This window comes from Octopus sinensis, unplaced genomic scaffold (assembly GCF_006345805.1).
Source record: "Octopus sinensis unplaced genomic scaffold, ASM634580v1 Contig18957, whole genome shotgun sequence".
Taxonomy (NCBI): Eukaryota; Metazoa; Mollusca; class Cephalopoda; order Octopoda; family Octopodidae; genus Octopus; species Octopus sinensis.
The window spans coordinates 83,236-227,414 of NW_021836133.1; the positions used below are offsets into that span (position 1 = coordinate 83,236).

General features: G+C 33.2%; 1 protein-coding gene, 1 long non-coding RNA gene and 1 other non-coding gene across 3 annotated transcripts; 1 reads left to right on the forward strand and 2 right to left on the reverse strand.

Annotated features, from left to right (window-relative positions):
* Nucleotides 1-28,817: 28,817 nt before the first annotated feature.
* On the reverse strand, nucleotides 28,818-110,604 carry LOC118761983 (WASH complex subunit 1-like). The gene is made up of 3 exons (XM_036500178.1): nucleotides 110,440-110,604; nucleotides 29,079-29,242; nucleotides 28,818-29,031 (listed from the first exon to the last, which is right to left on the reverse strand). The coding sequence occupies exons 1-3, from the start codon at nucleotides 110,485-110,487 to the stop codon at nucleotides 28,818-28,820; spliced, it is 426 nt and encodes a 141-aa protein (XP_036356071.1). The 5' UTR covers nucleotides 110,488-110,604.
* On the reverse strand, nucleotides 76,074-76,145 carry Trnat-agu. The gene has a single exon. It is a non-coding gene; the product is annotated as a tRNA-Thr (tRNA).
* Nucleotides 110,605-114,336: 3,732 nt separating the features above from the next.
* On the forward strand, nucleotides 114,337-114,584 carry LOC115231914. The gene is made up of 3 exons (XR_003883561.1): nucleotides 114,337-114,421; nucleotides 114,452-114,513; nucleotides 114,546-114,584. It is a non-coding gene; the product is annotated as an uncharacterized LOC115231914 (long non-coding RNA).
* Nucleotides 114,585-144,179: the final 29,595 nt, after the last annotated feature.

A 144,179-nucleotide genomic window follows, 5' to 3' on the forward strand; every position in this document is an offset into this window, starting at 1 on the left:
TATTTTTAATCGATTTAATTACTAAATAAGAACATCCTGTATCAATTTATTGCGGACAATTTCTTTCGATTGTTATACTTCATGCAATTCACAATAACTAATTTATGAAAATATGTTAATTTACATTTTATTAGAAGGCCGACAAAGATACATGTGATTGATGCTGTTCCGAATATATAAATATCTACAATTTACTAAATTAAATAAACTTTTGAGGTCTAATTTGTCCTTATTTTCATACCACGATATCCCTTTTCTTTCCACAAAGCTTTCAATTACGTATTTTTCTATCAGTCCATTTGGGAAAACAAATTTTATTGTTATAAGTGTGACGTTTTTGTCTGCATTAAATTTTTTCATTATGGCGAATTCTAGAGATAATTCAAGTTTGTTTTAACTATTTTGGACTTTTTTGCATAGTTTATGTTCATACATACAAATTTCGGCTGAAGTGAAATTATCAAATTTTGTTTCAATGTAGAAAAAGAAATAATTGTCATAATAGTATATAGTTTGCATACTTGAATAAACATTATCAAAATCTATTTTTAACTTTTTCTAATTACCAAAAAAGATTTTTTGGTCTTTTGATTGTATCCAATATCTGAAAGAAGCATTATAATTATTTAATTCGTAGGAGTTATTTGTTTTATGAAATCCATATTTTTCGCCGTTTCTCATCTTTTATTTAAAGAATAAAAATAAACTATTTCTATTTTCTCGTCTAACGCTTGTCCAGATCCTTTTCTATAAAATCTAAAATGTTCCACTCTTCCATAAAATTTCCATATATTACCTCTGGCAATTCTATAATATATTTTCTAAATCTCAAACCCTGATACCAAATGTCATAGCTTTTATTTCCACAATTCATGCTGTAAGAGTTATATTTATCAATTTTAAATGCTTTAATTATTTCTAGAAATTCATTTAAAAATTTTTTACCAGTCAAATTTAGACATTTTGGATCTTCAAAAAGAGTCCCATTTGACAAATAAAATAATTCTAAACAACATTTGAGATTATCATAGCATTACCTTTGCTTATTGCAATTGAAAAAAATAACTGTAATAATAACATTTAAACAATCGCAAGAAAATGCCTTATAAATGTTGTTATTTGATAAATTGACACGTTTTCCTTCCTCAATAAATACGCCAATTTTAGATAAAAATAAGAGAAAATTTATTGCTATTTTAAATAATTTCAAGTGAGTTATTAAGCTAATAAAAAATAAATTCGTATTTTTATTGGGAGACCACAGCCAACATGACTCCTTTACAATTATCAATGGGTACTTTTTCCGTGATTATTCAGCTTTGATGTTGCTCAATATATCAAGTCTATCAAAAACATAAAATCTTTTTTTCATAATTTTCGATTTTTTCTTAGTGGTGTTATATGCCAAGCACATTCATTGTTATGTTCGTTCAAGGAGACAGTTCCTACTGTCAGTTCACCAAGCAAAATAATCAAAGAAATCATAAAAATCAATCGAATCTCCGAAGCCAATTTTTGAAGAACCAAATGTACGAATGTACGAATGCATGATTGTAAGAATGCATGAGTTGATCAGGAAAGTCAGCGGATCGATATCACCATACTGAACAAGTCGGGATTGAGACTAACCCACTCATCATTAATGAAATGCTTAAGAAAAGAATAAAAACGACTATTACTATTTCAAGGACACTGGCGGGGTGGTTGGGGATAATGAGTAGGCTCGTGCGTTTAATTTATTAAATGTAAATAATTTATTTGAATATGAAAAGTATGCCTGTTCTTTTATCACTGTGACAGAAAATAGCACAAATCAATCTCCTAATCCCAAGGGTAGAAAACGAGTCTCTCAATGTATTGATTTCCTTCCAATCTCGACCAGTTTCGTATTAAGAATCTAGTGGAGGCTACTAAATTTCCTTCAGGCCACATAAAGAACACAATTAGAATCATCCTCTAACTATACCTATGCATAAGTTTATATCCTGTAAATTCTTTTTACTCAAATTCTTTAAAATACTTAAAGTCTTTTTAGAACGATTCTTTTATTTGCGATCAGGAAAAGTTAGAAAACAAATTGAAAAAACTTTCCCGATACAAAAAATAGGAGAAATTTAAATCAACATTAAAATTAATTACTTAAACGAAAATTAATAAAGATTGTATTTTAATTAATAGCTAATTAAATTTGCACAGAATTTCGATCTATTTCAAACTCCGGAAGTTGCTTTCTTATCATTATCAATTTGTTTTGACCTAATATATTAAAATATATTCAATTACTTTGTATCAGGATGCAGAAAAGAATCAAACCTGCAATGACTGTAGACCCATATACATAATATATATCTATAATATTACATAACCATTTGGACTTTTCAGTGTTTTTACTTCCACATTAGCAGAAATTAAGTATGTTTCTGTGTGACCATAGGGTAGCACAAATGTAAGTATTATTTGTAATTTGTTTAACCTAAGATTCCATTTGTGTAGTGAGACAAATTCTAAATAAATGATTTGTAATTTCAAACTTTTTTCGACTTTTTTACAAGTTTTGAATTGCGGGACACACAAATAGGCAGTGGTAAAATCATCTGTTTTTGTTGTTATGTTAAAATGGTAAAAATTGTGGTATACATAACTTACGTTAAGACCTTCGTAAATATTATGAAAATCTATTTTTTAAATACCAAAAAATTAAAATACCAAAAAATATTTCTTGCTCGTTTGTGATTATCCAAAATCTGTATTGACGCCAAACTTTTAGTGTATCGTAAGCAATGTTTGTTTTTAATTTATAAGAATCATTCCCGTTTTTCTTTTAATAATATATACAATAAATACAAGTGTTATTTTTGATTTCGATTCTTGGAGAGATTCTTTCCTACCAAATAAAACATCATGTTCTTCAATATTCGATTTCTCATAAAACGCGCAGGGCAATTCTGAAATTTTTATCAAAGATTCTAACCATGGTACCAAATTCTATATATTGTTCTTCCACAAGCCTTTTTTAAATAAATTGATGAATTGATTTTAAAGTCATTAGTTATTTCTAAAGGTATATTTTTTTTAAGTTTTTACTAGTCACATTAAAGCATTTTGGGTCACCAGTAAGCGTTCCATTTGATAAAAATATTAAATCTAATAATAGGTTATATTCGAACTATTACCTTTGCATAAAATGATTTCAAATAATAAAAATAACACAAACATTCTACCAATCGTTAGAAAACTGGCTTATTGCTATTTATATATAAAATAAAACATTTCCCTATTACGATTATTTTGGAAATTCCAATTTAAGAAATTAGAGGATAGCTTCTATTCCTCTTATCGAAAGGCAACAAAAAATGGTCAGAACAGCCTCTATTCCTGCAATTCCCCTATACGAATCATTGTTTAACTACTTCAAAAATTGTCCGCTTTTCGAGCTATCGACATGCCTTTTCAGAAGAGCCATCCAGGACTCTCAAAATCTTCATTGCCATGGTCTGGGATCACTAGTTAGGAATTTTCTCTTTTTCCTTATAACCCAGTGATCCTGGGGTAACAATAAATAAAAGATTTTTTGGACGTTATGTTAATATTATCAGAGATATATTCGATGATTATTTACACTATCTACTCGACAAAAGGCAGATCCATTTGGGGCATCAATTTTGAAAAATTTCCCCAAAAATGGAGGTCTGAAATTTTCTTTATTTTTATAAACATTTCAATAGCGTTAGCATATTTTTCATAAGTAAAGTATTTTTAAGAAAATTTAAACATGATTCCCACTAATTTTATTGATAATTAGAGTATTTTTAAGTAGAAAAAAATTTTTATTCTAATACGCAAACATTATCTGTTATTTTGTTTCCTGTTGCAGATTTCTTCATATGTATGTCAAATATTTTTCTGAAATTGTAATAGTCTTTTAACGCATCGGGAAACAAACGGTGAATATTCTCTTTAAGGTTAATCATTGCTGTTATCGTGTCCAACAGTTGTTTCATTTACAGCAATTACGTCTGCCATTATCGTGTCCAAATTTTCTTTCTAACTGTCACTGGGAAAATCTATTTGAACAGGCTTAGTATTAAAAAAATTGAGATATTTTTTTAATACGTGACAAAGCGCCTAAAAATTTACATTAATAAACAACCTTTACTAATTCTGTACTTAGAGGTTGCTGTAATTTCTAAATTTGGAAATTACCGCATAAAAATTATATCTTTTTCAAATGGCGAGTCTGGACATTGTGGATTGGTCGTCCCGTGAGGGTAATTTTATTCCATTTATTAAAGTGAAGAACTATTTTCGGTTATTTATTAATCATCATTTACGGCTCTGTTTTTAGTGTTGAGGGAAATTTCTTTATGTTTGGCAAAGATGAAAAATTCTTCCTCTGCTTTGTATTAGCAAACGATAACATAAAACCATATGACAAAACTAGAATAGATTTAAATATCAGAATTGTTGTAGTCGAAAAGCTTGTAGTTGAATTTGTACGCAGTCGCGTGGTTGTAGACCTTTGCTGTGGTCAGACTATTTCCTAAGTAATATCTCAAATGGCATTGTGTGTTGGAATGGGGCAATTGTAGACATTCGTTTAAAGTAAGCAGGAACTTCCTGTTTTATCATTCTTCACTGTTCGTTCTTCATTTGATATTATTTTAACCAAACCGGATAGAGTAGTAGGTAAAGTAGGTGTAATGAGTGTTCTAACTGATGTCGATGTGACTTTTTAATGACTATTTATGCAGTTCTTTGTAGAGTAATGTTGTATCCATATGAGTTCTATTTTGTGTGTTTTTAAGTCTAAAGTTGAAAAGCGTAGGCCGGACGTAATCATGGGGCTGTAAATCATATTTAGTAATCATGACTAGCAAGTGTAGTGTTTAATGTATGCCTACTCAAACACGTCCATTCCCAGTTTTTTTACTATACAACAGACATGTAAAACGAAAATAGTTGTTTTACTAAAAAGAGAGTGTAGGGGAAAATATAAAATACGCGGAGGACAGTCAGTTCAGTCCTGGCACTGTGAAAGCAACAAGAAAATGTGACCTTCAATGACGTATTCGATTTAAATAATACAATCAACCCTCGTTAATCCGAAAAATTCAAATCGACTTTGCCTTCGGATTATGAAGGAATCTAAAATTTATATGATTGTTAGATAAATAATCAGATTAGTGATCAAATTACTAATCTGTTTATAAATACCTTTATTTTTTGAAAAATCGAATAAAGTTCTTTTTATAGTGTTTTTAATTGGCTGAAGACTAAGCTATGGATAATGGATTCTGGACAGTCGTGAGTTCGATTCCGAAGGAGGCTAGTTTCATCCTGGGGTCAATTCTCGTTATCGTTCCCTTGCCCGTGAGGCAACGAGTACTTCTGACACGACACAGTTAGAAATGGGGATCTCTTACCTTCCTTCCGGTCTTAGCGTGGCGTTATGGGGTCCACCATGTCAGTTGGAACTTCCAATCGGATATGGAAACGCTCAGGAGGCACTTAATGCCTACCGAAAAAGGACTTTTAGAACTCTGACCCTGGGACATCGTCGTCTCAGTCCGATCATTGTGGGCAGAATCGAACCTTTCAGAAGAATCTCCCTCGCTTGAATCGGGGAATCACGGGGGATTATAATTAACTGGCTTACCCTGGTCCTTGGTCAATAAAAAGTTTAAAGTTTAATTAATTTTTGAGAATCATCCGAGATGTATTTCAAATTTTTTACAATTTTTTATATTTCGAGAAAAGCAATTCTGACAAGAACATGATTTGATAGCAATATGAATGGCATCAAATAAAGTGGTTGGGCTAATATCGTAATCATCAGCATTGAGTATGATATCTTCAACAGTGTATTCTTCTTGAAACAGTGCAATGATTTCATCGTCATCAATGAATTTTTCTGTTTGAAGCATATCTTCTTCAATCACAATTTGTTCTAGTTTATTATTATGTGCGTCAATAATTGGATCTGGGGACAACTCTTTTTCAGCATAAGACTCATCAAGACCTTGAATAATTCCAACTTTTTGAAACAATTACTGATAGTTTCTGTTTCACACTTGCCTAAACTTTGTGAAGTAAAAATATTGCATGTCATCAGCATCATTCATTAAATTTGCTTCTTCGTGAAAAACTTTCAATTTCAAATTGAACCGATTTTTAAATTTATGTAGAAACTTCAGTCCTTTTTCTAACCATAGAATTACAAAAAGCGTGCTGTTAATTTTTTTTTTTAGCCGATACAAATTATTAGGTATGATACAGGGAATAAGTTATACACGAATTAATAAAGAGCCTGGTGCTGTTAATTAAATTTGAAAAAATTAATTACAAAAAATTAATCAACAAAATTATCTTTTAAATAATAATAAACGTTCGGATTTCGGAGTATCGTTTTTTTAAGAAGAATTGATTCAAATTTAGCAGGAAAAAGTTAGAAAATTTATAATTTCGATTAAAAAAATTCGGATTATTGAAGTTTTCGGATTATTGAAGTCTGGATTAACGAGGGTTGACTATTATTTAAATCGAATAAATAATATATTTTGAATTGTGGCTGATGCGGTCTATGGAATAGTGTTTCGGAGGATCTTGACCTGGAAAATTTTGACTAAGAACGAGAAACACGTTAATTTCAATTCTCCATTCGTCAAGTCAATTTTCTCCAACCAACTCCTTTCCAACCCCAACTGTCAGGATTTTATGATTCACGTTAAAATATGAGAAAAAACGACTTTATGTTTGGGGTGGTGGCGACATGAGAGTTCCACGTGCGGAGATATATGTGGTCGAATTCTGCCTTATTTTATGGCTGGTTATCTTTACCCTGCACTAATCAAGTTCTATGTCACGCAAAAAGTTGTTTTGGCATTGATGTTATCGACTCCACTCTTTGAAGAACACGTTCATAAAGTTACCGACCAGTCCTTCACTATGATTGGGCCGAACACTGCTTTGTCGGAATGTCTGTCTTTGAGCTTTGTTAGATTGGACAAATCAATTCGAATGAGGCTCCCAGTATCCTTTTATCTGTCCTTTACAACGAGAAGAACTTGTTGTTCTGGAATCGGAGACTCCTGGGCAGACTTATCCTCTTCAGAGCATTCAAAGATTTTCAATTCAAGTGGTCCCAGGATATTCTTCTGCACATGCAGAAACATTTTTCTTCGGAGGGAAATGTCGACATTCTTCTCTCACCTTTCTAAAAATCTCAACCCTACTTCGTGGCCATCCCCGAAGTCATTACTCCAGAGGACCTGTGTTTGTTATTGACCTCGATTTCTTGGAGATGGACGTGGTGGGTGATCTGGTGGGTCGACAGTTGACTGGTGGGGAGAAGTGTAAGAATTTGGTCACCCAAATCATCGTAAATCCACTGCAGGGGTCTCATGGTGATTCCCGTCTACTAAAAGAGTATTTGAGGCTGATACTGTAATGTCATTACTGCAGTGATCGTGTTTTTTGTGTGACTTGTATAAGCACGTTATTATTGGCTATTAGTCTTGTTGTGAATCGATAGATGTTCATTGATATTTAGTCGCGCTGTCCGTCTCACTAGTTACTATGCCCAAATGTCTGCTACCCAGAAACATCCCACGCTGGTCCACGTTGCCTTTCCTCACAGCCAGACCAATTCCTTCCGTCTAGATGTATCACTCATTCATAAGCAATAGAAGCGTCTCACTAGAGCAGATGTGTTCAGAATGGTCAACAGTATTCTCTGTGAGTACGAAAAACATTTTTCGGACTGCATTACGTCGACTCTCAATAGTGAATATGGGAAGGGTGTATTTGATTCATTTCACAATAAATATTTGTATGATGGAGAACGTAGGATAAAAGCAGGTAGTTGTGTGTTTGCATTGCAGTGTATATATGCGGGCATGTGATTGTATTTTTGCTGATAATTCTTCTGTCGTTGTTCGTAGCCTACAATTGATATTTCATTTGTTTCTTTAATGCTAAATCGATTAATTAAACAAATTAATATATTTAATGTATGGGAAATGAGGCTGAATTGGCTATCACTGTATAAAGAAAAGACACTGTGTATATTTAGAACAATTTAGTTATTGATAAAGCTATTCATTTGGCATTATATGCAAGTATGCTTATCAAAATCAATTTTTATTTCTGAATATTCAAAATGTTTTGATTTATCATTAATTTCAATATGTTAAAAACTTAATTAATTGAAAAATTTTCAATGACTGTAAACCATAATAAATTTATAATATAACATAACCATTTGGCCTTTTATTGTTTTTATTTCCACATTATTAGAAATTAAGTATGTTTCTGTGTGACCAAGGGAGCACAAATGACAAACTTGAGAAAAGAGAAAAAAAGCTTTCAAAAACATTGCCTCTTGCGGTATAAAAATTAATAAAAAAAAGAAAATGGAAAAACGATGAAGATAGGCCATCAGAAGGCGATCTTGTACTTCTACGTACAGATAATGATACCAATCGACGGAATTTATTTCACCAAACACAAGATCATGAGTGTGGACAACGATCGGTATTCTTTAGAAGGAGAAAATGGTGAGATTGTTCAAATTTACACATTTCAAGACTTAAAACAATTAAGAAATAACTTATTTAACACTATAAAAATTTACTCAAAATTAAAATTTAGATAGGTTTGGCGATTAAGGTCATTTAGGGTAAAGGCCAAGTTCTGGGGCAGGCGTCCGGTATACGTTGGGGTTAGAGCTAAGGATTGTTTTAATTATTTTCTATATATTAAAATATAAAGTTTATAAGCACTATTTATAAAGGACCCCCCTTATAGGAAGAACTTGGTCTTCCAGAGAGACGCAGTCCGGTGCCGGGGTCATTCAGAACAATAACTCCGCCTGGGTCACCCAAAGTGAGTATAGAGAGCAGGGAGTCAGGCGTATGGCTAAACTTAAATAAGACTAATTTAATTTAAATCAGTTCAACAGGTAAATATAGAGGTGAGGATGTTTATATCCCACGAATAACCAATTCTTTCTGATGAATAACCGTTTAGATTTAAAAGGGTAAAACTTCCGTTGAAGATGAGTTTTGCGATGCCAATAAACAAGGCTCAGGGACAATCGTTAAAAATAGTTGGCTTATTTTTAAAGAGCGAGTTCTTTTCTCATGACAGCTGCTAGTAATGTAATATAATGTTGGTTTGTAGTTGTTTTTAAAGATAAGAACATTAACTATTTTCCATGTTTGTCCGAATTGACTCTTTTTCATGTAAAATGTAATGTTAATAAATAAAATCAGAGTAAAACCTATGATGTCAAGAAATTACAGAATATAAAAAACATTTCAATTTCAAGAATATTTCGCTAAACCATTTAAAGACAAATTCATTAAATTTTACGGAAATCTGATTTTTGTAATATAAATTCCTTAAAGTGCAAACTTGGTTCAATTTAATCCCATAATTATTTGACGTCACGTGACAAGCATCAGACAATATTTATTATTGTGTTGTCTTTATTTTATAAAAATCTTCAAAAAATAAACTCAACGAGATCACATATTGAAGAATTAGATCTGTGAATTTTGGATGTGATAAAACGGGAACATTTTTACGTATTTGAAGTGGGGGCAAATAAAAACATATTTTTTAATAAATTGTGCACAATCCTACTTTGATCATTTTTTAATGTATATTAAAAAATCTACTATAGGCATTTATTTGAGATGTCGAGCATAAAAACTTTCCCGAAAGCAAAAGTGGGACATTCTTAATTTAAATTATTATTATTTTAAGCACTAACGCGATGTCATAGGTCATGGCAATGCATCTGCTACACAATAAGTCAGTTCTCTGAACAGTTTTCTTTATTTCTGGCGATTTTGCAACATGTCAAGATCTCTGCAATCATTAAGGCGTTTCACAATTTTTTCAGAAGTCAAGAGTAACTACCAATTACGTTATTCAAACCTTTTAAATCAATAAGGTCAATTTAAAATGACTTATTCGAACAAAAGCGAAAACATGATTAGTTCATTAACGGTTTAAACACTACACAGGAGAAGTCAATCCCACTTTGCTTGTACAATTCATACTGGTTAAAAGCGAGTTCGGCGGCCTCCTTTGATAAAACTTCACTTGAAAACTATGATTAACTGATCGGATAAAATGACTATAGCATCCATTTTTAATAACAATTAAGCCAAATGACTAACGACCATGCAAAATTCTGTAAAAGAAGCATACCGGGTATTGGATAAACATATTTCGATTACAGGTTTGAAATACTTATTTTATTGCTGGTTTAAAATTACAGAAATGAAAGAGAATGGGGATTTTGACATTCTAAAGCAATAGCATGACAGAAAATCGTTTTTTTGTAATAGATGTATCACATCGGTTAGTTAAGAAAACTAAATGGTCTAACACTTTATCCTAACTATTTCATAGTTCAAAGTTAAATGGTCTAACACTTTATCTTTATCCTAACTATCTTTTGATCAAAAGTCTACGGCTCAAAAAACAAAGATTAAAAAAATTCTTGAATAAGTTTATCATTCTGTCAATTTTGTTTACAAAATGCTAGGTGATTGGGAGTTTATGTAGCTTTCAAATCAGTAAATTGATTTATTAATACAATGTTCACTGAGATTTTGAGATGAACTTCAATTCTGAGATGAAATTTTAATGAAGAAATTTTACAATTTTATACACGTAAAGTAATGTTCAGAAGTGTGACTTATCATGAGTCAGAAAGTCTATATCATATATCACTTCAGCTTGTCTCTGCGAATCGTGTAAAATGCCCTGCTCATATCAATGCCCTAAATTGTGGTTACCATTTCAAATTTTTGGCATATGGCAGGAATAGATCTATCTCCTTATATTACATCGGCAGTTGATCTTCCAGGCCTGAATCCATTAATTTCTTTTTATTAATAATAAAGTAGCGTTATTAAAATAAAATTGTATCAAATCGAAAGGAATTGGAGGATCTATGAGAAGTAAAAAAGTAGTCAAATATTGTTTAGTTTAAATTGTAATTAAAAAATATTAAATTAAGTAGGAAAAATAAAATTGAATAATTTAAATTGAATTTATAACTCTATGACACATTTTCTTGTTTTTGCAATCATAGTCAAAAGTTTCGTCTCGAGTCCGTTCAAAGTATCAATAAAAAATAAAGACAATATTCCTTCCAATATCTCTTATGGCCATCAGTTTGATTTGAAATGGATAGATATCTTAAAACATTTAGTTGTTCATTATACTAACTTTCGTAGACAAAAAATATTCACCACACGAAGAGAGCTGGAGACGGGAAATATTCGAAGCAATCTTGAACTAATTGATCAACACAACTTGAAGTACGAAAGAAGAGAGACTTCATATGCTCTAGGAATCAATCAGTTTGCAGACATGGTATCTCATCACTTCTTCTTTAATAATCAGGAATTTGGAGAAATGCTAAAGGATATCATTTTGATGTCAATTTACCCGAATTTCAAGAATTTAGTTCCAAACCCGAATTTGAAGATAATTATGACGTCCCAGTCAATTTTAGTTGGGTGGATCGTAATGCTGTCACTCATGTTAAGAGTGAAGGAAAATGTGGATCGTGTTATATATTTGGAGCTGTATAAGACACTAATCAATTCGTAGATGGGAAGTTTTGAAGGTCAATTCGCTATTAAATACGGCAAACTTGTTAGCTTCAGTGAGCAAAATGTAATCGACTGTATTGGACCGAACGGATGTGGTGGGGGCACCGTGGAGAGTGTTTTTAAATATATAATGAAAAATGGTGGCATCGACACCGAAGAAATGTACCCTTACGAAGCCAGGGTGTACAATCTCATGTCAATCTTTAGAGTTGGTTTGTAGATATAGGAAAAATGTTGTAAAAATGACTGGATTCAAAAATTTACATCAGAATCTAAGTTAATAAAAGCTCTGATCAACATTGGACCGATCACTGTAATTATCTGTGCTCTAGATTTATCATTTCGATTATATAAAAAGGTACTTTTGAATGTTCTAAATTAAGGAGTTCATGACAATCCTCAATGTCAAAATTGTTCAAATCACGCCATAGTGGTCGTTGGTTATGGAATTGAGAATGGAAAAGAGTATTGGTTGGTCAAGAATAGGTACAATCGACCGTCTTATTGGCAGTTGGTCTCGTTACTACGGGGAGAAAGGTTATATAAAAATGGCAAGAAATAAGAACAATCAGTGTTGGATCGGACGTTACAATATTTACCCAATTTTAGAATAAATATTTTTAATTATTCACACTTTTAATTCGTTATTATCATTTATTAAAACCATTTTTTATTGGAGACTATTTTTCCTATACAGTGAACCCGCAAATAGGCCATTTTTGGTACATACAAATTTTATGGCCAAAAATAACCAATTTAAAAAAAATAATATTTTACAAAATAAAATAAATTACAATATCTTTTCTATCAAGTGGAATACGATTTTGGTCTCTTCGGCGCTACTTTCAGACTCCTGATCCTCTTGTAAACAATTTTCGTTTATATCTTAATCTTCTGTGCATTCGATATTTAAAAAATCTTTACTCATTAAAGGCTCGAAATATCAGTTGAAATCAAAGCTAATAATCCAATCAATAAAAATAGATCCAGTCATCCAAGCTTTCTGCGAGCTATAATATGAGATAGTCAAAATTTGAGAATTGGCCAATATACTAAGAAAATTAATTTTTATCTTAGTAAAATGCGAGGTGGCCAATTTGCGAGGGTTCACTGTATTCAATTCTAACAGAATTTAAAATAATTAGTAAACTAGTAAGACAAAATTTCTCAAATAGTCAATAATCCTCAAACGATAAATTGGCTCAACATCCAACCACTGCCTGACTTGACCAAAACCCTCAGTGCCCAAACGATTCTCCACGGATATCATATCTTTAACGACTCCCAAACCACCCAACTCCTACCACTCACACCACACAGGATAACTCGACATGACTCTTCCTTAGATATATTCCCCGGAATGTCTATTAATTCCATCACAGTCTAACATTTGTCCAAAATTTCCCGACACTCCATCAATTCATAGGACTGAACAACTAGAGACAACCCTTATATCGACATATTGAACTCCGCTCTCTTCTCTAAAGGAGATAATGTATCTAATTTATAATAACTTAAAAGGTCCCTATACAAATTACTATAGAACTAATTCTTCACTATGTCTGCAAAGGTTTGAGCATCCTTACGGAGATGTCGTCACTATTGTTCCAAAATTTTCCAACAATTTTGTCAATTTTAAAAATAGTGAGGAAGAGATATTGGAAGGAATCTGGATCTATAAAATTCTACTTTATCAGAAATTTTAAAAAATAAAGAACAATGGAAAATAGTGAGAGTTCAAAGCTTCTAAAAATCATTATCTGCTTGAGAATTTATTGATAGAATGGCTATCTCGATGGATGCTATTAACGGTTACCCGACTTATGAAATATTATTACTAAAGCAAAGGAATTTGGACAAAAGCTAAATATTGAAGACCTGCAGGTTGATGGGTGTTTAGTTTTTCGTGTGACTGACTAACACACAATTTCCTGCTGCGACAGAGAGAATACTCGATGCAGCAGTTTGTAGAAAACCTCCGTGTTTTTGCTGATGTCTTAGTCCACTCCGCGTTTGCATAACATTATTTTGTTGATGAATACTTAGTTTGCATAACATTTGATTGGCTTCAATTAAGATTTATAAATATTTCTAAAATGTATTGAATCAATATTTAAAAATCAAATTTCTTCGAACATTGGCCTTCAAAGTCACTCTTGGTTTTCTTGAATCTAACATTCCACTTTATAAAATAAGACATCCATCAATAAAGAAGCTATTTAAAAAAGATATTTATCTTTACCATTGGAAACAAATGTCGCAATTGTATAAAAGAGATTTATTTTAGAAATCTCAGACAAATTAACGACAAACTAATTTAAGAAATGTGAGAAAGAGAAAGTGTAATAAGCGACGAGAAGATGTAACTTTCTTTTTTGTTGCAGATGTGCAATTATAATAATAACCGTTGAAAAAGCCAGCTCGTTTCGCGACTCCTCTTCGAGATGATTAACCAATCTCTAAAAGAAGTTGATAGTTTTAGGGTCATTACCCCTATTGGTTTCGAAAGCCAGGGGGACGAAGCAACAAGTTAATCTAATTTTTAGTGATAAGGTAATTTTCAAGGTTGTTGACAAAGCCTGCATTAATTTATTACATAATTGTTATTTACGCGTCAAATACACTATTAATAAATAATAATAAAAATTTCGGAGAATATTCTACAGTGCCGGATTGACCAATTTAATGAATTTACGACATTTAGTGAAATTTTTTCAGAAAAATGGATACTTGTGCATTTCATACATCACCAAATAAAGCCCGAAATAAATTAATGAAATTTTTTGAATATTAGATCCAAAATTAAAAATAAACACACCGATTTAACTATGTTTAACGACAGCAAAGCACTCAACAAGGCATTTTAACATCCACAAGTTGTCTAAGAACATAAAATTTACGTCGGCAATGATTTTCGACGACATAACAGATTGTCTGACTACATATTGCTAACAAAAATCAGATGAATAAAAATCTGATAACTCGAATTTTAAAGTTACTAAGGCCTTTTTAAATGTAAAAAATTAACAAAGCAAATTATATAAACATTTTTAAAGGAGTGGAAGAGCTCAAAATACGTACTTCTTTCTGACGCATACGAGTTTGTCCCCCTTGCTTTTGAGACCACTGGCGTGCTAAGTAAAGAAGCGGATTGCGTATGCTCGGCGTTAAAATTGCCTTGAAGACGCATGACCGAAGGAGGCGAGCTGCCTCTTCCAATCTCTATTCTACGCGGAACTGCCTCTCGATCCGCAGTGCGTCTTTGCGGACTGACCGGCAGGTCGCATATAGCTCTAAAAAGGCTAAACTCGTTTATTTTTCAGCAAGATAATGACCCTTGGCATATTTCAGAAATAATAATTAAATATATAAAATCCAATAGACCAGTGTTTCTTACGTCGTCCCCCGAAACATGTTTAGCTCAATTAATTTTTATAACTGAAAAAATTATTTATTCATTTGAATATTTAATTAATTTTATTCCACTTTTTTGTTATTTGATTGTAATGGTAATCGCAAATGGATTGATTCTTATGTCTAATATGGATTTACCAAATATACTGAATCTGAAAACGTCGATAAATCGCAGTGCATGATATGCGACGTCATAATGGGAAACAACTTTTTAAAAACATAAGGAAAAAAATCACCCACAGAATGTTGACACTGTCGAAAGTCTTATTGCAAAGAGAACTTGGAGGTATATACTCCAAAAGGTTGAAAGATTATTCGTCGATTGTCAAAAATTTTATGGAAGGAAATGAAAATCCAATTCTTGTTGGAGACTTAAATGCGAAGCATACTGCATATGGGTGCGTGAAGTCAAATCAGGATCTGTTCAATTATTCTTGGATTCCGAATAAAATATTGATGTTCCTGTGCCGGCGTTAGCACCAGGATGCCAAGGAATATCAATCGAGCTGTATCCAGGAATAGTGATACTTCCAGACGGCATGCCAGACGCTATCAATCAGCAACATTAATTGGAATCATTTCAATTTTATATGTCTATGAAATTGGCAAATACTCAAGAATTGAAAATACTAATCCAGACGAGATCAATTATTTGGATAAAAGAATGAGAAACATTATTCGAAGTTATCTGGAGGACTATGGAAAAAGAGGTTTCTCTTCTCGTACAAAAATCGATTGATAAATGAAGAACAATCCAAACTACTTCGTGAAAAAAGGAACTTGGAAAGTAAACTAAAGCGGTGTTGGGACCCGCAAGACGCTATCTTCCTCAAACAAAGAATAAAATCGATTAAAAACTTATCAGAGAAAAAAGGGGAAAAAAAACAAGCTATTGTCAATCAATGTTTAAATCAAAAAAATAGAAACAATTTATGTTCTACATGGATTGATGTTAAAAAAGCCTTTGATTAGGTCGAACATTTCCCCCTCTTGATAATCCTTCAGATCCATTTTTGTTGGATTCTGAATCTGTTCTTGAATTGATTGACGATTATCATGCTTCTTTCCGCATTCCTATTCGAATCCAAAAATTTGCCCGTATTTCGGCGGCCCAAAACTTATCCTCTCTAATCGATTCTGTCATTTCCGACCCATCCATTTCTAATTGGAATTGTTTATTCCTTTTTCCAACCTTTGCGTTGGGCTCCTCTGCCCGTCTCCCCGGTGATTCCTTTGTTTTTATTTTTAAAAGAATATGAGTCAGTTTATGAATGACTCTCGTTCCATCTCTCTCATATAAAATCTACTTCTAAAACCCTCGTTGAAGAATGCTTACGGTCTCGGATTAATTCCTGCTTAATGTCGAACGATGTCAGCGCGGCTATCTACTCAGCAAAAAAGCTGAAAATTTTTGTGTAATTTCTGGAAAGCTGTATCTTTCAAGTAAAGATAAAAGTCCGAAGTTTGTAATTACTTTGGATAATGAAGAGGAAATGGCTTTCCATTTTAAGAATATTCACAATATTACTCACTGCGGGTAGAATGTTTTAGAACAGCACTGTCATGACAATTTCTTTACAATTAAAAGAAATGTTGTTAGAAAAGTCGTTTCGGAATGTAAAATTTGTTTGTTTTTCAACTCCTCTGAAGGAATATGATGAGGAAAACCATATAACTGGAAGTATTCCTAATGAAAGATTTCAGGTGGATTTAATTGACCTACAAATGTAATTCGTTTGTTTATTATAGGTTTAATCGAGTGATTCTGAAAGGCGGCGTGGTTAATGAAGATACATTACGTAATTCATTTAATTTTATAAGAGTCGATAGTGGAAATCGACGAGTGTAAATTTTTTTAACAGAAAGTACCATCGAGGTCATTGGCGATCAGGCCATTGGGTATTGGGTGGAATAGACAGGGAAACTAGAAAGTGCTTTTTTGAAGAAGTTGTAGGTTCTTTTTTCCATTTATCCTTTAGACAGAACAGCGGAAACACTTAATGAAGTTATCGTTCGACGCGTACTTCCCAACACCCATATCATTACTGATGGTTGGGCAGCCTATAATGGGATTGCGCAGGGAGGAGGGATTTATTCACGAAATATGCAATCTGGTCATTAATTCCAGCAAGTCTGAGTTTGTCAATCTCTCTATTGGAACAAGTTGACTCATTCCCCTATCCGACTGGGCCTTGTCACACTGTTCAACAGATCTAATGCACTTGCAGAGATAATTTGCACTCTATGTGAAAAATGGAAGACTAGTCATATATTTTTGCCTCGGTAGCCAAGAATTGATCGATGAATCAATACAGATTCGATCGATATTTCGACATTACGATTCAAATCTCGTGCCAATTGTTTATCAAGTTGCTCTTGGTCTGGTAACATCAAGCATCTTATCTGACTCCAAACTACCAAAAATTGTCAATCTCTCTTGGAACAACATGTTATAATATAGGCAACCCATGCAAAATTAGTATACAATTGGATGATCCATCGATTTAACATCAATACTATGATTTTTTATTAAATTGTTTTGTTACGGGTGGTCAACAACCAAAGTGGTTCCCGGTTAAAAAGGCCAAAAAACACTGCAATAGAGCATGTTTGGCATTATTCCTTAAATGCTCGGGTTCGCATGTTTTGCAGCGAGCGTTTAAGTTCGTTACATAATTCGAATGAGACAATCAAGCGACTTTTCCTTAGAGATTTCACTCCGACTAGGCCACTAGTTATTCCAAACTCACATGCCCATCCCGTGTGTTCTTCGTTACGCTCGAGGTTCAGGTCCGATTTAAGATCCTTCATTTCTCGCAACAACCTGACGCTACATTGCTTTGAGGGAGCCCGCTCTGATGGACATTCTAGCACTAGGGGATGGCATGTGGCTCCTGATGTAAGCATGCATGTGGTGGATGATCCAATTTCTAGTGATCTTATAGAACTTGTTGACGTAGATTACTACGTTGACCTTCCAAATTTGTGTTGCAACTTAAGGCCAGTTTGTTTATACACGGCCAACCCTAAGCTAACCGGGGGAGTTCTTCCTGAAGGTGAGGGTTATTATTTCTTTGATGAGTCAAGCAACCTTGTTACAAAAATCAATGGCTGCTCGACTTATCGTCATAGGATTTATGACTTTTCACAGGACTACTTTGTTGTTAAGAACACGAAAGGTTGGTATAACTGGGTTCTCTCCTGGTTCGTTAACATTTATACGGTTGTTCGTATTGATGTGGTCAATAACGATGATTACCATCAAGTAGTGCTTCTTACGCCGATTAGGCCACTTTATGCAGACTTTCTCTCGCCAATCGACAAACCAACTTTAAAGCCCAAAACTTGGTAAATCCAGCCAAAAATTGAAAGTTTCCAAAAACCGCATTGCGGTTGGAAACTACTTCAAGAATGAAAAGTTAACAAAGCCATCTTAATAAAATAAAACAATTGGCATTCAAAAAAAAATTTTTTTTTTTTTTTTTTTTTTTTTTTTTTTGCACTGTATTATAATTTTAAAATTAAGTTTGACTGGGTCAAACTACTAAGTAAAGTCAACAAACTAATAAATTCTCCCAGCGAGACGGAGGGAACAGCTGTTGCCACGCATGACAGCCAGCAGGATCCTCTGAATGAGGAAAGTAAATTCCCTAGGGTCCTTGGACCGCGAAGAACAAAGATGTCCCAATTTCTTTAGGGAAGTGAGGGTCCCGGAGCCAAAGACGCCGGAAGTCTCGACAACGATTGGCCAAAACCAAAAGTCATCCATCAAAGACTGATATTTCCGGCACTTCGAAAGCTCAGCCTTATTAGCACGAGACCCAGCAAGAGAGGCCGATTCGTTGATGAAAGACTTTGAGAAGGTATCCACACAAGTGGAATCCCAGACCAAAGGTCTCCCAGAATAAAACGAGAACAACGTAGAGCCGTCCGGCCTTTTCCCGTCACCACGGTCGAGACCCTTAGGCTCAAGGACAGAAGGGTAGCCGGCCTTTTCGAGTGAGTCGAGAATGATTCTGTTAATCGCCGAATGGCGTGGAATACGACCCGCGCTTTTCTTGCAGGAGAGGGCATGGAGCCCGTATACGTCCATAGTAGATCCGCACCGGCAGGGGTGGGACTACAGATCGGAAGTCCGAGGCGGAGGCAAATGCCAAAACGGAGGGCGTCGGAGTCAAGACAGGTGTCCAAATGGGTCGAAGGAAGGCAGTTAAGCCAAGAGCCAGAATGCGGTTGGCGGCTGGCACGGTAACAAGCCAGTCTGTGCTGGTTCAGGAGAGCCTCCAACGAGTCCGCATGATGCTTACTAAGAATTTTATCCCATTCACGTTGGAGGGACCTATCAGAAGGGAACTCAAGCCCTTTTTCCTTCCAAAGCAAAAGTGCAGAATTAATATCAGAGTCCAAACGAGATCCGGGCGATTTTTCAAGAATCTTATGGACAAGAAGATACAATCCTGAAGACGATGAAAGGAAAGCGGGAAGAGAAATGTCGAGAGCCGAGCGGAGCCCAAGCCCACCAAAAGGAACAGGAAGTTTGGCCTGACGCCAACCGACATCATCGAACTTGACGTTAAAAATAATCTCGGCTGAAGAACGCACCAGAGCGTCAAAAGACTCCAAAGCAGAGGGAACAGAAAAGCAACAGGAACTCCTTAGGACATAATTGATCCTCGGAATCAAAAGAAAGTTTTTGAGGATAAAAAAAGCGGGATGGGGATCGATGTCCACAAGTTTATCACAAAGAGAAGCAAGAGCATTTCTCTTGGAATCGAGAATACGAGAGACCGATTGGTGGTGGATCGGGGCACCCAGGATTTCAAGTTCAGAATAAGAGGTCTGCCTCAGATCGGGCAAGAGGCCACGAAACTGGGCAAAAAGGTCTTCGAAGGTGAGGTCTTCGACGTTAAGATTAACGATTTCAGATTTTAGAGAATTGATTTCAAGACCAATAGATGACAACGCCGGGAGTAGAGATTGCAAGTCGTTTAGCAAAATGTCGGGCGGACCACCAATAGTACAGTCGTCCAAATACCAAATATTAAGAGGGGACGCAATCCTGCGGGCGACAAAGTCCACCGAGAGGGCAAATAATAAAGGACCCAAAGGATCGCCTTGCTGTACGCCACAGGAAGACGAAATGAAAGAATCGCCAGCAACCAAGAGGCTCGGGTTACCATAAGAAAGAAAAATGAAGGGCAGCAGAGAAGGAATTCTGGCCTTGCAAACCTCAAGAAGATGCTTTCTATTGAGCGAATTGAAAGCGTTCTTCACATCCAATTTTAATAATAACTGGGGCCGCTCTGAGAGACGAGCCGATTCAATGAAACACCGGGCAGCGTGGACCGAGGCCTCGCACCCACCAGGTACCCCCACACCCAACTGAATGGGCTGGAGTTCGTCGCTAATAGAAGGAATTACAAGCTTGCATCCGACCTTTGCAAACAAGCGACGAAAAACGTTCCCGACGGCAATAGGTCTGATGCCGCCGTCTTTCTTCCCCAAAGCAGACAGGTTCGCAGAGAAGAAGAGCAGTCTGGCATGCTCGGATATGTCCCCACGGAGAAATAGGTTACAAAGCTTGGCAATGGATTGAGAAAGACGGTTTCCAGCCTCAGCAGTATTGGAGATGAGGTCCATTAAGTGAATGGGACGGAGACCGTCAACACCACCACTACTGTTCCCCCTGAAAGATTTCAAAGCAAACAAAAGTTGTTGGACAGATGAAGAGGCGATCGAGACCTCCTCAGGGGTCCGGGCACAAAAGGCAGGGACATCGCCAGCCGGGTGCTTGGCGCTGAGAATTTTGAGGACATCCGGGGTTATCGAACGGACGGAATCGGAAGACGAAAGAATACGGACCGCAGAGCCGACATCATGCGCCATAAGGCAGGAATTGACACGTTTGCGTAAACGAATACGATTATCTTTAAGAGTAGTTGGTTCATGGGACTTGCCCAGAAGAGGAGGCAGAATGAAGGAATCCTCCATGAACTTATTAATATTTTCCTTGATGGAAGAGGAAAGGGATTTTACCGAGCCCAAGCCTTGAACTGGGGAGCCCAGGGCAAATATGGCAAAGCAAAACAAACGGTTCCAATTCGGAATGGACTGAACACAAATGACTGACTCGATCAAAGCAGACAGAGCCTTCGCCGCGGAAAAACGGGCAGAACGAGGAATTCTTATAGGAATACGATAGGACGCCCGGTAATCACGAGCGAGTCTTAAGACAGACTCTGGATTAAGCAGGAAGGGGTCCGGCGAAGGGATAGGATTAGTAAAATCAGAGGACCCGGTACAGATGGCAGGAGCGAAATATGACGGGGGGAAAGAAGAGCAAGCAGAGCAAACCCATCGGGAAAGGGAAGAGGCAGATTTCTTAGAAAGCTTGATGCAGGATAAATGGAAAAAGGCATAACAACGGTCACAACGGATGGTCTTTTTCCGATTATTACGGATATTGCAAACAGAACAGACAGACATAGATATGGAAAATTAGAATTAGCAATAAATGGATTATTGGTGAGATAGAAAGAAAGAGAAAGAGGAAAAGAAAAACAAAAAAGAGAAAGGGAAGCAACAATGGATTATTGGATAGCAAATAACAATGAAAAGAAAAAGAAAAAAGTGCACCACAACAGCAACAACGTGCAGCAATTCGAAAAGAATTAGATCAGAGGTTGTCAAACGGTGTGCCGCCTGAAGAATACAAATTTGAACAATTTTTTGCCGTCTGACAAAATTATTTATAGTTGTTGTATAATAATATTTTAATTCAATTAAAAAAACTTGAAAAATTTTATAATGCATAATAAATTATGCCACGTGTGAGCACGCTGTTGATTTACTTTGTGGTGGTGTCTTAATTATTTGCTACACTTTAATTTTTTTATAATTGGATTCAGAAAAAATAATTCAGGATGTATTTTCTTTTAATGATTTAATTATTTGAAAGTTCATCATTTTTGTGATATTATCTAATAATTAGATTATAGTAAAAAGAATTAGATTATAGTAAAAAGAATTAGATTCAGGTGGAAAAATAAGATCTCTGTGTTAAAAATTGGAGAGATTGTCACCAGAAAAATTAGAATCAACACTATTAAAAAAACTCGTAAGCATTCTTTTAATGAAAATGGAAACTACAACTATAAAAATAAAATACTAAAAATGATCAATATAGTGTAGAAGAAAATAAATTTAATTGAAAGAAAATTAAATTTAAGTTTACCCAAAAATTTGAAAGTTTCCAAAAACCGGACAAAAGGATTCGCCCAATTGCGGTTGGAAACTACTTCAAAAGGCTCTACTATAGTAAAAAGAATTAGATTATAGTAAAAAGAATTGGATTCAGGTGGAAAAATAAGATCTCTGTGTTAAAAATTGGAAAGATTTTCACCAGAAAAATTAGAATCAACACTATTAAAAAAACTCGTAAGCGTTCTTTTAATGAAAATGGAAACTAAAACTATAAAAATAAACAATAAAATACTAAAATGATCAATATAGTGTAAAAGAAAATAAATTTAATTGAAAAAATTCCATAGGTATGGAGATTAATTAATTGATAAAATGAATACAAATATATTTGCAAAATAAACCTTATTCAGGATATTTTACAACGGTCAATTTAATTAATCTTCAAATATATAAAAACAATAATATTATAAAAAAAATCATTGATAGAAGGAATAAAAAATAATAATTAACAACAGAAATGCACAACACAAGAAAAGATATAACGTGCTTAACGTGTAAATATTTTTTGTATTTAATTTGATAAATTAAGAAAATTTAAAAAATAAATAACATTTAATATTTTAGGTCTGTTTAGACTCAGCTAGGAACGTAGTTTCAGTTGTTTCACATTAGTGAGGACGTCCAACATACAAATAATGGGCACACATTCGTCTATTCAGAGCTCTTTTTGGATGAAATTTATAGATTTTCTGACAGAAAGTTAGATAATATAAATCAAATATCTGTTTATTCGGATCTTCTATCATAACTTAATTCAGAATATTTAACCTTGTTTATAAATTTGAGATCAATCAACAATGAATTAATTATAAAATCGGGGCTACTATATGCATTCCATATTTTCTGAAGAAATACTATATCTTACCAACAAGCTGCATTCAAAAGAAAATAACAATCAATATTTTAATAAATGTCAAAATAATGAACATTTTTACATTTTTTCAAATCAGTCGATAACTTATCAATACAATTAACATAATAAAACCTAAGTTAACCCTTCGATTAGGACATTTTAGATGTAGCAAACCAACCCCCATTACCCATTCTATCGTGTTACACATTTGACCTATATTGTAAACTAGATTTTGTGAAAATTGACCTAGATTAAAAACCTATTGTTTAAATTACTTTTCCTTCTTATTTTCGAAGTCTTTACTGTTTCCTAATTGTAATTTTTAGGGAGGTCCAAAATTATAAAATAAAGCTTTTAAAACAGAAGAAATTAGAAATGCTTTCCTTAAATTAGTAGCTCAGGCAAAGCAAAATTTTAAATAAATATCGATTACGTTAAAAATATATTTGATATTACGATCAGAACAGTGACTCAAATCTATCATATCCATCCAGTATCCTTTTTTTGAAGCTGTTTCATTAATGCTTATCAAAGGAGAATGCACTTTTAATTACTGACATTGAACACAGTCCACACATTCAGCATAAACTTTTCAGATAATTAATCTCTTTATACTAAAAAATATTTTTCAGACTATTCTTTCAATTTGTTTACTTCATAATGCGTTTTAAATGTAAATTCAAAAATTCAGATTTAATGGTTTATATTAATTTTTAGCAATTACAATTTTTGTTCCATAATGGGTTTTAATCTAGAGTCTTCTAGTAAAAAATTTTTTTTTGTATTTAGAAATCTTGACTTGTTTATTTCAGTTAAACTTCCATCAATCGTATTGCTTTTTAAATAAGATACAATGTTTTGTATTCTATAATAGTTAGTACTAAATTTTTAAGCAGCATTTTTAACAAAAACGGAAACACGTGAATAACATCTGTCTAAATATTGGGTAAAATACAGTGAGACCGTGAATTTAAACAAATCGAGTTGCGGGGAACCCTCTTTTTGGGAGAATCCTTGCTTTTAGAGAAATATTTTTTCCATCCCTGTAAAATACAATGATTTTATGAAATAAACCACTTTTTGGGGAAAATTTAATATTATCATAGACCAATAATGTATATTTTTTGTCCCAATCAATAGACCAACCTTAAAGCATATTGCGCGTAAAATTGTGTATTGGAATTATCATTAAAAATACGATTTTTAATGTAAAATTCATTTTTTCCCAATTTGTATAAACAAAACCAACCACACGCAATTTATGAAATTAGCGTATACGTTTGAATATTGTTGTTTCATTTTATTATTATTTATTTATTATTAACTCCAAGATCACCGAGAAAGATAGGTCAGAACTAACTAATTGGGTGATCCCTGCCTCCAACAACAGTCGTACTCTCCTTACATGATCTTCTGTTGACCCAACCGTAACCCGGAAACGCCTTCTCTTCCTTCTGCAGAGGAACTCAATCGGAGTGCATTTCTTTATAACCGACCGAAATTCCTCTGCATGGGCCACCTTTTCCTTGAATGGGTTTCCCAGTTCCTTGCAGAAACGTAGGAAACCCTGTCCATTCTTCTGCGTCGCCTCCTCGGAAGCAAGGCTGCCAACTAAGGTGTCAGTGTGGAGCATAATCTTCCTTCTGAGTGAGTTCAAACGTTCCGCTTTCGAACAAGCAATTGCAAACCTCCAGGCTGAGCAGGCATACTCAACCGTCGGGGCAATCATTTGTTGGTAAATTTTGCTGACACAATCTTTTAGGAGGAAGGGACTCTTCTTTAATAGAGCTTTCAAGACGTTCCACTTCCGAATACCTTTAGCTAGGGCCTCCTCTACGTGACTTAAGAACGTCATTAAGGAGTCGAAAACCACGCCAAGGATCTTATGGGTACGCGAAGAGGGAATAGGATTGTCTCCAATGAATTGTTTCATTTTAGGTTATCCTAATATATTTTTAGATAAAATTTATCGTTAATTTTTAATAAAAATTTTTTTTTTATTTTATATTAAAAAGTATCAATCAATTTTAGGTAATGGAGAAATTATAAATTCAATCTAACTGTTTCGTCCTCCTTTTCGATAGTCAATAATTAGCTTTAAATCGATTGTTCTTATATATTCAATTTATATTAGAGATTTTTTAATCTTGAAAAATGCGGTCTTCCCCAAAGTGGTTATAATTATGTTCAGTCTATTTTATTTATTAAGTTGCACTCAACGCACTTAACCTTTAATCCGAGTCATCTTCACAGAAAAAAACTCAATTTTAGCCCATTCTTTGAAAATTTATTTTTTCATTTTTAAAATAGAAATTCATTCCAAATTTTACGAGCCTGTATCTATTATTATTATTCAACCAAGACCACTGTCTAAAGGAGGGTCCTTATTTTCCGCTGACGTTCTTCCCTTGTTCACGCGAATTTTTTGTATGGGCGCAGCAGCTGTGTCATTTGTTATGTCGTCACCCCGTTTCTTAGACAGTTTCTTGATTGAATTTTCGAAAATTTTCCCCAATTGATGTAGCTGATCGTTTTTCCCCACGCTGCGTAGGCGTAACTAATTATGTGTTCCATGTATTGTTAATAAACGGTTTGGCCCTAGATTTTAAAAATTTACAAATTTAATTAGATGTACTTTTTATAGACCGATTAGAAAAATCTAAATAAAAGATACAGATAATTATTTCAATAATATTATAAACTTTTTTTCATTAATTTTTGTTAATTTTCTAAATTTTTGATGACAAACCTAATAGATTATTAGATGCGGTTTATTTAGTTTGTTGTACTGCTCTATTAATTAGCTTTGCTTTATTTTTTGTATTAAATTGGATTCAGAAGGAATATTTCGTGATGAAGTTTCTTTTAGTGATTTAATTATCTGAAATTTCGTCATTTTTGTGATATTTTCCGATTTTATTCCTCCAATCTGTTTCTAATCTTTTTCTCAAATTATATATCCTTCCTCCCTTTTCACAGTTTTTGACCAGAAGGACTGTTTTCGGTCGTTTTACTTGTCTTAACGGCTTCTTAATTCAGTTTATTAGTCAATGAAATTAAAAATTATTTCAAAATTTCGACTTTATAAACGGAAAAAACAAAATTAATAATAATATCTCACCAACATTTCATTGCTGATTGATCAATCGGATAGTCAACGGGTCGTACTAAAAAACGTGTATTACTGTCTGATGTGTATAAAGGCCAGTGACAATCTATTGGGGGGTAGTCGTCTATGCCGGTTTGTGAATCAATCTGCCCGGATCTGAACATTCCAATTGCACCATGACACTCTTTTGGGTCTATGTTGAAGTACACTTCCCAAGTCTTCTTAATAACATTCTCCCACACAGCGAAGGGTCTTTTACAAGAGCTCCAAAGCTGCACTTTTATTAACAGTGTATCAATTTTGGGGTCCTTACAAATAAATAATCAATAATTTATTCAGTCAGACTAATTTTGTAAATTTCGATTTTTTGATCATTTGTGACAAGAAGAGATTATTTGGCATGCATTTTATTAGAACTGACACAAAGTATATATTAGGGGAGTAAAGTATGGCAGAACGTATTTGACCGGAAGTGCGAATTTATTCCAAGCTGACTTGTCTGTGTATAGTGAAGGCAAGAATGTAACGTCAATGTCACATAGTTTTACACCCACTTTGAGGAATAGGACAATATATACCTAATCTTCCAGTTATGTAAAGCGGAAAGTGTTTTTTGTTGTTAAAGTTCCGCCCAGAAAGTAGTGTATTGTGATAAACATTTTCATTTATTATTGTCTGAATTTGAAATTGCCTTTGTACTCACCCTTGTAAATCCTATCGACAAAAAATGTTGAATTACGAGAATTCGGTGTAACAAGCTTATTCGTGTATGACAAAATAAATATTATCATCAAAGTGAAAGTCACTTCACAAGACCACCTGAAGCAGTCCGAAGTTCAAAAATGCAATAAATGAGACGGGGTCGTTTCCAAGTTTTTCAAGACGGAACTTAGACTTACATACAGTAAAAAATCTGATTTTTGTTATTTAAAGATGATTTTTATGAAATAAGTTTTTGTCGACAGTCCTCATGTAGTTGGTAGTACACTCGATCGAGAAATGGACGACCAATTTGATGAAGAGAATGTAAACGATACCCAAAAGAAACATTCGGATAAATTGAACAAATTCTAAATGTGCTACAGCTCCAGAAGGAGTATACGTGGATATAGGTATCTAGCGAGTTGCATATTTATCAAATTTTTGTTCGATAACGTCATCGTAGTAACAAAATTGATTAATGATCGGTCCCTCATCCTCAGAGGCAATTTGCTGATTACGCCAATGTCAACTTTTGACGGATTTTGAGAGATATCAATATTAGACGGAATAACAAATAATGCTGCATCATTCGAAATACGAGACCTTGTGCCTCCTTCCTACAATTACGGCATCTGGCTCGACTGCCAGTCTTTCCAGGAATAATATGTTTTTAAAATTAATATTAAGAATGTCTGAAAACGCACTAAGAGCTCAAACCATGGGTAATTAAGTATTTTTTAACAACAATGTCAATTTTTTAACAAAATAATACAGCTGACTATTATATTCTATCTTCTAGCTAAAAATAAAGTTGATACGTAAAAATCTTGCTATTGTTTTGGCAAGAAAAAAATAAAAAGCCATTTTTAGCTCAAAATATGCACACTTTTAGCTAGTTAACCTATTAAAAATTTTTAATCTACCGAAAAATATTGATTTAGAATGCGTATAGGGAATTTGTTAAAGTATTTTAAAGATTATATTAACACAAAAACTAATTTAATGACTCTTCTTTGGGGACATCTGGACCATAAGTTCCCTAGTTTCATTATAACAGCTACAAGAATCACAAATAACAAAATAATGCACATAAAATATAAACTATCCAGAAAATATCAAATATTATTTTTTTATGAACACTAAGAAAATAGAAATATTTAAAACCAAATTCCACAGTAAATGTGACTTATATAATAATATTAGTAATCAAAATAAGTTTAATCCGACCAGCCAGCCTCATTTTCATCCTCCTCTATTGATTCATTCTTTATGACTTTAGACATACTCTTGATTAGTGGTGACTCCTCATACTTCTTTGACTTTGGAGGCTCTACATAGTCCTCTCCCTTCCCTTTTAGAGACTCTCCTCTTCTTTTTAACACTTTTTTGAGTTGTGACAATATATCAATTTTTTCCTCATCCTTTTTTGGTTCAATCTCAGTTTTTGTTTCATTTTCTTTTCTTTTTCGGAATTTAAACTGATTTATCCCTCCCGCGTCTAGAATTGAGTCAAGCAGAGCCTTCAGTTTCGTTCTCCCGAAGGCTTCAGAGTGACCTCGATAGGTTTTTGTCATCTTCGACTACAAAATTTTCCTCAATCTCATTTTTTGATGACAAAGTCGTGTTTTCCTCTACAATTTCAGTTTTTGGAAAAATGTTGGATTCGGGATGCGAAGTCTCGACCTTGGGTGGTGTGGAGACTACGGGGTCCTCGGTCAATTCAGAATCAAGATCCGGTAAATCCACGGTGATTTCGGTCAAAATAATCGACGGAGCAATCCCCGTTTCTTTTTAGGGAGATAATTCAAATCACTCACAATCCTGAAATAAAAAATTGAGTTTAACCAGAAAGCACGGGAAGACTTTCGGGGACCTTGATTTGAGGTACATCACCCAAAATAGGATTGTAGTCAAAATTTAAACGCTGGAAAGCATCGAATTGATGGCCCAAAGTCACGGTCTCCGGTGCCTTGGCTGGCTCATGTCTTTTTTCATGTGGTTTTGTAATTTTTGAAACAACGTTGAGAGGATCAACAAAAGAATAGTTTTTAAATCTATTTATTAAAATAAAAAATTAATAATAAATATAAAAATAAATTACGCATTTATATTTGTATTATATATAAGAAAATTTCCAGTGCTTTTCAAATTGTTCGGAGGCCTGCCAATTCCCTCATGAAATGGTGTCTTTTCCTTGTCTTTTAGTAAATCAAAAGAGGCTGGAACAATTGTAGTATTTTTAGATTGGGAAATTAAATCTAAATTCTAATTAATTAAAATAAATTTATTTTTTTTAAATTTATAATAGATATTTAAATAAAATACTTCGATAGTTTGTAGTGGAGTTTGGTTTCATTTTTAAAATTTGGTCTCACTAGGAGGTCATTTCTTGTAAATTTTATTGTCTGAGGCAAATTGAAAGGAGAATAAATCCTTATTGCCTTGCCCGATTTGTCCAGTTTTTTGATTTTTTGCTCAACAATTGAAATTCTGGACTTTATGGAGGACAATCTGTCCTTTCTAACATCTATCTATTGCTTTAATCGTTACATATTTATACATTTTGATTTATTTTTTGAATAAAATGTCTAAAATCTTGTTGGAACTTTTCTAATATTAGCAATGATTGAATAATCTTTTCCTCGTCTGGAATACAAGGAGAATTATCGGTATAACAGACTGCTCAATGCTCATGATTAAATTACTCACTAGAGTAAGGGGACCACAATAAATTATGTCTTCTTTTATTATAATTTAAATATACTAATTAATTATTTAAAATTAAATTAATTATATCAATAAAATAAAAATTTATAAAGTCATTCCTAATCGTTAGTTAATCTATATAATAAAAGTTAAAAGGACTAAAGTTATAAATAATTTGTCACATTATAATTATATATATATTTAATTAATTTTAAAATATCTAATATAATAAAAATATATATAATTTATGCACTTGTTGTGGTTATTTAATTAATGGAGTCATTACTATCTAAAACAGCACATGCTAATTGGATAGAAGACCTGAAAGTAGGCGAACTAGTAAAAATAAAAGTATAAAAAATATATATTTCAATTTAGGGCAACTTCTTTAAAACAATGGGTTATTCAAAAAATAGTAAACATTACTTATTCCCCGAGGAAATACTATATCTTACCAACAAGGGCTCACTAACATGTCTAAAAGACGGCCAAATACTACAGGCCGATGACCTGTCCCTTATAGTTGATGGACTATTGGGGAGTAATGTCATGACTGTATACTCCAATTTAACACAACTGGGCTATGTACTACGTCGTAATACTACTCCTTGTCAATATTCCATTTTTGATGTCTATTTACCCTCTTGTGTTAAGACTTTTAAAAAATCTAATCCCACATCACCACAATATCATTTATTTGTAACAAGGTATTTTATTTTTAAATTAATTTAAATATTATATATATATAATTTTAAACAGTATTTTTAGTGGTGAAAATAACTTGATGCAGCTTAGAGATTCTTATACCCGTATTTTTGGTTCCCGGGCTTTAATAATCGCTACAACGGCGGGGAAATAATATCTGTTATATAAAAATTGAAGATTTTTAACAAAATGTTAGTAAAATTAAATTAAAAAACTTATATATTATTTTTTAATTGAGAAATGAGCATTCTATATCCAGCAATCCACCTACTGACCTGAATTTATTACGTAATAAAATGAACCTCTTTAATGTGGTCAACCGCCATAATCTTGCATATATTTTCGGCGCCAAAATAGTCAGGTTTGAGCAAGCACGTGGTCAGTTGAACCAAATAGTCCTTTATTTCTACTGATAGTAAATTTCCTTCCCATGCCTCGTTAAGAATGTCAATTCTTTTACCAATCACAGCCTCCTTTGGAATAATTATTTGTTTAAACAACTTTAACAAGGCCTGATATTATTTTTTGAGAATTGTTGATTACGTAAGACTGTTTTCCCAAATCTTCATTTTTATCGAATTTTGGCTTTGAGGTTGTTGAATTTGAGGCTGTGCTGGATGAGTCTGATCCAGAGGTTGTGTACATGTATGACATCTTAGGAGGGTCATTCCAACCACGTTTATTTGTGGTTATTACTAATTAATTATATTTTATTATAAATTACTATTTTCTGTGGTAATTGGGTCAGAACTATGTTGACCTGACATGCACAACAAGGTGCTGAGTATTAGTCTTTTATTATTTTTATTATTTCTAAAATATTATTTATATTAATATATTTATAAATAATTATAAATATTTAGCTTTATATTATAGTTTAATTTAGAAATAAGAATTTTGTATATTGATAGTTGTTTTTATTATACATTTTTGATATAAAAAATAGAAACTATATTAATTTAAAATTTATTATATTTTATAAAATATTATATTTTATATTCTATTTGTTAATTAAATAAATAAAATGAACAATGTAATGAAAATAGAATTAATTTATCTAATTCTAAACTAAACGAAATTCCAAAAGAACTCCTAAATATAAAAAACATAAAAGTAATTATATTAAAATAATTAAGTTCTTAAATCTATCAAAAAACAATCTAAAAATATTACCAAATTCATTTTTTGATTCCCTCCAAAAAGCTCTTTGGATTGATCTTCGCGCCAATCAAATAACTCAACTACCTTTGGTCCAATCGCCAAAAGAGTGTGACCTCAACACACTCCTTCTCGACCGAAACGTCCTGACTTCAATTCCAAACTCATACGGTTTTTTTACATCAAAAAACAGACAGGATTTTTACCGAATTTAAAAAATTTGAGTCTTAGATCAAACCCACTGGACTCAGATTTTAAAAAAATATATTCTTCAGGTTTAGACAGTTTTTTGAAACATTTAAAAAACGAAATCCACCAAAATACCCAAATTCCAATAAAAATTGGTAAAAATTTAGTTTTCCATGAATTTTAAGTGAAAAAATCAAAAATTATAAATAAAAATAAACCAAAAATTGTTTTCCGACGATCTAAAAATTGTGACTCAGAAAAAATTAGATCGTTTAAAGTTGTTTTTATTTATAATCTTCAGTGTATGTCGAGCTCTGGTTGATTGGAGAGAAAAGACCAAAATAATTAACCAACAAAAAATATTTGATATTCAAATTGGAAAAATAAGTTTATTTTATTATTTATTAATATATTTAATTAAAATAAATTAATTTTAAGAAATTAATAATTCTATTAAAAATGCACCTTTTGGAGTTGATGTGACTCGTATTCCTACTTCTATGGAAAATGAGATTGTAGACATAAAAATTGACTTTTAGGCCAAGAACAGTCCCTTAGACCAGATTGTGGCTAAAAAAAATTTTTCGGCTTTTGATTTGATGGAAAATGAAAGAAAAAGGCGGGAAATTTTTATCATTTTTTAGGGCTGAAGATGTGGCACAGATTACAGAGGAACTTCGTGAATTTAATAACAAAATAATAAATAAAAGGCATTCTAACGTGTATGAATCTTTGAATGAGGCAAAGAAAGATTTAAATATTGTATTAAAATCTTAATTAATTATAGATAATGGAAATGAAGAATAAATTGAAAAAGAATTATTCAGAGTTAAAGAATATTAGAATTATACAACAAGAAAATAAATTTGATTTATTTTAAAATAGTTTATTATAAATTTTATTATTTATTAATTAAAAATAATAAATTAAAATTTTTGTATTATAAAAAATATAGGGTTTCGGATCAATATAATAATTTTTCGAACCAATATAATAACTTTTCGAATCATATAATAATTTTTCGAACCAATATAATAATTTTTCGAATCATATAATAATTTTCGAATCAATATAATAATTTTTCGAATCAATATAATAATTTTTCGAATCAATATAATAATTTTTTACAATTTAAATTTTATTGACCTGAATTTACTGTTAATGGATTCACATAATCAAAATGCTTCTGAATATTCAATCGAACCAGCGATGGTTCGCCGACAAATAATATCTAATGATGTGAGAGAAAGTATAATAAACAAATCTTTGGATGGATATTCAACCAAAGATATTGCTCAACTGTTCAACAAGAAATATCAAACCGTTAACAGTATTTTGAAAAAGTTCTTTAAAACGGGGGAAGTTATTCCATCTAAACGTGGTGGAGATAGAAGGTCTAAGCTAACAGACGAAATGAAACAAGAATTAGTTGAATATGTTGATGAAGATTGCACCAGATCTTTGAAGGATTTGAGCGAATGGATATTTTTCAAATTTAATTTGAAATTATCACTGAGCACCGTCGCCAAGGCTTTAAATTCTTTTCATTATACTCTTAAAAGAGTTACATTAATACCAGAAAGAAGAAACTCAGTTTCAACTATAGAAAGCAGAAGACAATATGCAACAGATTTCAGAAATTTGGAAGCTTTGCATAATGATAAAGCTTTAATATTTTTGGATGAAGTTGGCTTTAAGGTCGTTCGTTACAAGACCTTCTCGAGGAAGAAGTAAAGCTGGACATTCGGCATATTTATCAGTTTCGGCATCCCGCAGTCGAAACATATCGGTGGTAGCTGCAATGAATAAATATGGGATGTTATTCCATAAAATTCATGATAAGGCAGTTAACGGGGAAGATTTCAAAACCGTTTTACTGGAAATAAAAGCATTATGTTTATCGAAAGATATTACTAATCCTATTTTTATTATAGATAATGCGAGGATTCATCACTACCGTGGACTGGAAAATGATACTGAAGTATCAACTATAATCAGGAAATTTTTGCCACCATACTGTCCATTTTTAAATCCTATTGAAAATGTTTTTTCAGTATGGAAAAACTTAGTAGTCCGTGGTAATGCCAAGAATGAAAAAGATCTTAGATGCCTAATTACATCTAAATTCAACGAAATAACAAGTGAACATTGCGGATCCTTCTACAGAAAGATGTTAACGTATTTGAATAGATGCTCAAATTCTGAAGTGATTCAAGAATAACGATAATTTACTCTTTTTGATCTTTTTTTCTTTGAATTTCTTTGAATTTAAAAATTATTATATTGATTCGAAAAATTATTATATTGATTCGAAAAATTATTATATTGATTCGAAAAATTATTATATTGATTCGAAAAATTATTATATTGGTTCGAAAAATTATTATATTGGTTCGAACAATTATTATATGATTCGAAAAATTATTATATTGATTCGAAAACCCTATAATTTTAAATGAAATTTTTTAGTGAAAACGATTATAACTAAATCAACACAAAAATCTTATTATTGCGAATAAATAATTTACTGACAAAAATTTAATTTAAAAAATATTTATAAAAAATATTTTAATTGTTTAAATTTAATTTTATTAATTTTATTGTCATATGGGGGAGTGTGGATATGAATGTTAGTATATTAAATAATAATTTTTTAAGATTTGGACCATCCTGCTGATATTCAGTATTAAATATTAAATTAATAAATATAGAATCCATTCCTGTATAAATTTAAACATGAAATTTTTAGGGTCTCCAAATATCGAAGAAGCCTTTGAATTGGCATTTTTATTTTTTTAATCTTAGGCTGCTCTCGGAATGTACGGATATATGACAAATATAAATAAAGTTGAATTTAAAAATTATTTTGATTTTACCATTGAAGGTTTTTTGTGGTTATTTTTAACGTAGGACACGATTTATATTCTTTACTTTACAATTTTCTGGATGAAATAATTTTTATATTTTCCTGCGGTCAATATTTTGTCGCAAATGTATTTTTTGGTTATTTTTTAAATATTTAGGATATAAATATTACTCAATTTGGTCAAAATTGTGATGGAGGATGGTCTTTGGAATGTAGATTGTAAGATTTGTGGTTTTTTGATTCATTTATAGAAAAGGAGAAGAGTTTGATTTGAAAAAACACGAACAAGTTTTAAATAATATTTTTTATTTTTTGGGTACGGAGATCAAGGCTGTTACTTACCATTGTATGAATATTGTTACAACTAGTAATCGTACTGACATTTTTTTTATTGTCGATATTTAAATAAATCAGTTTTTTAATATATTTTTTAATAATTTCGATTATTGGGTGTGTCTTGACTTGTTATTTTATTTCCAAAAACATGAGTTGTGGTGCAGGCAGTTTTTAATTAATTAGCCGTTTTGGTTGTGAATATTTTTCTTATTTTTATTAATTTCTGGATTTATGAGTGGAATAGAAATGATAGATTTACCTATTTATATGATTATACTTTTGCAAGGACGATAGACTATTTATGACTAATTATCGTAACTGATAATTTAAAAATCAGTATTCACCAGTGTGCGCAAGATACCCTCTGGTACAGCCAGCTGGTTTCTTGGAAGTCATTTGTCTTCTTTTCAATGAGTTTCGCGATCGACGAAAAAATCCTCATCCACTCGGGGCTATTTATGTTGTTTATAATTAACGTTGAGAACATTTAAATCCCACATGTTTGAAAATAAAATACCACATTTTGGAAATTCAGTAAAGTTTTTAAAAATCTAAAGACGTTTAGAAAAAATGGAAATTTCAAAAAACAGTAATTTAGAAAAGTGAGGTAGAAAAGTGATTTCAAGGTGTTGCATACTTCTTTGAAAAGTGATTTTAAGTTAAAAAGTGAACAAATTCAAATCTTAATAAATTTTTTAAAACCTATCAATCTACTATAAACATTAATTAATGTTAAAATCTATTTATGTAAACTTCTATAGATCTACAAGATCTAGTTGACACTTTTTATTCGGAGAAGACGGAAAAATATGATGCTTCATATCACCAACTTACATTAAAAATTAAAAAAATTAGGTATTTGTAACAGTTATATATGTCACAATTTCTAATGACTTTTCTGATAATGTCATTTTAATAAGGTATGTTTAAGACATCCGGTCCCGCAGTGATGACACTGATGACAGCGTCACTCGTCAATCCGGGTGCATATTGGATGCATGGAACCTTCAGCCGAAGTGATAGCGGTGGGGTCGCAAATCAACATTTAGAATTAAAAAAAATATTTTTAAACAAAACTTTTTTTTATTTAGAAATTTTAATGACTGCCTTGTGCCTGATGAGAATTTGTTAGTTTCTTTATGCCAGCTTAAGTCTCAAATCTTCTCTATTCACAATTTGTAATTTATTTATTTTTTAGGTCTAAATATTGTACTAAATCTTTTTCAGCTAGATATGTTGAAGGAAATGCTATTATAATCGTTTCAACTTCATTCCACAATTGAGGATATTTTTTTCTATATGTAATCCAGAATTGTTGATATCCATGTTTGTTAAAAATGACTTTCGCTTCAAAATCATATTATCTGTTCAGAATCACAATCAACCATTAAATTCAGCAATTCTAATATTAAAGACTTTCGAATAGTATGGAAACTGGTGTTTTTTACAAGGCGATTCCTTCTAAAAATGTGTGCACTAAATCGAGGCCTGGAATAAAGTTGTCGAAGGATCGATTTTCTTTACTATTATGCGGAAATTGTTCTGGTTCAGACAAAACATGCCCTGTATTGATAGGAAGATTCAAAAATCCAAGGTGCTTTAAAATTTTCAACATTGGAAAATATGTTACCTACACTCATTCCAATAAGGCATGAATGAACCGTGAAATTTTTAACAAGTTGCTCAGTGAATTTGATTGTGAATTTGCAAAAAAAAAAAGAAAAATTCTACTTGCAATAGATAGTTGATCACGAGAATATTATGCCAATTGTGGAAATGTTAAGAAAATTAATTAAAAAACATAAAATTTCTGATTTTTTTGAATATAAATAATTTTTCCGCCGATTTTGGAATGGTGAATGCAAAAGGTCTGAACCCCTATTCGTGCCGCCGGAGCGCAGGCCGTTCGCCTTGTTACAGGGTATTCAATGCTGCTGGTTTCCCGAATTTACTTAAAGCAGTCGGTCTGGACAAGGGGGACGGCAAGCGCACCGATGTGATGACAACCTTCCCATTCCGAAACGGCAAATGCCTGATATGCGACGCTACGTTCCTCTGGCATTTGAGACCTCCGTAGCCTTCAGTCTGCAAACATCCAAGTTCTTGTAGGATGTCGGCCTCCATATCGCTCTGAGAAACATGAATTCTCTTGGCGAGACAGAGGATCTCGGTTACAATCATGCGCGGCTATCCGTTTGGCCTGGCCTAACCGTTTCCTCCCGTACTTGTTTATTTTTATGAATAAAATTATTATATTGGTATATTTGAAGTTTCAATTACACACACTGCATCACAGAAACCAATTTCCTCTATCGAATTTATGTTTGTTGAATCATCATATTGTTCTAGTGGAACTGAGAATTTTAAGATATTGCATTTCTTTAACAATTTGGCAAATGATCTACCTTCTCAATATGAAAAATTGTCGCTACATAAGGATTCGAAAGTATTATGTCACTAGCCTAAGCCGTTACCGAGCCTAAGTGTATACGCCTATGCACTTGGAAAAAAATCAACAAAATATTCGAATTCTATGTTAAAATCAATTTTGTCAAAATAAATATTATAGAATGACAAATACCTCGGGAGGGAATTTTATGTAAATATATTCGATGATAAAATTTCAAATTCTTTAAAAAAATTTCTTAATAAAAAAATATTTTAAGATTTTCATTGCAGAAATTTAGGTAAGACAGACGTTTATTTATAGCAGAAATGTATTTTAATTTGCAAATTCTGTCTTTTGAATGTTCTATCTGCACATTTTTGAAGGAAATTTATGTTTAGCTACAACATTATTGTTTTAAACATCAAATAATCATGGTTCGTCGATTTATAAATTCTTCCCCGTTTATTCGGATATTTATTAGCAGACAATCAAGACAATTTATGTTATCTCCAGTTGATCTCCCTCTATTGTGAGAGGCAACGCATCGTCAATAATGTTGGCGGGGTCCACTTCGGATGGATGGCTTGGTTAACTTTTAGTAAATTACAATTATACATTTTTAAATCAATATTACAGTATTTGCGAAAAAAAATCATGTTATTTATTTTTTTAATTCTTTTCATAAGAGTTTCCTCGTGGTTACATCGTCTATTTGAACTTTTACCATATGATGCAGGAGTATTTCAGTTATTGTACAAAGTTCTCCGTATGGACTTTCGAATTTTTTGAGTGCAAGTGAGAGAGTGGTAGCATAGCCTTTTTGAATCCTTATCTACAATTTAGAATCGTTTGAGTTTACCTTATCTTAAATTTTAAATGAATGTTTTATTCGTAATTTTACAGTAAGTATCTTTCAAGCCACATGTTTTTGTGAATGATATGTATACAATGCGATTGTTTCTATATTCTTCCATTGATCAAAATAAACCTAGCTCCTAAACTGACACCTAACTTAATCCTAAACTTATTTTTTAAAATCAAGTTGTTAGCTTTTTTAATTTTAAGAAAATTTTTTAAAATCAAGATTTTAGTTTTTTTGATCTTGAGAAATGCAAATTTTCTACATTCTCCTTTTATTGTGAAATTTTTAGCCAGTTCATAAATAACAAAGTACGTAGTTACATTCAATTGCTTATATAAATTGCATTTTCTATTTCGCACTTTTGCATCTGGGTAATGACGAAGCAAAACACAATCGCCAATTTTGTTGGAGGTTTAGTAGCCATGTATCTTTGGCTTGACAAAAAAACATATTTCTTTATAATTTTTTGAATTTCTTTTCTCGTTAGGTTGTACATTTCTTTGTTTGAAAGGCTGTAAAGTCTGTATCTTCCAAAATAGTCATAATTGTGTTTAGCCTACTTTTTGATCAGGAACTCCAGTTACCTCAATTTTTAAAATTTTTAATTCTGCCTGATCAGAAATAAAAAATCTAAGCCTGAATCCATTTTTTAGGTAAAATTGTTTTTATTCTCAAATTCAAAAGATTCGGATAATTTTGTGTTTCTCTCTATAGTTCGAATATGTTTTAATTGGCTAAATCCTTTCTCGACTAAATAAGGTGGAAAACATTATAACATCGAGATTATCTCATTCTAAAGAATTGGAAATTTTCTTATATATGTATTTTCCAAAAATTGGAGATTTCATAACTTTCAAATCCGAATTCATATATTTCGTCATTTTTAAAAGAATTAATTTTTTTCGCAAGATATGGTTCTCTGCTATATTAACAATAAATGGATTGATTATTGATTATACAAAATTATATTTGAATATTCACAATATTTGTGATAACTGGCGTTATTTAAATGATTTTTTGCTTTTTATTAATTAATCTTTGATTAATTTTGTGCAACCATTCATTAAATATAGTGACATCATCCATGAATTTCCTGAAGATTTTTAAATAACTTCATTAACTTCTGGATTAAAGTTTTTCAGACATTTCGGAGATTTATATTTCCCAAATAAAAGAAACATTTTTTACTCACGGAATTGCAACAAAATAAAACAGTCATTTTTCCTTTACTTTCTTGAACCAACGACATGTATAACTAAAGCTAAATATTAATTTTGATTTAAGAAGTTTGAAATACGATCCCGTTTCGTCACAATTAAACACGTTCGTAGGTCCATAAGTTCGAAATAATAATCATACTGGTCAAAAAAGGAACGCAACAATGACCTGTCAGAAGATTTTGATCAATTATTCTCAAACCGACAAAGAGTAAAATCACATGAATTCTGAAAATATACACTCAGAGTGACCTTAAAGAATGAAATGAGAGTTTGGCTGTGTTTTTTCGACAAAATGGATTCCCCGCTTTCGTGGGTAATAATGACTTTGACTGGCTATCAAAACCACGGAGTCATAGACTGTGGAAATATGATTCTCGAATCTGCTTTTTTCTCGAATCCGCTCCTCAAGTATTATGAAAAATAATTTTTTAAATTAACATTTTAAAATTTTCATTACACGTTAAATTGTATTTTTATAATGCGTCGTTGTTTTAGACTTTCTATCAACGAAAAAATTTTTATACTACGTTATATTTCTGACAATCCATTTGTTTCTGCACCTCAAATTTCCAGGATTTTATCTTCACGATTAAAAAAGAAAATTTCTCCGAGAACAATAAACGAACTTAAATCAAAATCGGACCTTTTGAATAGGACTGATATCAAAAAATTAAACATAACGAGAATTCCAAAACTCAAATTTAATGAAATTGATGTAGCGATGATAACATGGATTGACTTAATGGAATCTAGTGGAGCAATTCTGGGTCAAGATGATACAAATATTAACACCACTGCCCGAGCAAGATGTATTTAGCTGGAAAAACAGAAATCCGGAGTATTTGAAACAAACAAAGACACCCTCCAAGAAAACGCCATATTCCCCGTTTTGTTCATCACATATCTGGAGGAATCGCTACGAGAGAATAATAAATCACGACAACAGACCACCAATTAGAAGGTATTGAGGATAAATTAGCCAACACATTTGGAAAAAATTCTAAAATTAACGCTAAAAATAGAATATAAAATAGTAGGCGATGCAAACAACACAAGGAAAAATGGAGGCATACAAAGAAACTTGGCACTCTATTGGGAAATACAGAGGGCATACTAAGAAAAAAACACTTTTTAGGTAAAAAAATCTCTACTTTTTAAGATAAAAGTATACAATATGTCCGTAAAGCTAGTCTTAGTGTACAACTTCTCTACCTGAGCACTCATAATTCATGAAATGGAACTCTAAGATTATATAATAGAATGGAACTCAAATACAATTTAAGATAATAGGACTCGAGCAAGTGCCCACACAACTCAGTCCTGACTTACGAGTGACATCCCTCAAGCACGTCTACTAATCCTCAATTGATAGTTTTAATAGAATAAGCAGTATAGCCCAGTTGGCCACATACCTCAGGAAAATATTTCTTCGTAATATTTCAATATCCGACCTCACTCAAATTCTTCACCTCCGAGGACTCCCCAATCTCGAGAAGTTGTCCCTCCTGGGTATATTCCCCTGCTTATTCTATTAAAACTATCAATTGAGATCCTTGTGCCGAGGAAAGGCTGTATCGAGCCACTGTGATCCGCAATCTCACTTCCTTGGTTCGACTGGACGATATAGGCAATTCTCCATCACATTGCTAGCCATTACCCCCATCGAGAAGACAATGGTAACTTGGTAGGCCTGTCCTATTCCGACACACCACTCATTCCATCCACTGACTCGACCGACTATCTCACGCTTAACCAAATTGAGCTGTGTTTGAATGATTTGACTGCCACTAAGCGCACAGCACTTTTTGTAGAGCCACCAAAGTAGTGTCGCAGGTCAGTGTTTTTATGGCTCAGTCGAACATTGACTTGTTGCTGACCGAGAACGAGACTTTCACCAAATATGCAAATCTTGAATTAAAACACAAACTAACTGGGTGTTAATAAACTGAGCATAGTTGTCTATAAAACTCGTATTTTGTTGATTAACAACTATTCCGAACATGCCTATTTGTTAGTCTATTTACAATAATAAATAAATGGGAAAACAACAAAATATATAGTCATATTGGCCGACCTAATCCACTGACAGTCCATTAGCCTGTGATGAGTGAAGTATATGCTCACTCGATCTCCCAGGCCCACCAGGACTAACCACCGTAGACCATTCCACTGTGCCGACCGTGCACTCACAATCCTCTCCTTCAACCTCTTCCTGATGACCACTTTGGGGATATTCAATATCTGCATGTACAACACGTCTATCAAGTCACCCACAGGAATGAGGTTAGATGCTGAGTGGAAGTAGATTGCTCGCGTGTGTCGACTCTGGTAATACACTACTCGCCCTAATTGAGTGACACACCCACAACGAAGGTGCACTTGGTATATCTACAGTTGGCACACTCATTTACACTGGTTTATGCCCCTTAAATATCCTGTCATTGTGCAAAATATGCAAATCGACCACCGAAAGAGGGCAGTTCTACAATTCACTCACCACGTCCGCTCACTTTTCCACTTTGAAAGTCCCTTACTCAACAAAGGACGGACTTGGGCTAAATATTCTCCGAATATTTGACTGTCTTCCACACCCCAGGTCCTCAAGGATGGTCATGTCCTTCCAAGGCAATGACCAATTCCTGGGCGGCCAACAGACGTCGCCAGTCCTGTATGGTGAGGCACACCAGTCATACTGAATGTGAGAGATGGGCTGTCGGATGTCAATTGGTAGAGAAGATTGTGCTGATTAATATTATTTTGCCCTGTAAAAGTGTGTTTGCACGAAACTGTTTTTCGATGAAGCCAATCCAGCGAACTTGGTCGGAAACTGAACAGGAGTAAAATAAATATTGATTATTGATCGTTAACTTTTGAGAATATTTTTGAATTTAATAAAATAAATAAATCTAGTGATGTGATAATCACGTTATAAACAATGGTGAGCGAGTGGGCCACTGGAAAGTGTCTTTGGAGTATTGGAGGGTTAATTGGAGGGGAGGAGACACGGCAGTCATATATATGGGAGTGTCCCCACATGTCCTCCCCGTCTGATGGTCGTAGGCTATGATCTGCTAGCCCTCCCTTTTCTTTTATATACCCTTGCCTCCTATTCGGTGAGTTTTGTTGATTTGTCTTGACCATTCGACTGGTTATCCTATGTTTGACTCATCTCTCTCACTTCTATTTGGATTGGTTAGGTATATTTGGTCTGTGATTTCCTACCCAGCATGAGTGACCCAGAACTGATCCAAATGACAAGGAGGGAGATCAGTTGGAGGGGCACTACTTGTGTTGTCGGTTCATTAGAGATGGGTACAACACAGCAGTTTAGTGTGGTGAATATAGCCAGGACAATGGTAGACTGCACTACAAACACTAACAGCATTCGATAATATCAAATAGCCACTTTAATCATTGATTGTGTGTTTAATAACCAATTGGAGAAATGGGCATTCACTGTCTGTACTCACAGGCTGCCCACTACTACGATCGAGTAACATGACTAAGGAGGCGATTGTGTTGTTTTTTGTCCCTCAATGGTAGGGAAAGCTTATTCTTTGCGAGTTCAGGTTTTCAGTAGACGGATTAGCTTTGAGAGGTCATCGACATGTGAGGATTGTCAATGGTTGTTCAACTATTCAATGTTGAAGTTGACGTTTCCTTCATATCCGAGAGGGAAAGTAACAGTCTAAACTTAATCAGCTTATCTTTCATAAAAATATGGCTATTCTGATGTCTTTGAGGTCAAGTAAAGTGACTGGTCGAACTAGGGTTTGTAAATTTGCTAGTAGAAATGTATATTCATCGATTGACTTTACGACAAAGTTTTATTAACGAAATTTATAAATCATTCAGAAAACGACCGTTACCATTTATTCCAGTTTATTCGAACGAGGAGATCACGTTTCTTTTTCTCTCCGTACCTGATAAGCCGATTCATTACATGTCATTAACAACTATTCATGTCAGTATTTGGAATATGTGGATTAATATGCAGTTGACAGAAATAATAATCAGACCACAAGAGCCTGTTATGAGTAGTTATGTCATAATAGGAGTAGTTAGCTCAACGCAAACATACTAAAGGGAAGGTGGAGCAAGACTGGCCATAGAGAGTAGACAACATTGCCAGTCCACTCAATGAACAACTCAGTGAAAAAGGACCGATTAGAAAAATCTAAATAAAAGATACAGATAATTATTTCAATAATAATTATAAACTATTTTTCATTAATTATTGTTTAATTATCTTAATTTTTAATGACGAACCTAATAGATTTTTAGACACGTTTTATTTAGTTTGTTGTACTGCTCTATTAATTAGCTTTGCTTTATTTTTTTGTATTAAATTGGATTCAGAAGGAATATTTCGTAATGAAGTTTCTTTTAGTGATTTAATTATCTGAAATTTCGTCATTTTTGTGATATTTTCCGATTTTATTCCTCTAATCTGTTTCTAATCTTTTCTTCAAATTATATATACAGTGGGCGCAAAAAAAATCCGGTTTTCTAATTTCTCTATTTTTTTATATTGTGCGATATAATATTTTTTTTTAATCTTAAATTTTAGTGAAAAGTAACTCTTATTTTTTTATTTTGATTATTTTCATTATTTTTTTCAAGAGATATTTCCAATTTAAATTTACAATGCGCAAAAAAAACCCGGTTTTTTAAAAAAATGTCAAATTAATATTTAATATGCCGTCCTTTAGCCATAAAAACATCGTACACCCTTCTCGGCATGCTGTTTATGAGTTTGTGTATTAGATCTTTCGGCATATTTTCCCAAATTTCTATAATTTTATCTTTCAGCTCATGCATATTTTTTGGAGGATTTTCGTACAATTTACTTTTAATATATGCCGAAAGATGTTCTATTGGATTTAAATCTGGCGATTGCGGTGCCCAATCCAATAGTTTGACGCTTCTTTCGGCAAAGAAATCTTTCGTGATCTTTGATGTGTGTGGAGGAGCCATGTCTTGTTGGAATATGAATTCATTCAAGCACATTTTCGCAGCGGACTCCCACAGATTATTTGATAATATGTTCACATAAGTTGCTGAGTTCATAGTTCCATTTATAAATACTAGATTGCCTACTCCATAATACCCGAAACATCCCCACACCATTATTTTTCCCCCTCCAAATTTAACAGTTGGAGATAAGTGCGATTTTTCTAGACGTGTGTTGTTTTTCCTATAACAAAATTCCTTTTTTTGTGATTAAAAATTTCGAAACAGCATTCATCACTAAAAATAGTTGATTTCCATGACGTCATATTCAGTGCGATAAATTTTTTTGACAAGGAATATCGTTTTTCGATATTAATTTTAGACAGATACGGTTTTTTTTGACACACACGTGAATATATTTCCTTTTGTTTCAGATAATTCCCAATTGTTCGTTTTGAGACGATTTTTCCTGTCAAAGAATGAAGATCCTTTGACAGGCAACGGGAAGATTTTTTCGGATTGTCAGAAACAAGCGTCAATAAAGTATTTATATCATCATTATTTAATGTCCTAGGTCTTCCAGAACCGGACAGTCTCTGTGTTGTTCCATATTTTTTGTATTTACGTATGTAATCTCCCACTGTTGATCTGGGAATTTCTACTTCTTCTGAAATTTGTTTATATGTCCAATTAAGGAAATAAAGTTGAATAATTTGTCCTTTCACAATTTCTGAAATACACGACATCCAACAACAACAAAAATGACAACAATTTCAAATTTTTGAGAATAAAAGACTCAATAATTAAAAAAACCGAGTTTTTTTTGCGCATTTTAAAATTAAATTCAAGATATCTCTATGAAAAATAAAAAAATACTTTTTTTTTTTTTTTTTTAATACCAAAGTCAAATTTTTAAACAATATTAGAATCAACAAACTAATAAATTCTCCCAGCGAGACGGAGGGAACAGCTGTTGCCACGCATGACAGCCAGCAGGATCCTCTGAATGAGGAAAGTAAATTCCCTAGGGTCCTTGGACCGCGAAGAACAAAGATGTCCCAATTTCTTTAGGGAAGTGAGGGTCCCGGAGCCAAAGACGCCGGAAGTCTCGACAACGATTGGCCAAAACCAAAGTCATCCATCAAAGACTGATATTTCCGGCACTTCGAAAGCTCAGCCTTATTAGCACGAGACCCAGCAAGAGAGGCCGATTCGTTGATGAAAGACTTTGAGAAGGTATCCACACAAGTGGAATCCCAGACCAAAGGTCTCCCAGAATAAAACGAGAACAACGTAGAGCCGTCCGGCCTTTTCCCGTCACCACGGTCGAGACCCTTAGGCTCAAGGACAGAAGGGTAGCCGGCCTTTTCGAGTGAGTCGAGAATGATTCTGTTAATCGCCGAATGCGTGGAATACGACCCGCGCTTTTCTTGCAGGAGAGGGCATGGAGCCCGTATACGTCCATAGTAGATCCGCACCGGCAGGGGTGGGGACTACAGATCGGAAGTCCGAGGCGGAGGCAAATGCCAAAACGGAGGGCGTCGGAGTCAAATACTTAAAATTAAAAACATACTCGATTTACATTTCAAAATGATACTAAATTAAAAAAAATAATATAAAATTTATATTGAAAAATTCGAAAAATAAGAAACCGGATTTTTTTTGCGCCCACTGTATGTAGCCGAATTTGGACTTTCGGTCGAATAGTCGCCAGAATTCAAAAAATGAATGAATCTAGTATAAATTATTATTTTTATTAAATTTATATTTTTAATATATATAATTATTATTATTTAATAATAATAATATATATAATAAATATATTATCGAGATAGGTTGATGTGGGGTTACTTTTAATATTCTATTTAGTCTAATAAATGGAATGTCCAAAGACATGGTGACAAAGTAGAATAAATCTGTGGGCAAAATAGAAAGGATTTCCACCAAAAAATATTTAAATCAAGAAAACTTTAAAAAGTTTTGAAGATAAATAGTATTTTCTAGTCTGTTTATAGTCGTTCTAATATTAGTATATATAAATATACTATTAATATTCCATTTTGTATATATTCTAATCTTGGTTTTATATAAAACATGTCCACAAGGTAAATAAAATCGCAAAAATAGTCAGCAAAACACCAATTTTTCTCAAAAATTGTCCTTTTGATATACGTCCATTGAACTCCGCAATGTGAGGAAAAATGAATTGTAAAAATATGCCAACGAGACAACACAAAGCCATGAAAAATATAAATTTCCTATTATATTTGAAATATATTTTATTTATTAATTTAATATATAATTAATATATATACCTTCTCTATTAATAGTTTGATTATATTTCCATTTAAAACGAATTCCTTTTACTTTACTCACCTCAATCTCTATTTCAGGCTCACCTAAATATATATCGTTTAAATATTCCACTTTGATCTTCCTTTGAAGTCTCCGATCCATCGTCTTCAGACTCTTCATCCTTCATGATCAAGGCTTTGTAGTGTGCAGTTCTTTCCCTTAGTCTTTCCGCGAATATATGTATCCTTTTTTTGATTGTTTCTGGAAGGAAATCTGCTTCATTTTGTATTAATTCATCCTCAAATAAAACATGTTTTGACATTCACTATTAATATTAATTTGTATCTTATAATATATATAATTAATGTCTATTTGTTCTGATTTATTAATTCAGCTTGTTATTTTAAATCAATTTCCTTCATATTGATTTTTAATTACTATTTTTAAAATATATTCAAAAAATATACAATCTTAAATGTCATATAAACAACTTACTGGCACGTCGAATTACAGATGCCTAAAAAGTAAAAAATTAAAAAAATACATAAAATCATCATCAGAAATAGCCTCAAGAAAATCAAACGAATGTCTTCTGATATAATAATCAGTACTGGATAGAATCCCAGGTCATTTTATTAAAAAATCTAGGTTTCGAAAAAGTCACGTTTCTAATGGCTATCTTCAACTACTCGATCAACCAGAATGTGATTCCGTCATTCTGGAAACAGGCTCTAATAAGGCCGATACTGAAACCTGGAAGACCAAAAGACGATCTATATCCAAAATTCTCGAAAAATGGTTCTTGAAGAATAAAAGAGTTTTTGACGGAACTCATTTGTTCCAATTTTTCAAGCAAACTAAGACATCAAAAAACCGTGCTTTGCTTTGTAGGCATCCACAAAGCCTTTGACTCTGTCTTGTGAAAGCTCCCATCAAAAAATATTCCAAAACTCAAACTATAAACTTATTAACTTTCTAAGTGGAAGAAGGGAAGGGTGTGCCTCGGAGGCCTGAAGTCCGTCTCAACTCCTGCCCAACGGAGTACCTCTTTTTAACCATTTCATGGAAGATCTCCCGCCCTCCCTCGACAATAATAATATTGTTCTTTCATAAGCTAACTTGGATCGGCTCAATCTATGGATAACTCATAACCGGTCGATTTGAAGTTGAAAAATGTGTCAATACCCTTCAACAGAAGTCAGAAGGTTCTAGGAGTGATCCTCGACATACACCTCTTCTTCTCTCCGCACATAGACAACCTACTTCGTAAATGTGAGAAAAAACGAACGTGATCAGAAGCCTATCCGTTTATGGGAAAAACGATTCTCACTCGCTATTGGCAAATATTAATCGTCAATACTTTGAACCGTCCATTTCCTACGCCCGAGGACCACAGTTATCCAGGTCCAACAGAAGGCGAATCGTGGAGGCCCCAAAATGTTCACAAATTAACCGAACGTTGGTCGCACAGTAAAAAAATTTCCCAGACTGGCCCCTCTGGAGGACCTGATAAAGCAGAACTCCAGTTTGTTCACACAGTAAAAAACGCTGGTCTTGGTGTTTTAATTCTAATAATTTATTTATATGAATTTTAAAGAATTTTGAGAGAACTCCATCTTATGTCAAGACTACCGAAATAATTTTTAATCTTTTCAAAAATACCGATAATTAATTCATAGTTAAAAAAATTCAGTTTTTTACATGTACAGTCAACCCTTGTTAATCCGAAAAATTCAAACCGACTTTCCCTTTGAAGAAATCTAAAATTTATATGATTGTTAAATAAATAATCCAATTAGTGATCAAATTACTAATCTGCTTATAAACACAATTATTTCTTAAAAACAATTTGAATTGCATCAAATAAAGTGGTTGGGCTAATATCGTAACCCTCATCGACCTGGCCATCTTCAGCATTAAATATGATATCTTCAACACTGTATTCTTCTTAAAACAGTGCAATGATTTTATCAATGACTTTTTCTGTTTGAAGGATATCTTGAGGACCCTCCTCAGAGAAGCCGGGATCACCTGATTAATTAGTTTTATGTTTTGGACGGTGATCTTGGTTCTAATAATAATAATAATGCAATTAAACAAATAACTGGTCATCCAAGCTTTCGAATTTGCATAATAATGACAGTATTTTCAAACATTGAATCCTCTGAAACATTTTGGTTTCTTGCTGTATCCAATAAAAGTTATTCGAACTTTAGATTGTTTTACGCCTTTTCTTTGGCTTAATGAAATCGTTCTTGTAGGAAATGCTTGAAAAAAAGTCGCTTCATCCATATTTAGTATAACTTCTGGGTCAATTCCTGCCAATTTTTCAATCATTTTTTGTCTATGTGCTGAAAAATCAGCATCATTCATTAAATTTGCTTCTCCGTAAAATACTTTGAATTTCAAATTGAACCGATTTTGAATTTATACAACCATCCTTTGCTAAATTGCAGGTCTTCAATATTTAGATTTTGTCCAAATTCCTTAATTTCATCAGTCAGGTAGCCGTTAATAGCATCCATTCGAAATATCCATTCTATCAGTGAATTCTCAAACAGATAATGATTTTTAGAAGCTTTGAACTCTCACTATTTTTCCATTGTTCTTTATTTTTTAAAATTTCGAATAAAGTAGAATTTTCTAGGTCCAGGTTTAGTTCTCTTTTGATAATTCGAAACAATTCATTCAACGACATTTTCCTCCAATCCTTAATTTAACAAATCTGTTCTTTTAGATGAATTTTGGTCATTTTTCTAACCATAGAACTACAAAAAGCGTGGTGTTAATTAAATTTGAAAAAATTAATTAAAAAAATTAATCAATAAAATTATTTTTTTGATAATAATAAACAAAATTAATTCGAAATTATATTAATCCTAGCGTTCGGAAAACAAATTCCTATTTTGGAAAAGACAGTACAATTCTTGTGGCCAATTATTCTATTTGAAAAACGATTAGGGCCAAGTAGATATTTGATTTTAAACATAACCGAATAGTGATTTAAAATTTATTCGGCTATCAAATGTTTCCTTAGGTGACCTTAAATGACTAAATATGTAGGTATTGATAATTGCATATTTGAAAATATGAAATCCTGCGCTTGTAGGGTTTATATTTTTCGCAGAATACCCAAACTTCAAAAACAGCCAATCTTGAATTTATCTCGCTATTATAGAAACAACAACAACATAACACTTTCGAGATGCCAGGGGTCATAACAAGACTCGTGCCAGCCACACAATTTCGAGATCAAGGGAGAAAAGAGAGAGACTTAATTATTATTTTTTATTATAGGAACACAAAGTTTAATTCTCGAAAAATGTTCTATAAACACAACTTTTCTGAAACAAGACTGAACTCTGGAAATATTTCAGGCAAGCTGAATTGGTGGATTTGATTTGGGGTTTCCTTTTTCAAACACTGCAGGTTATGTATGGCTCGACTAATTAAACCCGCAACTCAGGCTAGCAGGTGACATTTTTTTATAGCCAGCTAGACTCAATTGCCTACTCATCGATCACTCATTACTACCCCTACAAAAATCAATCACAGGCTTGGTCTCGAACAGACGGAGACATTCGATATCCTCCATTATATTGCTGGCCTTGTTCGTTATTAGAAGCACGTAGAGTTCCTCGATTGGCTGATAGATGAGTATTGCTGCTGAAATTATCACCTATGATTACTGAATTAAAAACAGTACCATAACCAGACACGTCAACTAGAAATATTTAAATTTAGTATCAATTTAATTATTATTTAATAATTTATTTGTATAATAAAATATTATTTTATAAACACATGGAATCAAAATCTGCAGTAATGTCCAAACTTGAGGAAGAAGACACATCACCCCCGTCCCTGTCCACGAACACTCCTTCGCAAGTTCTTGCCCAAATAGGCTCAGCACTCAGTCCATTCGAAATAGAGCGAGAATTGTGGTAGCAGGACGTACTGCAGAACTTCTAAAAGGCCTACTGAGAGAATAACCTTCAGATTGGCAATATCGTAGACAGTATTGCTCGATAAACATATTTTGTACTTTTTCTGAGGCACCTGAGAATGAGGATGAATAGGGACATTGGTGAGAGGATTGTCACAGAGAGGGTATCCGCACATCTGCTGAATTGATCGCTCTTCTTCCACGTCCTTGTAGTAGTGCTTGTTTAGATGTGCCAGCTACGAGTATTCTTAGGGCAGTACGTTCGTGTTTAGTTGCTCTGGGGTTATATTCACGTTTAATAGGTCGATTACGGCTATCAGGGCTTCTTCTAATATTTTTCGTTCGAATATATATCCAGAATTCTCCAATGTCTAACTCCGTCATCTTTAATCATAAGGATCCATCATTAAATAGCGCAATAAGTTCTTCATTTTCTTTAATAGACAAGTTTTTGATTCAGAGACAATATGTATCTTAAATATTATTATTATTAGAACCAAGATCACCGTCCAAAACATAAAACTAATTAATCAGGTGATCCCGGCTTCTGTGAGGAGGGTCCTCAATATGTATCTTAAATATATTAAAAAACTAATAACCCAATCGAATTTTTCATTTAATATATAATAAAAAAATGATTATTTTAATTTTAGTAATTATTTTAATTTGTTTATGTTTTTAAATTAATTAGGAGAAAAAATTATTCAAATTTGTATTTGTCAGGCGGCACACCTTTTGACAACCTCTAGTCTAGAGCTTAGTAATGACCGATGACATCGTGTAGTGCTCATATTGGGACAAACAGGATTTATAAAAAAACACAATAAATTCAGGATTCGGTTCTTGAATCACGATGTTGACTATCAGTGCTCCAAATTCGATGCAGTACTCAGTAAACCACGTATTCAACTTGACGTTTTATTGCAGTGAATAAAAATAATCAAATGATTTATAAGATCAATCAAACACGGTATAACGTTGTCGACAGAATAATCTCCTTAATAAATCAATTGCCCAAAAGACGGTCGAATAGCTAATATCAATTTTTATACATAGTCTGTAACAGCAAAAAGGAATATTCTTAAAACACCATTTAAAATTAAATTTAAAATTGATTTGACGTATTAATTCATTCTTTTTCTTTTTGAGCCATTCCTTAGCTCTGTAACTGCAATCTCTTGTCGACCATCACCAATCTGATCCTCAGTCCAGGATTGTTGTTCCATGGGCACGATTTCGTCGTCCTCAAATTGTTGTAGAGATTTTCGTTTTGAGTTCCATTTTCCTAAAATTAATTTGGAGTCCCCATATTTTTTTCCCAATATTATAAGAGAATGAATAAGAAAATGGGAGTACATGTCTCAAAGTATGACTTGGATGTTGGAGATATTGTATTCTATTTTAATTATTTAAAAGGCTCGGATTCAAAAGGATTACGGGACGAATCCTTCGCTAAGATTAACAAGGTTCGAACAACCATATGGGGATCCAGTTACTATTGTTGCAAAATTGTCTAACAATTTTGTCAATTTAGAAAATAGAGATGGATCAGTAACAAGAATGCATTTGAAACGACTAAAAAAGTTAAAAAAGACTTAAGTTGATTATGGCAATAAAAATTATTCTTAAAAAAATTAAGTTAATCTTACATTGACATTGATTGATCGCATCTAGACATTGATTGACATTCAAATAATTAACTAAAATTATGCATTTTTAAAGATTTTTAAAATTTATAAAAACGTAATTACATAATAATTAACGTCATTAGAGTGATTTAAATATTTAAAATGAATATTATTTAATTTTAAATGGTGTTTTAAGAATATTCCTTTTTGCTATTACAGACTGTATGCATTTTAAACATTAAAAAAATTAAAAAACTGAGTTTAAATTGTAGAGAATATATCAATAATGTCCATGCCTTTTCCTGGCACGCCTCTGACTGGCAGGCATGGTCGTTCGATTCTTTTTCCACGCCTTTTTACGCGACTTTTTGTCAACCAACTTCCTCCTTTTAGGTTTCACATCCAAATGAGGCTCGTCATCCAAATCTCCACCACACTCCCCCATCACCACCAATTTCCCATCCTCCGTGACAGAAACAGCCGATTTCTCCCGGGTACTCACTCTAGCAACAGATTCTAACAAAATATACATTTACACATTACCCATGGTCTTCCCGATGGCAGAAGGATCTGCCAAATCTACAATGTCTCCATCATTCTTTCTTAGTCTGACCACTCCCCTCACACTCTTAGAGGACACACAAGTCTCATCACACGAGTCACTCAATCCACCCTCACTGCAAATAAATACGAGAAAACAACATTTGGCCATGGAGTGTCACGTCATCATCATTCTTTGTCTTTTTATTAGAACGAATTGATTTGGCAATATTCGACACAACCTTGTGGAACTCAACTGGGACTAGTTCCTTCAGTGAATCAAGACTACTCATAACAGACATGAAACAACCCAATCATTTTACACGCTTTGGTCAAAATTCGTATTCTTTTGATTCTGATCTTACTGGAACAGTCCAATCCAGCCACCCTCATCACAGCAGGAATCTACTCAATCAGACAACACAATACCATTCTATGAATTGAACAAACTACCACAACACAGTTGAAGTAAATCAACGTGGAGTGAAGCAATCCGAGACTTTCGAGTACAACACCCGACTGAGGATGTCCCAACAGTCTGATTCCATTATCTATGCACAATTCCACCATCTTCTCAGTGAATGTCACTATATCGGGCTCTTACAAAGCAATACTCGACTCTCGACCAATGAGGCCTCTCAGTGCTACCAATACTCGACATATAAGTGACCCATCTCCCACCAGTCCAAGCATCAATTTGGAGACCACTTTAGTAGTAGCCCCACAACAATCCATATCCACGCCAGTCCTCAGAATATATTGCCGGGCACCATTAATAAGCACGTGCGCCCCATCTCTTGCCTTCCTTCCTACTTCCCCTAACCCAATAATTCCTTCTGCGACCATTCCGTCCACAATTTGTTCAGAGTAACCTGCAAGCCGCGTAGAAACGAGAAGAAGACATCGAAATCGAGCCTTCAATACTTAAATACACTGCAAACAGCTTTTGATGAACTCAACGAAGAGTCCGCAGTGTCTCCAAACAGCAATTGGGAGAGTTCCCCCAGTCGGGAGGATATATCAGCCCCTCGATAGTGGAGAATGTCACCCAAAAGCACATACCCTCTCTTCTGGACACAATGGTCAATACAATGCCCACTCTACAATACACCCACTGCCCCACCTCCAATATTCTCACAATATATCCAAGCAGACCCCCAATCTGTTCATTTCCCAAATAAACAACTCCTGTTCTGCTCACACTCAACATTGCTCGTCTACTATAGTCAGCAAATCACTACAGCGATGGCATGTTACTCCTTATATTCATATCCACTGTTAGTTCACCCATTTTCCCAAGACCATCGAGTAAACCAGAGCAATGTCCTACAATGACAGACTGCCGTCTCACCTGCTCACCAAGTAGCCGATTACTCTCCCTAATAGTAGTGATGTACTCCATTTCCATATTCTTCCCTTCATTCGAATGTTCCAATCCCATCACTTTGTTGATGCAAAAAGACACGAATGTTTTGGTATATTTTCCCACTACTTGACGATCCTCCACTAAAAATGAGGATTCCCAGTGACTGACAATTCGGGGACGACAGGGCAGTATCAATGAGCTTCCGCAGTGCGCGGAGAGCCATCCCCACAAGCGAGGAGTCGGACACACACAGGGAATACAACCTCTGCATTATAAGATCAACACTCTGGAATAACACAGAAACACACATTTGATATATCCGTCGCCCCGTCGCAGAACGATGGCAAAAGTGCCCATATTTGAGTCAGGAGTGTCGACAATTTCTTAGCACACACTGATCTCCCATTTTGTTCTAGCAGGTTACACCTGTCCTGTATTTGGTCAATCAGAGGGAGAAATCGGCAGACAAAGTACTCCAGCGGCACATTTTTAATATTTTTGGCCAATAATGGGAGGATCCAGCCATGTGTCAAGTCCCCAAAGTCATTATTGGGAAAGAATTCCACTGCCAGTACAGACAGCACAAATTGAGGGCCCATTGATTTGACCGCAGCTCCAATTGTCCTGTCGATCTGTTCGGAATACTCGAAGCCATTCGTGGAACGAAGGTTGGCCAGACACGACAGCGACTAAAATATTGCAAAATTTCAACCGAAGTGAAAACATGAGGAAAAGAAGATCCAAATTTCTAGATTTTATTGGATGACAAATACAGAATAGATTTTTTCGAATACTTTAAATACGCATTCCAAGTTGTCTTTGGATTGTAAATTAATCGAGTTTTGCAGGTCCCCCACAAAATCTGCCACAACTGACCGCATTTTCTCATCCCATTTTTGTGAGTGACTCAAATTCTCCCCCGCACGATTCAGAAATTCCTGAAAATAACATAAATCACAACATTGATGGCTAAATCGACGATCTGGACGACCGCCCTATTGCCAGTCCTCAACCCGTCGACACACAAATCCAGCAGAATAGAACACGAATCGACATAGGCACAATAATCCAAACTACCCAATATAAATCATTTCTAACCCGCAAAGAGCACGACAAGCAAAGTCAAACATTTGAATAAAAGGCACAAAATGTACAACGTCGCCTACCGCAGGACGAAATTGTGAAGACAACTAAAACTGAGTAACAGCAATACTCGAATAAAGTCTGTCAAAATTGGGGAGGAGAGAGAAGGCGGATTAGCCTTAAACAGAGAATATAACACCTTAGTCACCGCAAGGCTTATTTTCTACAATAAAAGTGCACAACTAACAGAGACGTGGAGAAGAAACAATTTCAGTAGCACGTCTATGAGGGAGGACACATTTTGACAAGAATGAATATTTCCAACAAATTCAGTCGAAAAGGCGAGAAGATAGAGAATTTGAAGATGATTAGCCTCGACTAGAATACACAAACACAACACCACCAATATGCCCATTTAGACTATTTATGAGATATGTAGCGAGATGGGACACTATAGGGTGACCTTTCAACTCATTTCTCCATTTGGCCACATTGTTAGAGACAAGGATACCCACAAATTTCCTCACCTTTTTCTAATCTGAGAATAAAACGAACAAATCACCTTTGCGAAGGCACTGGAAGAGAAGGATATGAAATCCAGAAAGTAGGAGGGCGGAAATGTCCAATCGTCAGCCGAGAGTGCCTTATAACAGAATCCAAGACACTCTAAACACTAAAAATAATAAAACGAAATGACCGGATTGACAATCAGGACATTATTTGGGTATTCTTTGAGGATATTCGAATATAAATCGGAGAAAAACTCAAATTTTTGACACAAAAGTGAAGTAGGGACACTAATTTGAAGTATTATTACCCACTTTTTAATCACAAGTTTTAAAAGATAGAGCGTGGCGCCCAACGAGGCCTCATCCTTAAAATTTTGGAGAATATTTGTCTGAAAATGAGAATTGTGGGCAACCAGGACACCGAAATATTCCAATTCCGTTTCCCCGAGGCCCCTGTTTTCGCGGAGTTTCCCCGCAGTGCCTAAAACAGCCAGAATCTGAAATATAAACAAATCGACTACTTGTTTGTGCACAGATGGAACGAATTGGCCCAATTTGAATATTTTGAGAATGTGGGATTTGTACAGCCCGTCCAATTTGTAGCCCATGTGGCAAAAGTGGCAGCAGTTGTGGCAGTCTTAATAGAACTCATAGACTTCACAGAATCGGTGTCATTGTTGCATAAAGCTTCCTGAGTAAGCAGTAGGGAATTGCCTTAATGTTTGAGTTATTGTGGATTACCTTTTGTTGTAGGTTGATTAAATAAAAGGACACGCTCTCTGTTCTTTGTTGTCCTGGGATTGCAGTCACTGGATTGCCCTTTAGCCCATTTGTGTGCTTTTCCTTTTCTGATTCGTTTTCGGATTTTAGTTACCATACGTTCACGTATAAAGAAACTGACAAAGTCACGTGTTTATTATTTAATTATTTTTGAATTAAAATATTAGAAATAATCATTATTTGTTCGATTCATTTCATAGTTTGATTTTTATTAAGTAAAATATAGCACATATATGCACAATGTAAATGAAAAAAGTGAATTTTATATACTCTCAATATATAACTGACTACCGAGAAGATGCAGCTTTAAAGTCACAAAATTTAGTATGGAAATGAAAATAACGAGAGGAATAAAAAGTAAGTTTAGTTTTTTTATGTTTTAGCATTGAACTTTTAAATTACAAAAAGATTAGTTTAGATTAAAAACAACTAATGATCGAAAAGACTTTACCCCTCAGGATCGCAATTGAGATTTTTTGGAACAGCCATTGCTTCTCCTGAGGCCCTCTTCGTCTTCTGGCGATCAGTTGTTCGATTCTACCAACAAGATCCAGAGATTTGTTAATCATTGCTCCGGATGTTTTAAAGGAGATTGGGAAAAGGATCACGTTGTACGTCAAGTTTGAGTATTTCGAGATTTTAAGTTCTTCAGCTTTTTTAGCGGCTAACCCTGAACTGATTGCCGAATCGACTAAATTCGTTTTCGAAAAGTTGTCCGTGCACGTAGGATTGCACGCAAGGCATTTCCGTTAATCCGCGGAAAAACGATGATTCCATCAGGGGTTTCTCGTCTCCACGGTCGAACCCCACGGGTTCCAGTTCGGTAGGGAATCCAGCGGCTCTTGTTATAAAAAAAATTTTAATGATATTCAAATAAAAAAAGATGAATGATTATGAAAGTATTAAATTGGTTAGAATTATTATTGTCTGGAATTAGTCGATTTCAAATGAGGCTCTTTCTATTGAGTAGAATTATTTATAAATACTTCTAAAACTTCCGAATGATCTGCTCAAAGTGGGTATTTTAAAGTTCCTCCTAAAAATAGCTTGAACCCAACAAATACTTTTTGTATATAAAAACCCCGAGAAAAACACCAAACACCGCCAAAAGTCCAAAGAAAACACCAACGCCCAGTCCAATTCTCCTTGATTTGCTAGCTAAAAAGTAAAAATTCCAAAAAGACCGGATATCGAGGGGGACGAGTTTGAACCATCTATTGATTTAATAATAAAAATAAACAATTTCCAACACACACGGCAATGTATTTCTGATTACACCGGGTCGTAACAAAAGTTCCGTTTCCTGCAACTGCAATGCATATAATTTCATCGTCGTCGAAATAAGGTTCACCAGGAGACCAAGGAGGGTTGTCCTGAAAATTATGGACTCCATATTACCGGCTCTCCGTCAAGCCAGGAAATCTGCGTATTATTCCGCAAAATTCTATAATCAGAGTAAAACATTGTATTTTGTATGTCTGAAATTTGAATATTCGAAAAAACATTTGTTGATCTCGCTAATTATGTACACGGAGGTTGTCCTGAACAACGAAAGGCCATTAGAAGAGCACAGTCTCACTGAGTCATGATAGGTTTGTGGCCTCCCAAAAAAGGTGTATGTTTTTTCTCCAATCTTTGTAGAGTATGATTGGTTATTTGAATCTACAGGTCACAAATAGTGGGGAAACGGTAAAAATTGTTGGCACATTGGATGTTTGAATAGTTGACTAAAAAGTAAAACAAGTTTCCAATACATATGCCGTCGTTTTTGTAGCAAATAAACCTCGAGTCGCGACACTGGGAATTAATCCATTTCCCATTTGTAAATTGTGCATAAACACAACCGTTCTCACCAGCATTCAATGGATAGTCGACTTCCCAGTTGGTATAGTTCTATTTTAATAAGTTAAAGTCTAAACAGAGTTTATTTCGTCTCCTCTCATCATGACACCATAAACGTACACGGAACCATAGTTAATTCCAATCTCAAAATTGACGTTTTCTAAAATACAAAACTTAAATGTAACCCATTATGGCACAATTATCCAATTCACTTATTGGGGCGTATAGTTTTGCGTCTCTCTGAGCACAAATCCTTCTTGCAGTATTTATAGAGGAAAGGATGTCAAAGACATAGAATGAGTAGTTACGGAAGTAAAATATCTGGGAGAAATAATCTAATTCGGTTAAATATAATAGATTTACGATGTTTATTCTCTTCCTTGCAATTCTTGTTGACTGCCCCGTCAATTACGTAATCTAAATTTAGTTTCTGGTTTGAAATACCCAACTCACAAATGACGTGTCCGACTTCATCACATCCCACAGTTATAAACTCTCCGTTCACGTATGACCTCGAGACACATTCTTTGCTGATTTGAGTGAGAGAGCTCCATGGAAGGTATGTCTAAGTAGTCCAAATTATTTATACAGCTTCGTAATTCTTTTCCGTAATATATTTATTATTGCCGACATTCATAATGCCGACGAAGGATGACTCAGAAACGGCCTCTGAAAATACACCATTTTTTAATACCGTGAATTGCACAATTTTCTGAGCCATCGTTGGGAATAAAAATATATCCGTTATGATCTGAGTGGCAGATTTCTCTGGCGGTTACAAAATCCCTTTTGGCCTTATAAATATAATATGAATGTCCTCTGAAAGAGAACAAGCTATCATATGGAACTAGGCCATAAACTGACCCCTAGCTCACTATTTATTTTTTTTCCGGACGTTATGTTGATTCCGTTCGCGTTGATGTAGTCTAAAATGTTTTATCTCACTTTACTGTCTTCGCATATATAATATGCAGTATCCCACTCGTAAGTAACTTTCCATTTACCAGATTTAGCCATTATTTGTACTCCTTCCCAGTCGTATGGGACCGGAAGGGATGGGTCGAAATTTGAATAAACCTTTTTATTAACGAAAAATATCCATTTACTATTGCGGAATCTGTTTCTTCTGCATAATAAGAATTTGTTCCTTCGTCAGTCCGATATATTCCAATGGTTCTATCGACATATATTAGGCCTATGATATGACTTGATATCTAACTTGCTAAAATGTCATTTTCCTCTTGGTTTTCAATGTTTGCTGAATAGTGTCCACCATAGTCGTTGCAATCGAAATATGGATAGTATACATAATCAGGGTTTCTAGACATGTAATACGAATGATTGTTGTAGTTATAAATTTCTGAATAGTAGGCTATTAAAGATAATGATACGATTACTTACAGTCTTGCCATGTGTTTGTGATCACTATAACTTATTACCACTAGTTCTTACCAATTAAAGAAGTTGGAGAATCATTTTAATAGGTATTTACAGAAATTTCATTATATAGCAATATTAATGCATTTCTTTTTGTTAATTTAACCACAATAATTTTCATATAACAAATAGATTTATAGCATTTGATGAGCGCGTGTCCAATTATAAGAACAATATATTTACACATTAATATTTGGTCATCTTAAATGTTGATAAAAACAACAATATAATTTACATATTAATATTTGGTCATCTTAAATGTTGATAAAACAACAATATAATTATCAACATCATAAAAAATCAATTTCAATGAAATGAAATTATAATTTTCTGCTCTAATAAAAATTATTTTCATGAGAGATTTTATTCAATACCGTCAAACCCCCTAGAAACCGACTCCTCGGTATAGCGGAATTCTCTTAAAATTGAATAAAACTTCTGGTCCCGATTCACCTCATAAACCATAACTCCTATTTCATCTTTGATATAGTAGATCTCCTCTATTCCGAATACCGCTTGTATTTTGTGGTCCCAATTTGAATTTTCTTTTATCATTCAAAAAAGTTTTGGAAGTAGTTACTTTATAAATTATTTTACTCAATAGAAAAACTATTTTATTTGATTCTATACTATTTTATTTGATTACAGGTCTCCATCCTTTAGTGTTTCTTCAGTGGCTTTAATTCAGAAAATGAGGAAAAAAACTTATAAAAATGAACATTGCAGGAAAAAACTGGACCTCTATGTACCCTAATCATGGACAGCGGTTGTTTGAACATATTTACAAATGCAACAAAACACGCCCGCGAACATCGCCATGAAAGAATTTTTTGAAAATGCAAAGGTTCCGACGTTGTTTACGTGTTATACACTTAAAGTTCAAAATTTTAGAAATATAAAGAACGATCGTTTTAAAAATGAACAGCTTTTGAATTTATTTCTAGAAAATTCTATATTCTGCAGGAAACTTAAATATATATAAAAATTGAACAACATATTTTTTTCATAATTTTTGACTTAATTAAAATTTACGGAGGAACCGTTTTAAATCTCTTAAGTTGAGATTCTCTCTCAATGTTTTGATTTTCAGAAGAATACTTTTCCCAAATAGCATTAAGTATCTCAATCGACAGTATTTTATTGGCGTTATCCGAGATTTTTATGAAAAGAAAAACACCATCTTTTCTGAGATACTCAAAAACGAATCTTCTCGTCAAAATTGCCCGAGCTCGCTTATTTTGTTCGGAATACTATTCCTCATCCGCCTCCGTGGAGCCGACAAAGATGCGATTTTTGATGTGGTTATAACACGACCGAGGAAATAGAAGAGAAATGCAAGTAATTACCAAACTGAACGTAGACAAGACGATTGATGTCAACAGGATCCACCACACAGTCATAAAATTTTTTCGTTGAACAGATTTATTGTCAATACACACTGAACAGTGTATTCGTTGATATTGTGGCCAACCATTCTGATCTGAAAATCGCAAAGAGTAACTCGAGGAAAGTAATACGACTCCGCCATCAGTCCAGTGGAGATTATTTCGTTTGCTGCCTTGATTCCATACCAGTGGAACTCATATCCCATAAAGGTGTCGAGCAAATATAACTTCCCCACAGCGTTCAGAATGTACAATGCTTTGACAAAAACGTAGCTCCAGACAAGATAGTCCCCATTCAAGTTAAATAGAAGTCTTAGTGTTTTTTGAAAATAATTTTCCCGATGTCGATATTTCTTTTTGTTGTTTTTTGCCCGCATTCCGAATAGTTTAATTAGGTGGTCTCTCAAAAACTCTCCATTTTAATTCTTTCTGAGGCTTTCCCAGCAGTCGAAAAGAGAGATGCAGACTGTAGGACACTGGAAATGTTAAGAATAGATTTCGAATAGCAAGTATTCCATATACTATTGGGGATGTAGAATAGCAGTGCCTCGTGGTCAAAATAACTATCAATACTTGGAAAAATAGCATAAAGGTTGTCCACTGGTAGTTAGTCACCACATGCTTTCTCTCTCCCTCGTATGGAATTTCCTTTGAGATTGGAACGTAGTATGTATTAGAGATCCAGCATGCCTGTTCAATATACATGTAATACTTTATTGGCAAAGTCGACATAGTTTTGAGTGAATTGTGCAGGACACCAACATTCTATTGGATCCCCGACGTATTGTTTTGTGCTCAGAATAATTGCAAAGGCAATGAGGATTGATCGAATTTATTTGTGATTTAGTTTATCCACAATGTCGTCACATGAGACTGGAGTCCCTTCTTTAGAACTGAAAAATAAATAATTCAAATCAACTCTTTCATAAACACTGAAAATAATCCAGAAGACATTTTTTATGTTTACAAGCGTTTCTGCCACAAATCTACAGTTTAATACAAATAGTTGCATCTGCTGCTTTAATAAGCGTTTTTTTGAACCGAATATGGGAGGAAATCAATATTACTTATTTCAGCACAATTTTAATTTTAAAAGTATCTGAAATGTTAGTTTTACAATAATGTGTGAATGTTTATTAAGTAGCGCAATGTATTATTAATGTCATCAATATACATGTTTAGTTACTTAACGCAGGTGTTCATCTACTGAATTGATTTTGCTTATAAGCATTTCCTATCAAAATATTTCGATACGACATATTGTCGATGCCAACCATCGATCAGGAATCCTTAAATATCAAAGGTATCAGATAAAAATTACATCACAAATTAATCCTTTAAATCTATTTACATAAAAAAAAAAAGTGCGACTAATAATAGACATAATCAATTCAGAACAAAAACATCAATAATATAAAATATATTTCTACAATTATTTAATTTTTCCACTTTCATTTTTGTCGAGAGTTTGAACTCAAGAATGATAAAAAGCTTAAAACACACTCGGTAGAATCTGTATCGTCGAATGAGAGGGTTGAAATCAGATTGAACATATTTATAAAGACCGGCATCGTCGTGGAACCTAACAAGCCCGATTTTTTATTTTCGACAAGATAAGGAATCACATTTTGGAGGTGGAAATTGGGATAACATCTTCCCAAAACTTACAGCAAGTGGAGATTGGAAAAATAAGAAAATATTATCTCCTATTCAAAGAGCTAGAATTAATATATCATGCGAAAATGAAGATAGTACCCATTGTATTAACATGGGATAGGCTGGTTACTCAAAAATCTCTACAATATGCACGTTCACTTAACATCAGTGAGAGAACGCACGGATACCTTCAATCACACTATAAAGAAATCTCTTGAGAGTATGATTGTTTCTTTTAGAAAGAAAGTTGAAACGTGGGAAAGAACGCTCGAACTGGACAAACGAATAAGAGAGATTTATCACCAAATTAGTATGTCTTTAACATCGCCCCTGCCTGTCATTATCTCGAAGGGAAAGAGGCGAGCTTGCCTATCTGAATCACTTTGCGAATAGAGGATAGAGTGACCAAGAAGTTTAATTAATTTATATCTCAATTAGTTGATTTTTATTTATATAATTTATTAACAAATGAGAAAAAAGCTACAATACTTAACTGATTTGCTCGAAACTGAAAATGTTTCTATATACAATTTATACAAAAAATTGACATTAAAAGATGCAATTTTGTTTTTATTATGTTTTGGGATGACGATGTACTAAAACGATTCAAATTGTTTCAAGATTTTAAATAAATCTAATCACGGAAATTTAATAATTGAACGCTATGATACTGAAATTCAACAAACAGATATTTTCGATCCTTTAATGACTAAAGACTTTTTTGATATCGAATACAGAAGAGACCAAGATATACACGAAATTTGTTTACAAGAGGATTAAGATCCTGAAAGTAGCGACAAAGATACAAAAATCATATATCCGGATGATACAAAAAACATTGCAAAAAGATTAACTGAAATAGAAATGGAACTTTACTGTAATGCTTAAAATGAAAATGATGTTTCGCTCATTACTTCAATAAGAAAATATAAAACAAACCTAAAACGGGGAAATAAAAAGGAATAATATTAAAAACGAACTGTCTGTAAACAGATGTATTTACAAATCACAAGACTAATAAATACATGATTTTGCGAATAAAAACAATTGTACACTCTATTGAACAAGCAATGCAGATGAAGATCATATACTTTATTCTATTTGAACGAAAAATTGTCGATCATTTGTACAGGAACTTTGCAGAACTTGATATAATGAATATAAACTTCAGTGAGCATCCACAACAACTGAGTCAGGATGCGAGGTGCAGAACAGCGCCGATAGTCGTACACTCCCACCGAATTTTTTCTTTCTGGTAATAAACCCCTGAAAGAAAGACGAAAAATAGCAACAAAATTGAAATTTCAAGTTTGAGCAAATTATTTGGAAAGGGGACTTGAGGTAGAGCCTGGAAACAAATGTTGATCACATTACTTTAGCTCATATGAAAAAATGATAAATGAAATCAAAATAAATCAAAAAAGTTGCAAATAAAACAGCGAAACTTGCCAAATGACAAAAAGTACAGTTGAGCCTGTCCTCCTTTCGAAATCCATTTTTGTCGGTGGTCGAGTAGTATACACAAGTTGGATTTATCTTAAATAAATAATCAATTACATAATTTTTTTTATTTATGACACGATTGAAAATTATTTTCGCACATCCCACATGTTGATTGGATACCACGGAGAATTGCATCGAATGGAAAGAGACCCCGTCGACTGTTTGGCAGAGATTGACCTTGTTTAAAAAAAAGCCTCACAAAAATAGCCAAAAGTAAAACATCTCATAATTACTATTTTAAAAATATATCCACAATATATACAATCCCAAATGTCTTATAAACAACAAAAAAACAACAACAATTTATTAAAAATAATGCACACCAAAATATCACACCACAAAATAAAACTACAAGGAACAAACTAAATATAATAAAAAAATAAAACCCGAACAATCCTTAACACTATAAGGATATTTAAGCGTCAAATTCCTGCAGTAATAACACATAATATTGACAGTACAACAATGCTACAATTCACTCCACAAGCATACCAAACACTCCCTAACATGCCCACAATACTTCTCCAATATTACTCTATACTTACTTAACAGTTTCTCCTCGTATATATGTCGCATATATTCTATCGAAAATTTATTCCACGTCTCCCGGGGGGTCAAAGACACGTGAAATGGCACTTTTTCGGATTTTGGACATCCCCTGATGACATCACCGATGTTTGAGAGGTTAAAGCGGGTATATTCCGCGGTCTCCAGTTTTAATATTTTGAGTGTGGGGGGTGGGATATGGTCGAGGGTGATTAGGTCGGAATGGAGGGCTTGGGATAGGTATTTGTAGGCCACAAGGCAAACTGGGAATTTTTTGAAATTGGATTGGGAAATGACTTTGGCGGGAATTATGCTTTCATGTCCTTGATGGCACATGGAACAAAAATACTTGTAGCTGTAGTTACAGAAGGTTAACAAAGATGCTAAAAATATTTTTAATTTATTAATTATTTATTTAAATATTTAAAAATAATTTAATAATTATTCAATAAATATTTAAATACAATTGTATGCTGATGTGGAGCATCCATAACACGTAGTTTCGTTTCTATTTGGAGACAATTCCATATGTCGATTAGTGACTATAAAAAGTCGACAAAGCTCAGAATTTGACAATCTTTCCGATTTTTTACTTATTTTACATGACTAGAATTTATTTTTAAAAAAATGCCAGGATTTTGTCGGATTCGGAATCGTCCAAAAAGTGCCCAATGTTGAGAGAAAAATATTTTTTTGCTGCATTTTTTATTTTATTTCTTTCGAATTTGACCAGTGATGCATCAGCTTTAAGAAAGCCCATGTTTTCCTATAGAAATGACAAATTTGGTTACATGTTGGAGAGATTGTTCGGTTTCTGTTTTAATGTATGTTAAAAGATTTTCTAGTTGAGAATTTCGTGTGTAGTTTTGCATTTATTTAATATAAAACTTTGAAGATTAATTTGGAATTTAAATACATATAGATCACTTTAATTTCTTAATTGGTTTAGTGACCACAATAACCCACAACGAGATATTTAAATTAATTTGATTATTTATTTATATTTTTGAATATTATAAAATTTCATTAATAAAAATTTGATTTTTTAATATTTTTTACTCCAATTTTATTATTATATATTATCAGATTTGAAATCTTTGGGACCGCTGGAAATCTAAAATTTAATCAAATAATTATTTTTAAAAAATAAACTATTTTTAAATAAATTTAATTCAATTATTTTTATAATTGAATATTATTTTAAATAAATTATATATTCGTGTTAGTTTTTCTTATGGTACCTATTTAATGATTTAATGTAGGGGGACGAAGAACTAAAAGTAAACTTTTATAGAATTAAGCATCGTTAGGACCCTTTTCAAATGCTTAGGGAAAAGTACCGAGAATCCTCTCAGTGCCTTGGCTTTCGAACAGAACTAGAAAACTGCATTAACCGTGTTTCTTCCAAAGTAAAAACATCTGAGACTTGTCAACAAGAAACAAACGATTTTCGGGCTTGTGTGGATCGTCTGGTATATTAATTAACATACTCTCCAAGGCCTCTCAAGAAGTCTTTAGTTATTTAAAATGATTTAACTTGTTTATTTTCCAATTAATATCATTAATTATTTTTAATTATAGTCATATATATATATTTTTAAACAATTTCCCTTGGATAAACAACAACAATTTATTAAAAATAATGCACACCAAAATATCACACCACAAAATAAAACTACAGGGAACAAACTAAATATAATAAAAAAATGACTTTGGCGGGAATTATGCTTTCATGTCCATGATGGCACATGGAACAAAAATATTTGTAGCTGTAGTTACAGAAGGTTAACAAAGATGCTAAAAATATTTTTAATTTATTAATTATTTATTTAAATATTTAAAAATAATTTAATAATTATTCAATAAATATTTAAATACAATTGTATGCTGATGTGGAGCATCCATAACACGTAGTTTCGTTTCTATTTGGAGACAATTCCATATGTCGATTAGTGACTATAAAAAGTCGACAAAGCTCAGAATTTGACAATCTTTCCGATTTTTTACTTATATTACATGACTAGAATTTATTTTTTTAAAAATGCCAGGATTTTGTTGGATTCGGAATCGTCCAAAAAATGCCCAATGTTGAGAGAAAAATATTTTTTTGCTGAATTTTTTATTTTATTTCTTTCGAATTTGACCAGTGATGCATCAGCTTTAAGAAAGCCCATGTTTTCCTATAGAAATGACAAATTTGGTTACATGTTGGAGAGATTGTTCGGTTTCTGTTTTAATGTATGTTAAAAGATTTTCTAGTTGAGAATTTCGTGTGTAGTTTTGCATTTATTTAATATAAAACTTTGAAGATTAATTTTAAATTTAAATACATATAGATCACTTTAATTTCTTAATTAGTTTAGTGACCACAACAATCCACAACGAGATATTTAAATTAATTTGATTATTTATTTATATTTTTGAATATTATAAAATTTCATTAATAAAAATTTAATTTTTTATATTTTTTACTTCAATTTTATTATTATATATAATCAGATTTGAAATCTTGTGGACGACTGGAAATCTAAAAATTAATCACATATTATTTATTAAAAATGAACTATTTTAAAATATATTTAATCCAATTATTTTTATAATTGAATATTATTTTAAATAAATTATATATTCGTGTTAGTTTTTCTTATGGTACCTATTTAATTATTTAATGTAGGGGGACGAAGAACTAAAAGTAAACTTTTATAGAATTAAGCATCGTTAGGACCCTTTTCAAATGCTTAGGGAAAAGTACCGAGAATCCTCTCAGTGCCTTGGCTTTCGAACAGAACTAGAAAACTGCATCAACCGTGTTTCTTCCAAAGTAAAAACATCTGAGACCTGTCAACAAGAAACAAACGATTTTCGGGCATGTGTGGATCGTCTGGTATATTAATTAATATACTCTCCAAGGCCTCTCAAGAAGTCTTTAGTTATTTAAAATGATTTAAACTGTTTATTTTCCAATTAATATCATTAATTACTTTTAATTGTAGTCATCTATATATATATATATATTTAACAATTTTTATTGGATAACCAGCTTATTTCGGTATGTAAAAGTAAACTAAAAGAATCTTTATTTTGATTAGTGGAGTATTCAGAAAAATGTTGTTTCCTTTAGTTTTATTGATAACTTTGATTAAAATTCTTAACATTTTCTACACGAAAGATAAAAAGTAACATTTTCTACACGAACAAGGATACGTAGTGTAGTGTGGGTCTTGTCTTCATCTGATCGTCCATATAGCATCAAGAGGTTCTCCATGCTCGTAGGAGTCGAAAGCTTGTCTTTTGTCCAAAGCTGTTTTCAGGCTCGCCTCAATCTTCTGTTTATTGGACTAGGAAATAGAGTTGCCCCTTACCGTGCATACATACAAGAAACAAGGCACGATGTACTGATTGTATAGACATTCAAGTTCTGGGTGCTTTCCAAATTTCCAAAATCCAGAGAAACACTTCAATACGTTGGTCTTCCTTTCGAATTCTGTTAAGACGTTGTCCACGTGTGGAGAGAAGAACCGACCTTTGGTGGTCTTTGAGCAAAACAGAATTTCGTTTTGTCCAGGCCTTGACGAAGCAGCCAGAATGTCTCGATCTTTAGGAAATCAAAATATCATTGTCGTTATCTGGCAGAGGCAGGTCGGCAGTAAAAAGATTGAAGACCCGTGATTTTAAACTCGATGGTCCTCTCCGATTACTGAGAATTTTAATATCTACGGTTTAAGATTGGCTGGGACTTTTGATATAAATATCTTCTGGATAAGAATTTTTATCGACACTTAATCGAGAGCTTTTTTAGGTCAATAAAACAGAGAACTGTATTTTAGAGACCGAAATTTTGTGAGAATTCTTCCTGGATAAAACTAGTCAAATTGGATTAGTTTGTCAGTGTAAATCTTCCTTCTTAAAATCCGTATTGTAAGGGCTTATCAGATAGCCCATGTTATTCCGAGAAAACAACTTTTCCAGCACCTTCGACATGAGGGAGAGTAGGGCAACTGGTCTGTAGGAGCTCGGTTACTTTTTCGAGTTTCCCGGTTTGAGGATTGGGTGTAGATGGGCCATTTTTCACAGAAAATAAATACTGTTTTTGTTGATAGAATGATTGTAAATTCCAAGATTCTTTAAAAGAATTATTTGAGATTTCATCAGCTCCGCTTGACAGTGTTGACTTAATTGACTATAAAAAGTATTTATAAAAAGTAATACCTTACCATCAACATTGACTGGTTATCACCGACAACTGATTCGTCAAGTTGAACTGAAAACTTGCGTGTAGTCAAGACTATCTGAGCAGTTGAACTGTTTGGCGATTGCTTTTGCTATATCCTCGACAGTCTCGGTCTTCCTAGTCCCTGCATGGCTTTCAGGTGCTCCACCCAAGTATAATTGTAGTGCACCAAAGAGAGTTTTGTAGCACCAATCAGTGATTGGAGTGATCACCAGTCTTCCACTTTTCCCGAAGTATTCGTATTCATATTTGATACATGAGTTGATCATCCGAATCATCACATTCTCGTCCTTTGAGAAGCATATTTTTTATTAATTCGTAATTTGTATCGACGTTTTTGTTAATAAGACTGCTCACGGCATCCCTGGCGTGACATCCAGCATAATCAGAGCTTTGAGAGTCATCCTGTTTTGCAAGCTCAACTTGCCCCTGACGAGCAAGACGATATCGAGAATCTGTTGATTGCTTTGAGAGAGATATTGGCTTATATCTGTCAGTCCACAATATTATAGTCTCTCCTTCTCTGATAGCCTCGTGCACCTTACAAGTCCAATTATACATTGAAGTCTGTCCAGTCACTCCAAAACCCAAAGAATCCGATTAGTCGTCAAATATGAGTCAATCGACTCCACCACTGCTTTTTTGACCGACACAATCATTGCCGTCTCCAACACAAGCAACCACTTTCCCGTTTGTCCCTTGGCTTTAGCTGTAGAAATGGTTTGGTTGAATTCCACTATTGAACTATACATGTGAGTCACGTGCTGAATATCAGTGAATTCCAGTCGAGCAATTCCCTCAAAACACTTTTTGAGGTGGGGATGGACTCTGCCAATGTTATTATTCGCATTGCCTCGTGGGGTCTTTGGTTCTGATAGAATTTCCAGTAATTCGTCGTTTGACAAGAAGAAGCGGGGAAAGTAAGTTTCCAAGTATTCGTTAAGTCCCTTGAATATCAATGCCATGCCTACTTTCAAATTAGTTCCAAAAGTTCGTTCGACTTTATTAGTTTGGTGAGCATGTTGTTTATTTTGACAACCGAGAGTGTCCGTCTGCTATAACTTGCTTCATGACATCCCGCTATGTTTTGTCCACGCTCGTAAAACGCCTTCCTTCTTCGTGCATTTGTGCATAATGTCGAGAGAACTGAAAATGGGCTCCAAGTTAAGCGAAATAGATACTGAGCTACTCGTCGAAAATGCCCTGAATAAAAATGAGGGTGTGTTCCAATTCTCTGAACTATCGAAACAAAAAAACTTGATTTGTTGTTTGAAGGGTTTGATTAAAGGAGACCCTCGAATGGTCTGAGTCTTGACAAACTGTACGGAATCACCATGTACTCAATCTAAGAGTAGATTTACTAAACGAGTACCTCCGCCCATTCTCCACTCATCTTCTGAATTGCCTTCTTGAGGGCATAATCCCTTTCAGCTGCCTCAGATATGAATTCGAATTAACCGATAAAGTTTTCCACTTCCAACAAAATAACGTAATCGAGATTGAATTCCGAGTCGTTGGAATCCACAATGAAATCAATCAACTCGGAGATCTGATTCCAATGACGATCTCTCATTCCAAGGTTGAAGAATGTCTGAATCATTGGAATATTCTCCCTGAAGTCTTTCACGTCTTTTTTAACCTTGAAATGTCACATATTGGAGATACTTGCATGCTCATCAATTTGGGGACGCCGAATCTTCGAACGTCGTAAAGAGACCGAATATTATTGTTGGTCTTGTTGTCCACATCCTCAGGAACCAAGTCCCCTCGCTTGCACTTATTCCATTTACTGCCGCTTCATTATACTGCACAAACTTTTTATTTTCCATGAATTCGGTTGCACAGCTTCTGTAGAATTTTGTTTTATAAAACCTCGGCCCGGTTGGTTGCCGCTGTGAACCTCAAACAACCCGATCCTGCAAAGTGGGGATTCAAGACTCAACTGTTTTATTCTTTCCAACCCATGGGTGATTTCTCTATGCAAATTGTAGTATTTCTCAATTTCCACACAACTCTGAGAGAAGGGAGGTAATTGCTCAGCCTACAATTAGTGAAGTGCCCTACTTGCGATGAGATCAAATAAAAATATTAATTTTAGAAATTACAGTAAAAAACGAGCCCTTCGATTTCACTTTCCAATTTGCATTTTATTGAGTTCGTATGAGCTGCCACTATTTTGTCCAATACGGCCGGATTCAAGTAATATGGGAACTGCCGTCTACTTCGGGCGTCAATATCATCTTTGAATAACTCTCCAAACTATGGATTAGCATTTCTTGGAGGAGATTGCTCATTAGTATGGCAGTCGAGTTAAAAAAAACGAACTTGCTTTTGTCTTGCCCAAAGGAAGCTGGCTTTTCTTATTTCCTTCGAGAAACGCGTTCTGAACTTGAAAGAGCCACTTGGTAGAATGACATGCTATACTTTTTGAGCAGCGTGTCCTTGACGCACTCGATGCTCTGGAGACAATGCCTGTAAAAGTCTTTTAGTTCGATTGGTTTATTAAGTCCTTTTGTGCCGATGAATCTCAGATTGCTAATACAATAATCCAATTAATGTCTACACCTGTATGATCCTTTCCACTGGCATGGCAGTTTGATGAAACAAGTGTTGGCTATATTGATAATTCTGTTCATATTTTTCCGATTTCTTTTAAAGTCGGCTTCCCATGGCTTGGGAATAACGGCAATGTCACTTCGGTGTGTGAACGGAAAGTCTATTCCGTGCATTTGGAAGGGTTTGACATTGTCAAACACAAAGTCCACTTATAGTGTCTCACCTATTACCTTCCTCACACCCAAAAATAGTTCTCCTGCATATTCTCGACAAGGGACTCGATTAAATCATTCGATTGGCTCTAAATCTAACTTGAGGAAATAAACGTGTTTGAGGGACAGACCAATCATCGAACAGGACTTGTCTGTCCAGTGATGCAGGTGCTGAGTTTCGATCCCGTTGTTTATATAGTAGTATTATTTCTTAAGTTGTGCAATTTAGACTAACAATGTATCAATTTCTCTAAAAGATATGTCTTCTTGGTTTTGTATTACATTTTTCCTAGTATTTGTTGTACAAGGAAAACATTATAAGCTTTACAAGTCCTTGCCTAAAATTTTCCCGATCCTTTTTGATTAGTGTGAAATTTTTTTGACTTTGTTTTGGTCAATTCAGAGGCTGCAATGTTTTTGCAAATTTCAAAACTGTTTTTGGATAATTTGTACGTGAATTGTGGCTTCTTCTGACTCCACGACAACATCTTTTTTTCTTGAATGATAGGAAGAAGTGTATACGAACTTGTCCGCTTTTTCGCCTGCTTGAGATCAAAAGGATCCTATTCCAAGTAGTCTTATCAATTTAATACAATAAAGCTCTTCATAGCAGTTTGTAATCCTAGAATATGTCCTAACTATATTTATTTGTTTCCGTCTATTAACACCAGCTCTTTATAGAAATAGTCTTTTCTGAGTCCACCACATTGGTAAAAATTGAGGAGAGGTTGATTTGTTTTCCGATGTAACTGGAATAAAAAAATTAAAAAGTCCGTGACTAATGTTAAGATTTTACTCACAAAGTTCGGTTCATTAAATTTTTTGCCTTGCATACCGGGCAAGAGTCCAAAACCCTCATAACATCAGATCTGTTAACTCCATAAACAATTTCTTTTAATAGACCCATTAGTCTATCACGGCCGGGATGCCCATTTGATTCGTGTACTTCATTGATGAATTGCATTTTTTCATTCATTTCACATGAAGAAAAAACACGCAATAACACTCCAGGTGCAGCACGATAATATAAAATTTCCGACGATTCAAATCGTTTTAATTTAAATCGTCTGGCGGTCTTCCGAAATTTTCTTTTCGATTGAGAACAAGAATCGAGATATGTTCCGTTCCTCAAATATTCGATAATTTGTTGAACTCGCTCATGAGTAAGGTCACAATGTCGCATCGCATGTCATAATTTGATATGTAAAAATAAAATTTTAGACAAGCCATTCTAAAATAATAAATTAAACATTAAAATTATTATAAAAATAAGTAAAATACTATCATTAAGTATAATTTATGTCTGCTATTTACTTTTGCCTTTTTAATTCAAAGTGGGTCCTATCAAGCCTGGGGGTCCCTTCAGACCTGTGACACCTTTTATGAAGATATTTGGATAAAAGACAAAAGATTTGGACAAAACAGAGATACCCCTTGAGAATTATATGCCGTTGTTTAGAGCCCTGCCAAAACTGAGTAAGGAACCTGAAATGCAGCAATAACTCTTATCAAAGGAAAGTACGCAGCAACATAGCTTATTGTCGTAAAAAAGTTAAAACTCAAGGAAATTCACTCGTATGAAATCGCCGGATATTGGTGTCTGTATCTGCATTAAACAGCTGCACTACTCCGGGACCGGATCGAGTATATTCTATTTCAATAAACTCCAAATCCATAACATAAATATCATCGAGGACAGACTATGTGAATTCCTATCTCTGGAGATGAAAACTGAATCCTTCTGGCTACAGATTGGAGATATATATATCGAAAAAGCTCCTTCCCTGGGTTTAATTTGATCAATAATTTCTTCTCTAGTTGAGGATACTTATTGGCTACTTAAACTCAAAACATATGGAGTTTGACTGTCGGATGAATAATTAGGACGGTCGTAGACTGAAGAAAATTACTGACTCTGTCAGGAACTTCGAGAATCTGACCAATCAATCGCCCAACGGCTGGATAACTTGTGTTTAAGCGTCTGCTCGCACACTATCGAGAATCTTCAACATCTATTGAAAGACAAGAATGCCAATCCACTTGATACAGCTTCTCAAAACTAATTGGCCGCACTACAGTAGCTCCTTGAGAGCATTCCTACACGACAAAGATTTCCCTGACGGATACAGCTCTGTTCTCGATATAGACTACGTGAGTGATGAATTAAACAAATTCATGCATCTCTATCTGACCTCTTACACAAAGTTACGATCCTGCTCAACACAAGAAAGCGCCTGAAAGATAAATTCAGACACTGTGTGACCCCATCGACAGGGATACGATAAAAGACATGATCTCTGAAATTGGTGTAACACTAAACCTCTCGATAAAGTTGGGCGTAGCCAGTCAGAAGCCTTGGAAAGATCTGACCACATAAACCAAAACTTCTGGAGGTTTCAAATAGTTGAAAATCTCAAAGGAAAATCCAAGTAATTTTTTGTTCTTTTTTTGGTCATCTTGAAAAGTAAGTATTTGTTCAGAATTTTATGAATTTTGAAATAAAGAATAAATCACGCTAATGTCTATTTTTACGATAAAGAGCAAGTATTTACTTCTTTTGAAAAAATGACAGGGATTTTCGAGTTTCCACCATGTTAACAAACTGTAGAACGTGTAATTTATTCATTTAAAAAATTAAATAAACAAATATAAAATATTACAGTGGAACTTGTCTAAACCAGATTCCGACAGGACCATTAAAATAGGCCGGTTTATAGAGAGATCCGGTTTATCAAGGTTTTAAAAAGATTGTTTAAGGTTTGATTTTTTTTCACAATGGCCGTGTTGTTCAGAATCATTAATTTTTATTACGGAAAAAGAAAAGGATCCTCCGTGCAAGCGAAGTGCTGTATATCTTCTAGCATTGAGCGAATGTCAATGCGAGTTAATTTGGCTTCGTCTGCTTTTTGCGACTCGCCATCGTCGTTAGAATCACTCGGACTCTCCGCATCAGTCGGTTTTCGAGGAAGATGCTGCTCCAAGAGAGCATTTTCCCATTCGTCGGGATCTAGCCCTCTGAAACCATTCCCAAGTGATCTTATTTAGATCATCCAACTTGCATTTATTTTCAAAACGCTTTCTCTTGCTGTTTCCATTTTCATCGTATATGTCCAGATATTTAGCAAGTTTTTCAGAATATCCGATACAGTGCTGGTTCCAATACCATATTTTTGGCTTAGATCTTTCTGTGTTAACTTGGGTGTGGATTGATAATCTTTTATGAGTTGAACTTTGTGGTTCAGGTCGAGTTTTCAGCGAGTACGTTTCATTGATAGAAGTCAAATATGAAACTTATTAGCCTTTAAAATTATTATTTTTAATTTTTAAAAATAACAGTTATTTTTAATATCTCTTTGTCCGGTTTGCACAGTGTGAAAAAAGCCGTTGGGACTTGACATTACGGCCGGTTTTCAGAATATAGAGGATCCCGAATAAAGAGGTGAAATTTATATTGAAAAATACTGTAAAAAATTGGGACCGGAGAAAACGACCGGTATACGGAGAGATCCGGTATATTCAGGGGCCGGTTTAGACAAGTTCCACTGTAATTTTAATAATTGTAAAGTTGATCATAATCCCATATTACTGAATAATACTAAATATGATAATTGGGACATTCCGGAACACATAACTGCGGGACAAAATCCGGGACAAGGCTCCTTTATCCGGGACGGATGGTAATCCTATTTTAAAGGGGGTATTCAGTTTGTAATTAATATATTAATGAGAATTACTAATATTTGTTATTGTAGATTGCATTAATATGGCCTGTTTACTATAGAGAGGGATCACTATAAAGAGGGTTGACTGTAAAAGACAGTTTAAATAAGCAATCTATTCAATTAGTACAGAATTGAATGAAAAAATTATCAAGTTCCAAAAGAATAGACTTGTTAATCTCTGAGTGATAGGCAAGAAAAAGTACGCTTTTTTAACCATAATTACATTGGAAACCAGCTAAAATATAAACCACATTTGTTGCTGTTACTCGTGTTTTAGTGGATTAAAGTTGTTTTTTGTAAATAAATCGAAGAAAAGACAATGTAAGTAACTAAAAGGATAGTTAAAAAGGCTCTTAATTACTCTTCAGCCACCTACACTAGCCAGCATCTAACATGCAGGAAAAAAATAAATTTTTCTTTGAGATAAAATTAATTTTTCTTTTAAAATCTTTCGTCAAAATAAAAAAGCCAAATTAGGCTCCGTTGGGGATCGAACCCAAGACCTTCTGTTTACTAGACAGACGCTCTACCACTGAGCCACGGAGCCTTGATGTTTGCCTTTAATTATAATTTTAATTTCTGACAATGATCCTAAAACTGTCTCAATCACAGTTGGCAATTTTCTGACTAACCTTTTGGCGAACGAATTGAAGGTAATCCATAATGCAAAGGTGAATGTCGTACCGTTGGTTATTACGTGGGATGAAATAACATCCAGATTGTATAAACACTACCAGAACTCCTTGCAAGTCCAGGAATCTACGCGAGCTTATATCCAGTCAATCGTGATCAAGAGAACATTGGAAAGCATGCGCCCGGAGTATAAAGTCATTCCTACAGCGGCGAAGCATGCAATTAAATCGGACTCGAAAACAACCACAAAAGTGGCCTGCCCTGTAAAATGGATAAGTGTACCCGTCGAAGACATTTGCTCGGGCTTGAAGAGGAGGAGAATCGACTGAAAGCAGACGCAATAATTAAAAATCAATTTTATCTGGACTTTTCAAATAAATATTTGTTAACACTATTTTGTGAACAAATGAGAAAGATCAATAAAAGTATACATAGAAACATATTTTTGTGGTATTTTTAATTGAATCAATTACTAATTAAGAACATTCTGTATTAGTTTTTTGTTGACAATTTCTTTTGATTTTTACACTTCTTGCAATTCACAATGACTAATTTTATTAAAATATGTTAATTTACATTTAATTAGAAGTCCGACAAAGATAAATGTAATTGATACTGTTCCAAATATATAAATTTCTACAATTTATCAACTGAAATAAACTTTTGACGTCTAATTTGTCCTTATTTTCTAACCATGATATTTCTTTTCTTTCCACAAAGCTTTGAATTACGTATTTTTCTACCACTCCATTTGGGAAAAAAAATTTTATTGTTATAGTTGCGAGGTCTTTGTCTCCATTAAATTTTTTGATTATGGCGAACTCTAAAAATAATCAAAATTTTTTGTTTAACTATTTCGGACTTTTTCGCATATATTATTATAATCATACATACAAATTTCGGCCGAAGTGAAATTGTCAAATTTTGTTTCAATGTAGAAAAAGAAATAATTGTTATAATAGTATATAATTTGCATACTTGAATAAACGTTATCAAAATCTATTTTTAACTTTTTCTAATTACCAAAAAAGATTTTTTGGTCTTTTGATTGTATCCAATATCTGAAAGAAGCATTATAATTATTCAATTCGTAGGAGTTATTTGCTTTATGAAATCCATATTTTTTGCCGTTTCTCATCTTTTATATAAAGAATAAAAATAAACTATTTCTATTTTTTCGTCTAACGCTTGTCCAGATCCTTTTCTATAAAATCTAAAATGTTCCACTCTTCCATAAAATTTTCCATATATTACCTCTGGCAATTCTATAATATATTTTCTAAATCTCAAACCCTGATACCAAATGTCATAGCTTTTATTTCCACAATTCATGCTGTAAGAGTTATATTTATCAATTTTAAATGCTTTAATTATTTCTAGAAATTCATTTAAAAATTTTTTACCAGTCAAATTTAGACATTTTGGATCTTCAAAAAGAGTCCCATTTGACAAATAAAATAATTCTAAACAACATTTGAGATTATCATAGCATTACCTTTCCCTATTGCAATTGAAAAAAATAACTGTAATAATAACATTTAAACAATCGCAAGAAAATGCCTTATAAATGTTGTTATTTGATAAATTGACACGTTTTCCTTCCTCAATAAATACGCCAATTTTAGATAAAAATAAGAGAAAATTTATTGCTATTTTAAATAATTTCAAGTGAGTTATTAAGTTAATAAAAAATAAATTCGTATTTTTATTGGGAGACCACAGCCAACATGACTCCTTTACAATTACTAATGGGTACTTTTTCCGTGATTATTCAGCTTTGATGTTGCTCAATATATCAAGTCTATCAAAAACATAAAATCTTATTTTCATAATTTTCGATTTTTTCTTAGTGGTGTTATATGCCAAGCACATTCATTGTTATGTTCGTTCAAGGCGACAGTTCCTACTGTCAGTTCACCAAGCAAAAATAATCAAAAAAATCATAAAAATCGATCAAATCTCCGAAGCCAATTTTTGAAGAACCAAATGTACAAATGTACGAATGCATGATTGTAAGAATGCATGAGTTGATCAGGAAAGTCAGCGGATTGATATTACCATACTGAACAAGTCGGGATTGAAACTAACCCACTTATCATTAATGAAATGCTTAAGAAAAGGATAAAAGTCGACTATTAATATTTCAAGGACACTGACGGAGTGGTTGGGGATAATGAGTAGGCTCGTGTGTTTAATTTATTAAATGTAAATAATTTATTTGAATATGAAAAGTATGCTTGTTCTTTTATCACTGCAACAGAAAATAACACAAATCAATCTCCTATCTCAAGGGTAGAAAACGAGTCTCTCAAAGTATTGCTTTCCTCCCAATCTCGACCAGTTTCGTATTAAGAATCTAGTGGAGGCTACTAAATCTCCTTTAGGCCACATAACGAACACAATTAGAATCATCCTCTAACTAAGCCTATGCATAAGTTTATATCCTGTAAATTCTTTTTACCCAAATACTTAAAGTCTTTTTAGAACGATTATTTTATTTGCGACCAGGAAAAGTTAGAAAACAAGAAAAAACTTTCCCGATACAAAAAATAGAGGAAATTTAAATCAACATTAAAATTAATTACTAAACGGAAATTAATCAAGATTGTATTTTAATTAATAGCTAATTAAATTTTCACAGAATTCCGATCTGTTTCAAACTCCGGAAGTTGCTTTCTTATCATTATTAATTTGTTTTGACCTAGTATATTAAAATTTATTCAATTACTTTGTATCATAATGCACAAAAGAATCAAAATTGCAATGACTATATACCCACATATATATAAATCTATAATATTACATAACCATTTGGACTTTTCATTGTTTTTATTTCCACGTTAGTTGAAATTAAGTACGTTTCTGTGTGACCATAGGGTAGCACAAATGTAATTATTATTTGTAATGTGTTTAACCTAAGATTCCATTTGTGCAGTGAAACAAATTCTAAATAAATGATTTATAATTTCAAAACTTTTTTCGATTTTTCTACAAGCTTTGAATTGCGGGACACACAAATAGGAAGAGGTAAAATTCTCTGTTTTTGTTTTTATATCAAAATGGTAAAAATTGTTGTATACATAACTTACGTCAAGATTTTCATAAATATTATCAAAATCTATTTTTTATATACCAAAAAATTAAAATACCAAAAAATATTTCTTGGTCGTTTGTCATTATCCAAAATCTGTATTGACTCCAAACTTTTAGTGTATCGTAATCAATGTTTGTTTTTAATTTATAAGAATCATTCCCGTTTATCTTTTAATAATACATACAAAAAATACAAGTGTTATTTTATCTGTGGATTCTTGAAGAGATTCTTTCCTACCGAATAAAACACGATCACGATTTTCAATTTTCGATTTCTCATAAAACACGGAGGGTAATTCTGCAATTTTTATTAAAGATTCTAACCATTGTACCAAATTCTATATAATAATTTTCCACAATATTTTTTAAAAATACTTGATGAATTGATTTTAAAGTCATTAGTTATTTCTAAGATTATATTCTTTAAAGTTTTTACTAGTCAAATTAAGGCATTTTGGGTCTCCAGTAAGCGTTCCATTTGACAAAAATATTAAATCTAATAATAGGTTATATTAGACTATTACCTTTGCATAAAATGATTTCAAATAATAAAAATAACAAAAACATTCTACCAATCGTTAGAAAATGGCTTATCGCTATTTATATATAAAATAAAACATTTCCCTATTACGATTCTTTTGGAAATTCCAAGTTAAGAAATTAAAGGATAGCTTCTATTCCTCTTATCAAAAGGCAACAAAAAATGGTCAGGACAGCCGCTATTCCTGCAAGTCCTCTATACGAATCATTGTTTAACTACTTCAAAAATCGTCCGCGTTTCGAGCTATCGACATGCCTTTTCAGAAGAGCCATCCAGGACTCTCGTCCACGTCGGGAAAAATCTTCATTGCCATGGTCTGGGATCACTAGTTAGGACTTTGCTCTTTTTCCTTATAACCCGGTGATCCTGGGGTAACAATAAATAAAAGATTGTTTTGGACGTTATGTTAATATTATCAGAGATATATTCGATGATTATAATTAAACTATCTACTCGACAAAAGGCAGATCCATTTGGGGCATCAATTTTGAAAAATTTCCCCAAAAATGGAAGTCTGAAATTTTCTTCATTTTTATAAACATTTCAATAGCGTTAGCATATTTTTCATAAGTAAAGTATTTTTAAGAAAATTTAAACATGATTCCCACTAATTTTATTGATAATTAGAGTATTTTTAAGTAGAAAAAATTTTTAGTCTAATACGCAAACATTATCTGTTATTTTGTTTCCTGTTGCAGATTTCTTCATATGTATGTCAAATATTTTTCTGAAATTGTAATAGTCTTTTAACGCATCGGGAAACAAACGGTGAATATTCTCTTCAAGGTTAATCATTGCTGTTATCGTGTCCAACAGTTGTTTCATTTTCAGCAATTACGTCTGCAATTATTGTGTCCAAATTTTCTTTCTAACTGTTGCTGGGAAAATCTGTTTGAACAGGCTTAGTATTAAAAAAATTGAGATATTTTTGTAATACGTGACACAGCGCCTAAAAATTTAATTCTGTACTTAGAGGTTGCTGTAATTTCTAAATTTGGGAATTACCGCATAAAAATTATCTTTTTCAAATGGGGGATCTGGACATTGTGGATTGGTCGTCCCGTGAGGGTAATTTTATTCCATTTTTTAAATTGAAGGACTATTTTTGGTTATTTATGAATCACCATTTACGCTCTGTTTTTAGTATTGAGGGAAATTTCTTTATGTTTGGCAAAGATGAAAGATTCTTCCTCTGCTTTGTATTAGCAAACGATAACATAAAACCATATGACAAAACTAGAATTGATTTAAACATCAGAATTGTTGTAGTCGAAAAGCTTGTAGTTGAATTTCAGTGTGCTTGTACACAGTCGCGTGATTGTAGGCCTTTGCTGTGGTCAGACTATTTCCTAAGTAATATCTCAAAATGGCATTGTGTGCTGGAATGGGGCAATTGTAGACATTCGTTTAAAATAAGCAGTAACTTTTTTCATTCTTCATTGTTCGTTCCTTATTTAAAATTATTTTAACCAAACCGGATAGAGTAGTAGGTAAGGCAGGTGTAATAAGTGTTCTAACTGATGTCGATGTGCCTTTTTAATGACTATTTATGCAGTTCTTTGTAGAGTAATGTTCTATCAGCATTTGTGAGTGCTGAGTATATGCATGTGAGTTCTGTTTTTGGTGTTGTAAAAGGGGGATGATGTATTAGTAAGTCTAAAGTTGAAAAGCGTAGGCCGGACGTAATCATGGGGCTGTAAATCATATTTAGTAATCATGACTAGCAAGTGTAGTATTTAATGTATCCCTACTCAAACACGTCCATTCCCAGTTCTTGTACTATACAACAGACATGTAAAACGAAAATAGTTGTTTTACTAAAAAGAGACTGTACAGATTAGTGATCAAATTACTAATCTGTTTATAAATACCTTTATTTTTTAAAAAATCGAATAAAGTTCTTTGTATAGTGTTTTTTAATTAATTTTTGAGAATCATCCGAGATTTATTTCAAATTTTGTACAATATCGTTTTTTATATTTTAAGAATAGCAATTCTAACAAGAACTTGATTTGATGGCAATTTAAATGGCATCAAATAAAGTGGTTGGGCTAATATCGTAATCATCAGCATTAAGTATGATATCTTCAACAGTGTATTCTTCTTGAAACAGTGCAATGGTTTCATCGTCATCAATGAATTTTTCTGTTTGAAGCATATCTCCTTCAATCATAATTTGGTCTAGCTCATTATTGTGGGCCTCAATAATTGGATCTGGAGACAACTCTTCTCCAGCATAAGACTCATCAAGACCTTGAATAATTCCAACTTTTTTGAAACAATTACTGATGGTTTCTTGTTTCACACTTGTCCAAGCTTTGTGAAGTAAAAATATTGCATGTCATCAGCATCATTCATTAAATTTGTTTCTTCGTGAAAAACTTTCAATTTCAAATTGAACCGATTTTTGAATTTATATAAAAACTTCAGTCCTATTTCTAACCATAGAATTACGAAAAGCGTGCTGTAAATTAAATTTGAAAAATTAATTACAAAAAATTAATCAACAAAATTTTTTTTTAATAATAATAAACAAAATTAATCCGAAATTATTTTAATCATAGAGTTTGGATTGCGGATTATTGTTTTTTAGGGAGAATTGATTCAAATTTGGCAGGAAAAAGTTTTGTTAGATTGGACAAATCAATTCGAATGAGGTTCCCAGTGTCCTTTCATCTGTTCCCTACAACGAGAAGAACTTGTTGTTCTGGAATCGGAGACTCCTGGGCAGACTTATCCCCTTCAGGCATTCAAAGACTTTCAATTCAAGTGGTCCCAGGATATTCTTCTGCGCATGCAGAAACATTTGTCTTCGGAGGGAAATGTCGACATTCTTCTCTCACCTTTCTACAAATCTCAACCCTACCCTACTATGGGAAATGAGGCTGAATTGGCCATCACTGTATAAAGAAGGGACACTGTGTATTATTTAGAACAATTTAGTTATTGATAAAGCTATTAATCTGGCATTATATGAAAGTATGCTTATCAAAATCAATTTTTATTTCTGAATATTATTAGAATACATTAACACAAAATGTTTTGATTTATCATTAATTTCAATATGTTAAAAACTTAATTAATTGCAAAATGTTCAATGACTGTAAACCCATATATAAATTTATAATATAACATAACCATTTGGACTTTTCATTGTTTTTATTTCCACATTATTAGAAATTAAGTATGTTTCTGTGTGACCAAAGGGGAGCACAAATGACAAACTTGAGAAAAAGAGAAAAAAAGCTTTCAAAAACATTGCCTCTTGCGGTATAAAAATGAATAAAAAAAGAAAATGGAAAAACGATGAGGATAGGCCATCAAAAGGCAATCTTGTACTTCTACGTACAGATAATGACACCAATCGGACAAGATATCCGTTGTATGACGGAATTTATTTCACCAAACACAAGATTATCAGTGTGGACAACGATAGGTATTCTTTAGAAGGAGAAAATGGTGAGATTGTTCAAATTTACACATCTCAAAACTTAAAACAATTAAGAAATAACTTATTTAACTCTATAAAAATTTACTCAAAATTAAAATTTAGATTAGGTTTGGCAATTAAGGTCATGTAGGGTAAAGGCTAAGTTCTGGGCAAGGCGTCCGGTATACGTTGTGGTTAGAGCTAAGGATTGTTTTAATTATTTTCTATATATTAAAATATAAAGTTTATAAGCACTAATTATAAAGGACCTTCCTTATAGAAAGAACTTGGTCTTCCAGAAGGCCGCAGTCCTGTGCCGGGGTCATTCAGAACAATAACTCCGCCTGGGTCACCAAAAGTGAATATAGAGAGCAGGGAGTCAGGCGTATGGCTAAACTTAAATAAGACTAATTTAATTTAAATCAGGATATTTCTAATTATAATATTTGTGTTTTAAATAATTAATAATAATTAAGAGAAAAAACTTTAACCCAAAGGTTAGCTATCAAAAATTCGATTGCTAGGTAATAGAAGCGACGTTTTCAACAGTTAAGTATGAAGGTGAGGATGTTCATATCCACGAATAACCAATTATTTCTGATGAATTACCGTTTAGATTTAAAAGGCTAAAACTTCCGTTGAAGATGAGTTTTGCGATGACAATAAACAAGGCCCAGGGACAATCGTTAAAAATAGTTGGCTTATTTTTAAAGAGTGAGTGCTTTTCTCATGACAGCTGCTAGTACTGTAATATAATGTTGGTTTTGTAGTTGTTTTTTATGATGAGAACATTAACTTTTTTCTATGTTTGTCCAAATTGACTCTTTTTCATGTAAAATGTAATGTTATTAAATAAAATCAGAGTGAAACCTATGATGTCAAGAAATTACAGAATATAAAAAACATTTCAATTTCAAGAATATTCCGCTAAACCATTTAAAGACAAATTTATTAAATATTACGGAAATCTGATTTTTTGTAATATAAATTCCTTAAAGTGCAACTTGGTTCAATTTAATCCCATAATTATTTGACGTCACGTGACGAGCATCACACAATATTTATTATTGTGTTGTCTTTATTTTATAAAAATCTTCAAAAAATAAACTCAACGAGATCGCATATTGAAAAATCAGATCTGTGAATTTTGGATGTGATAAAACGGGAACATTTTTACGTATTTTGAGTGGAGGAAAATAAAAACATATTTTTTAATAAATTTTGCACAATACTAGTTTGACCAGTTTTTAATGTATATTAAAAAATGTACTATAGTCATTTATTTGAGATGTCGGGCATAAAAACTTTCCCGGAAGCAAAAGTGGGACATTTTTAATCTAAAATTATTATTATTTTAAGCACTAACACGATTCCATAGGTCATGGCAATGCATCTGCAACACAATAAGTCAGTTCTCTGAACAGTTTTCTTTATTTCTGACGATTTTGCAACATGTTAAGATCTCTGCAATCATTAAGGCGTTTCACAATTTTTTCTGAGGTCAAGAGTAACTACCAATTACGTTTTCAAACATTTTTAGATCAATAAGGTCAATTTAAAATGACTCATTCGGAACAAAAGCGAAAACATGATTAGTTTCATTAACGGTTTAAACACTCCGTAGGAGAAGTCAATCCCACTTTGCAGTCAAAAACTTTCAAATAATTTGAAAATATGGTATAAGATCAAAAATGTTAAGATTATATTGATTGATAGAACTTCACTTGAAAACTATGATTAACTGATCGGATAAAATGACTATAGCATCTATTTTTAATAACAATTAAGCCCAATGAATATTACTAACGACTATGCGAAATTCTGTAAAAGAATAATACCGGGTATTGGATAAACATATTTCAATTACAGGTTTGAAATAATTATTTTATAGCTGGTTTAAAATTACAGAAATGAAAGAGAATGGGGATTTTGACATTTTAAAGCAATAATATGACAGAAAATCGTTTTTTTGTAATAGATGTATCACATCGGTTAGTTAAGAAAACTAAATTGTCTAACACTTTATCCTAACTATTTCATAGTTCAAAGTTAAATGGTCTAACACTTTATCTTTATCCTAACTATCCTTTGATCAAAAGTCTACGGCTCAAAAAACAAAGATTAAAAAAATTCTTGAATAAGTTTATCATTCTGTCAATTTTGTTTAAAAATGCTAGGTGATTGGGAGTTTATGTAGCTTTCAAATCAGTAAATCGATTTATTAAGACAATGTTCACTGAGATTTTGAGATGAAACTTCAATTCTGAGATGAAAGTTTAATGAAGAAATTTTACAATTTTTATACACGTAGAGTAATGTTCAGAAGTGTTGACTTATCATGAGTCAGAAAGTCTATATCATATATCATTTCAGCTTGTCTCTGCGAATCGTGTAAAATGCCCTGCTCATATCAATGCCCAATATTATGGTTACCATTTCAAATTTTTGCATATGGCAGGAATAGATCTACCTCCTTATATTGCATCGGCAATTGATCTTCCAAACCTGAATCCACTTTAGATGATTAATTTCTTTTTATTTATAATAAAGTAGCTTTATTCAAATAAAATTGTATCAAATCGAAAGTAATTGGAGGATCAATGAAAAGTAAAAAAGTAGTCAAATATTGTTTAGTTTAAATTGCAATTTGAAAATATTAAATTAAGTAGAAAAAATAAAATTGAATAGGTTAGATTTAATTTATAACTCGATGACACATTTTGTTGTTTTTGCAATCATAGTCAGGAGTTTCTGCTCGAGTCCACTCAAAGTAGCAATAAAGTATAAAGACAATATTCCTTCCAATATCTCTTATGGCCATCAGTTTGATTTGAAATGGATAGAATATCTTAAAACATTTAGTTGTTCATTATACTAACTTTCGTAGACAAAAAATATTCACCACACGAAGAGAGTTGGAGACGGGAAATATTTCGAAGCAATCTTGAACTAATTGATCAACACAACTTGAAGTACGAAAGAAGAGAGACTTCGTATGCTTTAGGAATCAATCAGTTTGCAGATATGGTATCTCATCATTTCTTCTTTAATTAATCAGGAATTTGGAGAAATGCATAAAGGATATCATTTTGACCTCAATTTACCCAAATTTCAAGAATTTAGTTCCAAGCCCGAATTTGAAGATAATTATGACGTCCCAGTCAATTTTAGTTGGGTGGATCGTAATGCTGTCACTCATGTTAAGAGTGAAGGAAATTGTGCATCCTGTTATATATTTGGAGCTGTATAAGGCACTAATCAATTCGTAGTTGGGAAGTTTTGAAGGCCAATTCGCTATTAAATACGGCAAACTTGTTAGCTTCAGTGAGCAAAATGTACTCGACTGTATTGGAACGGACGGATGTGATGGGGGCACCGTGCAGAGTGTTTTTAAATATATAATGAAAAATGGTGGCATTGACACCGAAGAAATGTACCCTTACGAAGCCAGGGTGTACAATCTCATGTCAATCTTTAGAGTTGGTTTTGCAGATATAGAAAAAATGTTGTAAAAATGACTGGATTCAAAACATTCACATCAGAATCTGAGTTAATGAAAGCTCTGATCAACGTTGGACCGATCACTGTAGCTATCTGTGCTTTAGATTTATCATTTCAATTATATAAAAAAGGTAATCTTGAATGTTCTAAATTAAGGAGTTTACGACAATCCTCAATGTCAAAATTGTACAAATCATTCCATAGTTGTCGTTGGTTATGGAATTGAGAATGGAAAAGAGTATTGGCTGGTCAAGAATAGGTACAATCAACCGTCTTATAGGCAGTTGGTCTAGTTACTACGGAGAGAACGGTTATATAAAAATGGCAAGAAATAAGAACAATCAGTGTTCTATCGGACGTTACAATATTTACCCAATTTTAAAATAAATATTTTTAGTTATTCACACTTTTAATTCATTACTATCATTTATTAAAACCATTTTTTAAAGCTTTCTGCGAGCTATAATATGAGATAGTCAAAATTTGAGAATTGGCCAATATACTAAGAAAATTAATTTTTATCTTAGTAAATTTCGAGGTGGCCAATTTGCGAGAGTTCACTGTATTCAATTCTAACAGTATTTAAAATAATTAGTAAAGTAGTAAGACAAAATTTCTCAAATAGTCAATAATCCTCAAACGATAAATTGGCTCGACAACATCCAACCACTGCCTGACTTGACCAAAACCCTCAGTGCCCAAACGATTCTCCACGGCAATCATATCTTTAACGACTCCCAACCCACCCAACTCCTACCACTCACACCACACAGGATAACTCGACATGACTCTTCCTTAGATATATTCCCCGGAATGTCCATTAATTCCATCACAGTCTAACATTTGTTTAAAATTTCCCGACACTTCATCAATTCATAGGACTGAACAACTTTAGTAGGCAAAGACAACTCTTCTATCGACATATTGAACTCCGCTCTCTTCTCCAAAGGAGATAATGTATCCGATTTATAATAACTTAAAAGGTCCCCATAAAAAGTACTATGGAACTAATTCTTCACTATGTCTGCAAAGGTTTGAGCATCCTTACGGAAATGTCGTCACTATTATTCCAAAATTTTCCAACAATTTTGTCAATTTTAAAAATAGTGAGGGAATGGGGAAGAAGGTGCATTCTAAACGCCAAAAAAAGATACTAAAAAACAATTAGTTAATTTTTTGTTTGAAAAATATTTGATTATCTTATTTTTGTCAAGGATTAAAATTGATGACAGCTGTCATGATTGGAGTTTCGGACGGTTTCATTCTTGGCGCTCAACATAATATTTTCCAAATTCGATGGCAACCAATGAGAGCTACAATTACAGTCAACACTCGTTAATCCGAATCTCAATAATCCGAATTTGTTTAATTAAAATTACAAATTTTGTAACTTGATCCAAATTTGATTCAATGTTTCGAAAATTCAATAATCCGCAATCCGAACGATAGGATTAATATAATTTCAATTAATTTTGTTTATTATTATCAAAAAAATAATTTTGTTGATAATTTTTTGTATTGATTTTTTTTTCAAAATTAATTAACAGCACGCTTTTTATAATTCTATGGTTAGAAAAATGACCGAAATTTATCTAAAAGAACAGATTTGTTAAATCAAGGATTCGATGAAAGTCTCGCTGAATGAATTGTCTCAAATTATTAGAAGAGAATTAAACCTGGACCTAGAAAATTCTACTTTATCTGAAATTTTAAAAAATAAAGAACAATGGAAAAATAGTGAGAGTTCAAAGCTTCTAAAAATCATTATCTGCTTGAGAATTTATTGATAGATTGCTATCTTGAATGGATGTTATTAACGGTTACCTGACTGATGAAACATTATTACTAAAGCAAAGGAATTTGGACAAAAGCTAAATATTGAAGATTTGCAGGTTGATGGCTGTCCAGTTGTCGTGTGACTGGTGTAAGACTAACTCACAATTTCCTGCTGTGACAGAGAAAATACTCGATCAGCATTTTATTATAGAAAATCTCCGTGTTTTTCCCGATATCTTAGTTCACTCCGCCGGGTCCTGTCAGAGGGATTGTTTTTCAGTGTCAAAAAACGCCACGGCAATTTCGCCAATATATTTTGAAGCATTTTTTTAAATCAGTATGCAGTGATAAAAATATTTTGTTGATGAATACTTCGTTTTCATAACATTTGATTGGCTTCAATTAAGATTTATAAATATTTCTAAAATGAATTGAATCAATATTTAAAAATCAAATTTCTTTGAACATAATCGGCCTTCAAAGTCACTCTTGGTTTTCTTGAATCTAACATTCTACTTTACAAAATAAGACATCCATCTATAAGAAGCTATTTGAAAAAGATATAAAAAATCTCAGAAAAATTAACGACCAACTAATGTATTTATTTTTTCAACGTTAAGAAATATGAGAAAGAGAAAAGTGTAATAAGCGACGAGAAGATTGTAACTTTCTTTTTGTTGCAGATTTGAAATTATAATAATAATAAACGTTAAAAAGGCCAGCTCGTTTCGCGACTGTCGTGACTCCTCTTCGAGATGATTAAACCAATCTCTAAAAGAAGTTTGATAGTTTTAGGGTCAGTTACCCCTATTGGTTTCGAAAGCCAGGGGGACGAGGCAACAAGTGTCGGTCAATTAAGCATATTTTGTCCCATCTTGAACGGGAATAATGTAGACCCGTCAGAAAGTTTTCCGTCACCGCGATCTATCTGCATCATCCTTTGATTAATCTTATTTTTAGTGATAAAGTAATTTTTAAGATTGTTGACAAAGCCTGCATATATTTATTGCATAATTGTTATTTACGCGTCAAAAACACTATTAATAAATAATAATTTCGGAGAATATTCTACAGTGCCGGATTGACCAATTTAATGAATTTACGACGTTTAGTGAAATTTTTCCAGAAAAATGGATACTTGTGCATTTCATACATCACCAAATAAAGCCCGAAATAAATTAATGAAATTTTTTGAATATTAGGTATAAAATTAAAAAATAAACAATGCCGATTTAACTATGTTTAACGACAGCGAAGCAGTCAACAAAGCATTTTTTAACCTCCACAAGTTGTCTAAGAACATAAAATTTACGTCGGCAATGATTTTCGACGACATAACAGATTGTCTGACTACATATTGCCAACAAAAATCAGATGAATAAAATTTTATAACTCGAATTTGAAAATGACTAAGGGCCTTTTTAAAATGTAAAAAAAATTAACAAAGCAAATTATATAAACATTTTTAAAGAGTGGAAGAGCTCAAAATACGTACTTCTTTCTGACGCATACGAGTTTGTCCCCCTTGCTTTTAGACCACTGGCGTGCTAAGTAAAGAAGCGGATTGCGTATGCTCGGCGATAAAATTGCCTTGAAGACGCATGACCGAAGGATGCGAGCTGCCTCTTCCAATCTCTATTCTACGCGGAACTGCCTCTCGATCCGCAGTGCGTCTTTGCGGACTGACCGGCAGGTCCCATATAGCTCTAAAAGAGCTAAACTCGTTTATTTTTCAGCAAGATAACGACCCTTGGCATATTTTAGAAACAATAATTAAATATATAAAATCTAATAAACCAGTGTTTCTTAACGTGGTCCCCCGAAACATGTTTAGCTCAATTAATTTTTATAACTGAAAAATTTATTTATTCATTTGAATATTTAATTAATTTTATTCCACTTTTTTTGTTATTTAATTGTAATGGTAAATCGCAAATGGATTGATTCTTATGTCTAATATGGATATACCAAATATACTGAATCTGAAAACGTCGATAAATCGCAGTGCATGATATGCGACGTCATAATGGGAAACAACTTTTTAAAAAAACATAAGGAAAAAAATCACCCACAGAATGTTGACACTGTCGAAAGTTTTGTTGCAAAGAGAACTTGGAGGTATATACTCCAAAGGTTGAAAGATTATTCGTCGATTGTCAAAAATTTTATGGAAGGAAATGAAAATCCAATTCTTGTTGGAGACTTAAATGCGAAGCATACTGCATATGGGTGCATGAAGTCAAATCAGGATCTGTTCAATTATTCTTGGATTCCGAATGTCAATAGACTTTTTGTAAAATATTGATGTTCCTGTGCCGGCGTTAGCACCAGGATGCCAAGGAATATCAATCGAGCTGTATCCAGGAATAGTGATACTTCCAGACGGCATGCCAGACGCTATCAATCAGCAACATTAATTGGAATCATTTCAATTTTTATATGTCTATGAAATTGGCAAATACTCAAGAATTGAAAATACTAAATCTTGACGAGATCAATTATTTGGATGAAAGAATGAGAAACATTATTCGAAGTTATCTGGAGGACTATGGAAAAAAGAGGTTTCTCTTCTCGTACAAAAATCGATTGATAAATGAAGAACAATCCAAATCACCTCGTGAAAAAAGGAACTTGGAAAGTAAACTAAAGCGGTGTTGGGACCCCCTTTGATTAGGTCGAACATTTCCCCCTCTTGATAATCCTTCAGATCCATTTTTGTTGGATTCTGAATCTGTTCTTGAATTGATTGACGATTATCATGCTTCTTTCCGCATTCCTATTCGAATCCAAAAATTTGCCCGTATTTCGGCGGCCCAAAACTTATCCTCTCTAATCGATTCTGTCATTTCCGACCCAACCATTTCTAATTCGAATCGTTTATTCCTTTTTCCAACCTTTGCGTTGGGCTCCTCTGCCCGTCTCCCCGATGATTCCTTTGTTTTTATCTTTAAAAAGAATATGAGTCAGTTTATGAATGGCTCTCTCGTTCCATCTCTCTCATATAAAATCTAATTCTAAACCCTCGTTGAAGAATGCTTTACGGTCTCGGATTAATTCCTGTTTAATGTCGCACGATGTCAGCGCGGCTTTAACTCAGCAAAAAAGCTGAAAAATTTTGTGTAATTTCTGGAAAGCTGTATCTTTCAAGAAAAGATTTGTTGCAGGTTTTTTTTCCATTTATCCTTTAGACAGAACAGAAGAGTCGATAGTGGAAATCGACGAGTGCAAATTTTTTCACAGAAAGTACCATCAAGGTCATGGGCGACCAGGCCATTGAATATTGGGTGGAATAGACAGGGAAATAGAAAGTGCTTTTTTGAAAAAGTTGCAAGTGCTTTTTTCCATTTATCCTTTAGACAGAACAGAAGAGTCGATAGTGGAAATCGACGAGTGCAAATTTTTTCACAGAAAGTACCATCAAGGTCATGGGCGACCAGGCCATTGAATATTGGGTGGAATAGACAGGGAAATAGAAAGTGCTTTTTTGAAAAAGTTGCAAGTGCTTTTTTCCATTTATCCTTTAGACAGAACAGAAGAGTCGATAGTGGAAATCGACGAGTGCAAATTTTTTCACAGAAAGTACCATCGAGGTCATTGGCAACCAGGCCATTGGGTATTGGGTGGAATAGACAGGAAACTAGAAAATGGTTTTTTGAAGAAGTTGCAGGTTCTTTTTTCCATTTATCCTTTAGACAGAACAGCGGAAACACTCAATGAAGTTATCGTTCAGCGCGTACTTCCCGGCACCCATATCATTACTGATGGTTGGGCAGCCTATAATGGGATTGCGCAAGGAGGAGGGATTTATTCACGGAATATGCAAATTTTCGACCCCCTTAAAACTTGGGGATGAAGAAAATAATGTGATTGCCCATCGTCCAAATGAAAGATTTCAGATGGATTTAATTGATCTGAAGGGGTTTCAATTATGGTATTGTTTATTAAAGATTTATATATTTTTGCCGCGGTAGCCAAGAATTGATCGTCGAATCAATAGAGGTTCGATCGATATTTCGACATTACGATTCAAATCTCGTGCCAATTGTTTATCAAGTTGCTCTTGGTCTGGTAACATCAAGCATCTTCTCTGAATCCAAACTACCCAAAAATTCTTAATTTCTCTTGGAACAACATGTTATGATATAAGCAGCCCATGCAAAATTAGTATACAATTGGATGATCTACCGATTTAACATCAATACTATGATTTTTTATTAAATTGTTTTGTTACTGGTGGTCCCCCAGAAAAATTCAACAACCAAAGTGGTTCTCGGTTAAAAAAGCCAAGAAACACTGCAATAGAGCATGTTTGGGCGATATGAAAATAAATTATTGGCAAATCCAGCCAAAAAATTAAAAGCTTCCAAAAACCGAACTCTGTGAAAAATAGAATACTAGTCATATATTTTTGCCTCGGTAGCCAAGAATTCATCGATGAATCAATACAGGTTCGATCGATATTTCGACATTACGATTCAAATCTCTTGCCAATTGTTTATCAAGTTGGAGTCTCTCGTAGAGGCAAATGGGGGGATCGTGGAAATGGACCACAAACCATTCACCGTACATACAGAAAATGTGTGGGATCACGGTCGGAACATCGTGAAAAGATGGCTCGACTGTTGAGAAGTGTCGGAATCACCTGAACGTGTTAGTTAATGGTTAAGACGGTGATTTTGTTTGGCTTAAATAATAATAATTGTCGCAGTAAATAGGGATTCCAGGAAATAGCGATCCGTAGTAAATAGAGCGCATAGTATTCAAATATAAATAAATTAAGCAATTTATATGTCTATTTAGTAATAATCATTTTTATTTTTGAAAATGTTTTTATTTTTTGCAAAAAATAATAAATTTTTATTTGAGCATGGGATATCTATCGATGTGCAATTATGAAAGGGATCAGATTATTGATTATCTAGTCAATGCGAATTTACCGTCAACACTCAGTACCGCCAATGAAATTCGTTCCTTCAGGCTCCGGGCGAGTAAGTTTATTCACTTTCCGCCGAATCCTGGTATCTCTATTTACTGTAACAATCATTTTTATTTTTGAAAATGTTTTTATTTTTTGCAAAAAATAATAAATTTTTATTTGAGCATGGGATATCTATCGATGTGCAATTATGAAAGGGATCAGATTATCCTGTTCATTTTCCCTGTTCATTTGATGTATGGCCCACGGATTAGAGAACAAATGGCTCGAGGTCATACTCAGGCACTCATTGAATATATTGATTCCATCAATCAACTTGACTACAATGAAGAGCCAAGAACCGAGCAAATTCAACAAGAACTACATGGACTTGATGTGGAAACAAACGACAACGAGATGGATCGACTTGTAGTAGCTTCTGCAGCAGCCGAAGATTTACGAGATATTGCGAGGAGGAATACTAATAGTGCTGCTGAATCCATGAGGAGACGATCTAATTGGAGGAATGATATCCTTGACTTTCCTCTGGGGACGAAAGTGGTCATCCACACCGACACAGATACGAATACAACAACACGCCGTCGACCATTCCACGAACATTTGGATTGTACTGAATATACTGTCGTTGGGATTTTACAGCACGACAGGGTCCAAATTAGTTCGACGAATATGTTGATCAATCATGAGGCCCCTTACGAGATCGATATTAATAGACTAGCTATCGTTGGAAAACTATAAAAATTTTGTTTCGGAATAAACTTCTTTATATCTTAAATTTTTGTTCTTTTATGATTGCAATCGAAAATAGACAACTATTTGCTATTTCAAAAAAAAAAGAATTTGAATTACTTTTCCATATTTTCATTTTTGTTTAAATAAAATGAAATCGAAACTAAAATACACTCCATAAAGATTTAAACGCGAAATTGACTAAATTGTTAACAAAAAGCGTCATTTAAACATTTAAAAAAATTAACAATTCAAACAATAAACGAATCTATTCTTAAGCAAATATTTTCATTATTCCTGTACGATTTTAAAGCAGATTTTGTAGTAAGCTATTTATTAATTTATAAAATTATCAAATTAACGAAAAAATCGTCCTGCACAGTATTTGTCTTTATAGATTTCTCTATTTGCACAATATAAAATTTTATAATTATTTTACTTCGGATCGCTATTTCCTGGTATCTCTATTTACTGTAACAATAATTGTCACCAGAAAAATTAGAATCAACACTATTAAAAAAACTCGTGAGCGTTATTTTAATAAAAATGGAAACTAGAACTATAAAAAATAAACAATAAAATACTAAAAATGATCAATATGGTGTAGAAGAAAATAAATTTAATTGAAAAAATTCCATAGGAATGGAGATTAATTAATTGATAAAATGAATACAAATTTACTTGCAAAATAAACCTTATTCAGGATATTTTACAAACGGTCAATTTAATTAATCTTCAAATATATAAAAATGATAATATTATAAAAAAAATATATTGATAGCAAGAAATAATAAAATAAGAATTAACAACAGGAATGCACAACACAAGAAAAGAATACAACGTGCTTAACACGTGAATAATTTTTTTATTCAATTTGATAAATTAGGAAAAATATAAATAATAAATAAGATTTAATAAAAAAAATTTAATATCTTAAATATGTTTAAACTCAGTAGGAACTTAGTTTCAGCCGTTTCACATTAGTGAGGACGTCCTGTGTACCAACATACCAATAATGGGCAATTCACATTTAGACATTCATCTATTTAGAACTTTTTTAGGACCAAATTTATGAATTTTCTGTTTGATTAATGACGGAAGGTTAGACAATAGACAATATAAACAAAATATCTTTTTATTCGGATCAAACCAATCTCTGAAAATCTCTGAGACTCCTCCTCGAGATGATTAAACCAATTTCTGAGAAAAGTTTGAGGGCTTTGGGTTTTTAATGACTGACTTTGAGCACAGTCCACACATTCAGCACAAACTTTTTAGATAATTAATCTCTTTATACTAAAAAAAATATTTTACAGAATATTCTTTCAATTTGTTTAATTCATAATGCGTTTTCAAATGTAAATTCCAAAATTCAGATTTAATGGTTTATATATACAGTAGACCAGGGGTGTCAAACTCATTTCTTCCGCGGGCCGGATTAAAAAAATTTTAGGCTCCGCGGGCCAGACTATTTATTTTTGATTTAACAAAATTCATACTAGGCTCCGCGGGCCAGACTTTTTAATTTATAATTTTAATTTAAAATCATTTAACAACACATTTATTAATTTTTATAATTAAAATATGTTCCAGAAACTTGACATCTTTTTTTCTTCATAATAGCGTCAATATCTGGAGTGAAATCCTGAGTTAGAATCTCACTTAGATGAGTGTGGGTGAGCCTTGATCGAAATTTTGTTTTGTTTATGTTCATTAAAGACAAAAGTTGTTCACATAGATATGTACTTCCAAACATTGACAAGATTTTCGTAGTTAAAGCTGTTAAGTTGGGATACTTCGGCAAGAGATATTTATAAAAGGTGTCTAAGCCCACTATGGTAAATTTATTCTTCAGATCTGAGTCACATTTCAAATCAAAAATTTCCAATTGTAAGTTAGCTGCAAGATGTGTAATATTTGCAGTGAATGGTGATCGAAAAACAATAAATTCTTTTTCAAGTTCACGAAAAATTTCAAAACGTGTCTCTAACTGTTGAAGTAATCCTGTTATTTTCACTTTATAACGACTCATATCAACATTCGATGTGGTGGAAATTACACTTTTTAATCAAGAAAAATGCTCAGTGTTTCCCACTGTCAATTGTGTCTCCCATAACATTAGCTTCATGGTGAAAGCTTGTATGCATTCGAAATATTGTGTAACAACTTTATTTCGTCCTTGCAAATTTTTGTTAAGCGTGTTCAGGTGTTCTGTAATATCCCAAGTCTAGCAACCAATCAAGAGATTCCAATTCTGGTAAGGGTTTGTTTTTTGCAAACATGAAGTGTTTGATTTCTTCTTTTAAATCGAAAAATCTCTCCAATACCAAACCTCGACTTAACCAGCTGCCTCACTATCATCTCGAAATTTGGAAAAAGAAGATTGCTGATTCCGCAAACATGCAAGTAGTGCATCGTACTTCTCTTTTCTAATTTTTCCCATCAAATTATTGTATTCATGAGCATGGTGGGTTTGGTAATGTCGTCGAATGTTATATTCTTTGACAACTGAAATTTCTTGTCTACAGACCAAACAAGTAGGTTTCCGATTTAAATCGGCAAAGAAATATTCCAGTTTCCACTTTTTTTTGAGAAGATCTGCATTCTGTATCAACTTTACGTTTTGTTGAAAAAGGCATCAACACAAGACAAGAAAAACAATTAGAATAATATAAATTTAAAAATATATTCATTTAGATAAAATTATTAAACAATTAATTATTTTTTAAGTAATAATTTTTTTATCTTTATTTATATTCTAGAATCTAGATTCTTGTATTTTTATTTGGTGTTAAACAATAAATTTAGATTTTAAATACACTTTTAAACTTTTACCGCGGGCCATTTGAGATCGTCCGCGGGCCAGCTCTGGCCCGGGGGCCGTATCTTTGACACCCCCGATTTAGACAGAACAGAAGAGTCGATAGTGTAAATCGACGAGTGCAAATTTTTTCACAGAAAGTACCATCGAGGTCATTGGCAACCAGGCCATTGGGTATTGGGTGGAATAGACAGGAAACTAGAAAGTGCTTTTTTGAAAAAGTTGCAAGTTCTTTTTTCCATTTATCCTTTAGACATAACAGAAGTGTCGATAGTGGAAATCGACGAGTGCAAATTTTTTCACAGAAAGTACCATCGAGGTCATTGGCAACCAGGCCATTGGGTATTGGGTGGAATAGACAGGAAACTAGAAAGTGCTTTTTTGAAAAAGTTGCAAGTGCTTTTTTCCATTTATCCTTTAGACAGAACAGAAGAGTCGATAGTGGAAATCGACGAGTGCAAATTTTTTCACAGAAAGTACCATCGAAGTCATTGGCAACCAGGCCATTGGGTATTGGGTGGAATAGACAGGAAACTAGAAAGTGCTTTTTTGAAAAAGTTGCAAGTGCTTTTTTCCATTTATCCTTTAGACAGAACAGAAGTGTCGATAGTGGAAATCGACGAGTGCAAATTTTTTCACAGAAAGTACCATCGAGGTCATTGGCAACCAGGCCATTGGGTATTGGGTGGAATAGACAGGAAACTAGAAAGTGCTTTTTTGAAAAAGTTGCAAGTGCTTTTTTCCATTTATCCTTTAGACAGAACAGCGGAAACACTCAATGAAGTTATCGTTCAGCGCGTACTTCCCGGCACCCATATCATTACTGATGGTTGGGCCGCCTATAATGGGATTACGCGGATTGGAGGGATTTATTCACGGAATATGCAAATTTTCAACCCCCTTAAAACTTGTGGATGAAGAAAATAATGTGATTGCCCATCGTCCAAATGAAAGATTTCAGATGGATTTAATTGATCTGAAGGGGTTTCAATTATGGTATTGTTTATTAAAGATTTATATATTTTTGCCGCGGTAGCCAAGAATTGATCGACGAATCAATAGAGGTTCGATCGATATTTCGACATTACGATTCAAATCTCGTGCCAATTGTTTATCAAGTTGCTCTTGGTCTGGTAACATCGAGCATCTTCTCTGAATCCAAACTACCCAAAAATTCTCAATCTCTCTTGGAACAACATGTTGTGATATAGGCAACCCATGCAAAATTAGTATACAATTGGATGATCTACCGATTTAACATGCCAATTGTTTATCAAGTTGCTCTTGGTCTGGTAACATCAAGCATCTTATCTGACTCCAAACTACCCAAAAATTCTCAATCTCTCTTGGAACAAAATGTTATGATATAGGCATCCCATGCAAAATTAGTATACAATTGAATGATCTACCTATTTAACATCAATACTATGATTTTTTATTAAATTGTTTTGTACTGGTGGTCCCCCAGAAAAATTCAACAACCAAAGTGGTTCCCGGTTAAAAAGGCCAAGAAACGTACATACAAAAAGTGTGTAGGGTCACGGTCGGAGTCACCAGAAAAATTAGAATCAACACTATTAAAAAAACTCGTAAGCGTTATTTTAATGAAAATGGAAACTAGAACTTTAAAAAATAAACAATAAAATACTAAAAATGATCAATATGGTATAGAAGAAAATAAATTTAATTGAAAAAATTCAATAGGAATGGAGATTAATTAATTGATAAAATGAATACAAATTTACTTGCAAAATAAACCTTATTCAGGATATTTTACAAACGGTCAATTTAATTAATCTTGAAAATATATAAAAATGATAATATTATAAAAGAAATATATTGATAGCAAGAAATAATAAAATAAGAATTAACAACAGGAATGCACAACACAAGAAAAGAATATAACGTGCTTAACACGTGAATAATTTTTTTATTCAATTTGATAAATTAGGAAAAATATAAATAATAAATAAGATTTAATTAAAAAATTTAATATCTTAGGTCTGTTTGAACTTAGTAGGAATTTAGTTTCAGCCGTTTCACATTAGTGAGGACGTCCGGTTTACCAACATACCAATAATGGGCAATTTACATTTAGACATTCATCAATTTAGAACTCTTTTAGGACGAAATTTATAGATTTCTGTTTGATTAATGACAAAAGGTTAGACAATAGACAATATAAACAAAATATCTTTTCATTCGGATCATATCCGTCGATAACGTATCAATACAACTAACATAATTAAACATAAGCAAACTTTTTGATAACGACACGTCCGCGTTACCCATACTATCGTCTTACATAATTGACTTATATTGTTACCTAGTTTTTGTGAAAATTGACCTAGATTAAAAACCCCTTGTTTAAATTACTTTTCCTTCTCATTTTTGAGGTCTTTACTGTTTTCTGATTGCAATATTTAAGGAGGTCTAAAATTATAAAATAAAGCTTTTAAAATAGAAGAAATTAGAAATGCTTTATATGAATTAGTACCTTAGGCAAAGTAAAATTTGAAATAAATATCGATTATGTTAAAAATATATTTGATGCCACGATTCAGACTAGGGACTCAAATCTTTTATATCCATCTAATAACCTTCGTTTGGAGTTTTTGCTTTAATGTTAATCAAAGGAATATGCACTTTTAATGACTGACTTTGAGCACAGTCCACACATTCAGCACAAACATTTCCGATAATTAATCTCTTTATACTAAAAAATAGTTGTCAGACTATTCTTCAGAGATCGGCCGCTAACTTTGCTGAAAAAGCAAAAATTGCCAAATATTCCACAATCGGAGATTCGTACCGCTTTGTTCCTGTGGCAGTCGAGACTTCGGGTGTCACAGGAACTGTAACTGAGTCATTCCTCAAAGAAATCGGACGTAAAATCGCTCATATAAAAAACGACTGGAGGGAACCCACATGGCTTCGACAGAGAATAGGTTTGGCCGTTGTTCGCGGCAATGCCTATTCAATTATGTCGTCAGCCGCGAATTAATTATATGCGCGTTTTGGAATTGGAACCGTCCATACCTCTTTTTTTTAACATTAGCACTATATAAAACAAAAATGACTATTCTTTCAATTTGTTTACTTCATAATGCGTTTTCAAATGTAAACTCCAACTTTCAGATTTAATAGTTGACAAATGTACAGTGCTCGTCAAAAAAATTGCTCAGCCATTTTTTCATGCTTTTATTGACAAATTAATGAAAAATTTAATCTTACGCTTCATTTTTATTCTAATTCTTAAGTATATTAATTTATTAATGCGATTTCATTTCAATATAAGGAATTTAAAGCATAAAAATTTAAATCTTGTGACAAAAAACATTGCTCACTTTTCTTGTTATTGCATATGCCACGTTCTCCAAAGAAAGAAACAGTTAACTGAATTTAAAAAAGGGATGATTATTGCTTAAATAATAATAATTGGATCGAAATTTTGTTCGGGTACACATGCTGGAACAGATTGCAAGGACTCTAACATGAAAAAATGTGTCAACTGCGGTTCTTCGAGCCACTTGGCAAATTATCGGGGCTGTAAGAAAGCTAAAGAAGCTTCAAAGCTAAAAAATGATAAAATTCTGGTTCAGAAACTGTTAAAAGAAGCTTCGGAGAATGCTAAAATCAACTAAACAGACATAAAAAATTTACCTTTGAAGCCATGGGCGGGATGGAACGTTCCAAGAGTTAGGAAAACAGTTGAAGTTGGAACACAGACAGAGGAAACGACTATATCTCACTCGGCGGTGCAGACTTTGTCGACTTCAGGAGCTGGGTCAATGACGGGTCGACCTCGAGCTGACTTAATTAATGAGCTCGAAAGATCTATTAAGGACATGACCAGAACTAAAAAAGATGCCAAGTTTTTACTCGGTTTGGTGGCTCTCCTAAAAGAGGGAAGCAGCCACCAAATAAATCAAACGTGACCAGGATTACCCTGGTTAATGCCCGCTCTCTTCGAAAGCGGGCAGCAGAGCTGATAGCTCTTATCAGCACAGTTCAGATGGATGTATTTATCATTAACGAGACGAAAATGAAGAAGTCTGGAAGTATCACTATTCCTGGATACAGCTCGATTGATATTCCTTGGCATCCTGGTGCTAACGCCGGCACAGGAACATCAATATTTTACAAAAAATCTATTGACATTCGGAATCCAAGAATAATTGAACAGAATGTATGTGAATTAGCATCCATTGATTTAAAAACTTCTATTGGATGGATAACCGTTGGAGGTATATACTCCAAAAGGTTGAAAGATTATTCGTCGATTGTCAAAAATTTTATGGAAGGAAAGGAAATGATCGCCTTGTGTCTTGGAAATTGTCCTGCACTTCTTCGACAAGAGAGAGCATGGTGTCCGTAACAATCGACGGTGGCCCCACACCGGCATTTGTGAGTCCGGCAAATCTCCAGTCCAAGTCTGGTGCTGATGTCAATTCGGACAGTATCGTCGTCAAAGTGAGTTCCGACACTATCAACGGGGAGTGCATTGATCCAAGCTCCACTCGATTCGCATCTTCCAGTCACTAGACAGGCACGTCTGTGTTGGTTTGACTGGTTCAGAAGCCTCTCGTATTTATCCTCGCAGATGGTCTTGTAACGATTTTTCTGCTCAAGCATCATCCCTCTCGAATGCTCCATCTCTGTGATTTCAGATGATTCAGTTTGGAGTTGGAGAATCATCCTGATCAGCAGTTGGTTGGAGTCCAAAGAGGATAGATATGCGGGGCGAGCCAGATCATTCGGAGAAGGGATTCCCAGTCCGCCCAGGTTAACGGGTAGGGTCGCTTGGTCCCACCCTTGGTCGTCGAATTTCACATTCGTAATGCGTTCAATTGTGGTCCGAAAGAGACGATCGATATTGTCGAGCTGTTGCGTTTTCAGGTAGCAGGGTCACCCCGAAGAACGTAATTTAGTTTCTGTGCTGACAAGGCGTTTTTTAGCAGGAATAGGGAGGTATGTGCGTCTAGCAACTCCAAACGTCTGAAAGTTGTTTTTAGTTGATGTTCTTTTGTTATTAAAGTGTTACTGATTCCTGCATCAGTGAGAGGGCATCCAAGTATTTCTAGTTGTTCTGGTTTGGTTTCTGTGGCTTTAGGGATGATCTCTCTGAATGTTGACAAATTATTTTTTAGCAATTACAATTGTTTGTTTCTTATTTGGTTTTAATCTAGAATCTTTTAGTAAAAAAATTTTTTTATTTATAAATCTTGACTTTTTCATTTCAATTAAACTTACATCAATCGTATTGCTTTTTAAATAAAAAACAATGTTTTGTACTCTACAATAGTTAGTACTAAATTTTTAAGTAGCATTTTTTACAAAAACGGAAAAATCTGAATAACACCTGTCTAAATATTGGTTAAAATATAGTGAGACCTTGAATTGAAAAAATCGAGTTGCGGGGAACCTACTTTTTGGGAGAACCCTTGCTTTTGGAGAAATATTATTGCCATCCCTGTAAAATACAATGATTTTATGAAATAAACCGCTTTTTGGGGAAAATTTTACATTATCATAGACCGATAATTAATATATTTCTATGTTTTCAAATCAATGGGCCAACCTTATAGCCTATTGCGCGTAAAATTGTGTATTGAAATTATCATTAAAAATACGATTTTTAATGTAAAATTCATTTTTTACCAATTTATATTAACAAAACCAACCACACGCAATTTATGAAATTAGCGTATACGTTTGAATATTGTTGTTTCATTTTAGGTTTTTTTTTCACTTTAGTGATTTATTAAGGTCAAAAGAAAATAGAGAAGTTAACTAAATTAGATGAGTCGCCGAGCGGATGGACAGGCAATTTCCACGCAATATCGCGAACGATATCCACTGAAAAAGCCAGCTTGTTTCACGATTTTAGGTTATTCTAATATTTTTTGGATAAAATTTATTGTTAATTTTTAATAAAAAATTATTTTTATTCTAGATTAAAAAGTATCAATCAATTTAGGAATAGGAATAGGAAGTTTTATTGGAAACAGAGAAGGGTTAAAGGTTAGGGGGGAGTTTGTATAATGAAACAATAGGACTACCCTATCGACTTCTTCCCAGAAAAAAAAAAAAGAGACCCCCTCAAGTAAATTTTTTTTTTTTTTTTTTTTTTTTTTTTTTTCTTTTCTACCTCTGCAGGTACGTCCCAGTGACAATTGAGTTGGATTTATAACCACTTATAGCTTTTTCGACAGTTTCACCGACCATGGAGGATTTACTTTCAAGCCACAGGGGGATTGGATCTTCAACTTTTTGGTGGTAAGCAAGCTTCAAAGCGAGCCTGCGAGACTTTTCAAATTTAGTTAAGATGGTGTCCTTCTTTTTAGAGAAGTACCATCCCTCTTTTCCGTATAGTAGTCCCGGTAGGATCACCGTATTGAAAACGTAGAGGAAAGTATCAGGCTCCAAATTTAACTTCCTCAGGCAGAACAGAGCATTAGTTGCTTTCCTTTTACTTAATTTTGCGTTTTCGAGATAGTTTCCCTTTTCATCGATGAACAAGCCAAGATATTTAATTGAGTTTTGTCGAGGTATGTTCTTGATCAGGCACGGTAAATTTATTAAATTTCTGCTTTCTGTGATTCTCAGTAATGCGGACTTCTCACGCGCAATAATGAACATATTTTCATCGCACCATTGCTCCACTGTATTCATATATGATATAATCCTTTGTTCGGATAAGGCAGGTTTCGATGAAATGTCAAGGATTACAACATCATCGGCGTATATCAAAATTTCCGTCCGTGTGTTGACAGGAGACGGCAGATTGCTCATCACAATGTTGAATAATAGAGGACTGAGGACTGATCCTTGAGGGACGCCTCTTTTAAGTTTCAGTTCATCCGAGTCATAGTTCAGAAAGCTTATCACAGAGCGCCTGTCGCGGAGGAAGTCTTTTAGCCATAGGAATAGTCCTTTGTCTATGTGACACTTCGCCAGATGTCTAAGGAGACCGAGGTGCCAAACCATATCAAAGGCTTTTGAGATGTCTAGAGACACAATTGTCAGACACTCTTTGAAATCCAGAGCCTTTACAATCGACGAATTGAGTGTATAAAGACAGTCAGCACAGGAACGACCCCTCCGAAAGCCCCACTGCACGTCTTTGAGATAACCATTTCTCTCGACGTGTTCAGAGAGTCGTTCAAACATTACCCTTTCCATTATTCGACTGATGGTAGGAATTAGGCTTATAGGCCTATAACTTGTCGCCAAGTAACCAGGTTTTCCAGGCTTCCGTATCATCCTTACCTCCGTCAGTTTCCATGAAGAAGGGACGTATCCCAAGCTCACACTGCGGGAGAAGAGACATCCCAAATATTCGTAAAGTTGCTTGGGAGCTTCTTTGAACATGCGCATGGTTATCTTGTCCTTTCCCGGAGCGTTATTTTTGGAGTATCTAACTGCATTTTCCACGTCTTTGCACGTTATAGATTCCGAGCACATTGGTAATGAGCTAAGATTGTCTTCCAACTCTTTTTCCATATCAAACAAAGCTGAATCAGATAGATTTGTATCCGGATTGACTTCTTGTATTCTTTTGAGACTATCAGCAAATATGTTCGGGATTTCTTCATGAGATGCAGGGGATCCATCTTGTTTTAGCAGTTTAGGTATAGTTTTCTCAGACGTCGAGGTTAATTTCGAGTAGACCTTCCAAAAATTTGGACTTCCTTTATGTAGCTTTTTGCACTCAGTATTCCATTTTTTATCCTTCGCCACCTTCGCCGATTTTCTTATTTCTTCCGTAATGGTGAAGATTTCACTTTCCAAAACGGACCGGTCACGAAAATCTGCGCAGCGCCGGAGTTTGTTCCTTAGACATTGTTTTTTCCTTAGTAGGATTTCAACATTCATGTTTGGCATGTGAGTTTTCCTATTGTTTGAGACGATTTTTGTAGAATATGTTTCCAGATAAGACTTTATGTATCCAATAAGGGAATTGCTAGACTTCTCGAGGTCCTCAGATGAAGAATTTTCGTCAAGTTTAGGAGCGAAATTGCTCAGATAAAGTGTAAAACATTTTCGGTAGTGTTCCCAGTTTATAGTCGAGAGGTTATATCATATAAAAGTTGGTTTACCCTTTAAAGGTCCAAGGTTGAGTTTGTATAAAATTGGTAGATGGTCACTTCCAATATCATTTAAGGTGTACGGTTGTTCCATAAATTGAAGAGTAGACATAGAGACCAATGCTACGCCCAAATAGTCCCACCCTCCTGGTGAGTAATGATTTGGGGTTTTTGATGTGATGACCGAGAAACTGAGAGATTCTGAAAGCTTCTTAAGAATGATGCCATCCCTGTTGGTTCTCAGACAGCCAAAAGATGTGCATTTGGCATTTAGATCCCCGAGGAGTATTGACAAATGATTGTGTTTATCGGCAAAAAAGTCCTTGATAAGCGATGAATAATTGGAAAGGGATTTTGAGTACATCCCTCCGATTGTTACCCACCCTTTTTCCAGAAGGACGTCGATTGTGAGGAATTCACACAATTCCTCGGACACAATTTTTAGATTTTTCACCCTTAGAGTTGAATTGTAGTAGATAGAAGTGCCTGTTCCAGCGATCGAGCCCGGCTTCCACTTAATATCAAGGGAACGATAGCCATCCAAGTAGTAATCATCATGTTTTTTGATTTTTGTTTCGTTTACGATCAAAAGGTCCACGGGGTTATGGGATAACATATCCTCAATCTCTGAACGCCTTCTCTTTAGAGAACGTGCGTTCACAGCGATAATAGACAGAAAGGGGCTCACGCCTGATCAATCCTTTCCCTTCCAAGAGAAAGGGACAACAGATTGTTGATATCGAGGCCTTTTTCATCGCATATAGCGATTATTTTGCGAATCATAGAGGTAAGCTCAACGTCGATAGTTGGTGCTTTCCTCTTAAAGCGGGTTGGAGGCTCAGAGCCATCAATCAATTTTAACTAATCGAGAAATATGAATACAATCTGTAACTGTTTCGTCCTCCTTTTCGATAATCAATAATATACTTATTAGCTTTAAATTGATTTTTCTTATGTATTCAAATTATATTAGAGATTTTTTAATTTTGAAAAAAAGCGGTCTTTCCTAAAGTGGTTATAATTATGTTCAGTCTAACTTTTATTTATTAAGTTGCACTCAATGCACTTAACCTTTTTAATCCAAGTTCATCTTCACAGAAAAAAAACTCAATTTTAGCCCATTCTTTGAAAATTTGTTTTTTCATTTTTAAAATAGAAATTCATTCCAAATTTTACGAGCCTGTATCTTTTATTATTATTCAACCAAGACCACTGTCTAAAGGAGAGTCTTCATTTTCCACTGACGTTTTTCTTTTGTTCCCGCGAATTTTTCGCAGGGGCGCGGCGGGTGTGTCATTCGTTATGTCGTCACCCCGTTTCTTAGACAGTTTCTTGATTGAATTTTCGAAAATTTTCCCCAATTGATGTAGCTGATCATTTTTCCCTACGCTGCGTAGGCGTAACTAATTATGTGTTTCATGTATTGCTAATAGTTACTTCGATTGACTTTACGACAAAGTATTATTAACGAAATTTATAAATCATTCAGAAAACGACTGTTTCATTTTATTCCAGTTTATTCAAACGAGGAGATAACGTTTCTCTCTCCGTACCTGATAAACCGATTCATCACATGTCATTAACAGTTATTCATGTCAGTATTTTGAAGAAAATCTGTGGATTAATATGCAATTGACAGAAATAATAATCAGACCACAAGAGCCTGTTATGTCATAATAGGAGTAATTAAAATGAACTTAAAAATTTACAAAATTTAATTAGATGTACTTTTTATTGACCGATTAGAAAAATCTAAATAAAAGATACAGATAATTATTTCAATAATTTTATAAACTATTTTTCATTAATTATTGTTTAATTTTCTTAATTTTTAATGACAAACCTAATAGATTATTAGATACGTTTTATTTAGTTTGTTGTACTGCTCTATTTATTAGCTTTGCTTTATTTTTTGTATTAAATTGGATTTAGAAGGAATATTTCGTGATGAAGTCTCTTTTAGTGATTTAATTATCTGAAATTTCGTCATTTTTGTGATATTTTCCGATTTTATTCCTCTAATCTGTTTCTAATCTTTTTCTCAAAATTATATATACTTCCTCCCATTTCAAAGTTTTTGACCAGAAGGACTGTTTTCGGTCGTTTTACTTGTCTTCACGGCTTCTTAATTTCAGTTTATTAGTCAATGAAATTAAAAATTATTTTAAAATTTCGACTTTAAAAACGGAAAAAACAAAATTAATCATAATATCTCACCAACAATTTCATTGCTGATTGGATCAATCGGGTAGTCCACGGGTCGTACTAAAAAACGTGTATTACTGTCTGATGTGTATAAAGGCCAGTGACAATCTATTGGGGGTAGTCGTCTATGCCGGTTTGTGAATCAATCTGCCCGGATCTAAACATTCCTATTGCATCATGACACTCTTTTGGGTCTATGTCCAAGTACACTTCCCAAGTCTTCTTAATAACATTCTCCCACACAGCGAAGGGTCTTTTACAAGAGCTCCAAAGCTGCACTTTTATTAACAGTGTATCAATTTTGGGGTCCTTCGTTTCTTTGATTTTTCCTTATATAGTTTCAGTAAACTAATGTTTTCTATACAAATAAATAGTCAATAATTTATTCAGTTAGACTAATTTTGTAAATTTCGATTTTTTGATCATTTGTGATAAGAAGAGATTATTTGGCATGCATTTTATTAGAACTGACACAAAGTATATTAGGGGAGTAAAGTATGGCAGAACGTATTTGACTGGAAGTGTGAATTTATTCCAAGCTGACTAGTCTGTGTATAGTGAAGGCAAGAGTGTAACGTCAATGTCAGATAGTTTTACACCCACTTTGAGGAATAGGACAATATATACTTAATCTTCCAGTTATGTAAAGCGGAAAGTGTTTTTTGTTGTTAAAGTTCCGCCCAGAAAGTAGTGGATTGTGATAAACATTTTTATTTATCATTGTCTGAATTTGAAATTGCCTTTGTACTCACCCTTGTAAATCCTATCGACAAAAAATGTTGAATTACAAGAATTCGGTGTAACAAGCTTATTCGTGTATGACAAAATAAAAAAAATATTATCATCAAAGTGAAAGTCACTTCCCAAGACCACCTGAAGCAATCCAAAGTTCAAAAAATGCAATAAATGAGACGGGGTTGTTTCCAAGTTTTCAAGAACTACATTGAAAAGTTGAAGACGGAACTTGGAATTACATACAGTATCTGATTTTTGTTATTTAAAGAGGATTTTTATGAAATAAGTTTTTGTCGACAGTCCTCATGTAGTTGGTGGTGCACTTGATCGAGCAATGGACGACCAATTTGATGAAGAGAATGTAAACGATACCCAAAAGAAACATTTGGATAAATTGAACAAATTCTAAATGTGCTACAGCTCCAGAAGGAGTATACGTGGATATATGTATCTAGCGAGTTGCATATTTATCAAATTTTTGTTCGATAACGTCATCGTAGTAACAAAATTGATTAATGATCGGTCCCTCATCCTCAGGGGCAATTCGCTGATTACGCCAATTTCAACTTTTGACGGGTTTTGAGAGATATCAATATTAGACGGAATAACAAATAATGCTGCCTCATTCGAAATACGAGACCTTGTGCCTCCTTCCTACAATTACGGCATCTGGCTCGACTGCCAGTCTTTCCAGGAATAATATGTTTTAAAATTAATATTAAGGATGTCTGAAAACGCACTAAGAGCTCAAACCATGGACAATTAAGTATTTTTTAACAACAATGTCAATTTTTTAAGATAATACAGCTGACTATCAAATTCTACCTCTTAGCTAAAAATAAAGTTGATACGTAAAAATCTCGCTATTGTTTTGGCAAGAAAAAAAATAAAAAACCATTTTTAGCTCAAAATATGCACACTTTTAGCTAGTTAACCTATTAAAAATTTTTAATCTACCGAAAAATATTGATTTATAATGCGTATAGGGAATTTGTTAAAGTATTTTAAAGATTATATTAACACAAAAACTAATTTAATGACTCTTTTTTTGGGAAGCTTGGGCCATAAGTCCCCTAGTTTCATTATAATAGCCACTAACACAATTTATGCACATAAAATATAAATAATCCAGAAAATATCAAATATTAATTTTTTATGAACACTTGGAAAATAGAAATGTTTAAAACCAAATTCCACAATAAATATGACTTATATAATAATATTAGTAATCAAAATAAGTTTAATCCGACCAGCCAGCCTCATTTTCATCCTCCTCCATTGATTCACTCTTTATGACTTTAGACATGCTCTTGATTAGTGGTGACTCCTCATACTTCTTCGACTTTGGAGGCTCTACATAGTCCTCTCCCTTCCCTTTTAGAGACTCTCCTCTTCTTTTTAACACTTTTTTGAGTTGTGACAATATATCAATTTTTTCCTCTTCCTTTTTTGGTTCAATCTCACTTTTTGTTTCATTTTCTTTTCTTTTTCGGAATTTGAACTGATTTATCCCTCCCGCGTCTAGAATTGAGTCAAGCAGAGCCTTCAGTTTTGGTTCTCCCGAATGCTTCGGAGTGACCTCGACAGGTTTTTGTCATCTTCGAATACAAAATTTTCCTCGATTTCATTTTCTGATGACAAAGTCGTGTTTTTTTCTGCAATTTCAGTTTTTGGAAAAATGTTGGATTCGGGATGCGAAGCCTCGACCTTTGGTGGTGTGGACACTACGGGATCCTCGGTGAATTCGGAATCAAGATCCGGTAAATCCACGGTGATTTCGGTCAAAATAATCGACGGAGCAATCCCCGTTTCTTTTTTAGGGAGATAATTCAAATCACTTACAATCCCTGAAATAACAAATTGAGTTTAACCAGAAAGCACGGGAAGACTTTCGGGGACCTTGATTTGAGGTACATCACCCAAAATAGGATTGTAGTCAAAATTTAAACGCTGGAAAGGATCGAATTGATGGCCCAAAGTCACAGTCTCCGGTGCCTTGGCTGGCTCGTGTCTTTTTTCATGTGGTTTTGTAATTTTGAAACAACGTTAAGAGGATCAACAAAACAATAGTTTTTAAATCTATTATTAAAATAAAAAATTAATAATAAATATAAAATTTTACGCATTTATATTTGTATTATAAATAAGAAAATTTCCAGTGCTTTTCAAATTGTTCGGAGGCCTGCCAATTCCCTCATGAAATGGTGTCTTATCCTTGTCTTTTAGTAAATCAAAAGAGGCTGGGACCATCGTAGTATTTTTAGATTGAGAAATTAAATCTAAATTCTAATTAATTAAATTAAATAATTTTATTTTTAATTAAATTTATAATAAATATTTAAATAAAAAACTTTTGATAGTTTGTAGTGGAGTTTGGTTTCATTTTTAACATTTGGCATCACTTGGAGGTCATTTCTTGGAAATTTTATTGTCTGAGGCAAATTGAATGGAGAATAAATCCTTATTGCTTTGCCCGATTTGTCCAGTTTTTTAATTTTTTGCACAACAATTGAAATTCTAGACTTTATGGAGGACAATCTGTCCTTACTAACATCTATCTATAGCTTTAATCGTTACATATTTATACATTTTGGTTTATTTTTTGAATAAAATGTCTAAAATCTTGTTGGAACTTTTCTAATATTAGCAATGATTGGATAATCTTTTCCTCGTCTGGAATACAAGGAGAAATTATCGGTATAACTGACTGCTCAATGCTCATGTTTATATTACTCACTAGAGTAAGGGGACCACAATAAATTATGTCTTCTTTTATTATAAATTCAAATATACTAATTAATTATTTAAAAATATTTATTAAATTAACTATATTAATAAAATAAAGTTTCTAAAATCATTCCTAATCCTTAGCTATTCTATATAAGAAAAGATAAAATGACTAAAGTTTAGATAATTTGTTACATTATAATTATATATATTTTTAATTAATTTTAAAATATCTAATATAATAAAAATATATATAATTTATGCACTTGTGGTTATTTAATTAATGGAGTCATTACTATCTAAAACAGCACATGCTAATTGGATAGAAGACTTGAAAGTAGGGGAACTAGTAAAAATAAAAGTATAAAAAATATATATTTCAATTTCGGGCAACTTCTTCAAAACAATGGGATATTCAAAAAATAGTAGACATTACTTATTCCCCGAGGAAATACTATATCTAACCAACAAGGGCTCACTAACATGTCTAAAAGACGGCCAATTACTACAGGCCGATGACCTATCCCTTATAGTTGATGGACTATTGGGGAGTAATGTCATGACTGTATACTCCAATTTAACACAACTGGGCTATGTATTACGTCGTAATACTACTCCTTTTCAATATTCCATTTTTGATGTTTATTTACCGTCTTGTGTTAAGACTTTTAAAAAATCTAATCCCACATCACCACAATATCATCTATTTGTAACAAGGTATTTTATTATATATTTTAATTAATTTAAATATTATTTATATATATAATTTTAAACAGTATTTTTAGTGAGGAAAATAATTTGATGCAACTTAGAGATTCATATACCCGTATTTTTGGTTCCCGCGCTCTAATAATAGCTGCAACGGCGGGAAATAATATCTGTTATATAAAAATTGAAGATTTTTAATAAAATGTTAGTAAAAATTAAATTAAAAAACTTATATATTATTTTTTAATTGAGAAATAAGCATTCTATATCCAGCAATCCACCTACTTACCTGAATTTATTACGTAATAAAATGAACCTCTTTAATGTGGTCAACCGCCATAATCTTGCATATATTTTCGGCGCCAAAATAGTCAGGTTTGAGCAAGCACGTGATCAATTGAACCAAATAGTCCTTTATTTCTTCTGATAGCATATTTCCTTCCCATGCCTCGTTGAGAATGTCAATTCTCTTACCAATCACAGCCTCCTTTGGAATAATTATTTTTTAAACAACTTTAACAAGGCCTGATGTTATTTTTTGAGAATTGTTGATTACGTAAGACTGTTTCCCCAAATCTTCATTTTTATCGAATTTTGGCCTTGAGGATGTTGAATTTGAACCTGTGCTGGATGAGTCTGATCCAGAGGTTGTGTACATGTATGACATCTTAGGAGGGTCATTCCAACCACGTTTGTTTGTGGTTATTACTAATTAATTATATTTTATTATAAATTACTATTTTCTGTGGTAATTGGGTCAGAAATATGTTGACCTGACATGCACAACAAGGTGCTGCGTATTAGTCAATAAATTCTTTATTTATTATTTATAAAAATATAATATATATTTATAAATAATTATAAATATTTAGATTTATATTAATGGTTTAATTGAGAAAAAAGCGTTTTGCATATTAATACTCGTTTTTATTATACATTTTTGATACATAAAATAGAAACTATATTAATTTTAAATCTATTATGTTAATAAAATATTATAATTGAATATAATTTATATTATATTTGTTAATCAAATAAATAAAATATTACCAAGTTACTAATCTTATGATGATATCTAAAGCATATCAACAATGTAATGAAAATAAAGTTAATTTATCTAATTCCAAACTAAACGAAATTCCAAAAGAACTCCTAAATATAAAAAACATAAAAGTAATTATATTAAAATAATTAAGTTCTTAAATCTATCAAAAAACAATCTAAAAATATTACCAAATTCATTTTTCGATTCCCTCCAAAAAGCTCTTTGGATTGATCTTCGCGCCAATCAAATATCTCAACTACCTTTGGTCCAATCGCCAAAAGAGTGTGACCTCAACACACTTCTTCTCGACCGAAACGTCCTGACTTCAATTCCCAACTCATACGGTTTTTTTACATCAAAAAACAGACAGGATTTTTACCAAATTTAAAAAATTTGAGTCTTAGATCAAACCCACTGGACTCTAATTTTAAAAAAATATATTCTTCAGGTTTAGACAGTTTTTTGAAACATTTAAAAAACGAAATCCACCAAAATACCCAAATTCCGATAAAAATTGGTAAAAAATTAGTTTTCTATGAATTTTAAGATAAAAAATCAAAAATTATGAATAAAAATAAACCAAAAATTGTTTCCGACGATCTAAAAATTGTGACTCAGAAAAAATTGGATCGTTTAAAGTTGTTTTTTATTTATAATCTTCAGTGTATGTCGAGCTTTGGTTGATTGGAGAGAAAAGACCAAAATAATTAACCAACAAAAAATATTTGATATTCAAATTGGAAAAATAAGTTTATTTTATTATTTATTAATATATTTAATTTAAATATATTAATTTTAAGAAATTAATAATAATATTAAAAATGCACCTTTTGGAGTTGATGTGACTCGTATGCCTACTTCTATGGAAAATGAGATTGTAGACATAAAAATTGACTTTTAGGCCAAGAACAGTCCCATAGACCAGATAGTGGCTAAGAAAAATTTTTCGACTTTTGATTTGATGGAAAAAGAAAGAAAAAGGCGGGAAATTTTTATCACTTTTTAGGGCTGAAGACGTGGTACAGATTACAGAGGAACTTCGTGAATTTAATAATAAAATAATAAATAAAAGGCATTCTAACGTGTATGAATCATTGAATGAGGCAAAGAAAGATTTAAATATTGTATTAAACATTTAATTCATTATAGATAATGGAAATGAAGAATAAATTGAAAAAGAATTATTCAGAGTTGGAGGATATTAGAATGCTACAACAAGAAAATAAATTTGATTTATTTTAAAATAATTTATTATAAATTTTATTATTTATTAATTAAAATAACGAAATTAAAATTTCTTTATTATTAAAAATAAATTTAAATGAAATTTTATAGTGAAAACTATTATAATTAAATCAATAGACACAAAAATCTTATTATTTCGAACAAATAATTGACTCACAAAATTTAATTAAAAAATATTTATAAAAAATATTTTAATTATTTAAATTTAATTTTATTATCATATGGGGGAGTGTGGATATGAATGTTAGTAAATTAAATAATAATTTTTTTAAGATTTGGACCATCCTGCTGATATTCAGTATTAAATATTAAATTAATAAATATAGAATCCATTCCTGTATAAATTTAAACATGAAATTTTTAGGGTCTCCAAATATCGAGGAAGCCTTTGAATTGGCATTTTTATTTTTTAAATCTTAGGCTGCTCTCGGAATGTACGGATATATGACAAATATAAATAAAGTTGAATTTAAAAATTATTTTGATTTTACCGTTGAAGGTTTTTTGTGATTATTTTTAACGTAGGACACGATTTATATTCTTTACTTTACAATTTCCTGGATGAAATAATTTTTATATTTTCCTGCGGTCAATATTTTGTCGCAAATGTATTTTTTGGTTATTTTTTTAATATTTAGGATATAAATATTACTCAATTTGGTCAAAATTGTGATGGAGGATGGTCTTTGGAATGTAGATTGTAAGATTTGTGGTTTTTTGATTCATTTATAGAAAAGGAGAGGAGTTTGATTTGAATAAACACGAACAAGTTTTAAATAATATTTTTTATTTTTTGGGGACGGAGATCAAGGCTGTTACTTATCATTGTATGAATATTGTTACAACTAGTAATCGTACTGACATTTTTTTTATTGTCGATATTTAAATAAATCAGTTTTTTAATATATTTTTTAATAATTTCGATTATTATTTACTAATAATAAGGGCTGGGTGTGTCTTGACTTGTTATTTTAATTCCAAAACATGAGTTGTGGTGCAGGCAGTTTTTAATTAATTAGCCGTTTTTGGTTGTGAATATTTTTCTTATTTTTAATAATTTCTGGATTTATGTGTGGAATATAAATGATAGATTTACCTATTTATAAGATTATACTATTGCAAGGACAATAGGCTATTTATGATTAATTATCGTAACTGATAATTTGAAAATCTGTATTCACCAGTGTGCGCACCGCCGTTTACCTCGTAAGATTGCTATCGATACCCTCTAGTACAGCCAGCTGGTTTCCAGGGAGTGTTTTGTCTCCTTTTCAATGAGCTTCCCGATCGAGAAAAGAATACTCATCCCCTAGGGCCTATTTATATTGTTTATAATTAATGTTGAGCAAATTTAAATCCCACATATTTGAAAATTAAATCCCACATTTTGGAAATTCAGTAAAGTTTTTAAAAATTTAAAGACGTTTTGAAAAAATGGAAATTTCAAAAAACAGTAATTTTTTACTTACAGAGAACCACCCGATTTACAATCCATGCAGCCAGGATAATTTAGATTTTGTACCGTTACATATGTTTTTCATAAACCATCTTAATTAAAATTAAGTATTTTTAATATATGTGATATGTTTTGGATTCTTAAAATATTGGTCTATAAACAAAAATCAACAAATAAAGATTAACTAAAAAATTTTTAGATCAATTATTTTTAAGAGTGTTGGTGATTTAATCAATTTTGTCGTCATTTGCCAGTCTGTGAAAAATGCGTGTTTTTAATTGTTAAATTTCTTATATTTAGTACCTGTAACACTTCAAAACAACAATTCAAATAGTAGGCCAGACATAAACTAGAGCAGCAACTCCTGTAATAAATTTTTTCTATCTAATTTGATAATAGCAAAAAAAAGTACATAATTTGATAATTATAACATGCAATAACAGTGTTTATTTCGCTTATCCTTTAATATCTTTTGAAAAGACTTTGGTTATGAAAATGAGTATATAGCCTTGTTATAACAGTACACTGGAATTTCCAAAATTTCCAGCGACTTTTTTATTTGTGTCTATCATTTTGAAGAGTTTTCTTGTGATGGTTCTACAATTCATTGTGTACGCGGATTGTTTAGTCTTTCATGTATCTGAACTACGTTGAACTCTTTACAAAGATTTCTTAGAGACACATTTTCAAATTCTGAGCCATTATCCAAGTGCAAAATTTTTAAAGGTTCGTATAGGTAGAAAAGCGATTTTAAGTTGTTGCATACTTCTTTTGTAGATTTATGAAAAAGTGAACAAATTCAAATCTGAATAAATTGTACTAAAACCTATAAATCTACTATAAACATTAATTAATGTTAAAATCTATTTATGTAAACTTTTATAGATCTACAAGATCTAGTTGACACTTTTTATTCAGATAAAATGGAAAAATATGATGCTTCATATCACCAGCTTACATTAAAAATTAAAAAAATTAGGTATTTGTAACAGGTATATATGTCACAATTTCTAATGACTTTTCTGATTATGTCATTTTAATAATAAAGTATGTTTAAGACATCCGGTTTTGCAGTGATAACACTGATGACGGTGTCACTCGTCAATCCGGGTGGATATTCGATGCATGGAACCTTCAGCCAAAGTGATAGCAGTGGGGTCGCAAATCAACATTTAGAATTTATTTAAAAATTTTAATGACTGCTCTGTGCCTGATGAGAATTTGTTAGTTTCTTTATGTCAGCCTCACTATTTGACAGATTAAGTCTCCAATCTTCTCCATTCACAATTTCAAATAATTTATTTTTTTGGTCAAAATATTGCACTAAATCCTTTGTCAACTAGATATGTTGAAGGAAATGCCATTAAAAGCGTTTCATCTTAATTCCACAATTGAGGATATTTTTTTCAATATGTAATTCAGAATTGTTGATATCCATGTTTGTTAAAAATAACTTTCGCTTCAAAATCATATTATCTGTTGAGAATCACAATCAACCATTAAATTCAGCACTGGTAATATTAAAGCCTTTCGAATAGTATGGAGTTTTCCTGATTTCGCTATCAATTGTGATATTTTATATGATGGCCTTTTTCAAGCATTTTCGAATTTTTTGTAAATATTGGATTAATCATAAGACAATTTTCATAATTAATTTCAAATTCGTTGTCCTTCTTTATTTGGGCTAATTTCCAATTATACGGCCAACCATCTTCCCTTATCTTTGATTCCGACATTATCCCGTCTGCTTCTGGAGTTCAACAGGGAGACCATCTGTTGCTACTCCTTTTCTGTTTTGGAATCCCTGAGGTGACCAAGCTTATATTTTCCCCACTAAACTTTGGTATCTCGACGACGCCACTCTCGGTGGCCCGGACATCGTGTTATTATAATTGTTTCAATTTCATTCCATAACTGAGGATATATTTACATGTAACTCAGAATTGTTGATATCCAAGTTTGTTAAAAATGACTTTAGCTTCAAAATCATATTATCTGTTCATAATCACAACTATAGTGCTTCATTAAAGAATCACTGTTGTAGTTCATTGCATCAAATATGGATGTTTGTAATCTTGAGAATTAAAGTTTACATGGATCAAATATTGCTAAGTTTGTTTAATAAGACATCATTTGTTTAAGATCCATATCTGTTATAGGATTCGGTTATTGATATTCGATAAAAACTTAAAACGGAATTTGCTTCCCAGTGGCATGGATGGTATCAAATGTGACATCTTTGACTATTTCTGTATATTATACAGAAATTTTCCGATCATACATTTAGCTCTATCTTTACAGACATTCACAAATTTATTCTAATTTAACAGTTTAGTTACTCAGAAGATAAAATTTTAATTGATACTGTATCTGGTAGGATCGGTCCTTTTCTATGAGAAAGCGAACCTTATGTTTATTCTAAATATTGTATAGGTACATTCTAAGCGATTTCAATTTCAAAAGTGAAGGATAATCTAGACTAGTATACATAACTTTTTTTACTCGTCACACCTTTTGAACTTTCTTCGCCCAACCAATGAAGCACTGAGCCAGGGTAGACCACCCATTTCATTCTCTTCCCAACACTTTGGAAAGAACGCATCAACATATTAGCTTCGTTTTGATGTATGAATGTAAAAAAATTTATAAAATTTCGTTTAATAGTTTATTTTTTTCCAGAAAAAATGAAAGAGGCAAAAAATTAAGACAATTAATTTTATTTATATGCCCCTTGGAACTGAAGATTCTTTGATAGAGCTTCAGAGTCTGCTTTTATATTCGTCAGACTGAGTCGAATATTTCCATAATGGATATTTAGAGTGTTTTTTCCAATAGTTAGAATATGTTTTAGAAGACTAAATCTTTTCTCGACTAAATAAGTTGGTAAACATTATAACATTATGGTTAATTCTTTTGATTATAATGGAATATTTGCTGAAATATAATATGCTTCAGTTAAATTTGATGAAAAATCATTTGTATTAACAGGAGTGGGAATACTCGTTTAAATCTTTATTTTGGAATCCTTTATATGTAAAATATGTTTTGCGTAAATCTGTATCTTTCCAAAAACCATTTATTCGGCATGTTAAATAAATATCGCAAAAATTACAATATAAAGCCCTAGCTGGATGTGATTAGAAACTCCTTTTTATATTATTATTTTAGATTCAAAATATCCCATAGATAATTAAAATTGTTAATTTGATGATTTTGATTGTCCCCGTCGTCGAAAAAGAAGTTGGTATGTTGTTACACCAGAAGTCTTCATTAATGATAACCGGTTAAATTCACATTGTTTGATATTTAAACAGACTGACGATATTAAATGTTATTTATTTTATTTTCTAAATATTTTTAATTTAGTGAATTAAATATGATAAATTATTCACGTGTTAAGAGCAGTCGAACCCCGCCCCAATCAAAACCCCGGTTTGGGGCAACCTCGCTTTTTTTGACAATTTCTTCCGAAAAACACAACATCTTTGATTCAACCTCTAGACATGGCTATAATAAAATGTTTTAAAGTACAAAATGTAGTGTTCGTTTTTTATTTTGGTTTACTGTATATTACACAAACATCCTAATATATTTTATGTTCAATTTGAAAGAAGATACAACAATTAATCCTAAATCTTTGAAAAATATAGATAAGCGAAAGATTATGGTACTTATTAAAAAAGCGTGGATGGAAGTTAAAGAAACAACAATAATTAATTGTTGAAAGAAAATGGAGGAAAATAGAGAATAATTAGTTGAAGATAAAATTTCCGGGAAGAAGTCCTGTAAGAAATAATAGCTGAAGTAATATCTGAAGAAAATGAAGATCTAGTCAAAAGTCGCGAATTTTATAATGAATTGGGACAGAGGACAAAACAACGATATTAGAAATGATCGATAAGTTGGAAAATGTGGTGAAAAATACAACTTTTGAGACACTCCAAAAATATTATGAGTTTAGATTTAACTTGGAAAAGATTTAAGAAATAAGAAAAATTTGAAATTGACTGATTATTTCAAAAAAAATGTTTTAAAAAAAATGATTTATTAATTAATCAAAATCAAATGAAAAAAAAGAATAGAAATCTATCAAACTATAGAGCAAAAAAGCACAACTTATTGTATTATCGCCATACAAACACTTTAGAAGATGTGAAAGAGTTCTTTGTATGCAAAGTAAACCAAAATTTAAATTAAATGAACTATAAATCAATAGTTTGAACCAGACCCTTGTTTAGAAAGGCACCTTTGTTTTTTTGAAGATTAATTAAATTGACTACTGGTAAACCAATCAAATGGATGTTCGGACCTGGTTTATCTTAATGAAGGATTCGTTCCATAATCCTTTTGAATTCGAACCTTTTAAGTAATTTTAAATTTAATTCATATTTTGACACATACACTCTCAACGTTCTGTTCATTCTGTATATTACGGAGAACCCAAGTTAACTTTTGGGAAGGTGAATTCGAATTTATCTCTGTTGAATTATCATATTGTTCTAGTGGAACTGAGAATTTTCAGATATTGCATTCTTTAACAACCTAACAAATAATCTATCTTTTCAATATAAAAAAATTCTCGTTTACATAAGGGTTTGAAAGTATTATGTTTTTTAAAAAAATTTCTTAATAAAAAATATTTTAAGATTTTAATTGATATTTTTTACAAATAAGAAAAAATCAAAATGCTTCACAAATCATTAAGACGCAGAAATTTACTTAAGACAGACATTTATTTTTATATCAGAAATGTATTTTATTTGCAAATTCTGTCTTTTTGAATGTTCTATCTGTACATTTTGGAAGGAAATTTAAGTTTATTGTTTTAAGCATCAAATAATCATGGTATCGTCGATTTATAAATTCGTCTCTGTTTATTCGGATTTTTTATTAGCAAGCAATTAAGACAATTTATGTTATTTATTTTTTTTAATTATTTTCATAAGTATTTTCTTCGTGGTTCCATCGTCCATTTGAACTTTTACCATATGATACAAGAGAATTTCAGCTATTGTACAAACTTGTCAGTATTGTCTTTCGAATTTCTTGAGTGCAAATGAGAGATTGGTAACACAGTTCTTTTGAATCCTTATCTGCAATTTAGAATAATCTGAGTTACCTTACCTTAAATTTTGAATGAATATTTTATTCGTTGTTTTACAGTAAAGTATCTTTTAGCCACATGTTCTCGTGATGTTATGTCCACAATGCGATTGTTTCAGGTAGATATTTTTCCATTGACCTTAACCCCTAAAAATTTTTTTAGGAAGAAAATATGAAAAAGTTAACACAAGTTTAATAACCCCTAAACAGACACCTAACCTAACCCAAAACTTATTTTTGAAAATCAAGTTGTCAGCTTTTCTAATTTTAAGAAAATTTTTTAAAATTAAGATTTTAGTTTTTTTAATCATGAGAAATGCAAATTTTCTATATTGCGACAATCTCCTTGTATTGTGAAATTCTTGCCAGTCCATAAATAACAAAGTACTTAGTTACATTCAATTGTTCATATAAAGTGCATTTTCTATTTTGAACGTTTATATCGGTCATGACGAAGCAAAAAACAATCGCCAATTTTGTTGGAGGTTTAGTAGCCATGCATCTTTTGACTTGACAAAAAACAAACTTCTTTATATATTCTTGAATTTCTTTTCTCTTTAGGTTGTACATTTTCTTTAAAAGACTGTATAGTCTGTATCTTCCAAAATGGTCATAATTGTGTTCAGCCTACTTTTTGATCAGGAACACCAGTTACCTCAATTGTTAAATTTTTTAATTCTGCCTAATCAAAAATAAAAAATCAGCCTGAATCCATTTTCAGGTAAAATTGTTTTTTATTCTCAAATTCAAAAGATTCGGATAATTTTGTGTTTCTCTCCATAGTTAGAATATTTTTTAATTGGCTAAATCTTTTCTCGACTAAATAAGGTGGAACCATTATAACATCGAGGTTATCTCATTCCAAAAACTAGGAAATTTTCTTTACTTTTTTGATCACACGACATGTATAACTGAAGCTAACAAGTGATTTCGAAATAAAAAGTTCGAAATACAATGCCGTTTCGTCACAATTAAACACGTTCGTAGGTTCATAAGTTCGAAATAATAATCATATTAGTCAAAAAAGAAAGGAAACAATGACCTGTCAGACGATTCTGGCATCTCCATGAATAGTTTTGTTAATATTTCATACCTTTTTTCAAAACGGTCCAATCATTCATTCGATGCTTTAAACGAGTTCAAGTGGAGTTCTTGGGTAATTTTTAACACAATATTATTAAACAATGTTCCTGAAACTGGAATTTTATAATCCCTAAATCTTGGAAAGCTGAAAAGGCTAACTTTTCTATCTCCGAGAAATTAGACAAGTTTAAATCAATTTTTATTGATTGATTTGACGAATACTTATCCTGACTTTGATTAGAAAACGAGTGAGACGATTTTTAAGCCGATCCTTTTGGAAATAGTCGTGACTAAATTTAGCACAATCTAACAAACCACTCTGAAAACGATGACTGCATACTAGTTATTCAACTATTATTGTTACTAATTTCAAACATTAAAGAATACGCGTGTGCGAAATCCAAAGTAATTTTGTTCTTTTGTCTCCACTTTTTTTGCACCTTAAATGAAATGCTATCTGTGCTGGATTTGCAGTTTATGTTAAAGAAAATTTTGAAATTTTTAAGACTTTTATTGAGATGAAAAATATGAAGAAAAACTTCGTGAGAAAATTTTGTATTATTAGAGATCAGTTCAATTTATTTCGATAGAAAGATGTGTTCATGCCTATCTTGTCAATTACAATGAAATTCAACATTGTTCGTCAACATGAACCAAGCTAGTATTAGATAAGGGTTCACAAATTTTGATTCTGATCTACGAATTTTGTTTATTTAGTTTTCTAACCTAGTAAAAGTTTGATGACTTGGTCGGTAACATTTGGCTTTTCAAATTTCTTATAATGGCTTTAGATATACGTGATTAAAGGATTGGGCGTTTTTTTCTTTTTATTGTAGAAATAATGAGTACATTTGAAAGCTTAGTAGATCATGAATAGAGAATAAGCTGTTCACAAACGGAGAATGCAGATAAGAAACGTTTATTCTAGGGTATGAAGAAATGTTGAACAAATATGTTGTAAAATATTGAAATATTTTAATAGAATAAGTTCCCGTTTTTATTACGGCGACATTCAATTTTCAGGATATAATAACGATTAATGTCAAGATATTTATCACTTGTTCTGTCAATTTATTCCCGTTCTTAAACCCACAAAGAGCAACAACACATGAATTCTGGGAATATACACTCGGAGTGACCTTAAAGAATGAAATGAGAGTTTGGCTGTGCTTTTCAACAAAATGAATTTCCCGCTTTCATGGATAATAAAGACTTGAGGAGTGAGAATGAGGACTTTGACTGGCTCCCCGAACCACGTAGTGACCTCATAGGGGAGGTCGGGTGGGAGAAGGAGAGAGAGCAAGAAAAGGGTTGTATCCACAACATGTTTGTATATTATTCCAGCAGTTCTACCACTCCTAACTCATTCCTTTATAAGCCAGGGAATGCACGTGCCATTTCAATGTCTTTGATGTAGTACAGTCTGGTAGGCAATTAGGGGGGTCACCAAATATGCAAATCTTGGATTAAAACACAAACTAACTCCGTGTTAATGAACTGAACCTAGTTGTCTACAAAACTTGTATTTTGTTGATTAACCACTATTCCGAACATGCCTATTTGTTAGTCCAGCGGTTCTCAACCTTTTTTAGACTGGGGACCACTTTTGCACTATAAAATTTTGTGGGGACCACCTTAAATAAAATAAACATTTTTTGGTATTAGCGCACAATTTTTGGCCTCGTCAAGGCCAGTTTAGACATGTTCGAATATTTATTATAAAATAACATGAACATTATGAAAATAACAGAAAATTTAATAGTAATTTAGTGAGATTTCTGATCTTGTTTGCTCAGAATAATTTTACTTATATCAGGCTCTATGTTCGACAAAGCTACTCGCATATCATCTTGTACCCGTAGTCTATTTCTATATTTTGTTTTTAGAAAAGTCAGACACGACATCGCCATTTCACAGTGATAAGTAGTGGGGAATACAAGTATTGATTCCAATGCAGTTTTACTAAAAATGGGGAATTCTTTATATTGTTATTTTTCGAAAATTCCTGGGGACCACTAAAAATTTTCTGGGGACCACGATTGAGAACCGCTTGATTAATTTCAATGTTTTTGATTTATACTTAATTGTAAAATTAGTTTTAACTTTAATATATTGTTATTTTTCGAAAATTCCTGGGGACCACTAAAAATTTTCTGGGGACCACGATTGAGAACCGCTTGATTAATTTCAATGTTTTTGATTTATACTTAATTGTAAAATTAGTTTTAACTTTAATATATTTTTATTTTTCGAAAATTCCTGGGGACCACTAAAAATTTTCTGGGGACCACTAGTGGTCCCCGGGGACCACGGTTGAGAACCGCTGTGTTAGTCTATTTAAATAATAAGTAAATGGGAAAACAACAAAATATATAGTCATATTGGCCGGTCTAATCCACTAACAGTCCATTAGCCTGTAGGGAGTGGAGTATGCTCACTCGCCCTTTTACAACGACTAACTACCGTCGACCGTGCACTCACAATCTTCTAGGGATATTCAATATCTGCATGTACAACACGTCAAATCTGTTCCTCCGCGCACACCAACTGTCCCCACAGATATGTCCACAATGGGTAGGACAACTGAATGGTCTTCCCTACCTGTCACCACACAACACAAACATAGAGAGAAACACTCTCTCGACTGGTATATCTTGCCCCCACTCGTCCTCACCCACGATGTCGGATACCCACATTTCATCTCCCCACTATTAGGCAACCCCTCATCCGCGAAGTACACATTAGATGCTGAGTGGGAGTAGATTGCCTGCGTGTGTCGACCACCACATATCCCTGCCGTGTGCCCATCACCAGTCTGGTTATAAACTACTCGTCCTAATTGAGTGACACACTCAAAAAGAGGGTGCACTTGGTATATTCTACAGTTGGGTTGAATTTCCTTGGGCTGAATTTCCTCCGAATATTTGACTGTCTTCCAACACCTCAGGTCCTCAAGGATGGTCATTTCCGCATTTGCACAAACTTGTATTTGGTAGTTGAAATTGATAGTAATATTATAACTATCATATATGTTTATTTTAAAACCTTAAAACCTTAAAATTTTTAAATTTAATAAAATAAATAAGCTAGTGGTTGTGATGCTCACGTTTACGAACAATGGTGAGCTAGTGGGCCACTGGAGAGTGTCTTTGGAGTATTGGGGGGCTGGGAAGGAGACATGGCAGTCATTTTGCAGACATATCGCGCCTGTAGTGATCGCCGGAACACTCTGAGTGCAGACTGTAAGGCTCACAAGCCGGAAATATTGCTTGTGACAAATATGTGTACAAATAATGGTGACCTCACAGAGAGTGCTACCCGTCATGCCAGGCATCCATTGTTAACATAATGCTACCCCCATCAAGCCACGGGAGTGTCCCCACATGTCCTCCCCAGTCTGATGGTATGATCTGCTAGCCGCCCCTTTTCTTTTATACACGTCTGCCTCCTATTCAGCGAGTTTTGTTGATTTGTCCTGATCATTTGACTGGTTATCCTGTTTGACTTATCTCTCTTACTTCTATTTGGATTGATTAGGTTTATTTTGTCGGTGATTTCCTACCCAGCATGAGTGACCCAGAATATCCAAATGACAAGGAGGGAGATCAGTTGGAGGGGCACTACTGGTGTTGTCGGTTTATTAGAGACGGGTACAACACAGCAGTGTAGTGTGGTGAATATAGCCAGGATAATGGTAGACTGCACTAAAAACACTAACAGCATTCGAGAATATCAAATAGCCACTTTAATCATTGATTGTGTGTTTAATAACCAATTGGAGAAGGTGGAATTCACAGGCTGCCCACTACTACGATCGAGTAACATGACTAAGGAGGCGATTGTGTTGTTTTTTGTCCCTCAATGGTAGGGAAGGCTTATACTCTCCGAACTCAGGTTTTCAGTGGACGGATTAGCCTTGAGAGGTCATCGACATGTGAGGATTGTCAATGGTTGGCAAACTATTTGATGTTGAAGTTGACGTTTCATCCATGTTCGGAGAGTGAAAGTAATAGTCAAAGCTTAATCAGCTTATCTTTTATAGAAATACAGTGACTCCTCTGAAATTGGCCATTTTTGGTTCCACGTGTTTTTGTGGTCAATTCGAGAAATGGCCAATTTGAGAAATAAAATCAATCTTTTGTGTAAATTAAATTTTGAATAAGAACAACTTTTATCCAGAAAATTTTAAGTAATTAAGCATTATTAATGTTCTTAAAGTAGAATTGGATGCCCATCTGCTTTTTTTGAGTTTAATAATGACATTTTCCTTATAGCGCCTTATGGATGTAATCAATTGAACTTCATGTTCGTTCTCAATGTTTTTTAGGAGGTCGTTTTCAATTTTAGTTAACTTAACCACAATGTCTTATTTGTCAATTGAATCATTGGATTCTACTTCATTGGATTCTACTTCAGCTTCTACTTCTTCTTCATTTTTTATATTTTCAATATCCTCAACGTCTTGAAATGTATCATTTCAGAATATTCAAAATTAAGAAATTCTTCGACTTCTAAGGGATCAAAAATGTCAGTTTTTTCTACTGCAATATCTTGAACTTCAACTACATGATTCTTTTTGAATGGGTTGCTTAATATTCCGAAACAATTTGCAATCGTTTTTTCAGACACATCTTCCCAAGCCATTTTTACGAAAATTACAGTATCCTTTAGAGTTAACTTTTTGTAGGAACTGTATACTGAAATATTTTGCTGTTCCAACAAATCAGTCAAATACATTAACTTGTGTCGAGTAAAATGTGTTTTAAATGTTTTTATTATACCCAAATCCACAGGTTGAATAAGACCAGTACTATTTGGAGGAAAAAACAATATTTTTATGTTATCCAAATTTGATGGAACACAATGTGAAGGACAATTGTCCATGAGAAATAAAATTTGCTTTTTTTCATTTTTGAGATGGTAATCAAAGTTAGTAAAAATTGTTCCTGTCATCCAAGCCAGTTAGTAAAAATTGTTCCTGTCATCCAAGCTCGTTTTGAGCTATAATAATCAATGAAACATTTATAGTCAAGATTTAAAGCATCTTGGCATTTTAGGTTTCGAGATCATCACAGGTTTCAATTTATGATTTCCACTCATATTTGAACATAGCATAATAGAAACAAGATCTTTGAAATTTTTATATCCTTGAAATCTGTTTCTACAAATACTCTTCGAAGGAATCAGCTTGTAATACAATCCCGTTTCGTCCAAGTTATAAATTTGATCGGCATTATAACTCTTTGATATTTCTATGAATTTTTCGATAAATAAGTCGACATCTACTGGATCATTAGTTCTCATTTCTCCATGTAACTTGGTCATTCGAAAACCATGCCTCTTTTTGAATTTATGAAGGTATCCATTTGAGTTTTTAAAATTATCCAGTTTTAATTCAGCTGCGAATCTATCAGCCAAATACTGACATGAAACATCTTTATTTTGATTTTTATGAGTTAAAATCTGTATTTTTTGATAAAAAGTGAGACGAGTATAATTACCACGAGAATTGTTCGAAGACATAAAATAACTGAAATTTTATTAATTTGCAAATTATATAAAATATGTTTTAAAATTTATGGTCAATTTGAGAATTGGCCACTTTCAATGGAAATTCGAATTTTTCTTAAGATAATTTTATAAGTGTGGTCAATTTCAGAGGTGGCAATTTCAGAGGTGGCCAATTTCAGAGGAGTCACTGTATGGCCATTCTGATGTCTTTGGGGTCAAGCAAAGTGACTGGTCGAACTAAGGTATGTAAATTTGCTAGTAGAAATGTATATTCATCTTAATCTGCATCAAATGGATAGATTGAATATAATTGGAAGTTTTGGGATTTTCTTTTTATCAGAATAAGTCGTGTACTCGTCACTTCGATTGACTTTACGACAGTTTCATTAACGAAATTTATAAATCATTCAGAAAACGACCGTTATTTTTTATTCCAGTTTATTCGAACGAGAAAATCACGTTTCTCTCTCCGTACCTGATAAGCCGATTCATCACATGTCATTAACAACTATTCATGTCAGTATTTGGAATATGTGGATTAATATGCAGTTGACAGAAATAATAATCAGACTACGAAGGCTTGTTATGAGTAGTTATGCCATAATATGAGTAGTTAGCTCTACGAAAACATTCTAAAGGGAAGGTGGAGCTAGACTGGCCATAGGGAGTATGGTTTTATTTATGATTAGTAAAAAATGAACTTACAAAATTTAATTAGATGTACTTTTTATGGACCGATTAGAAAAATCTAAATAAAAGATACAGATAATTATTTCAATAATAATTATAAACTATTTTTCATTAATTATTGTTTAATTATCTTGATTTTTAATGACAAACCTAATAGATTTTTAGACACGTTTTATTTAGTTTGTTGTACTCTCTATTAATTAGCTTTGCTTTATTTTTTGTATTAAATTGGATTCAGAAGGAATATTTTGTGATGAAGTTTCTTTCAGTGATTTAATTATCTGAAATTTCGTCATTTTTGTGATATTTTCCGATTTTATTCCTCTAATCTGTTTCTAATTTTTTTCAAATTATATTCCTCTCATTTCAAAGTTTTTGACCAGAAGGACTGTTTTCGGTCGTTTTACTTGTCTTCACGGCTTCTTAATTTCAGTTTATTAGTTAATGAAATTAAAAATTCTGCAAAAATTTCTACTTTAAAAACGGAAAAAACAAAATTAATCATAATAGTTGTAAAGGATTGTTGTTTCTTCTTTTGTATTGAAAAGAATTGTTTTAAGGATTTCTCTCCAAATTTGAATTTGACTCAATTTGATTTTTTTATTTCCTACAAACTCTTTTATTATTGAAGATATTCGATTCTCCATTGAAATTAATTTATTAAAAAATCTTATTTAAATTAAGCAATCCTTCAAAAACTGTCAAGTCACAATCGTTTTCGATCACTAAGTGAATAAAAAGTATGACAAGTGAAATCATTATAATTAAAGCTAATATTGTGAATAATTCATCGGTTAGACATTTAATTGATATATTTTTCAAACTGTATTTGTTAATGTACACCCCTCGACATTAAAATCCGGACAGTTAATAAGTCGTCATTTTTATTATCAATTTTATAAAATTAAAAACTTGTTTGCAGAAAAATACTCCTTTGTTGCTTTCGAATATGACATGGGGCATTGTCTTGTTGGAATATGAAGCTATTTAATCCCATTTTAATGGCTGATTTTACCAGATTGTTGGCAAGAATGTTTATATATTGTCCTGAGTTTATTTTTTCATCGATGAAACATAACGAACCCATTCCAAAATATGAAAAGCATCCCCAGACCATAATTTTGCCGCCACCACACTTAACAGTTGGGTGATAATTTGAATTTTTGAATTCATTTCCCCTTTTTCGGTATATTATTTGTCTTTATGGTGCATAATAAACTTCAAAAGTACACTCGTATGAAAAAATTACTGATCTCCATCCTTCATCATATATATCAACGAATATTTTCGATATTTCATATTTTTGAGTATGTTTTTTTTACTTAATAACGGTTTTTTCTTTGCTACTCTTCCAAATAAAACATTCTTATTTAAATTGCGAGTAATTGTTCGCGGGGAAATTACTTTTTGAGTGATGGTTTCCATTTCTAGAGCGAGGTCTTTAGCAGATTTTTCACTATTGGCTTCAGAAAGTTCCACTAACATTTTGATTTTGTTTGTATTGAGTAATGTTGGTCGTCCAGACCCACTTTTTCTATAAATGGTTCCTGAGTTTATGTATTTTCGAATAACATCGAAAACGGTCGATTTCGGAACTCCGAGGATATCAGAAATTCTCCTATAAGAAAAATTTTGCTGGTAATAAAAAATAATTTGTCCTTTACAAAAAGAATCCATTAATTTTTTCTAAAATATTTAAAAAAAATTAGCTCTTTTAACTATAATAGCAAAAGTATCCGGAATTTTACGCCACTAAAAACAGTTTAAAGTTTCTACTAGCAATTAATCAACTAAGAATTTCTACTAGCAATTAATCAACTAAGAATGTCCTTGTTTGGTCAATAAATGTGTAATGTTTTGTCATACGCATTTATGCACTGGATTCCGTCCTCTATGTCCTCTGAAGCCCAAATCTAGTTCTGAGAGAGTAGATAACTGACATGGACAATTCGTAGGATTCTCGTCTATTTATTGACCACAAACAAATATCAGTCAACATTGCCAGTCGATGTAACAGAACAGACTGTGCTTGGTCGATTAGGTACCAACTTTAATGAGATGTACGAGTTGTAGGACCCCTGTCTTTTAATATAATTATAAGAATATGTTTATATATATTTGTTGGGTGGGTGGTAATAAATAAAATTGAGGTTTGAATGGACGATGTGGATCTGGATGACTTGTCGAAACCTCTGTTGAACACGTCGAGTAGTGGGACCTTCTCGACTACGGAAAGGGACTGGTTGGTAAGCTCAGTGTACGACTACTACCGAAAGAAAGGAATATGGTGCATAATAGTGGACGAACTATTCAATATAATGTATTAAAGACTAAGTGAATATAGACGAATTGTGTTTTTGTGTGTGTTTGTAATGTACGTATATAAATGTGTGGACTTTGATTGGTGGAATATGAAAGAAGGGAACATATCAGACATATTCCTACCAGTGGAGTCATGTCTAAGAGTGTGTAGTAGAGGGGAAATGTGTATAGTGGTGGGAGTGGGAATATTCAGTGTTGTCAAAATATGTATTCTATTATGGAGACTGCCCCATTTGTGGAATATGAGGAGATTATTGAAGGATATGTCTATAAATTCAGTAAATGAGTGGATGTGATGGTAGAATGAACTGTACGTGACTGCATGGGAGAGGATTGAGAGAGGACTAATAGACAAGGACAGTGGCCTAGATGAATTACGTAAGAATGTAAGTATAATGTAAGTTTGCCACAGCATGATTGTCCGACATACCAATTTTATGGTAGGACTAATAAGAGAATTCGAATCTATTCCTTGCTTTACAAAATTGATGGAATTGTACTTGTTTAAGCTCTTATTTCCGTCGTGTGTGCAGGGGACTGTATTCTCAACAAGGGTGAGTATAGCAGAGATATACCGAGTGGGGGGTCTGAGGGAATATGCGGAGAGAACGTACCCTTCTCTAATATGGTAGAATTAGAACACGGTTGGTGGTGATGTGCTTGTTTGGCTTAGTTTTATCCCCATTCTTGTTTGTTGTCCAACTGTTGTATGTGTGCTTCGAATATGCTGAGGTATGTCTGTCTGATTAGTTTAGATGATTCGTAGGGCTCCTTCCAGTATATTTCGACACCGCTGGACTCCTATTGCTTACTATTCCCTTCGTAACTACTCTGAATTGGATCATGAATTGGAGGAAAGACTTGCTTTGGCCTATCCTTTTGCCAATCAGTATATTCAATGTTTTTCTTCCCCATTGGTGGGTGTGTTGGCAAGACATGCTACTTATTTTGCGGGGGCTGTCCTTCTCTTGTTTGCTGTACTTACACTCCTTCATGACACTATTCTTCAAGTCCCCAGAATTGTGACTGCTATTGCCATCACTAGTCTGTCTTTGTTTATTTACATTCCAGCTGCTGTTTATGCCTTTGCTAGTAGTCGACAGGTTGTTTTCTCTCTCCTTATCTTAGTCTACCACTACTAATCCACACCACATTATCCCCCATCTGGTAGCACATTTATATCATTTCTCCCCCGACCAACATCAACCACTCCACACTTATCGACATTTTACACTCCTCTTTCAATCACATTTAGTTGTACTTATTCAACACTTACAGATTTATTTGATACAACAAGTGGCTGCACCGTTTACTGCTCCCTTATTTCTTTTCTTCTTTTTTAGACATCAAATACCACGACTTGTACATTTTGTTTGTCAACATACTCTCCGTACACACGCAGGTGGAGATATGCTGGACTATGCTCTCCTTCATGTCCCCCCTGACCACACCACTCTTCATGATAAACTCGAAATATCACTTCTTGCATTTTCGGTGCTTTTATTCTTACATTTCAGAGAAACAATCCAAGTTGGACTCCCCCTTCACAAACTCGAACATTTATCCTACAACACGCTCGTGACAGTTTGCCTTCTTTTTCTATTTTTAGTGCAAGCCTACTTACAGTCCACTGAGCCCTCTTCACTTCCCCTAAATACTGACTTGGATGGGGTTAACCACGAGTTTCTAACGAGTATTATATATTCCCGCATGAGGAGAGACGCCCAATAATATATTTTGTATTTTTTCATTCCCTGTTTGAATAGCAGTAGTACGTAGATAGGGTGACTACACTTCAAGCTTTCGTCAATATGGACATAATTTTTGGAGAGAATCAGCACTGCGTTAAACAGTTAGGAACTGGCAGTCAGTTGCTTATATTGAACGGTATTCAGCATGTCGCATAATCTGTTTTAATCTTGAATACAGTCTACAACAATCTTGAAAGTTCTTTACTGTATCAGATATTTTTGAGTAGTGCAGTCAAGTGTCATCAACAGGACTTTTACTCGTTCACACCTCAGTTTGAATCGAATGTAGTTTTATTAGGATTTCAAACAGAGCTAGTTTTTCTTTTGTTGAGAGAACTATTTCGCAATTGTATAGGATTCTTACGAAAGATAGACATTCTAAAAACAAATTATTCCTAAAACCTATTATTTTTGAATTTTGGATGCAAAATGGAAAAATTCCAAAGTGAAAGTAAAATAGAGTTAAAAATTAAGTTTTCTTAAGTTTTTTACTACACGATAATTCAGTGTACAATTATTAATCAAATGTGAAATAAATATTACTAAAAACAGGTTAAAATGAAAAATTTTGTACTATTTTTCCGACTGAATTATCAACCTTACAGCGTCGGTTAATAAGAGTAAAAATTTTTTCTTTCAGCATTCACAAAACGAATTGTACCGTTTACAATCTAACATACAACTCGGCAAAAAATTTAATGCTCTATAATCGCTAAGATAGATGCTATAAGTTATTTTCTCAATAAGAATATTTACAATTTTGTCTTAGCTAGCATCAGTTCCATCAATAATTAGAAAAATCTTTTCATTAATTAACAATCCGATTATTTTATTTCACATTTTTCGGTCAAAATTCCGACATTATTTTGACATTTTGATTCTGAAGGTAACTTGAATTCAATAATTAAAAAAATTATTAAGGCAGAATTAATATAATGTAATATTTCTTAAACATATGCCAAATGAATGGAAAGTCTGCCAAATGAAGTATAAATATAAAAAATGTTGGTTCCAAAATAGAGACCAATTCTCAATTCCTCCCAACACAAGGTTCATTGACAGAACTGTGCCAACCGTTGACTATATAAGATCATTGTACATACTTGATCTTCTTCTAAAAAACAAAAAACCTGTAAATATTTAATCCAACTGACCAGGTGCTTTGCGTGGGTCCGACCGGGATTTCCAAAACCGTGACAATCACGGGAAAATTGACCAAAAATGTTCCAAATGAATATATATCAGAATTCATAATTTTTTCGGCGACATTTAGAAACTCTAATTTTACAGAAACAATATTAGGACATGATTAATTATTTTTGTTCAGCAAAATAGAATTTTCCAAAAATGTCACTTATCATTTTTGTCATCAATCTCCAAACCACTACAACAATCCAACTCTTCTGAGGTGTTCTGAGCATTTCAATTACAAGCTCACTTCTACTTCCGCAGGCTCAATGTGTTTTAGACTTTGCTAATCTTAAAGAATTTATTATGTTGACTTTTTCATTCTAACAAATTTTATTTTCATTTCAAAAATGATTTTTCTACTTAGTTTGTCTTCTTGTTACCGATCGGAGGGTCGAACGCTTGTCGATATTATTGTGGCTCTCTGGTTGACGTAAATCACTAATGTCACTAACAAATCCTTAAATCCGTTACGTGGGAATTGTTTTGCAGTACTGTTAACCTAGCTTTACTTAGTTATTTGTATTCGATTTTTAAGAACTTCGCCAAATCTTTTTCCTTTCTATGCTCAGAACAGTTTGAGCTTGTGAGTTTCCGTTTGCCTCCAAACCTTCGGAATAAACAATGGGCAGCACTCTAAACACCTGTTTCTTTTCTTTTTCCTCTTCTCTTGGCCAGACCTCTCAAAAAGTGCAATGGAGCGACATCCTCTGAGTAATAAAAGACTCAATCAACGAGCATCAAGAGATAATATAGATTGCAGTCAGCATGGCATCTGACTTAAGAGACGAATCATTTTTTTGATATTAAAAAAGTTTTTACTGGTTTTTAAAAACGAATAGTGTGCTCAGGACGCCGAAATGAACATTTAATCCTAATGTTTCTCTTTGTAATATATGTGGCGAGAGTAAAATCATGCTAAATTTCATAAATGTTGATCACTGTCAAATCAAAAATTAACGACTATTTATTATAAACATACTCCCCACTTTATTAAACGTTTACAAAATTGATAGAAAATTTTGAAACAATAGTTACATTTTACCAGTATGAATATTCAAACTTTTGTAAATAGAAAAAAGTAATCGTCACATAATATCTCTAAATAAGAAGCTTCTTGCTAATTATAAAATAAATACAATAAACTCCGTGATGATCTGATTAAATCTTTCGACAATTCCCTGACTCTTTGGATTGTTTAGTCTCATATGTATTTGAGTAATGCAGAACTTGTCACAGACTTTGTCATATAAGAGTTCTTTGATTCAGATAAAAATTTATCAAAATTGTTTTAACTTTTACTCCAGCTTTTATTTTTCCTATTCTTCTAAAAGCATGATTAGAATAAATGTCTATTACAAACATTAATCAAGAAAAATGACTTTTCACATTTAAATCTACAAAATAAGCTAATTTTATGACTTTTGAAAAATCTTAACCTAATCTACCCAAATCAGGTCCTTTGGCCTTTCTAACATCCATTCGTTTATCATGAGCTGGTTTGAATAATGAGGGTTTATTGAGTCCATTTCAATGTCTTGTGAATCTGTATTCTGATCCATCATCCGATTAATGCGACATTTCATGTCAAAACGGCTAAGAGATATTCTCGGGTGACTAACTCTTTTCTATCTTTTAAAAAAGCATTTCTTCTTTTTTCTTGGTCTTCTATTAGCTTTCCGGTGTATTTGTATTTTGAAAAACGGGGATGTCAAATTCAGGAGATAGTTCAGTCCCGCCTGATTACATTTTAATTTGGGATAAATGTTTTTATTAGATATATTATATGTAAAAAAAAATAATGATTTTTTAAATATTCAAAAAGTGTGTTGGATTTTTCCGACAGATAGTCGACATTATACTTAATCTTAACATATAATCACATATAATACATTTCCATCATTCAAAATAATTTTTGCAAAATATTGTTTAACTCCGTGGTCATTCCTGCAACATTAAGTTCCCCCAAATAAGTCAATTTGACAAGCCACTGTTCCACCAAGAACCTAATCTATCCAAATCAGACATGTGTGGTTGCCTCGGAAGTTAATTGGTCTCGTCTGATTATTTCAAATAAAATTCCGTAGAATTCTCCCGTCATTATTTGTCTGTCGGAAATTTCTAAATTCATTCTTCTAAACTCAGAAATCATTGGTTCATTCTCCGTCAAATTTAATTCGATTTATGCTTATTTTAAATCAACAAAATACACAAAGTTTACCTTTTTAGTTCTGTCATTACCTCGCAGTGCAACTGTTCAAAACTTGAAACTCTATCCAAAAGTGAATTAAAACGACATTTCAGATCATTTAGAAGTCTTTCACTGCATTCGGACTGTTCTTTAAGGTTTTCGACGAGGTTTTAAAATTTGTTGGACCCGGACAGACGGAAGTGAATCTACGGCCCTTATCTGGGAAAAAACGAATATTTTTTATTGATGATTTGAATATACCAGCACCAGAGATCTGGAGAGCTCAAACTCCAATCGAATTAATTCGGCAGTGTCTCGGAAACGGAGGTTGGTACAACAGGAAAATGATTGGTTCGGTCATTTATGTCTATTTTGTGTAGAAGACTTTTGCAAACTGATTGACATTAATTTCTGTTGTACAATGGGTCCTCATGGTGGGGGTAGAAACGCGGTGATGCAGGAGTTTTTGAGATACTTCAGCATGGTCTCCTTTGTGGAAATGAGTGACACAAGCATCCGCCACATATTCGACACAATCATACGCACGTGGCCAGGTTAAGAAGTAAAGATGAATAATTCAGATGGGCATAAATCGATTTTGGGACACGTAGATCAGATTGTTATGGCATATACCAAAATGTCCTCAAATTTTTCCTTCCGACTCCGAACAAGACTCTTTACAACAGAGGTGTCAATTTCGCTTCGAGGGCCACATTTATAAAATTTCTCATTAAGGGAAGATTAATTCTGATATTTATTATCATGAATAACTAAAATAAAAGAAACTAAATTATTCAATCATCGCCCTTTAATTTTGGTGAAAGCTGCTTCCAGAGGATGACATCTTTTTTTTAGATAGAATTTTTGATATGTCAGGCTGAGCTATTCATTTAGTTCCGACTTTTATTAAAGAAGATAAATGTTCATCATTTAATCTTGTTCTTTGAGCAGTTTTTGTCAATTTCATAAAAGAAAAAAAGCTGTTCACACAAATATGTCGAACCAAACATAGCAATGATTTTTGTCGCAAACTTTTTAAAGTTTTTAAACTTTCCAGAAAGATATGAAAAGAAAGCAGGTATTCCAGCCTCCAAATATTTAGCTTTAAGTATAAAATCTGATTCCAAAAGTTCCATTTGTAAACTTTCATCTGCATTGGAAGCATTAAAAGAGAATGGTGATGCGATTAATGAAAATTGTTGTTCAAAAGACAAAAGATCATTAAATCTTTCTTGAAATTCCTTTAACAACGATTCTAGTTGTTTTTCATACTGAGAAAAATTTATTACTTGATCCAAGATTGACTTTTCATTTCGTCTGTGTTTTGCCCTTTCATCTCCATAAATAAAATTATTTCCGATCTCAACGAAGAAAATCTTTTAACAACTTTTTGAAGTGATAACCAGCGGACTGGAGTATAAAACGAAATGTCGCTGAACTGATTATAAATATCTGTCAGCAGTTTACTAAACTGCCGGTGGTTGAGGGGATGACCTCTGATATAGTTTACTGTTTTTGTGACCAAACTAATGGTATTTTCCACTTTTAATATTTTTGAACACAAATATTGCTGATGAATAATACAATAAAAATGAGCAAATGATGACCCGGGATTTACCTTTTCTATTTCAGCTCGCAATTTGGCGGCAACGCCAGAATGTCGTCCAACCATATTCGGAGCACCATCAGTGCATAAACATACAAGCTTTTTCAAATCAAACCCATATTCAAAGAGAATTTGTAGTAGTTTTATAAAGATATCTTTACTTGTAGTAGTATCGTGCATTGGTACCAGTTCGAGAAATTCTTCATTAATATTAAAATCTGAATCACAGACTCTAACAAAGATTGCTAATTGTGCAAATCCAACGACGTCGACTGTTTCATCGATTGCAACTGAAAAATATTCGAATTTTTACAAATCAGACTTTAATTGGTGTTTCAAATTCAATGCCATTTCATTAATGTGTTCGGCAACAGTATTTCTTGTTAATGAAATATCTTTAAACAAGTGGGCGTCGTCTGAACAAATAATATTCGCTGTTTTTTGAAGGCATTGCTTGATGAAATTACCATCACAATATGATTTTCCATTTACTGCAAGCATTCTGCTGATTTCATAGCTTGTAGTGACTAATGCAGTACTTCGATTATGACTTTTTGTGAAATGAGTCTGTAACGCAGATAAATTTTTTCGCAATTCATTTGAAACATGCATTGGACCTTCTTGGTTAATAAGCAGCCTTCGAAATAATTGTATGATAGATGATTAGATTGATAATGCCTCTTTAGGTTGTGTTCTTTCGGTATAGCGATAAAATTGTTACATATCAAACAATGTCCATCAACCTTTGTGTAAAAATAGAAAAGTTCTCATTTATCTAGAAACACTCTCCGTTCATCTTTCAAGCATCGTTTCTTTATTATTGCAGAAAAAGCACGTGACATTAACAAACACGATTTAAAAATACAATTAAAAAGTTTAATTAAATGTAACAAAAATAAAAAAAATAATTTTTTGTAGATTTTTTGTAGACCGCATGTTTGACACCCCTGCACTACACGTTCAACATGGAAGCTAATCTAAAGGAGACTCAGATTGTGTTTCTCTTCAATGACACACAGGTTGGGACTTGAAGAGACCTCAATGGCAGATCAAAGACGAAGGATTCCTAGAGAGCCTCAACAACATTTTAAATTCAAGAGATGTTCAAAATCTTTACGGAAATGAAGAATTGGACAAAATATATCAGCAAATGCAGCCAATTTGTAGTGAGATGGGGATGCAGCCTACCAAGACAAATTTATACTTGATATACACCAAGAGAGTGAGAACTAATCTGCACACAGTGGTTACCAATCAGTGGCGGAAAGGTTCTTGACAGATTTCCCTGAATTGGAAGACGACCAAGAAACAATCTCAGAAATAGTAAAGACTGAATAAAATAATCATCGATTAAATCCTGTCGACTTATCTACCAAAATGTGATCGAACTGTCCAACAAATTCCTGATTGAAATGAACTGTCATAACTACGTGACTTCTACTAGATATCTCGAATTGACTTCATCTTTTTCTTACCTGCTCAGAATCATGAGATCTCAAGTCGTATCTGTCAAAAACAGACTAAAAACGGGAACAAGTCTATAAAGTAGTAGAAGAAACAAGAGCTCATGTTAAGAAGGAAGAAACTGATGCATGTGCAAAGGCAGAAAAGTGCCAGAACATCGCTGACTATGCCCAACGAGACCTGAGTGAAGCCCTTCCCATACTGATTGGGCAATACGTCTTAGATTAGAGTGCCGCCTTATTGAGTCTCAAGTCCTTCAACAAGAATGACGTATTCGAAGTAAAGGCTATGTCCTGTCCTCCCGATGGGGTCAAACTTGTGATGGAGACTGTGTGCATTATGAAGGGGGTCAAGCCCAAAAAAGTCCCCACCGACATTCCCGAAGTCAAGGTCGACGATTTTTGAGACCCCGGAAAGACCCTTTCCAAAAACCTCAAAAATTTATCGACTCTCTTTTCACCTACGACAAGGACAACACCCCCGAAGACATCATAAGGAAGATACGTCCTTACATCGATGGGTACGGGAACTCGGCAGCAAGAAATCCCGGTGCAACAGACTGTCGAGACTTTGGAATACACGTTACAAAATTTTGTGGGGGATATTTTCATAGCTGCCGTGTCGATTGCCTATTTGGGACCATTCACGGTATAAAATTTAGATAATTTTATTAAAGTATAAATATCGGGCTATTCTATACGAGAAATGTCTAAAAGTCCTTGCTGAGTGGAAGGTCCCTATTACTGACCACCTGAAGATCGTGAGATCTGTGGGGACCCAATAATAATACAGAATTAGCAAATTACCGGACTGCCTAAAGACAACTTTTCGGTAGAAAATGCACTCATCGCCAATAACTCAAAACGGTAGCCACTATTTATTAACTCATGGATTGAAACGCTGGAGAAGAACTCGACCCAGTCCTTGACTCTCTGCTTCTGAGACAAGTAAAATAACCTGAACGATTGAAGACCTTCAAACAATCGGGGACCACTGTAATCAGATTGGGGGACACAGTCATCCCCTACCACGCCGACTTTCGGTTTTATATCACCACCAAAATGTCGAATCCACATTACATGCCAGAAATAAGTGTGAAAGTGGTTTTGATCAATTTTACTCTCAGTCCTCGGTATAAAAGTCATTTTCAGTTTTAGAGGTCTCGAGGATCAGTTATTGGGGATTGTCGTGGCGGAGGAACGTTCTGATCTTGAAGAGGCCAAGAACCAGTTGATTGTCAATAATGCTCGAATGAGGCATATAAATACAAATCAATATTCAAATAGGAACGAATTGAAGGAATTGGAGGACAAAATTCTTGTTCGACTCAGTGCATCGGAAGGCAACCCCGTGGATGACATTGACCTAATAAAAATGCTGGCATGCGGGTAGCTATGAATACTCAAGTACTGTTTTTTTTCGTAGTGGATTTGGCTAAGATTGACCCAATGTATCAATACTCGTTGGAGTGGTTCGGAAAAATATTTCTCAACAGTATTGCCAACGCAAAAAACTCAGGTCATCTCAAAAAGCAGGAACTAAATTGTAGATGATCTGAAAGAGAGAATAACTTTCATAAACGAATATTTTACTTTCAATTTGTACTCCAATGTGTGTCGATCGCTCTTTGAACGTAACAAACTCTTGTTTGTATTCCTCTTTTGTGTGCGAATCAAACAGAACTTTGGAGAAATAAAGGCAGTTTTTAAAATTCAACGAGTGTTTAGAACGAGTGAAGATATCTCCTGTTGAGCTCATTCGAAAAGACCATTCAAAAACCGAACCCCGCTCCAGACTGGCTCTCAGACAGAAATTGGAAGGAATTGGAGGGACTGGCCTTACTGGACTCATTTAAAGGAATAGTCGCACACTTTATTGACAATTTTTGCAAATATAAACATATGTTTGATAGTTCAGATCCCCACAAGTACATCTTATAGTTTTATTAACAACCATCCACTGCCAGCTCTCTGAGAATGATTGTCCTCAAATGTCTTCGGTCTGATAAAATAACCCCGAATATGCAGCAATACGTCTCCAACAACCTTGGAAGCCATTTCATCGAGCCTCAGGTGAATTTGGGTGATGGAGACGGTTTAGACTACTCACCTTAGTCTAGTCTTCAAGGACTCATCTCCCTTCGTTCTTTTCGTCTTCATTATTTCTGCTGGAACTTACCCTGCGGCGGATTTATACAAATTCGCGCAGGAAATGCGCTTTTTTAAAAAACTTTTGTCAATTTCTTTTGGACAAGGACAAGGCCCCAGGGCTGAAGAGATTATGAGAGAAGAAATTGAGCACTGGTTAGCTTGTTTTATGGAGTCATCTTGAAGAGGAGGAAATTTGGGTCCCTGGGATTTAATATTCCTTACGAATTCACAGACGGAGACTTGCGGATATGTATTAGTCAGTTGAAAATATTTTTAATGGAAAGTAAAAAAGTTTTAAGCCATATTTATATAAAAACACGTCTTAAAGTACACTGCTGGGAGATAAACTACGGCGGACGACTCACCGACGACTGGGACAGAAGGACAGTCGCCTACATGCTGGAGGATTTTTACAGCGACCGTGTCCTTGAAGAGAAATACACTTTTTCCAAAACAGGAGTATTTTTCCAACTTCATCCTTCGACGGACCACAGAGTTATGTTACTGATTTTAGTTGCCAGGGGTATTTGACCTATATAAGAGACCTGCCTATCAATGATAGCCCGGAGATATTCAGACTGCACGAGAATCCAGATATAACTTTCGCTCAAAACCAAAGTGCCAGAATACCAGAAGACTCGTCTGAAATGTCTGTTTATTAGTTTATGATTGAGATTGTGGACAAACTTGTCAGAGATATCTTCCCCATTCTTTCCCTCGAATTCAGCATAGTGGAAATATCTTTAAAGTATCCCGTCCTTTACGAAGAGTCAATGAACACTTCCCTCATCCAAGAAGCCATAGTGGATAATATTATATGTCAGTTAGAATCGTCTTCTTGGTGTCATTAGAAGGTGTTTGGAAAACTTACTCAAGGCCGTCAAAGGACTGGTTGTCATTTCCCAGGAGTTGAAGGACATGGCACAAAGTTTGTACACCAATAGTGGGAAATTGTGTATTCTCTGTTTTTTTAGTTTTTAGGGATATCCCTCACTCAAATCACTCTCTGCCTGGATGATGGACTTGGTGGACTGGACGAGATTCATTGGCGATTGGATAAATGGCGGAATTCCCAAGGTCTCATAAAGGCAATATGCTTAAGTTAGTTAACTTTTTTTTTTAACAAGTCAAAATTGTTTTAATCAATTATTTTAGAATGACCCTAGGATAGCGTGTGAATTTCCGCGGACAATTGCACACGAAATCCTCTGGAAGAGCCACGACGTCTCCCGCGGATCATATGCTTAAGTGTTTTGGATTTCGGGTTTTTTTTCCGCAGGCTTTTTTGACGAGAACTCTCTAAAACTATGCTCGAAAGCACGTGATTTTAATTGATAAAATAAGTTTCTCTGTTAAAGTATGGCCGTAAGCACAGTGTAGGTGTTGGAAGGAGAGGATATATCCAGTCCTCCTTTGAGTGGGTGTTACATTACGGGTTTGTTTATGGAGGGGGGTCAATGAGACGGGGGAGGTCGGGTGGAGTCGAGAGCGAAGGAACTGTATATGGAAATGCCTCCAATCTGGCTGATTCCGACAGAAAATTAAAATTATGACGATTCCTTGTACGTATGTCCAGTTTATAAGACACTGACGAGAGCTGGTGAGTCATGTGGTGGAGGAATGTGTAGGAACTCTGTCCACCACGGGACATTCCACAAACTTTGTTTTCTCGATAGATCTATGTAGTTGGGGAAAGCCAGATTACTTGATAAAACGGGGAGTGGCCATGATATGCGCTCTGAACTATTAACATTTGATTTATCACTAATTTTATTATTTGGATTTGCTCACACTTTCTATTGCATAGTTAAGACCACTTAGTGGTAGTAACTAGGTGTGTCCATTTGATGCCAAATACGCTTGGTTTGTCTAAATAGACAAAGTTTTTTGAAATAATAAAAAATGTAATAACTATTAGGCAACAACGATTATGTAATAGCATTTTTTGAGTTTATTCCTATAATCTGTTTATATATTTTTTTTAATTTCTCAACACTGTAATTTTATTTTGCATCATTATTGTCATCCAGAGTGTCAGAACATTTAACAAGAGAATATAATCTAAATATTTATTTTATTTGATTTGACATTTCTCTTATTTGTTACTCACAATTTGAATGTCCACTGGTTGGTCTTCGATGTCTTTTTCCACAAATGATGACATTTCTGGGCTGACCAATGCAAAGAGACTGCTTAGAGAAGCGTTCAATTTTACTTCAAAGTCAATTTACAAATGTAACAAGATGACACAGAGCCATTTTACGTGTTTTGAAGTCCATTTCGACTAATCTGCCAGCACCAAGCACACTTCAGGGTCTTTTTCGATAATTGGGATGTTTGGTTCTAACAGATTGGAGGAAATGGACTCCGGAAGGGAATAAAATTCATTGGATATCCATTATATGAATCATACGCGTTTCTGTGTATGGAATTTGTTATATTCTCACCATTAAAATATGTTTATATCACTGATACAGTGTGATTGTAGTTATTCGACATTCTTTTAGTTTTTTTAATAATTGTGAATGTTTGGTCCTAACAGATTGGCATATAACAGCCACTTATTTTCAAACATTCGCCACCCAGTCAAGTAGCCCCGGGTGATTCCAAGGGGAGTCAGCTGCTGGTCCAAAAGTAATTGTCATGAATACATCACGACAATACTTTTTCAGTACTCATTTCAATACTGTTGAATATTCAGTTTACTTCGATGACTCTTGTGGAGATTATCCCTTAGACTTTTGTTTGGGTCTGGTCAAAAATGAGGAAATATAAGTCTAAAAATGTGATTTGATAAATATGATCCTACTTTTAACTACGGATATAAGATCATCAAGTGTTGCCCCGACTTTTATCATTATTCGGAAGAGCGAGATTTTTTTGAGCTTTATAAAACCGAATTCGTCGGAAAGAACTGCAAGATTGCCGTCAGCAATTATATTTGTGCTAATTTATAAATAAAGTTTAAAATAACATTCAAGCTGATATTGTATAAGATAGGAAAGCGGAGCTTATATTCTTTAAGAAGCTTGTATGGGTCCATTCTTAGCGATTTCAACTGCAAAAGTAACGCTAATTTAGACTATATATCCCGTTTTGAAAAACCTTGAAATTTGCACTATTTTTATAGGTTTTTTTTTATCTCTTTGTCGATTACAATTGAATTTAAAATTGTTTGTCAACATGAGTCAACATAGTATTTGATGAGGTTTGTTGTCTGAGTTGGTAGTATTTACAGCTGTTTGGAGATCCTCACACCAGGTTGCAAGGAGTATGTACAATAATAAGTTTTTTAAAATTAATATCTTTTTTTGAGGCAACTACACTATTGACCCGTCTTGGCTCGACATTTTATCGCGTCGTATTTTATTAAGGCACGCTACTTACGACTTAGACTAAACACAGAATTCACTCGCACTAAAAAAATGTAACCTAGCTTAGTCTTCTGAATACTTTTTGTCAAGTCCCTGACTTTTTCCGTCCTTTTTATACGGGGTTTCCCTCTCTAATATTTGCAGAATGTTTCTGTAGCGGATATTAGTCATGAAGGACATTTCGGGAATTTCCGACCCCATAAATAATATATTAAGTACTATGGACAATAAAAGTCAATTAATTATTTATCTTAGTTAATTGTTTATATAATGAATAATTTTATAAAATAAATAAAAAAACATTTAAATTCGTGAGTAAGTATGTAGTATGTTGTGGGTAATCATCTGTAGACGTACAGATACAAAGGAATCATTTGATTTATGCTGCTGACATATTTGTGGACATTGAGAGCCAAGAATGAAAAATTTTGAGGAGAGATTTTCTTGATTGTAAATAATAATGCGTAATATGTGACA

Bases quoted from the DNA above. Each gene is read 5' to 3' on its own strand.
- LOC118761983 (XM_036500178.1), bottom strand. From the start codon at position 110,487: ATGCCAAATGTTAAAAATGAAACCAAACTCCACTACAAACTATCAAAA. The intron at 29,243-110,439 runs GTTTTTTATTTA...TTAATTAATTAG, and splicing joins TCCACTACAAACTATCAAAA to AATTTAGATTTAATTTCCCA. The intron at 29,032-29,078 runs GTAATTTATTTT...TTTAATAAATAG, and splicing joins TATAATACAAATATAAATGC to ATTTAAAAACTATTCTTTTG.